The sequence below is a fragment of the Saccostrea cucullata genome, unplaced genomic scaffold (genome assembly GCF_032062105.1).
Source record: "Saccostrea cucullata isolate Sc308-1 unplaced genomic scaffold, CSIRO_AGI_Scuc_v1 ctg954, whole genome shotgun sequence".
NCBI lineage: Eukaryota > Metazoa > Mollusca > Bivalvia > Ostreida > Ostreidae > Saccostrea > Saccostrea cuccullata.
In genome coordinates, this window is record NW_026923524.1 from 4,202 (window position 1) to 148,380 (window position 144,179).

General features: G+C 33.0%; 10 protein-coding genes and 3 non-coding genes across 14 annotated transcripts; 8 read left to right on the forward strand and 5 right to left on the reverse strand.

Annotated features, from left to right (window-relative positions):
- Positions 1–790: 790 nt before the first annotated feature.
- Positions 791–14,078, reverse strand: LOC134264228 (uncharacterized). 2 transcript variants are annotated; one of them, XM_062746527.1, is made up of 15 exons: positions 13,778–14,078; positions 11,385–11,465; positions 10,714–10,805; positions 9,584–9,669; positions 9,353–9,479; positions 7,966–8,163; positions 7,591–7,625; positions 7,289–7,442; positions 6,981–7,187; positions 6,540–6,574; positions 6,166–6,235; positions 5,643–5,762; positions 5,060–5,182; positions 4,699–4,737; positions 791–1,768 (listed from the first exon to the last, which is right to left on the reverse strand). In XM_062746527.1, exons 1-15 carry the CDS (start codon positions 13,918–13,920, stop codon positions 1,245–1,247), a joined length of 2,034 nt encoding a protein of 677 aa, XP_062602511.1. In that variant the 5' UTR covers positions 13,921–14,078; the 3' UTR covers positions 791–1,244. The 2 variants fall into 2 exon arrangements, with proteins under 2 accessions (XP_062602511.1, XP_062602512.1); XM_062746528.1 differs by lacking the exon at positions 11,385–11,465.
- Positions 14,079–20,003: 5,925 nt separating this feature from the next.
- On the forward strand, positions 20,004–21,349 carry LOC134264218 (uncharacterized). The gene is made up of 2 exons (XM_062746515.1): positions 20,004–20,458; positions 20,928–21,349. Exons 1-2 carry the CDS (start codon positions 20,014–20,016, stop codon positions 21,347–21,349), a joined length of 867 nt encoding a protein of 288 aa, XP_062602499.1. The 5' UTR covers positions 20,004–20,013.
- Positions 21,350–33,442: 12,093 nt separating this feature from the next.
- Positions 33,443–34,249, forward strand: LOC134264217 (uncharacterized). Its single transcript, XM_062746514.1, has one exon. It carries the CDS (start codon positions 33,443–33,445, stop codon positions 34,247–34,249), a length of 807 nt encoding a protein of 268 aa, XP_062602498.1.
- A 7,921-nt stretch (positions 34,250–42,170) lies between these two features.
- Positions 42,171–54,394, reverse strand: LOC134264230 (prostaglandin E2 receptor EP4 subtype-like). Its single transcript, XM_062746529.1, has 2 exons — positions 53,307–54,394; positions 42,171–42,580 (listed from the first exon to the last, which is right to left on the reverse strand). Exons 1-2 carry the CDS (start codon positions 54,183–54,185, stop codon positions 42,233–42,235), a joined length of 1,227 nt encoding a protein of 408 aa, XP_062602513.1. The 5' UTR covers positions 54,186–54,394; the 3' UTR covers positions 42,171–42,232.
- A 15,267-nt stretch (positions 54,395–69,661) lies between these two features.
- Positions 69,662–73,185, forward strand: LOC134264219 (acid sphingomyelinase-like phosphodiesterase 3b). The gene is made up of 6 exons (XM_062746516.1): positions 69,662–69,797; positions 70,701–70,899; positions 71,116–71,360; positions 71,550–71,713; positions 72,023–72,200; positions 72,474–73,185. Exons 1-6 carry the CDS (start codon positions 69,722–69,724, stop codon positions 72,989–72,991), a joined length of 1,380 nt encoding a protein of 459 aa, XP_062602500.1. The 5' UTR covers positions 69,662–69,721; the 3' UTR covers positions 72,992–73,185.
- Positions 73,186–75,825: 2,640 nt separating this feature from the next.
- Positions 75,826–78,983, forward strand: LOC134264224 (fibrinogen-like protein A). The gene is made up of 4 exons (XM_062746523.1): positions 75,826–75,947; positions 76,445–76,541; positions 77,618–77,782; positions 78,739–78,983. The coding sequence occupies exons 1-4, from the start codon at positions 75,921–75,923 to the stop codon at positions 78,981–78,983; spliced, it is 534 nt and encodes a 177-aa protein (XP_062602507.1). The 5' UTR covers positions 75,826–75,920.
- A 1,631-nt stretch (positions 78,984–80,614) lies between these two features.
- On the reverse strand, positions 80,615–87,601 carry LOC134264225 (uncharacterized). Its single transcript, XM_062746524.1, has 5 exons — positions 87,586–87,601; positions 87,094–87,465; positions 83,372–83,566; positions 82,049–82,168; positions 80,615–80,918 (listed from the first exon to the last, which is right to left on the reverse strand). Exons 1-5 carry the CDS (start codon positions 87,599–87,601, stop codon positions 80,767–80,769), a joined length of 855 nt encoding a protein of 284 aa, XP_062602508.1. The 3' UTR covers positions 80,615–80,766.
- Positions 87,602–90,438: 2,837 nt separating this feature from the next.
- On the forward strand, positions 90,439–94,009 carry LOC134264226 (fibrinogen-like protein A). The gene is made up of 6 exons (XM_062746525.1): positions 90,439–90,474; positions 91,999–92,080; positions 92,166–92,284; positions 92,677–92,773; positions 93,278–93,442; positions 93,741–94,009. Exons 1-6 carry the CDS (start codon positions 90,439–90,441, stop codon positions 93,980–93,982), a joined length of 741 nt encoding a protein of 246 aa, XP_062602509.1. The 3' UTR covers positions 93,983–94,009.
- Positions 94,010–108,699: 14,690 nt separating this feature from the next.
- LOC134264231 (phospholipid phosphatase 3-like) lies at positions 108,700–118,930 on the forward strand. Its single transcript, XM_062746530.1, has 6 exons — positions 108,700–109,015; positions 111,897–112,051; positions 115,046–115,263; positions 115,576–115,696; positions 116,463–116,639; positions 118,254–118,930. The coding sequence occupies exons 1-6, from the start codon at positions 108,916–108,918 to the stop codon at positions 118,497–118,499; spliced, it is 1,017 nt and encodes a 338-aa protein (XP_062602514.1). The 5' UTR covers positions 108,700–108,915; the 3' UTR covers positions 118,500–118,930.
- On the forward strand, positions 113,498–113,636 carry LOC134264237 (U4 spliceosomal RNA). The gene has a single exon (XR_009991477.1). It is a non-coding gene; the product is annotated as a U4 spliceosomal RNA (small nuclear RNA).
- LOC134264236 (U4 spliceosomal RNA) lies at positions 114,648–114,786 on the forward strand. Its single transcript, XR_009991476.1, has one exon. It is a non-coding gene; the product is annotated as a U4 spliceosomal RNA (small nuclear RNA).
- A 6,788-nt stretch (positions 118,931–125,718) lies between the features above and the next one.
- On the reverse strand, positions 125,719–127,528 carry LOC134264221 (forkhead box protein J3-like). The gene has a single exon (XM_062746517.1). It carries the CDS (start codon positions 127,466–127,468, stop codon positions 125,762–125,764), a length of 1,707 nt encoding a protein of 568 aa, XP_062602501.1. The 5' UTR covers positions 127,469–127,528; the 3' UTR covers positions 125,719–125,761.
- A 10,557-nt stretch (positions 127,529–138,085) lies between these two features.
- Positions 138,086–138,224, reverse strand: LOC134264238 (U4 spliceosomal RNA). Its single transcript, XR_009991478.1, has one exon. It is a non-coding gene; the product is annotated as a U4 spliceosomal RNA (small nuclear RNA).
- Between the last annotated feature and the right edge of the window lie 5,955 nt (positions 138,225–144,179).

The window sequence follows — 144,179 nt, forward strand, 5'->3', positions numbered from 1 at the left end:
TTACATATTTGAATGTGATCGTCTGGGGTGGTGAAATAACCGGAAGTACAAAAGATGCATCATAATTTCTAATTGTAGTTAGGAGGATTATACTAGTTTATGTGAAATATATTAACGCAACGAGAGAAGCTAATGTTGTATTTGATAAAATATGTAATATTTGAAGAAGAGAAATCATTAAATGAAAATAAAATGTGACGATCACAAATCAAATTCTTGACTGCAACATATTTGATGTGAATCATGCTGTTCAAACTTTGAAACCACGTCAACAAAAATAAGATATATTGGTGAAAAAATCTCATTACGTTATCAGAATGACAATAAATAAGAATTTTCTCTGAAAAAAAAAAAACTAAAATTTATAAATAAGAGACATTAACTAGAAAAAATCAGAAATAAAACCTCTATCTGAGTTTTTTTGAAAAAGGTGAGTATCGAGTTAGTCTAGTGGATACCCTATATTCATGAACAGAAGCTCATGAACATGGGGTAGATCTAGCTGCTTTCGTCTCAGTCGAAGATTCAATCTTAACCCACCAAGCCACGGCTCACCCGACGTTTGGTAAGTGTATATCATGTATATAAATATTGCACAACTATCTGCTACAGAGGAGATAACTCTGATTATAATCTAGCGAGAGATTAATGTTTGTATTAAAGTTAGAGTCCCTTGGAAACAATCATTTCACTTGAAAAAGGAAAGTCAAAACATTTTTGAATTGTTTTAAGAATGAGATGTCAATGAACAACATCTAGAATTATTTTTTTTGTAATCTTTATTCCTCAAAATCATTAAGATGATTTCAACTTGTACATGTACAGTGTATTTACAATGATGTGTGTTTTACAACATTTTGTAGCTTATATCAGGGACCTATAAACTTACTTCATACTGCATATAAATGTATATATATATATTTTAAAGAAAGATACAAATTATTCTTTCTCAAAGATAAATAGTGAAAATAATGAAAATTCAAACAAGAGTCAATCTGTGCCCAGTTAGAACGACTTATAAGTGATTTGTGTGTTCAAATATATGTATAGTTTTATTGCCTGATAATAATACGAGTATTCACATTTTTAAGTAGTATACTTTCTTAATTTGATTTTAATCTTTCACATCATAGAAGATGACTGTCTTTCTCCGTTTTAATTTTCTTATATAATACATGTACATTTATAGACAATAATTCAAAACAGAAAATAATAATTAAAAAAAAGGTTTCAAACCATATGACTCAGCAATATTTTGTTATAACAAATTGAAAGAACAAAAGGGTAAGAATAATAAACATGGTCCCTGCATTTCCGACCCCTGAGTTTTCAATAACGAATTGCTTTGGTTCAATCCTATCAGACTGCAAACGATTGACTCCTAGTTGGGGTTCTTCTTCCTTTGTGTTCATACTATTGTTGCGATAAAACTCTAAAGCCAAGTTTCTACATTCAGGACACTCTGAAAAATTTTGCACATGCGCCAATAACCGGTCTCGTAATTCTCCTCTAGAAGGCAATGGAGGAGGCGGAGGCATATCGAGCAGTAATTCAACAAGACTGTCTCTGTTCGTAGTCTCTTTTAAATTTTCGTTGTTGGATACGGACCCCGATATACTTCCTTCCTTTTCCTTCAATTCAAATCGTTGTCCAATTAAGCCAAATTCTGTTTTATTTATTTTTGGCGCAGGCGCATCAGCATCTTCTCCTGTCTTTGTGACTTCCTTTCCAATAACTTCAAACACCAATGAATTTTCCGGAAATATTTCTGGAAGGCGAGTACTTGTACATGTATTTATTATCCATTCATTTCATAAACAGTCGAGCCTATTGGTTGTGTTATTCTGCTTTTAGATTAATGTATTCATTTAAAAAAAAATGCATTCAAAATGCTCTTACAGATAATCAAAGAAATTGCATTTCTGTTCATTATTGTTCGAGGTGGCTGCCTTTATACTTGTACTTGTAATGCGCAGGATGCACAAACGATTCTGTTCAAAATAGAATTTCGTATTAATGTTATCGACAGTGTACAGTGCAGTGTTTCGTTAGCATATATTTCTTTGATTCACAAAATAATTTCACACATTTACATGTACATATAGGTTTATTAGCATTTCATCGGTATTAATATTAACTATAAATAATTACAGATGACAGTAGGCATAAATATTATTGTGAATAAGATATTAGCTAAGAATTCGGAATACTAAAAAATTAAATCATCAAATGGTTTTACATGTAAAATTGTTACCACTGCGAAAGCCATTTTTAACCCAGGCAGAGCCAAGTTCAACAACGGTTTTCTCAGGCGAACAATTTTCCATGTTACCTTACGAACACTTGTATATGTATTTTTCAGAATGCATGTGACAAACTGTTTGCACAAAAAATTCAGCGTACTTTAAAATTCTTATACTGTTCACTGTCGCCATGCATCTTTTGATCATTTAAATTTTGAAGTAATGGTGCCCAGATTGGAGTGATTTATGCACGCGGTAGGGTAAAAGTAGTTTTAAACAATCATTTTTTATAAGACATGAAAATATAACAAGATTTTATGGTAAATTATATACATGTACTCTTCAAATATATCCATTCTTTTGCTAAACTGACAATTTGAAAATAATTCATAAATCATAACGTCACGGTTAACACAGACAAATAAATTGTACATAGATGGAAATAAAAATACAATTTTAATGGAAAAAACAATCCATTCCTTCTGTTTTGATTTTTTAACATTAAATTTATAGACGGTTTTGCAAAATTTTAAGTGCCCCTCTACATAAACGTAATTATCAGAGGTATATTTAGCTATATGGTTCATTGTATTAAATTTCATGAGTAACTAAATATACCATAATTGAACATGTAAACATGTACCAGTTCTGATGATTCGTTTTCATTTTTTGTATACTAAAGGTGTTCTCAAAAATATACGTGGTTTTAGAAAGAGAAATCAGAGGCAACATACCTCACTAGTATGGGAAATATCTATTAAAAGAGTCTAAAAGTTTAAAACAAACATATCTATCTTCTTATATTTCACAGAGCTATCAGATTCAATTCATGCAATCTGGACATACGAGGGCTGTTCGGAAATTATTGAGACAATTACATTTACTCCATAAAGGACGGAGATCATTTCATGAAAATTCATCAACATTTTAGAAAGAACGAATAAAACACTTCCGCAAAATTTTTAATTCCCATGATAATAATAAAAGTTTTGGTGAGATGATAAACATGCATATTTCTATCGACCCGGAGCAGCAACGCTACGTCATTTAACGTCACGTCAGCCAGAGATGGTTTCTCATGTAAAACGATAGTTTCATATTTCCTTCTTAAAGTTTGTTATTACATGTATAACATTACAAAAATCATTCTCTTTTCTTAAAATATTTTTTTTAAATATATACTACTGCTACCCCAATGTAAAATTTTCATTTGTGGCAAAGGATGACTTAGAATCATGCAGTGCCGATTTATGCAACGCGGGTCAACGATATCAATACCGTAAAGATATTAATAACTGATGGTCGTCCGGAGCTTTTGGTTTTACTCTGGATAAACTAATTGTAAAAAAAATGTAATATACCAATGAAATAACAAACCCTATCACAATATTTTTTCTCGTTGTTATTGTTTTAGCAGGTCGTTTAGTCTGGAAAAGTGTTTTACAAAGCATATTACAAAATTAAAGGTTTGCTGGCTGCTCCGCTCTTGACGTCAAAATCCATTTTTTCGTTCTCAGCAGATTTCTCTCCCGCACTTAATTTTTTTATGATCTCCGTATTTCTGATCAAAATTGTAACAAAGTTGCACAACATGAATTTGAAATTGAAAAATTATACACATAAACTGAGTAATTTTCGCTCTTATTATAGGTCCACGAAGAGTTAGAACGTTGATGTTACATATTTTCAATATCTGATTTTGTGACTGTTCCGGGTACCTCTACTATTGACGCATTTATATATCATTGTACAGAAAATATTTAATATTTGTAATATATTTTTTGCTTTTATTAATTTTTAGTGTATGTCAAACGTATATGCAAAAATTCACCGAAATACGTTTATTAGAAAGCAAAATATTCACAATATCTCAAAAATTTTCGAACAACCCTCGTATATTTTAATTTAGATTAAATACACATATGTAACTTTGCAAAAAATTGAAGAAAAAGTATGAAATCATGCACCAAGTGAAGTGAAATTACCAACTATGGAGGTAGAACTTGTGTGATCAAATGATGGAAATTGAACATGATGATCATGTACATATACTTCTTTTGCAATGGATTTCAACTTTCCTCAAGCTTTCCTTGTACACCCCTTGGACATGTTGACACATGATAAATTGTTAAAATATATTAGAACTATTACAATTTTATTGTAATTAATTTATAAATATAATATTTTCTTAAAAATTCTTAAATTACATAAAGTAAAAAATATTCCTGTTAAAAATCCAGTAATATATTACAAATAAACTAGTTTTAACACAGTCAAATATATATGTATACATAAAGTAATTAAATTAAGGTGTTGTAAAAAAAAATCAACAAAAAGTGTCAATATATCTCCATAGTTGGCAGTGTTGTGCAGAACTTTCACTCAGAAACAACAATCGTGGAGTGCGGCAAGGTGAAGTGATAAACCTTCGTGGATTATTTTTTAGGTATGTCACCTCTGTTTACATTATCCCCACTTATTTCAATGTCATCATCTGAAATATGGAATAATTTTAAATTCAGTTGAGTGTCTAAGCAAAGCTTCACTTGAATAAATAAAAAAAAAACCTTTGAAATGAAATCAATCAATGAAAGTGAAAAAGGATAAACGAGTTGCGAATGAATTATCTGGCCAAATGAATGCAGCTTTGGTGTGTCTGCTTTCAAATAAAACTGCAATGCCAGCATTTATGTGACGAAATACTTCTTCACGAAATTGAATTTACTTAGTTATTGAGAATAAGCTGCCTTAGTACTTGAAGAAAAACGTCAACAAAGTCTTTTTTTTGCACACATGTAAGTATTTGTCTTCCTTACCGCAGTCGGCTTCGTCACTACGATCTGCACATTCCGGTGTACCGTTACATTTGGCGTCTGATCTTACGCATTGACCGTTGTTACAAGCAAACAATCCTTCTGGACAAGTCGGTCGAGTTTTACCTGAAATGGACATATTGCATTTTTTTAAAAAAAATCATAACGTTTACGTAGTGAAAGACGTAGAACAAGCACTTCGGAGCAACACGTTTATAGAAAATTCAATGTTAGAATTTAGAGAATGACGTCATGTAGCCCTACATTGATCACTGCGCAAAATCTACAGTGTATGCCACCTATGTGATACTTTGTATTTTTTTTTCCTAACGTTTCAATTGTCAAGGAACATGGCTTTTTATGACTGAAGCTCGAAGCTTCTTTAGTATAACAATTCAAAAAAAATTTTCAGCCAATTTTTCTAGCAGTTTATCATTGCATATATAAATCTATGAACAGACACGGTTGATCTTTTTTGTAACGTCGTTATGTTTAAAGTTTTGACGGCTATATTTCGAACTCCATAAACACATTTTCGTCAGTCACGAATTTATTTATTTTTAAAATTTAAGGTGAAAAAACTGACCACAGAGATCTGGCGATTCGTCTGACTGGTCGTCACAATCGGCCAGACCGTCACATACAAATTGCGAGGGAATACATCTAGGATTAGTGCCTCCACATAGATGCTGGTCTGCTGCACACTCTGTAAGAGGTAAATACTCACTTTTTTAATTATTAAAATGGTGGCAAGAACTTTCCTTCATGTAATTTAAAACAAGCCTTTAAGAAAAATTATTTTTCAAATGCTTTCAAAGACATTATTACAAATAAACTACAAGTGTATTCTTTATTGTTAAAAATTAAGATATCATAACATATAGACAATGTCTTGTAAACCATCGATGAATGGATTTAATAGTTAAAGCATCAATTTGAAAATGAGTGTTTCAAAATATTTACTTCAGAATTAACAAAGGTCTGTAGGTAATGGTGTGGGGTAGTTCCAATCTGATTAAAATACAGATCTCTACATTAGCGCAAAGCTCAGATCTCTACATAGCGCAAAGCTCTGCACTTTTAATCAGATTTGGGTAGTTTATACTTACGAAATTGTGTTGTAGTAATTAAAGGCGTAGTTGATGGAGCACAACATATTGCTACTGTTTTCTCTAGTTCCTGAAAATCGAGGGGGAAAATGTAGCATAGAAGAAACAAAGAATTGTTCGATAATTTCCGTATTTTTTCTTTATGTAAGGGATCTTTTATTCATGTACACAAAATACATGTATATAGGGATAGTTTCACTGTATATTATAAGCAACTACTTTGTCTCATTTGAATCTACAACTTCTGTTAAAAAAATACAAAAATTACAATTATCTTGAGCTCTATATATTATCGGAGTAAATAGTTGTTTCAACCTGAGTTATTCAAAGAGGTGCTGCTTTTTACATGTATTATCACTCATAAAATCGCTTACCTCAACGCGGTTTACCAAAAGTTTATATTCAGCAACTGAAGAAAAAATATCCATAATTGTACATCAATCCATAAAATTAATGTCTATGTATAGTGTAGTTGGAAGTTGTTTTAAAAATTGACGCCATTTTGAATCATGGTATTGTTTTGGCAACTGAAGGGAAGCAATCGCCAAAAACAAAATCTGAACAAATATAAAATGGTTGTATATGTCGACTTTGTGTACACAGATTAGTAAGTAATACATACATGTAGCCAAGTATTATAAATTATTACTCAATTGCATCGATTTGCAGTTTGCAGTTGTCTAACTCCATGACAAATTACAATTCTAGAAAAAAAAACATTGTTTGCAGGTAAAACCAATACAGTTGAATTGTGTTCTCTCTCCTTTTCAGATACAACAGTTTTAATTCTCAGATCATAAAAACTGTTAACAAACCTGAAATAGGAAATTGTGAAATCTCCCCTTTCTCGCCCGGGGGACCGGGTAATCCTGGGTTACCGGGACGGCCGGGTTCACCGGTAAGTCCTGCTTTTCCTGCGGGACCCATGGGTCCTGGGGCACCAGGCAATCCTGAGTCCCCTCGCTCGCCTTTTGGACCAGGTTGTCCATTTCTTCCAGGTGTTCCGGGAAGTCCATCAGCCCCTACAAAAATGAACTCACCGTGGCATCATGAAGAACAATTTCAAATGGCATTAGTACATGTAGTTAATAATTTAGTCCGTTGATTACTTTTAGCCTATTACCCTGTGGGCCTCTTTCTCCGGGTAATCCTATGTCCCCTGGTTCTCCTTTCACTCCAGGGGTTCCCGGTCTGCCTTGTAACCCCTCAGGCCCCGGGGGTCCAGGCGGACCCGGGGGACCGTCTCTACCGGGTAATCCATTCTTGTTTTCTAAATTCTTAAATGAGAAGGCTGAATTATAAGGAATATGTTTATGATATAAAAATTAAATAAAAAAATTATACCCTGATATACCCTTCTTAGGTTTTAGCTGATTCAAGATGTATTGAAAACAACCACTTGAAATATGTTTTAAGTTTACTTACATCAATTTTTTCTACTAGGAACGTATATTGATCAACTGAAAAAAGTAAAAATTAAGGAAATGAGTAGTAAGAATTTAATTTGCTACTGGTAAATGATGCTTTATATATCAGAATAAAGCGTAACTATACAAAATTTGAAAAGAAAAAAAAAAGAACGAAACTGATATAAAAATCTCAAATATGCAAGAAATTCAACCACAAATTTCATTTACTGATACTAAAACATCAGGATCATTAAAAAAACACAAAAACGTAAATGCAATAAGAAAATTAACTAAATGATGAATATCTTTATCGAAAATGAAAAAAGACCATTTTTTTTGTTTTTATGGTAGATTAAGACTGTATTTTCAAATAAAAAAAATTAAAACACACCAGTAATTCCATCACCAGCAGGGTCCCCCTTGGCACCTTTTTCACCTGGCACCCCTGGAGGGCCCCTTGTACCATCCAAACCTGGCAGTCCCGGGGGACCGCTGGCACCCATCGGGCCGGGGTCTCCTTTTCTTCCAGGTCTCCCTGGTTCTCCTGGTAATCCGTCATTTCCTCTTTCACCTGTAAATCCCGGTGGACCTGAAATATACACGATAAGATAAAGTGTTTTATTTCTTAATTAACTTTTAAAAAATATTTCAGGAGCCATCGTTATGCAATTTGCCAGACCACATATTGCAATGCATAAAATAAAATGAAATGATTGCGGGACCACCACCAGAATGGGCACTTTTCAACACCTGCCAGGTGGGCTGTTTTTTTGCAACTTGATTGAAAGATACAGTGCTACAAAAACTGCAAATTCTCTCGTGTATTCAGGCTTAGTATAAATTCGACATCGTCATCTGACGAATGAATTTAATGCCCTGTTCACACGGAGAGTTTAATTCGAATTAAACGTAGAGTTACTGCGAATTAGCTTCGCTTAGCGTTCACACGGAGAATTTAATGCGAATTAGTTTAATTCGAATTAGTTTACTGCGTGTGAACGCTAAGCGAAGCTAATTCGAATTAAATTCTGACGCATGCGTAATGGCAAAATTTAGTCAGATGCCACTTGTCGGTGGTCAGCTATAAGTACTTGTGCTATTTTTGAGTGAAAAACTAAAGAGAATTTGGTTAATCATTAAAATGTGTATACAGACACTTTGCCATTATGTCAAATGGATCTGCTTCTGCATAAGGTGACGTGATTTGCAAATGACGTCATAATAGCCGTGCTGACGCCGGGCTGCAGAAGTAAAATTTTAATTCGAATTACTTTACTTCGCATTAGCTGTCGTGTGAACGCAATTTAATTCGTATTAGTTTGATTCGAATTAGTTTACTTCGCATTAATTTACTGCGAATTAAACTCTCCGTGTGAACAGGGCATTAGATAATGATAACGCACTCATTATTATGTTCAGTTAGTTTGAATTACGTCCCTACAGTAAAATTGATTTAATAACAAAGTCAATTAATGCATGATACTTTTTTCGGTTTTACAAATAAAGGGACATTGAAAACCCGATAAAAATCTTCTTACAGAGAAAGTGTTCACCGTATATTGCTCTAATTATAAGGGTGTGATTTTGTCCTTTTCCAATTTTATAGAAATACAATCTACCAGTAAATATATTGCAGTTATCATTTGATGGTCTTTTCTCTCATCCTGCTTTCAAGCGCAATTTGTTACTCTGAGGCTTTGAAAAATATAGCTTTTAGGTGAAAGATTTCTTTTCTTAACACCCTAACCGTGTGATTTAAGTACGTATTCAATACAGACCTGCTACCCCAGGGTCACCTTTTTGACCCGGTAATCCAACCAATCCTGGTTCACCTTGTGGACCACGTGGTCCGGGAGGACCTGTTAATCCACGCTCACCTTTTTCTCCTCTTCCAGTTATTATAGTCTACAAGTAAAAAAAATTAATGAATTTTGATGCATAAAACATAAATGTGCATGTAAGTTGTATTAAAAAAATACGATTTTATTCATGGACAAACTAAAACTTACAGTTGTGTTGCCTCGATTTCGTATTTCTCGTTCTAACACTGATACTTGTTTGGTTAATTTGTGATACTGATCACATGTAAAACAAACTGAAAATAAAATATATTTTCAATTTACTGGGAGAAAATTTCTTAAATCTGTTCATATAAAAAACGAAACACATGAAAAACGATTTTAAAAAGTAAGGTTTATTTTCAAATAAAGCGATTTATGTTAAAAATTTCATGTATGTATTTTTGTGGATGTCAATGTGTTTATCTTTTTGTTATTTTACAAAACCTTAATTTGTAAACCCGGTTCTTCAAGTGACCAAGTTTTACCGAGTCCATAAATTTTGTCAAGGCCTTAGCTGTTTTCAGCCAATCAGATTGCCGCGCAAGACATCCTATTTACATACTTCTTGTTTACTCGGAGTGCTGCCGCGAAATTTTTGTGAACAAAAAAGCATATGATCGAATTTTGCCCATGAACGTTTTGAGTAAATAATCTGTTTGTATGTGCACGATGTTCATTACATGTAGCTTAATACCAACCATTTGTTTTTAACAATTTAACATTTTATTTCATATGTGAGGTTTTACCAAGGCAACATCTTGAGTGGTGCTTCAACCCGTTGGGTTGATGGCACTTTTTATGCACCACTTTTGTGTCCAATAAAGTTTGATGTTGTATTTTACCGCATTATCACATCTGTACGTTGTAACAATATTGTGGCTGGGAGACCACTGTTTTGTAATCATTTATTGAACTGCATTTCTGGTCAAGCTTTCCATGATTCTGGTATGTCTACCAGCCAAATTCTTTGGTAATTGTTTTTATAAATGGATTTCATTTTTCGTCATTTAAATAAATGACAAGATTTTTACACTTAACATGTCTTCTGTTATGAATTTTGGAAATAAACATAGCAGCTATGTTGCCTTGGTCTGCCAGTAAAGTTTTAACATAAAACAGGTTATTACTAGTATTTTTTTTGTTTTGTTATTTTTTGCTATTGAAGCTCGTAGATCTATATAGATTATATGTGCTTCATGCATATTCATTGAAAACGTTAAATTTAATTCTGAAATCATAAAATACTGTACCAAATTTTTTCTGCAGTTTTTGTTTTCAAATTAATAATGAATACTTGCGTTTTTCACAATTTCTGCCCTCATATCCCGGACAACATTCTTTAACTGTTTGTGTTATAGGTTGTCTCTTGAGTACCCATTGACGTTGTAATCTGTGTTTACAAAATAAACCATACATGAATATTTAGTTTACAAAATCCTTAAGAGAGATTTTTTGATCATGAAGTAATCGAAACACAAACGCCATATTTTTAAAATTGTCAAAATAGTTATAATCATAATTATATAAGCAAAAACTGATCATGAAAAATGTCAAACCATGCGATCATTCATAATCCAATCTACATCGAATGCTAATTAATAGATTTTTATATTTCTATGAATTTCACAACATTCATTTACATTGAGTTATTTTATCTCAAATACCTATCTAAATCTATTCTTTTTGCGAAATAAACAACAATGAAGTCATATTTATTTGCTCATCTGATGTCTATTTTCATAAGACCCAACATTCTATTCAGCAAAGATACTGCAAAGTCGAGGAAGTTTAATTAAAATAAATATCATGCTTCATTAATCTTGTTTAGAGGATGATAAGAAAGGGTTCGTTTCGTGAGTATAATAGCCATGCCCATCGTCATAGGAAATGACGTCATCTGTCTATACAAAGAAAGCATAAGATTGCGCAGTTGCCTTGACAATGGGGGAAACCAAGCGGCCATACTTACTGGTCCCAACACCATTTGGATTGATATGTGACAATAGATTTACTGCAGTAGTTACTGTTACTGCTGATAGAATTACTGTTGCTGAAAGAAACATTATCAATAAAAAAATTGCAACAAATTATGTTAATTAATTATGTTTTTTTTTTTTGTACAAGAAGAAATATTCGTGGGAAACTTTATTACGATATATGTTGTTAATTGTAAATTGTACTTGAAATCAACTAGTGTACTTTATAAAGTACTAAAATTTTATTTATATTGGTCTACTGTGGACATTGTTTATTGTAATATATTTCCCATTCCACAATTTGTTCATTGTTTAACAAATACGACAAAAATCTTGGTGGAAGCATTAGTGGGTCGTTTCAAGTGCTCTGGCCATTTTAGTAGTATTAAGATTAAAACAAAGGTGAACTAAACTTAAAATTAGCTATACAAGAACCGTGTTCACGTATAAGAAAGAAACTTGCTTTATATATACCATTGCTATCACCGAACAAGGCTTTGATAAAGTGTTGAAGTTTTTCTGAGCTTGAACACATGTAGCACAAAATTGCCCTCCAAATGATTCTGAAGAGCGCGTGATTCATCGGTTTTATATTTAATTGAAATCTTCCAGAAATCGAATTTACGGCTCAAAAGTGGACCTCGTTCTAAAAACAGACAGAAACACTCAAACAATTAAAGAGAGTTCGAAAATGTTAAAGTAAAAGCTGCTTCTTCAGAAATTTGTAGGAGTAAAAAGTGGTGAAAAGGTTAATTAGAATTCATTTGAAAAATTACAGCGTGTGAAGCATTTTGAATGATTTATCGTTGTTATAGAAACCGAAGAATGTGAGTAATGAACTCTGCTTTTCTATTGCAGTGTTATCGGAAATGAGTTCTCAGCACGATGTGTGTTTTTACTTTCTGTTTCCTAGATACACTACATAATAATATATCCTAAAGGCGAAAGATTCTTTGATTATCTATCCTTTGTCTACCTCAGCAAAAATCAGATTTCCGTCAAGAATTCAGTACAGCTAAATATAAACCTTAACATCAAAACCGAATAAAAACCGACAGACAGAGAAAATTTGCGGGAAAAATTTAAGTCTGCAAGAAAACATAACAGGATAGAGTAAACATAGGGCTCTTTAGAGAAAATTGGAAATTTATATATATATAATTCCTGCAATATGTGTTCCAAATTAAATTCAGCAGCCCTTGAGTGCTTGTTCATGTTCAATTACGCGCTTTGTTTGTGTTGTCTGCTGGAACAGAAAAGACTTGCACAATTTTTCGTCAATGGCGCACAAATTGGTTAATGTTCGGCACTAGGTCAATGATTCCTTGACGATTTTCTTTGAAGCTTCCTGATCACCTGTAAAATTCCTTAGAAGCATCATAAAACCGCTATATACCCGATGGTACCAGCTAAAACTCTGTTTTAGGCTACCATTTCAAGTAGAGGGACGACACGTGCAGGATTTCGGTTTTTTAAAAGGATGAGATATCAATTAAGAAGACTGTCTTTTCATAATTACAATTTGATCACCCTTAATGTTGGAATCACACGATATCGATAATACAACGAAATAAAAGGTCCACATCGCAAATAGAAGAAAACTGCTTACTTCAGGTTTAAAAGACATATCACTGAGACGTTTATGGAAATACGATAACATTTTAGAACAAAGACAACACAATTCAAAATTGTACAGCAACTTCAAAGGGTGGATTATGAATGACATTTTAGTTGTTAACATTTGTTCTACAAATGTTTCGGGTTGCATCTAATTCAAAGTATACATATTAGGTTAAACTGAATCAATTTATGAATTATCAGATTTCTGCATGAAATATTAATGGATTTTTGTATGATTTAATAAATTTGAAATAAGAGTTTGCAAACGTACAAAACATGATTGGAAGTTCGGTTACGTAAGAAAGAGAATATAACAATTCTTTGTGAAGATAAGGAATTCCTTAAGGATTTAGGGCAATAAAAATGTTTTAGCTTGAGATAAGAGACTGGGTTTCATTCGACATGCTTAATTTATCTATTCTTAAGACCAGATTCGCTAAGCTAATTTTGTTTAATTAAACGATAAGCAATATTGGCTTTCTTGCTTTTCACACAGTAAATCTATAAAATTCAAATTGAGCGATAGGAATCCTCGAATTTATAACAAGCACACATCAGGTGGGTCAAAAACCGCCTGATATAAACAAATAAGCTTCAGAATCTCAGACTCGCAGTTTTTTGCGATAAGCTCACACAGTGCGAAAAAAAATATGAATGGTGCTCAGTTTAAATTTATATTTTTATTATTAAAAAACGAATAAAAAGAACAAGATTAGTATATCACATGTAATTGTCATATCAATTAAAATTTAATGATAAACATTACCTGTTTGTTGAAAACGCTCTGTAAGGATAATATACTGGTCTAGTTCGTAAATTCTGAAGTTGTGTTTTGTAATAAGTTGCTTTCACAACAGTTAAAAATGTCACTATTAAGACACAAGAGTAGGAATATCCCATGTTCTTCATTATATCCAAAAATTAAATAATAACACCTCGTTTTGTCCGTGATATGAACAATAAAAGAAATTATCTCGGAATGAGGATCCTTTTGGTGCCCTACTTCATTTCAACCGACAAGAGGAAATTGATTTGAATACATCCACCTTAACTGCAACAAGTTCGTTTTGTTGAATTCAATTTTAAAAATCCTTATCCAACAGCTTGAGACAATTTCATGACTTAAAACTAAAAAAGTATAATCGACGTCCGTTTAAACAAATAAAGTCCTCAGCCGACTCACTCGGGTTAAAATATGAGTAACGCAATACCACTGTACACTGTGTAGATTTTTGCTAAGTTCAAAGGTTACCGTAACGGCAAACTACCTACTTTCAGATCTAGCTTCCGTATCTACCTAAATCTTATCTGAAGTTAAATTGGCCTGCACTACATCGTAATTTCATCATTACTCTGTGTAAACTAAGGGTTTATTTTAGACATTCATTTTTAACGAAAATGCATTCCTGCTCGAAAGAAATTCTATGATGTTGAATGTCATTTTGATGCAATTTACAGACTAGATAAGACATGTTAATTTTTTTTAACTAAGGAGATTAATTTGAGATGATTAACTTTAACCTTCGGCTAGATTTCAAGATGAAGTAAACTTTTCGTACTAACACCAACGGTTCGAAAATTTCTTTTTCATTGAAGAAAAATTGCAACTATATTTTAACACAGGTCTTGAAATTCACCGATGTTGCATTTGCTATTCGTCTCATTTTTCAACGGCGGCGAAAACATCAAAGCTTTTTACCTTTGCACAAACAGGTATAACTTGTTAAAGGTTCAGTGCAGCGTGAAGATCGTTAATCTTACAATCCTATCAGGATTTGTGTGTTTTACTGCTAAATCTCGTGCGTGGAGTTAATTTCCCTGCCCCAGACTCTTTAATGGGCCGAGGATATGAAAATGTCAAGTGGAATCTCGTTTACTTTAAACTTGATCATCTATTTATCGTAATGGCCTTCCAAAAGAAAACTTTGACAGAAGTTCCTTGCACCTGTTACATGTATAGATATACGTAGAATTAATGTTGACGATTTCTTTAAAAAATTCTTTTCTTCATTTATTTAATGCGTTTTCAGTAGTAGACTGAAAAGGACAGACTACCTTATAACGCCCTTAAATTCAAAGTTTTCAACAATTTTTTTTATAGTCCCATAAGCAACAATAGACTTATAGTCTTTCACGAAATATGGAAATATGCTGATAACACACAGTATAATCAAACTGGTACCTTTTAAACAAGAGAGCTGGGATCAGGTGCCATGAAGAACAAGTATCCCCTATCGATTTCAAGGCTGTGTACTCCTTGCCATTATCGGGCAAACGGAAATATTTATCAATAGCCAATGAAGTGTGAAAATAATATCCTAACAATTTCTATGAAAAACGTCAGTCAACATTCGACTAGATAGAGGATACGTTGTATTTGCTCACAAGTCGTTGTGTCTAGCATAGAATTTGCAAAATGCATCAGCCATAGGATATGCAAAATGATGACTTTAAATGAGACCTCTGATATTTTTGTTTCATCAACTTATTTTTCAAAAGCTATAATAGCTTGCCTCGTTTTAGAAATTGTTCATACATACAGTGTACATGTAAAGCCTGCTCTTGTGTAGCAATCAGCTGAGAGACATAAACTTTATATGCAGTTGCTAATGTCATATTTCTACATGAATAAGAGAAGATAATGATGTGTGAGTTTCTGTGGCATCTTTTTTATTTGGAGTTCAAAAGGATACATTAAATCAAAAGAAGTGAAAATTGACAAAAAGAAGTCGATATATTTTAACCTTGAATTGAGGTCCACAGCAGGAAACTTCTTCTTTCATAAAATATAGGAAGATAACGAACAGCATTCAAGCTCAAAAAAGTCCACAATCGGAAATATCCGTGGTCAATTCAGTGTGTAAATAATGGACTAACAATTAGTATGAAAAACGCCAGTCAGCGTTTGACTCAATGATAAATTGTATTCGCTGACGATGTCATTGTATCTTACAATAATTTACCTGTTTTAGAAATTGTACATAGTAGAGCATGTTCTTTCGTATCGAATCAACTGAGGTATATATAAACTCCGTATGCAGGTGATGAAGATATTGTTGTATAAGTAAGGGAAGTTGACGATCGAAAAGTTCAAGTCATCAAGCTTATCATAGAGCTTGGTTGTTAGATTAACATTAACGTCTTTTTCAAGTCAAATAACCAAAATATACGTATAATATGAATCAGATATGTCAGGCTCAGTGATATCTTTTATTTCAAGCTCACTGTGATATATCGTATCGACATAAGAATGGAAATAACAATTGTTAATTGACATTACGTCATCGATATATCTAAATGTTGAGTTGAAGGCCACAGCAAGTGTTATTTTTACGTTTAAGATTTTGAACAAATTCTGCATCATATGAATGTAAAATGATTGAATAAATTGAATAATTCTGCTTCATATTCAGCAGAATATAACATGAGGCCTGCCACCTGTAGTTTTGGGCTGCATATTCAAGTAGTACACATAAAAATTCTACATTTTATAACAAGGCGCTGGGAATGACTGGTCAACAGGGATGCTTACTGCTTTATAGGCACCTGGTCTTACAACTGATGTTTTTGGAGGTTCAGGTTTGCTCTGCTTATTCGCATTGTTTAAATATACTTTGAACCTGAAAACAGTTCGTTAACTTCCTATTTCATTTTGGCATAAAAAAACTAGCTGTTACTTCAAAGAGTTGAAAATCATTGATCCGCTCTACAACGAAATGTACTCATTAAGGGTACAGTGAATGTTTATATAATCAATTCTGTAAATATTTATTCGTCCTATCTCCAAACTCCTTTAGATCCATCATACCATGTCTTGTTTTTATTTATGCCCTCCAAACAAAATATCAGCACTGCAATGATAGTGTATAAGAAAGTAGGGCCATATTTTGTTATCATTGAAATGATTCTTAGCATTTATCAGAACCAGTAGACATCTCAGGATGTTGGCACAGCGGAAGCATCGCAATTTACAAACTGTTTAGAAGTCATACAATTCTACATTCATTTGTCTATCAGAAGCATGAGGCCAATGACCATCATTTTTCTGTACAAAGAGTATTGGTTTGCTTAAGTTATATTTCCTTGGTATGTAAAATCAGTGTTTGTACTGCCAAGATACTACATCCATGAGGTGTTTTCATCTTTTAGAATATAATTGATGTTCTACTGTAGATGTGCAAAAAGGATTTGGAAATTTCATTCTTGGGGTAATTGGGGATTTTATAGTTCCTAGAAAACCTCTCTTTTTAAATACGATTGGCAGTGTCCTTTAGAAACCCTTTTACCTTATATATAGAAGATTCGTATGTACAATATATATCTGAAATACTGCCGACTTGTCGTGAAACACTAATCAATCAATTTAAGATTTGTTTTCAAAAAAGTTATGTTCCATTAAATGTTTAAACAGTTAAATGAAACGTATGGAGATAATAACTAACAGACTGTAAAACTTAGAAGTCCTTTCAAACAAAACAAATCAAGTTAGAGCAGAGCTAACAAGGACCTCTAGAACATAGAGGTGGGATCATGTGCCATGGAGGAGTGAGCGTCTCCTGCCGATTGATCACAAACTCCGTGTGCTCCTTGTCTTTATCGGGAAATAACAAGATTCTATAGACAAATTTCTGAGTAAAAAAATGTCTAACAATAAGTATGAAAAACGTTAGTCAGCATTTGACTTAATGATAAATTGTATCAGTTGACAAGTTCATGGTATCGACCTAAGCACTAACAAAATGATGACTTAAAACAAGACTGTTCGTATTCTTGTTTCATTAACTTGTTTTTCAGTGATTCACCTCGTTTAAGACATTGTTCATACGTAGAACATGCTTTTGCGTATCGAATCAACTGAGAGATATAAACCTTGTATGTGCAGGTGATAAAGGTAGATGTATATGTTGCATAAGTAAGGAAGGTTGACGATTAAAAAATTGAAAAGTTAAAACCATCACGTTTATCACAAAGCTTTGCTGTTATGTTGCCATTAACGTCTTTTCTAGTAAAGTATCCAAAAATGAAACAAATTTCAGATTTTATTACCTGATTTTTAATAATTGTTCGAATTTGAAACATGTATATTCATTTGAGCTATGGAATTATTATAACAATTGTGTTTCTTTGCTTATTGCACAGGTATATGTATGCAGAAGAGTAAATTTTCTCTTTAATTTTTTTTTATACAGTTAATTATTTGCTGGCCCACTGAGGACATTTTTTAACAGTTTCAGTTTATTGCCGAAAAACACATAAAATACATTGACTTTTTTGTACATAAAAACTTTAAGTCAGTGTTCACAGAAGATTTCATTTGGTATCACAACTCTGTGATAAACCATGATCTAATTTACCACATCACAGGATTCTATTAGCAAGGCTGTTACATGGATGTTCAAATGTCTGGTGATTTTTTATTTCATTTTGAGATAATTAACGGATTTGTTTTACAAAAAGTTATGCCATTGATTCTAGAAAAAGTCATTCCTTATAGTTTAAATTCATCTAAGCTCATATTATATTTCTACGATTTAATGATTTTTAATTTATTTTTTTTTACGGCAAATTATACAAAAAAGATAATTTTTGCTCTATTTAAAAAAATGGAAAAATACACAGTCAAATAGAACTTGAAATACGTTTATCGTTATAAATGGTTCGAATCGATCCCCTGCCATTTAAATTTTCACTGTCTCAATCATCTTCTCTTACTTTTAGCCAATACATGTACTCTATATGATAAATGATGAAAAGGATTTTGGAATTAAGAAAAAAAAATCTGAAGCTAATTGACGACTGATGGAGTTACCCCCTACAAAATCCTGGTTCTCAGAACTTCCAGCAGCTATTATCAGCATTAAGAGAGAAATAAAGTCCCCAAGACTTGGATAAAGGATTCGGATTTTTCATTTTAATTTTCTGAAAATTGACGTCGAGATTTTGATTGGCTTTTATCGAGTATATCAAACAGAATATATATAAAAATACTTAAAATAGTGGTCTTGTTCACCTGATCAATTTAAGCTCATTCTAATATATCAACAAACGGTTTAATTAAGATATCGGTTTGTTAAGTATGATCTGATTCTCCAAGCAAATCATGCCTATAAATTTAAGAAAGAAGTACTAATGTGAAAGCTCTTCATGAAAAATGAGCCTAAGCAACTTCATGAACTGTAAAACAAAGTGAAGAGAGCAAAGATTTTTCTATGTGAAGAGACATAACTCAAACATAGATAACGCACATGTTACACTCTTTGTATGTCAGATCTCACTTTACATCGCAGAGCTTTTTTGCTGTCCATTGTGTGAAATGTTCACATATTGATTTGTTTCATCCTACTAACATACAATGTACTCTACCATGGACACTTAATAATAAAAAAAGCCTCAAGTCTCTCATTTTCGTGAAAAAAAAAACCTTGCAAAATTCAAAGGTTTAAATATCTTTAAAAATATGACGAATAAGACAGAAAAAATCTATAGGTTCGACAAACAAGTGAAAAATCAAACTTCAATTATAGACGAATTTTCTTTGATATTTCAGTTAAGATTAATGTATATTTTGCTAAAATTTGTACAATTTGCAACAATTTCACAAGTGCATCATTGTTTAAAAAAAACCTGCACACACCAAAAGATGACGATGATGACCATTTTTACAGAACATAATTGTTTCATAGACTGAACGTTTTTTTTCTTCATTTTTTGAAAGTTTGTCTTCAAATTATGTGTACATGTATATAAACTTTCTATCCAACAAAGACGGAATGTTAAATTCTAACATAGATAAGAGAAAAAAACCTAATGATTTCCTGAGTTTTTAATCTTTTCATACTTCCCATTTATTCTGTGTTTGCAAAGATACAAAAATCCTGCTAGAATAAAAAGTCATTTATTTCTCCAGAACTCAGGGATTGTCTTATCAGTGTCAATGTCCTCATTTCTTAAAGTACAAACAGTATACATGTACTTCAAACTAACTATCTCGGAGAACTAGCAATGTATTCTGAAATTATAGTTTTAAAGCTGCTAATTCTGTTTGGAACCGTTGCTGTTTTTGGTAACTGCCAAGGTGAGAGAAAGAGAGAGGAGAACCATGGGATAAAAGACAATTTGGAAGATTATGTGAAGGCGCTTGTGGAAAAAGAAGTAAAAACCCAGTTAAAAGACATTCTAAAAGTGCAAGAGGAAAAAATCCGTTCGATGGAAATCCAAATTCAGAGAGAAAGACTGTACCGGCGTTATTTAGAGAAGAACTTAATAGCTTTGAAGAAGAAGAAGAATGTCCAAGTCTCCAAAGACGTTTCTGAAGTTCATAAAATGGGAAGGCGTTACTCAGATTATGCCTTCACTAATCACGTGAATGAAAACTATGAAGAACGAGATGCTGAGACAACAACGCAACGAGAACAAGAGAGGTCTAGCAAAAGTATAAGGCTAATAGGTTAGCAAAGTTTGTTTTGAATTTGTTTCAAAGACATCTTTTAGAAGTTACATACAATACACAAAGCTAAAAATACATTCTTCTTACGGATGCAAACAAAAGAAGATGGGTTGAGCCTATAAATCTAGATTCAATTAAAATTGCTGTATAGCTACGATTAGTTGAACTGCCTTGACCAGGCACTGTTTCAATTTTATGTTGTTAATTATAGACTTTTGAGCTTGAATACTAATCATTATCTCCATATATTTCATTCCGCAAAGAACGTGACGATTCGAAAGATGTCGTGCATATGCAGACTTTAAAATGCTATATTGTAACTAGGGAAACGAACGTGACAATGTTTAGAAAAAGTACAGTAAAATATTCAAAAATTAATCATTGCATTTGAAATGAGATTTTAAACTTTTATAACAGTTACAGGATCCTTTAATTTAGCTTGTTAGTCATGTATGTTCTTTTTTAATAGGAGGACAGGAGAATAGTGCCCAAAGTACTGTTGCATTTTACGCTTACATGAGCAAAAACCTCAACAATCCAAGTGCAGGTCACGTCCTTGTGTTTGATAACGTTAAGACAAATGTTGGCTCCGGCTACAACCACCATGATGGAATATTTACTGCACCTTCCCAAGGTTCCTATGTATTCTCATGGACTATTGCTTCGTGGTATCATTCCTACGTATATACAGAATTAGTAGTAAATTCAGCTGCTTTTGGAAAGATAATCACAAATAGTCAAGATATATCAGATGAACATGTTGGAAGTAGCGTCGTTGCTGTCGTCTTAAACCCCGGCGATGTGGTATACATTCGTATTATTTCTGCAGGCGGTACACTGGCTAGTACAAGCAATATTTTTTCTTCTTTCAGTGGATGGAAGTTAAACTAAATAATAAAATAACTAAATGATAAAATCATCCCGAAAGCAAATTAAAGTACATGCATTGATCTGGGAGACCCAAAATAGTTGTCAAATTAAAAAGTAAAAAAGGAGGTGCACAATGGTATTATGTCATAAAGAATCTGTGAAAGTATCAAATTTTATTTAGTGGTATAGGATGAGTTGTGGATAACAGATGGGAACCCTTCAATATTAAAGAAGAAAATGGCAGAGTCAATGTTTTGCGATAGGAAACCCGATATATGTTTCCGATCAAAAAGTAAAATAGGAGTTGCACAACGGCACTATTTAACAAAGAATCCGTGACAGTCTCTTTGAATTTCATTCAATGGCATAAGAGGAGTTGCAGATAAGAGAAGGGTACCCCAAAGCGTAACAATTACGGACGGATATCCCGATCACAATATACCCTCCAATTTGTAAGCGGGTTATAAAAATCTCAAAAGGGACGTTACACCAAAAAATACAAAACAAAATGATAAGAAAAAGTAAATACACCCAACTTTTGCTTTCATCCTAATATTGATTCATTAATGACTTCAAACTGTGACAAAGTGCGCGATTACAAGTAATTGTGTTTACTTGACATTCTATCATAAAACGAACAATCAGTTTTGTAGTTGGGAGTAGAGTTGGACTACTAGATTTTATCTAAATTCAGCAAAATATCAATTTTTTCAGAGATTTCTTTATTGTTTCAAAAGTAACGGAAGTCAATTTTGAATTTTTAAGCTAAAAACATGTGTCTTATTTGCAATGGTTAGAAGTTTGAAAATAATTACAGATGAAAAATTCAAGCACATCTTTCTGTGTTCCATGAAAACAGTTTAAGATTTATACTGCATCGAATTTTGGCTGACTTGTTTCATTACTACGTAGACCTTTGTTTTTGTACTTAATTTGACTGCATTTAACAAAGGAATGATCTATCTACCTGATCAGTGCATAGGACACACAGCAGATGTGAAATCTATGCAGATAACGAACAATATTCAAGCTCAAAAGTCCATTCAAACAATACAAATCAGGCGCAGAGCAAAATTGGACCTCTAAAACATTAAGGATGGAATCAGGCGCCATGGTGAAGTAATCAACACCTCCTCACAGTTAAAATGATTGGTAAATAGGGGATACTTACTCCTCTTAAGGACCTTGTCCAACTTTTCGGGTCCATTTTTATGTTTCTTCAGAAATTTGCATTGTTTGTATTGCTTTGAGAGATCAATAATTGATCGTTATCTTCACCTCATCTTTCAATTTGTCCATTGAACCATTTCCAGACACCATTTATTGCTGTAAATATTGATGTCCATGACTTATTCAATTGCAATAAGGTAACAAAATATTATTCGACGTACAGTCTCAACCGACAACTCCATAAAAAGATTGAAAGAAGTGTAGACGATCCAATTCGATTCGACTGATTTGGTTAAATCCCAAGTGTCAAAAGATTATTAATAGAGGGGTTCATAATTTCTAACAGACAAATGGTTATGAGATAGAATCAACTAACAGTCCTCAAGAGGTGAAGTTATACACCAAAACCCGGAGATCTACATACGGATGGAAGCACATGAAAGCATATTTAGAAAGTGTTGGATACCAAAAACAGGTTTTGAAAATTAATCACTTTTAAATAATCCGACTTTAATTGACAGAGAAATGATTTTCTTGAGATGACATTAATTATCTCTGCCCAGGACCTTTAAGAGTGAGTTAAGGTTAAGCATCATTTTAAGAGTTCAAGAGCGTTACATCACTTCTCTATCTTAATTACAAATTTAGTGAACACTTAAGATGCTTAGATAAAAATAATCACTATCAGAGATGACTTTTATCGACAAACATGTCAGAATCAGTCCTGCTTTAGTGAAGTATGGTTTATTTCATGGTTGTAAATGCAGGAAGGAAACACTTTGAAATTTGAATTGATGGCAAATATGCTACAGAATTACGGTTGTTTTTATGCATATTTAGTTATTGATGAAACATATGGAGATAACGAACAGTATTCAAGATCAAAAGTCCATAAAACAATACAAAATAGGATCAGAGCAAATACGGACCTCCAAGACATTTTGGGTGGGATCAGGTGCCATGGAGGAGTGAGCATCCCCCTGCCAACAGGTCACACCCGCCGTGTGTTCCTTGTCATGATCGGGAAATAACGGAAAAATCCGTCGTCAAATCAGTATATAAATAATGGAATAACAATTAATATGAAAAACGTCAGTCAGCATTTGACTCATTGATAAATTGTATTTGCTGACAAGGTCATTGTATCGACCATAGAACTTACGAAATGATGACTTTAAACGAGACTGTTGATATTCTTATTCTTGTTTCATCAACTTCTTTGTCAATATTAATTAACCGCGTTTTAGAAAATGTTCATACGTAGCTAGAGCATGCTCTTGCGTATCAAATCAACTGAGATACATTAACTCCGTATGCAGGTGATGAAGGAATATTGCTACATAAGTAGGGGAAGTTGACGATTGAAAAGTTAAAGTCATCACGTTTACATGTATCATAGAGCTTGGTTGTTAGATAAACGTCTTTTTTCAACTAAAATATTCAAATATGAAACAGATGTGCCAGACTCTGTGGTATCTTTTATCTCAAACTCACCAGGATATATCGCATTGACATAAGAATTGAAATTACAATTGTTAATTGTTGAAAGCCACAGCAAGTGGTTTTTTTTTTCACGCATAAGATTTTGCACAAATTCTGCTTCAAATGAATACAAAAATAGGTCTGGGCGCAATTGGTAACCATCGGAATTCCAATATATTGTTGGAAAACCTGGTCACCAAAAACAACATAGATATTGTCAATCAGAAACTCAAGCATATTTTTGATGTCAACTTCAGAGTACTTGTGTGTGCAATCAGAATGTTTTTTAACCAAATAATTTTGCAAATGACCAGTGACAAGGGAAGTAAATTTACGAGTTTCATTTTTATTGAAAAAAGCACCTGTCAATGATATCGAAATGCTTTGACTTTAATTTATCATGTGGAATGGTAGTGTATAAAGTTGAAAAATCGTAAGTTTCAATGCTGTTGATTTTGGAAAAATATTTTGATTTCAAATGATCCAAAAGTTCCTTGGAATTTTTAAGTATCCACATCTAATTTACACCACTTCTTGAATATATTGTTGCACGGTAGTCTTGAATTTTCTCCTTCACTAATACTACTGGTAATATCTTACCGAGGAGTAAAGAAAGAGGATTGGTTGAACATATACTGGAACCCGCTATGTATCTTTGTTTGTAAGGGTTCTTATGAAGTTTCGGAATATAATATATGTATGGTAGTTCAAAATCATTTTGGTGCTTTGGGATATAAAAAATATTAAAACTGACTTATGATTTTGAAGAATTTCCTCCTTAGAAAAGGAACTATGAGTATAAGTTGGATTACCACTTGTAGAATTAAATCAAAGTTCTTTTAAAATACAATTTATATAATAAACCTTTATACAAACAAAGATAAATAAGTAAGCAATCAAAACAATGATATGCAACGTGTTTATGACAGAAAGACTTTAGCAAGACGACGATGCTCGGTAATTATCATTTCTATAATCATCTACAATTCTACATCATGTTGCTATAAAGATGTTATGTTAGGCCATGAAAACATTTTGGTTCTATGTTTACTGTTTAGCGTCCTCTTGCGCCTTGGTGTTTGATAACCCATGTCAGATAAAAAGAATATCACTATGTGTCCAAACATTGATTATGAACTTGTTCTATCTAGCCTAGTGTTATTATTCGGGATTTTGGATATCCTTTCACGAGAAGCCCTTTATTTATTAATGAATTCATCTAAAGTGTGTATAGCGATTCAAAAGCTTGTGAAAGGAGATACAACTCAGCGAACTCAATAAAGAAATTAACCCATTCTTATTCAATATAACTTCGAGAGAAAATTCTTGGAGACCATGGTTTGTCATACCATTATATGCGCTTGCTAGGAAGAAAGACAGACTTCAAGTCTAGAGGCTATCCATACTTTACCAAAGTTGCCTACATTGGCTGATCAGAGCATAGTCAAAGCTACTTTACTCACTGTCCGTCCTGAATACGATACATGTAGCATACAGTGAGTATAATGCTTGAAGGACAAATGCATGCATTTATATCGTCCGTTCTGAAAAAGGTATGATAAAATGGGTGTAATGGATGACTTCCACAGAAATAAGGCATGATAAAGTGGGTGCAATTTTTTAAGGCGTTCTACATGCATGTAAGCGATTCGTCCTGAATAAGGGCATCCTACAGTACTAGTATAATGGGTGATCTGAGGAGGCAAATCTATTAATAAATTACTAATTAATGATAGTATGTTCGTTTCATGTGTCTAGTTGTGTAAGCATTAAGATTTGTATGAAATTAATTTTGTAAGCTTGAGTTAGACTGCATTCGTTTAATTTGGCAGACTACAAGATTAATAACAGTTAGTTTCAATAATTTTTTCTGAAAACCCCAAACCCTAGAATTTTCAAGGAATGATCAATTTGTTTAATATAAATACACATTCGTTAACCTAGTGAATCCTACCACTTGGTTTCTACATAAAAACAAATTAGTTAATTTCAGAATAGTTTGAGACACAAAACGACTGTGTTTTTCTAAATCAGTCTGAATTAGAAAGTGATATTAAAATCTTCATGTGCATATAATAATTCTTGTAATGATCACTTGTATTATAAAATAATCAAAAGCTAATTTGGATTACTTTTAAAATGTACAATAGCTAGAAATACTTAATTAAACAAGAGGCCCACGGGCCTTATAGGTCACCTGAGCATTATGCAACAACTTTCCAGTTACAGTGTATTGAATTTGATTCATGTTTTAAGCCAGATGCTATATGGCATTCACAATTTTGAAAGGGCACCATTGATCATCATAACAATAAACTTAGCAGTTGCTTAGCTTGGTTACTGAATACCCATAAGCAGGGTAGGGGAACAAAAATGCACTCCAACTAATCAGTAATATTAATCAATAATCAGTAGTGCCCCTAACACTCTCACATAAACCCCTGACCCTAGGTTGCACAAATTTTTAAAAGGCACCCTTAAAATTGCCTATCAAAAAGTAAATAAATGTTTTATAAATACAAAGGACCAGATTTCAAACAATTAATTCATTTTCAGTATATAAGTAGAGCCCCCCACCCCCCCACCCCTGACCCTGGGGCCTTGAAATTCACAATTCTGCAAGATTAGGGCCCTTGTTCATCATAACTATACAAGTAGTTCATCTGCTTCATACCCAGAGACAGAGAAGAAAATTTTCAAAGATTTAATGTACAATGTATTTTCACTATATAATCAATAGAGCCCCACCCTAACACCAGAACCCCAGACCCTGGGGCAATGAAATTCATAATTTTAGAAGAGGCATTCTTGCTCATCATAACTATGCACTTACTTAGTTTATTTAATACCTAGGAGCAGAGAAGAAGATTTTCAAAGAATTCATGTATTTTCACTATATAATCAATAAAGCCCCCCCCCCCCCACCACCAGAACCATTGACGCCGGGGCCATAAAATTCACAATTTTTGTAGAGGCACTCTTGCTCATCATAACTAGGCACTTAGTTAGTTTATTTAATACCTAGGAGCAGAGAAGAAGATTTTCAAAGAATTCATGTATTTTCACCATATGATCAATAGAGCCCCCCCCCCCCCCCAACACCATAACCCTTGACCCTGGAGCCATAAAATTCACAATTTTGGTTGAGGCACTCTTGCTCATCATCACTATGCACTTAGTTAATTTATTTAATACCTAGGAGCAGAGAAAAAGATTTTCAAAGAATTCATGTAATTTCACTATATAATCAATAGAGCCCCCCCCCCCCCCCAACACCAGAACCCTTGATGATAGGGCCATTAAATTCACAATTTTGGTTGAGGCACACTTGCTCATCATAACTATGCACTTAGTTAGTTTATATAATACCTAGGAGCAGAGAATAAGATTTTCAAGGAATTCACATATTTTCACTATATAATCAATAGAGCCCCCCCCCCCCACACACACACCAGAACCCTTGACCCTGGGGCCATAAAATTCACAATCTTGGTTGAGGAACACTTGCTTATCATAACTATGTACTTAGTTAGTTTATTTAATACCTAGGAGCAGAGAAGAAGATTTTCAAAGAATTCATGTATTTTCACTTTATAAACAATAAAGTCCCCCCCCCCCCACCAGAACCATTGATGCTGGGGCCATAAAATTCACAATTTTTGTAGAGGCACTCTTGCTCATCATAACTAGGCACTTAGTTAGTTTATTTAATACCTAGGAGCAGAGAAGAAGATTTTCGAAGAATTCATGTAATTTCACTATATAATCAATAGAGCCCCCCCCCCTCCAACACCAGAACCCTTGACCCTGGGGCCATAAAATTCACAATTTTGGTAGAGGCACTCTTGCTCATCATAATTATTTACTTACTTGGTTTATTTAATACCCAGGGGCAGAGAAGAAGATTTTCAAAGAAATCATGTATTTTTACTATATAATCAATAGAGCCCCACCCTAACACCAGAACCCCTGACCCTGGGGCCATAAAATTCACAATTTTGGTAGAGGCACTCTTGCTCATCATAACTATGTACTTAGTTGGTTTATTTAATACCCAGAAGCAGAGAAGAAGATTTTCAAAGAAATAATGCATTTTCACTATATACTTATTTAGCCCCACCCTAGCACTAGAACCCCTGACCCCAGGGCCATGAATTTCACAATTTTGGTAGAGGACTCAATGCTGATTACAATCATGCAAATAGTTTGACTGCTTGATGTCCAGGAGTAAAGAAGAAGATTTTTAAAGATTGCATTAATTTTAGTGGTTTTGGCCCCACCCCTCAGGCCCCAGGGGGGCAGGGATCATGAAATTCACAATTTTCGTTCCCCTTCACCCATAGATGCTTTGTGCCAAATTTGGTTGAAATTGGTTCAGTGGTTGCAGAGAAGAAGCTGAAAATGTTCAAATGTTAACACACGACACACGACACACAACACACGACACACGACGGACGACGACGGACGAAAACGGATAGCAATAGGTCACCTGAGTTTACTCAGGTGACCTAAAAATAGTATATTGACCTTTTCAAAGTTGATTAGCCGTAGTAAGAAAATATTCCTAGATGAAAAAAAATCAAAGTTTGCTAAATGATTCAAGATCTCGACGACCATTTTTTTAAAAGCATGTCTTTGACATTTCTTTCAAAGTTTGTAGCAACGCTTTGCTTTATTTGTATTCTAGCATCACATTTGTTTCATTCTGTGAAATAGAATAGGAAATAAGCTTTGGAATCCAGCAGAGTTTCTTTTTCTGTCAAAAGTGTAATCATAAGAAGTAATCAACCACGTTCAGGGTATCTAAGGCTATTTCTCACTTGTCAATGTTCTTTGACGATTGTCCGTCTTAAGTCAGAGATCAATGACCTATTGTACAAAAGTTTTTACGACTAAGAATAAAATGTTATATTTCGGTTAACCTTTTTCTTCAATTTGAAAATATTTTAAATCTTTTTAAAAAAGAATTAGCAGAGAATTTTTATGAAAGCATTTTTATAACAGAATCATACATTAACTATTTCTTTTACCTTTCAAAGGCCCCAGGATCATGAAACATCTTAAGCTTAAGTCCAAATCTTCATTTTGAACTTAAAAAAATGTGGAAGTAAAGCAGATCAAAATCAAAATATGTTTCAATTTTGATTCACAAAAGTGTTGTAAATTGCAAATTTTGAGATTAATTTAATAATTAATAAACATTTTACAAGTCATTGAAAATTTGACTTCAGTCTAAGTTTGTTTCATGATCCTGGTGCCAGAAAACGGGCTCCATGTTGGTTATTTAAGAAACAAAAAGCATTCTTTAAATGCTAGAATGTAGCTTTTTTAGAACAAAGTTTAAAAACATAAGTGGCTAATTAATGAAGGAGAGAGAGAGAGAGAAAGAGAGAGAGAGAGGAGGGGGGAAGTGGATGTAATTATTTTGATATTATGATTGAATAAATCTAAAATGCATAAATGTATAATGTTTGTATATAAATGTTCAGTTCATTAAATTGAGTTGAAATTGAGATGCAAACTCTAACATGTATTACAATTAAAATATTTGGTATTTCAATTAAAATGGATCATTGTTAGGCCGATTATTTTGAGTTTGTTTAAACAAAGTTCTCTATCCATGATGAAAGATTCGTTTACTAATTTTTTCCTGTTATCGTTACAAAAGAAAATATGTGGAATACTTCAATGTAATCATGTTAATTAAGACTTAAGAAAAACATAGATCCACTTGCTTACAAATAATATTCTAGTAAAAGTTAAAATTAATAAAACACAATGTAGGTATTAAAAGTATCTTTTTTTGATATCATACGCAACTGCTTTTTTTTAATACAAAAGGAAATTTTAACATCTTGTGCTTGGTCATTAAGAAAATTCCTTTGTCCAGGGTTCAAATCACTCTGATTCCCTTAATGAATTAATGGCTTGTAATTGGAATTAAAAGGATGCTAGAGTACTGTTCCACTGACAACAATTATTTGCATCTTTCGATTGTGTAGCTTTCGGAGACAACTAGTCTTCCAACAATGGGATTAGATGTGGTATTTAATAAGCCGACTTGTTTATATATTCCTATGCAGCAGAATTTATTCTACTTGAGAATAGGAAAATAGTTGCTGTGGTCTTCCATTCGAAACTCAGATATATATCGACACTTTTCCCCCCATTTAACAATTGTAATTCTATTCATATGTCAACTCGATACATCCCAGTAACTTGAAGTAAGAGATATCATAGAATCTACCATATTTGTTTCAAATTTCAATGCTTTACTAGCTATGAATGTCAAACGGAAACTGAGGACTAAATTGAATGAAAAACGAGATGATAACAGATTTTCCATTGTTAACGTTCCTTATTTATGCAGTAATATTCCGCATCACTTATATAAAGTGTCTGGTCGGCTAATTCCCTTCCAATTTCCAACAGATTGCCAGAAGAAAACTATATAGGTAATATATATAACAAGGTCAGGTATTTTTTTAAAATATCATTTTCAGAGTACTTTTATAAAAGACATTTTGTACATGACTAAATATGATATGAAAATGAACGGAAAGAGTCCTATTTTTTTACTGAAGAAACAATTTTCTAAAGCGACGATGTCAAAAAGTCTGTTCTTTAATTCAACATGAGGAGTTGTCGTAAAATGCGTAGGAAAAAGAATCATTTTTGTATGCTATTAGTTGTTTTAAAAGTTTTAAAATTTCAATTTTTTATAGTCAATTTACATAACAGCTATAAATGTTCATTGTACTGCACATGAGCGATACTGAATGCTTACCTGATATGACGTAATTCTGTCAAAATTCATTAAAGACAAATTTTATCGTAGCTTATCAGGAAAGACTCACATTCACAAAATCAACACAATATGCAGGTACTACAGTAAAAACAAAGTTGAACAGACAGTCTGACAGACAGCGGGGCTGACAATGAGACGGACAGATGAAAAGGAACACTATGATCAATCCCTTGTTTCATCGAAGGTAAATAAAGTAAGGATATGTAATGCTAGCATTTTTATTAAATGAAGATAATGTAAAGGTGTATTATTCTCATATATTCAAATATGCATTGAGGTTCCGTGCATTAGAACAAAATATCCCAGGAGTACACGCACAAGGTTAAAAGAATAGAATTGCCATATGATCTAATTTCTATCTGATTTATTGAATAAAAGTGAACTTGTCTTTGAGACGTATACTCAAGGAATTGATAAGAAACCAAAAGAATATTACTCCCCTGAGAAATGGAAGAGAATACATTACATTCAATTAATTAATATTAGGTTTCGAATTGCTTTGGGAAGTACCGTTTAGAGAAATCTTTCAAAAATAATGTTTAGATACACGAACATGCATTAATTTAGGTAGCAGAAAGTAATTGTTATTAACAAACTGGGATTCATATTGTAGGTTAACTGATTGAAAAACTAACAATTAACTAAAGCATGTCATAATTCTTATACCACCGCTTGAAAAGTGGGAGGATATACTATAGTGAGCAGGACCTCTGTCTGTCTAGCTGTTACCCCTTGGGGTATCAATCCCTTATCCGCAACTCATCTTATACCACTGAATGAAATTTGATGAGACTTTCACAGATATTTTATTACATAGTGCCATTGTACACCTTCTATTTTTTTGATAGGACAACATTTCGGGTTACCTATAGCAAAACATTGACCTGCCATTTTTTCTATAATATGAATGGTACCCATTTCTTAACCGCAACTGCTCCTATACCACTGAATAAAATTTAATGATACTTTCACAGATTCTTTCATTTTGTACTGACACCTATTTCGGGTCTCCCTGTGCAAAACATGGACTTGACCTGTGTATAACCAGGGTTGGCCGGGAAATACCGGTGGTGGGAATACGGAACTTTCGAGATACTCCGGATATGGCTGTTTACGTTCGGATTTTATACACCGCTGTCACGTGATAAGGCTGAAATGTAGGGCATATTTTGTTGACATCGAAACAAAATGGAGTGTAACGAAGCAGACGAAAACAAGCCCCCAAAGAGAAAAAGTGAGAAGCATGGAGACGAACCAAGTCATTATTGGTGTTCCGTGCCGGGTTGCACATCAGATGGCAGGAAAAAGGCAAATTTAATTAAATATCCGTGGATGAGGGGAGTGCAGTTCTACCCATATCCAGGAGCTAAACGTAAGGCAAAGCTGAGAAAGAGGTGGCTGCAGCAGGTTTTCAGGGATGAGAAGTACGCCCCAAAACGCTACCACTCCGTGTGTTCACGACATTTTATAGATGGTTGTCCAACAGAAGAAAATCCTGTCCCTACGTTATTTCCACGCAATAAAGTCGCCAAACAGTCCAGAACAACAACCTCGATCGAGAAACGTCAACCAACCAATTTTTCCTCTGATTCAGCTACAGTAGCGGAGACGTCAGTTCATTCCAACAAGTGTGCACCAATGGAATGTTTACTGGTAAACAAATTATTTTATTCCTACATAAAAATTTATGCATGCTATGAGGCTATATATTGTGTATCATCAATGTTACTAATTGTTTGAAATCAGATATCTAATATTAACAAAATATATATACATGTTTATTCACTGGGTATAATACTATGTGATATATAGGCCTATATTAAATTTAATATTAAATATTTATTATTATTATAAATGCATAATAAAGTTTAATACCAAGAAAATTATGCATTCAAAATGATATGTGACATTTCAAAGCATTATATATTTTATTCAGATGGAGGATATCACAGTTTCATGTGAGGGGAATGCTGGTGTACATATACCTCTTCCAGTAGCACATGAGTGTGTCATAGAACAAATATCAAACGAAACCTGTATCAAGGAACCTTGCTCCAAGACTGAGGATATTTCTTGTGGAAAATACAGTAAGGATGATGACTCGGATATTTCATTAGCATAACTCTGAAATGTGTTATGCAGTTTGTAATATACATGTATATCAAACTTATTATATATTATATGTTATTATTTTTATAGACCATGACCATATATACAGCAAACAGTCTGTGGAACCTAGATGCAGTGAAGATTTTGTTGATTTTGTTGTGCAGACAGACCTGACCATGAAGGATATATGTCATATGGAAACTATGACCAAAGAGACAGACCATATCCACAGAGAGCATTTTGTCAATAGAATTACACAGTCCGACTCAGCAGTCAGAAGATATTTAGGCGTGCCTAGCATAACTATGCTCTTTCAGTCTTTGGATTGTTTGGTAGGATTTTTGAGGATTTAGTTTAAAATTTACTTAATACTACTTAATATTTATTTTCTTAATTGCAGCAAATATTGATTTGTACAATATTTGAATGCTCTGCAGTATTTTGTATATTTGCTTTTAGATAAAATTTTGTTTCTGCTTACAGCAATACTGGACAAAGTATGCACAAAACTCAAGTACTGGTCAGGAAAGAAAAGCATAGCGAACATGAATTACGAAACCTCTGAAATCAGAAAACCAGGTCCAAAGAGGAAGTTGACAAGGTTCCATGAGTTTTTATTAACACTTCTCAGACTAAGACTTTCTGTTCCCTCCTTTTTGATTGGTGATTTGTTTGGTGTATCAGAGACACGAGTATCACAAATAGTGTGTACATGGATAAACTATATGTTCCAGGTTTTTAAACCTCAACTGAAATGGCCATCACTACAGAGTATCAGAAAACATATGCCAAGGTCTTTCAAACAGACATTTCCTCGTACAAGAGTCGTCATAGACTGTACTGAAATATTCATTCAAAAGCCAAGGACACCTACTGCTCAAAGCCAAACGTACAGCAATTACAAAGGACATAATACCTTTAAATGCCTTGTTGGTATAACTCCTACTGGTGCGTTTTCTTATGTATCTGAATTGTGGGGTGGCAATGTGTCTGACAGGTACATTACAGCCAATAGTGATTTCTTGGATTTGATATCTGCTGGAGATGAGGTGATGGCTGATCGGGGTTTCATCATCAGAGACTATCTATTGGAGCGAAAGGCAAAGTTGGTCATACCACCATTTACACATAAATGTGGATGGGGAAAAGGAAAACGGTTAAATGCGAGTGAGATTCGGAAAACAAGACAGATAGCAAAACTACGAATTCATGTGGAACGTGCTATACAACGTTTGAAATCATATAAACTGTTATCTGGCATTTTACCAATCAACTTAAAGCCAATTGCAAGCCAGATTCTTGTTGTTGCTGCATTTCTATGCAATTTGTCAAAACCTCTTGTGAAAAATTAACAAGATGCTTCATATTTGACATTTATTAATTTGTTAATTTGATTTTTTGGTGTTATCAAAAAAATATAGAAGTTGTTGTTTTTACATGTACTGTTTTATTATTGTTGATTTAACAATGTTCAATATTAAACATAAAATATTTAACTGCATTTCATTTTTCATATTCATGTAATACAAGTCAACAACATAGAAGTATAAGTGAGTGGTTCTTATTGCAATTCAGATGTCTTAATCTCAATCATTAGACAAAACATGTGCACAATACAGTGTATCATACAAGATGCGATGTAATCTAGTAAAGGGCATCAAATTTCAGCAGAGAATTTATCTACATTTTAGCAAGCAGTGCAGGATGAACATAATTTGTGAAAAAGGTGCTGCACTTGTTAACAATTTCATTGAAGAAAGATTCATCATAATAAATTCTATCACTGATAAAACCCATGTCTGTATAAAAAACAAAGTCACACCACCTAGCATTACAAATACCAAGCTGTCCTTGAATCTGCACATACCATGGTGAATCTGCTCTAAGTTTGACAACATCATTAGTGTCTCTATACAAATGATAATGACGGTCACCTGCTACATCATACGGTGTTTCATGTCTGTGGGAGTAGGAACATTTTACCTCAATTAAACCTTTCCCACAACATTTGCATGACAAATATGCATCTGGTGATGCACCTAAAAATGGATGTTGCTGAGATATGTTTAAGCCACAAGGTCTCAGTTTTGCATTTACATGATCACGAGCATACATGTCAAAAAACAATTGTTTAGCTACAATTTCATTCTGTCTTCCATACCTTACTGCATCTGTGTTTAAGGCATTGGAGTTATCATTTAGAATTTCACGTGTGATGTAATTATCATGACTCCCCCCTCTAAAATGGCATACTTTTGAAAACAAGGAAGATGTTATTCTACCATGCCTGTATTTGTACCATAATTCATTTTCACTTTGACCACAAGTGGTAAATAACGGTATATCCCCGAAATACAAAATTTTGGAATTTATCTCTTATAATTTATTTCATTTTATACAAAGTTCAGTAATAAAATCAACATAAAAACAGAAAATGAATAAAATTGATTGTCTTTAATTTAAATAATAAATTTGGATTATCTCCCTTTACAAAATTGGTTTATTTCTCATCTTGATATCTTGTGTCTGCTAAAAATTATATGTCATTGTTAATAATACTTTTGAGAATTTCAAACAAACTATTAAACGTCACAAAGGTGGCAACACACGACAAACTGTTTTACAGACTTTCTACTCATTGAAGGAGGATAAGATAAGGTGTTCTAGCGTTGAAAGGATTATGGAAAGAAATTAGCCAGTTGATGGGTAACCGGGGTATCAAAATACTTATTGCATTAAAATAAAAATACTTAGTATATCACTACTCCAGGTTCCCACCAATATGTATTTTGCAGCAGAACATGTTTCTTGATTGCATTTTAAGAACAAAACTGAAGTTTTCTGATTCAATTTTTTTCAGTTTAGTATAATTAGGAAGTTTATTAATCATAAATCCAAGAAGGTAATTGTTTTAATCCTTCTATAAACACTGCAGATATGACAATCATTTATGTTGTTTAAACAAATTGACTGTAGATAGTTTTGTGTTCCTGTTTTGAAAGATATAATTACCTTGAGCAGAACTGAAAGGCTTCTTCTAAGGTTTAATAGGTTTTTACACTATATTTTAACTTAACAATTTTCTTAGATCCCTCTTTATTTGTATAAAAAAAATTCGTATGGGATACCTATATGTTCGTTTTCTAATCTTTTAAAATGAAATATTTAGGGAAATCGTGTTTCTTTATAATGCGATACAAGGTTGATATCTTAGACTGTCACAATAAGGTGCACTACATGTCTTTATCAAAGCAAGATGATTTAAGTTATAAATATGTAGCTATTTCTTATTTTCCAATATTTTCTAGGAAATACCGGTAATACGGGACATATCCGTAGGATAAAATCGTATAAACCGAGGTCTCGTGTCGCAGTGAAGTTGGCTCGCAAAAGATCCGTCAATCCTCAATGGTCCTGAGTGCTTCAGTAAAACGACTCAAATAATTGCAGTCTTCCAACGGTAAATAAGTGAAGGTAAACAAACAAACAACCTCTTTGATAGAGAGCAGTAAACAAGGTTGCAACATAAGAATTCAATAAATTATGATAAAATGATATTAATTACACCACTTCCAGCAGTTTTCATTTGAACACTTTTAGTCAAGTATGTTTACAGTGGCATTTTTGTTTTTGCTGCATTTTACAAAACAACTTATGATTAAGACCAAATTTTAATCTGCTTAAAACTCTCTTTGCATTAAATTAAAAATGGTTTTAAACTTTTTAAAAGGAATGTAGAAAGATATTTTCATGATAGCAATTTTAATCTCAATCATTAATTTTGCAAATTTACAATCAATAAAAGTTTTTGGTCTTAGTAGTAAGTTCTTTAGTAAAACGGGCCCTTGGTCTTTGGTTTGAACATATTTTATTGTTAAGATGTTGTAACAAAAGGATTGGACACAAGTACTTAATACTTAGAACGTCCTCTCCTTAATAACAATTAATTACACAAAGTATTGTTCAAAAATTAATTTACACTGGAACCAAAGGTCAATAAGATTATTTTACATAGGTAATGCATGTACAGAATTTAAATATATGTAGTATGTACAAACGAATCAAAATACTTCAAAAACGACCAGATCTCTTGATAAACAATTGCACATTTAAAAATAAACTTTCATTTTCAGAAATACTGATCGTATTATCTCCCCATAACAGAACATGAGTGTCTACAATACTTAAGTTAATCATTCTAAAAATAGCATTAAACAGGTCGTTCCTTGGAGTATTGTATTTCGCACAAGAGAAAAAGAAATGATATGCGTCTTCTATTTTTCCACAAGTACATAATGGACTCAGTGGCGTAGCATCGTTTTTTAAAGTGGGGGGGGCCAGTCGGAGAAAAATTTGTTTTACTTACCTGCAAAAAAGTTGACAAGCAAAAAAAAAAAAAAAAAAAAAAAATAAGGGAAAAATTCAAAGTTGCCCAAAGTTGAAAATCCTATTTCGGGGGGGGGGGGGGGGGGGGGGGGGGGGGGGGGGGGGGGGGGGGGGGGGGGGGGGGGGGGGGGGGGGGGGGGGGGGGGGGGGGGGGGGGGGGGGGGGGGGGGGGGGGGGGGGGGGGGGGGGGTAGAGGCTAACTTTTTTTCACTGTCAACTACTTTCAGTACCAATTCTAATACTTCATTTTCGGTACATCACTAAAACTGGGGGGCCAACCAGGTTTTCAATTAACATTTCCTATAGTATAGGTAAGGTTGGGAAAAAAGTGGGGGGGCCAGGCCCCCCCTGGCCCCCCCTGTTGCTACGCCCCTGGGACTGTCAATAATATTACACCTAAATAAGTCTTTATTTAGAACACAATTGTGTCTTAATCTAGTATGAATTACACTCCAGTAACGATCACCAAAAGTAAATAAGGACGGGGTAGGTGTTCTATGAGAGTTTACACAGTTTTTGAAGGAACCTATAGTAGTAGATTGTCTTGTTTCAAGAGACAAGGAGTTCCACTCCCTTATTGCCAGTGGAACAAATGATGATTTATATATATTTAATCTACACTTCGGGATGCAATAATTTTGTGACTGTCTTGTTACGTAATTTGATTCTTGAGATCGAATATTTGGAAATATTTCTCTCAGATACTCGGGTACCATGTTATAATATATTTTATACATAGTTGTTCTAACTTTGGACATTCGTCTTACAGCAAGTGGTTCCCAACCAGTTTCAAAATAGAGAGAATCTCGCGATGCTAATGAAGTTAAACCAGTGACTATTCTTGCCGCTGCAAGTTGTAATTTTTCTAATTTTTCGGAATCTTGACTAGAACACCCACACCAAACTTCAGTTGCGTATTCTAACTGAGGTCTTATAAAAGAAGTATATAAAAGAGATAAAGTTTTAGCACTGACCCTGAATTGCAGTTTTTTAAGTAGACCTAATTTTTTATATGCATTGGTCACGATAGAATCAATGTACGCTGACCAAGTGAGGTCGTTTGAAAAGAGAATACCTAAGTGATTATGTGATGATACAAAATCTAAGTCACAATCTTGAAATTTGAGCAATGGTAAATCTACATTTTTCTTGGTACTAAAAAATACAGCTTTGGTTTTCGTAGGATTAAATTTCAATAGCCACTGTTTAGACCACCGCTCAAGTTGATTTAAATCATTATTTAATCCTAATTGAATATCATGTACATTTTCTGAACATTTCTGTAAAGAATTATCATCAGCATATAATCTGCTTAAGGTCGACAAATTTTCAGCAACATCATTGACATATATCAAGAATAAAAGTGGTCCCAATACAGACCCCTGGGGGACTCCAGCATGTAAAGATTTAAAACTAGACATAGTATTCCTATGCAATACTCTTTGTGTCCTTGAATCTAAATAACTTTGAAACCATAGTAATAACTTATCACTAACACCATATGTTTGTAGCTTAAAGAGAAGACCTTTATGCCACACCCGATCAAATGCCTTAGACAAATCACAAAAAACCATACAACAGTGTTTTCCTTCATCAATGGCTTTAGCTATGTAATCGTATGTCTCAATAAGTTGATAAACCGTTGAATGGCCTGGTAAAAAGCCAGCCTGATATTTATAAAAAAGATTGTTAGAATGAAAATAATTATAAACATATTTGAAAATAACTCGCTCCATAATTTTGCCTACGCAGCTTAATAATGACACAGGTCTATAATTTGATAATAATGATGGGTCACCTTTTTTAAATAAAGGAAGTACATTAGCTACCTTCCACTGTTTAGGAAATACACATTCCCTTAAAGATCTGTTAAACAAAATACACAAAGGAAAAGAGACGCTAAAAATGGTAGCTTTCAACATTTTATGACTAATATTGTCAGGTCCTATGGCCTTGTTCACAGGGAGAATAGAAATTATATCAATAATGACCTGCTCAACTAATTCAATGCTATTAAGAACACTATTACACAATAAAGAAAAGGCAGGTAATTCAGGTTCGACATCATGCGAAGACGAAATCGAAGCAAAATAGCTGTTTAACGCTTCAACCTTGTCAATATCGCTGTAAGTAATATGTATATTTCCATTTTCTGTAGTGTCCTGCAGCGGTGGAATATCGGACCTAACCTTGGTTTTAAAAACATCTTTTAATAATTTCCAATAAATTTTAGAACTTTTGATACTTGCTTCGATAAGATTGGACTCAATATTGTTGTAATAGTTTGCCATCGCTACTTTTTTCATGTTATTTACTTTGTTGCGTAGTTTTTTAAACTTATCCTTATCCGATTCTTTTTTTGTTTTGTGGGCTTTATCTCTTGCACGATTTCTCTGTCGAACCGTTTTTCGCAATGCGGAATCGAACCAAGGTTTATCTTTAGGCCTAATAGTTACTGTTTTTTCGGGAATACAATTTTTGACATGGTTTAAAAAACTTGTTGAGAAATTACTCTCCGCCTGATCTATATCTTTAGCGTCATTAATAAGTGTATTCCAATCTGTATTGCGTATGAGTGTGTTTAATGTCTCAAAATCTGCATTTTTATATAGCCATATTTTCCTTTCATATGATTGTGTTTGTACTGTATGTGATTTAAGATATATATATGTGCCTTTGTGATCGCTAAGAGATTGTTCTACATCTATTGTCCCAGAGTCCAGTACATCGGCATGTAAATTTTCGCTGACAAGAATTGGGTCTATGAGGGATTTCGTGTTTTTCGTGACTCTAGTAGCGTCGTATACTGTGTTTTGAAAGGAGTATTTTAAAAGAATTTCATTGACTACATGTGTGATTTGAAGATTTAGAAAGTTTACATTTAGATCACCTATGACTAAAATTCTATCGGATATATCAACAGCTTTTTCAAGAGACCATTCGAACTTTTTCCAAAAAGAATTATCGGAATTAGGAGGACGATACACACAGCAGAGCAAGATGTTGCAGGTAGGATCGCTTATTTCTACCCATACACATTCAAGGTTCACCGGTTCAAGATCAAGGCGTCTATTAGTGCGCAACGAGTCAGATGCATGTATAATTACACCGCCCCCATGTGAGTTTCTATCTTTACGAAAAATTGAATTATATCCGTCAATAGGAATGTCTTCGTTTAAAATGTTAGCATCAAGATGGGTTTCTGTGAAACATAAAATATCGAAATCTGACACAATACTCAGAAACTTATCAAACTTGTTTCTAATACTTCTTACATTTAAATGAAAAATGTCTAGTGTGGATTGTATACTTTGAGATGGCCCCGGATTTGTCTCAATGTCGCCTGACAACAGTATAAGAAAGTACATAATTTGTAACACATAATTTAAAAAAATAGTTTCTTGTGCCCCTTTTGACAGTAAGCATTTGGTATTATTCCAAATATAAGTAAGACACTCAATAAAAAAATAAACAAAATCATTAAATCTTAGTACATAAAATAGCAGTGATTTTGATGTACATCTACACTTACAATAGAAAAGTCCGATTGCGGCCCGATATTGTTCTATTGTATTAGCCATTTTCAAGACATAGAAAGACGTATAAAGCAATATTTGAACCAGCCACAAGGAGACATATAATAAGTAAACATGCAAGTTTGTATGACCTTTGGTTAAAAATAAAAACGAAAAAACGTTGAAAAAAAGTTTGCGTAGAAAGAAATCAAAAAACAAAAAAGAACAGAACAATAATGAAGGAAACAAAATAAAAATTGTGAACAAGCATGAGGAAAATGGCACCTCTGTGTCACTAGTCAAAACATGGCGCGTAGTGACAGATGCATTGTTGAATGACAATAAAAGTAAATGTACTATGTACAAGATTTTCCAAGTAACAGTAGTCATACTGTAATTGTAATGGGAGAGTTTAGAGGTAAACAAGAAATATCTTAAATAGTCCATACTGATATGAATTAATAGTTATTATTAATTTGAAAAGTCTAAATTTAAAGATTGCTTTAAACACTTTTGATTTCAAGTTTATTGATGAATTGAAACACCACTTAATAGTTAATGGGTACCGGACTTACATGTCCTCAGAAATCACATACTCTGGTGGATAGGACTGTGGTGGGGCCAGGTCATACAAATCTCTGATAGACTGGATCATGTATTTGCGACCCTTTTCGGGCAACTGTGTAAATCCATCGCTTGTCCAATAGGAATGCACTTTTTCAGCACGTTTCGCACTTGCCAGTTCTTTGACAATTGATTGTCTGTATTTAGTAAGGTCTTCGGTTATAAATATCGTAGAGCCTTTTAGCTTTCGTTTCGCTGTGTAGATTTTATTTTTTACTTTCCAATTTTTAAAGCGACATATAATTTGAATATTGCCATCTTTGTTGGGTTTACCAATGGGATGTGACCTAAAAATGTCATCCTCTTTGAGCTCTACGGATAAGTGCCGATTGCATATAGAAATTATTCTAGCACCCTTGGTCTTTACACGCAAACATCTAACTCATGTTGAATAAATAAAACAGCAACCTTTTAATAAATAGAAAACAAAACTAATCTTTAATCAAATATAGATCAATCCTTCTGAACTCATGCGGAGGAAGTGATCTTCAGTAAATAAAAAATAATTAGTATCCATTGATCTTAAGTAAATACAAAACAAGTAACCCAAAGTAATATGAATCGTTAATTGATTAATTACAAAAGAAACGAGGGAAATAAACGCATAAGTGTGGTCAATGCTACAGATCAATGGGTCTATTTTCATATTTGTTTATCTAAGTCCTGTTTGAAAAAGCAAATTAGCTTTGATTTTTTTCGTAAATTAACTTCTAGAATATACTGCAAATGAAACAAACAATTGTAAAAATGAATTTTACATCTTTATTTGAAATTGGTAACAAGTGTTCGAAATAAAAACTTAAAGAAATCTTATATGTGTTCCGTGTTTGTTGGATGAATGCTATTTTCGGACATCAAATTATCGTTCACCTCCATTTCCGGTTCCTTTGTGTTTCTGCTCGATGATTTTCGATGACGTAAGCTTCTTCTGATGCTAGCCATCTTAACACTTCCATAACTATGGATACTTGACAAACTGCGTATTAATGTCGACTTCAGCCTCTCTGTACGTTTAACAAAACATATAATGTTTTCTCGCCGTAGTAAAATATAAACCCATGGATCCAAAATTTGATTGAAAGACGCTAGCCTTATTGCAAGTAGGTCACATGAGTTACATTTTGACGTCCATCTTGACTGATTTAAAACAACTCTCACCTGCAAATGTACAGAAAATTTGGGTTAATTTATATACATTTTCCAATTCAGTGTCATTATAAAGTGAGTGTAAGTGTTTGCAAAGTCATAATTGCTTATTTATGTTCAAATATATCTTTTTCTATCCTTTGGGAAAGTCACATGAAGAAATTGCAACCTATATGTTAAAGTGACACTTAACACGGAACTATTATGAAATATATTTTTGGAAATCAAAGAAATCAGCATCAAGATGTGGTTTAATAAAGCTAGACAGATTCGTGTCAGTCACAAATTGGTGTTAGAATTTCCGCCACATTTTCTTTTATAAGTGGATATGATATTGAACTCAGAGTATTGAAACAACTACTAACATCTCAGAGGAGCAAAGGTTGATTAATCTATAAATCTTCCAATGTGTCTGTTGTATGTTTACGAGGAAAATGAGATCAAATTAGTATAAACAAATAGGTTTTTACATCATTATTTTTGAAAATTATCAAAATGAGTACGCAGATTAATATAAAACTGCATAGAGTTTTTCCATGACTTTGGAAAAGAAAAGAAAATCCAGTGATTACAGGGTCACTTCCATAAACTCACATGTCCGAGACAAGTTCGCATACTCAGTATGTGGTGATGTAACAAACTCAACGTGAAGTTTGATTATACCCCGTTTGAAAATTGGGAGGGCATATAGTGAATGTGGTGTTCTGCCTGTCTTTACGTCCGTCCGTCTGTCTGTCTGTAGGTCCGTCCGTTTGTTACCTTTTTGGTACACATCGTTAATCTTCAACTCCCCCTATACCATTGAATGAAATTTAATGAAACTTTCACAGAATGTTTGTTAAATAGTGCCATTGTGTACCTTCCATTTAAAAAAAAAAATTATCGGACACATATTTCGGGTTTCCCATAGCAAAACACTGTCCTCCATTCTTTCTATAATATTGAAAGGTACCCATCTCTTATCTGCAACCTCTATAATACCACTGATACAAATATGTAACGATACTTTCAGATATTATTTATTAGAGAATGCTTTTGTGCACCTCTTATTTTACTTTTTGATCTGCATGAGACTTATTTCGGGTTACCCAGAGCAATACGATGCACTTTACTAGTATAATCATATAGGAGGCAAGGGGTATCATTTATTGAGCTCATTGCTCATAGAACCTCTAGTTTTGTAAAGGAATCATGGTTATCCGTTTAAGTCACTTTAACTGAAATATATGCTTAATTTTTCCTGCCGCATGTCAAACACAATTTTTTAAAAGCTTTTCTATGGATGTCTGTTGTATGTTTACAGGGAAAATGAGATCAAATTAGTATAAAACAAATAGAATTCTACATCATTATTTTTGAAAACTATTAAAATTAGTACGCAAATTAAAATAAAACTGCGTAGAATTTTTCCTTGACTTTGGAAAGGAAAAGAAAATCCAGTGATAATCTAAGATGTAACAAACTCAACCTGAAGTTTGATTATACACCCGTTTGAAAATTGGGAGGGCATATAGTGAATGTGGTGTTCTGCCTGTCTTTACGTCCGTCTGTCTGTCTGTCTGTAGGTCTGTGAGTTTGTTACGCTTTTTGGTACATATCGTTAATCCTCAACTTCCCCTATACCACTGAATGAAATTTAATGAGACTCTCACAGAATGTTTGTTACATACAAGCCGTAGTGCACCTTTTTTTTTTAAATTTTTTTTTCGGACACATATTTCGGGTTTCCCATAACAGAACATTGACCTGCCATTCTTTCTGTAATATTGAAAGGTATCCATCTCTTATCCTCAACCTCTATAATACCACTGATACAAATATGTAACGATACTTTCAGATATTATTTGTTACAGAATGCTTTTGTGCACCTCTTATTTTACTTTTTGATCTGCATGAGACTTATTTCGGGTTACCCAGAGCAATACGATGCACTTTACTAGTATAATCATATGGGAGGCAAGGGGTATCATTTATTGAGCTCATTGCTCATAGAACCTCTAGTTTTGTAAAGGAACCATGGTTATCCGTTTAAGTCACTTTAACTGAAATATATGCTTAATTTTTCCTGCCGCATGTCAAACACAATTTTTTAAAAGCTTTTCTATGGATGTCTGTTGTATGTTTACAGGGAAAATGAGATCAAATTAGTATAAAACAAATAGAATTCTACATCATTATTTTTGAAAACTATTAAAATTAGTACGCAAATTAAAATAAAACTGCGTAGAATTTTTCCTTGACTTTGGAAAGGAAAAGAAAATCCAGTGATAATCTAAGATGTAACAAACTCAACCTGAAGTTTGATTATACACCCGTTTGAAAATTGGGAGGGCATATAGTGAATGTGGTGTTCTGCCTGTCTTTACGTCCGTCCGTCTGTCTGTCTGTAGGTCTGTGAGTTTGTTACGCTTTTTGGTACATATCGTTAATCCTCAACTTCCCCTATACCACTGAATGAAATTTAATGAGACTCTCAAAGAATGTTTGTCACATACAAGCCGTAGTGCACCTTTTTTTTAAAATTTTTTTTTTCAGACACATAATTCGGGTTTCCCATAACAGAACATTGACCTGCCATTCTTTCTGTAATATTGAAAGGTATCCATCTCTTATCCGCAACCTCTATAATACCACTGATACAAATATGTAACGATACTTTCACTTATTATTTGTTACAGAATGCTTTGTGCACCTCTTATTTTACTTTTTGATCTGCATGAGACTTATTTCGGGTTACCCAGAGGAAAACAATGCACTTTACGAGTATAATCATATGGGAGGCAAGGGGTATCATTTATTGAGCTCATTGCTCATAGAACCTGTTTTGCAAAGGAACCATGGTTATCCGTTTAAGTCACTTTAACTGAAATATATGCTTAATTTTTCCTGCCGCATGTCAAACACAATTTTTTAAAAGCTTTTCTATGGATGTCTGTTGTATGTTTACAGGGAAAATGAGATCAAATTAGTATAAAACAAATAGGTTTTTATAACATGTTTTATAAGCTTTACTATGGAAGACCAATTGATGAAATTTAATACAAGAAACAGAGTAACTTAAAATTCAGGGGAGAAAATGTTTTATTTGAAAGTAAAGTTAGTACTTGCAATCTGTTTTCAAAGTTTACATGAACAAGGCATCGATTTGAATTACAACAGCATAACTTTGACAGGACGTTTATAATATGTTATATTTTTCTAAATATGTAGGTGCAAGCAATAGACAGGTAGAATTTGTTAACGCCAGAAATGTCCCATGTTTTAAAAAATCAGTGCTCAAAGCATAAACATGTATTGCTTCCTGTTTCTCTTATACAGACAAAAAATGCAAAAAATAAATAAATAAATAAATCCAGAACATAGAAAGTTAACTACAGTGACTGGTGATACATTATTTTTTTTTCACGAAACAAATTGATAAAAAATATTTTATTGTAGAAGGATGGACTTCTTTTATTATGGATTTTATCCCCTCCATTCGAAAGCAAAATGTTGGAAAAGTACCTTATTTTGACAGAATATACTTTATTTAAGTCTCTTTTAAAACCACTGAATCAATATATAACTCCTTCCTTACAACTATTTGATGGGAACTTCCTACGCAGTTTTGTAAAACAGATGCTTAATCAATATTACTGGGCGCACTTTTAATGGCAGTAATCAGGTCATCAGAAATAAAGTAAAATTTCCTGGAAAACATATTAATCGTTAAAGAAAATAAATATAAGCTATAATGAGGATTTTAGTAAATTTTTATTTGTGCGGAAGATAATCTTTCTTCCTCTTTCTTTTTTGTACTAAAAATATTGCATGTTTTAAAAGGTATGTATGAAAACTGTCATGCTTCATGCATTGTGTACGTGATGGCATAGGCAGGGTATTGAATAACTTTTTTCTTGGAATTATACAAGAATTCTAATTCATCAAATAATATCTTTTCAAAACCTATCGCGCTTCATGAAATATGCCTACGTGACAAGTCTGTGTGATTCACACACCAAAAACTCAAACAAAACTTAAAAACATTCCTTAATTATATGTTGATTTCTGCAAAAGTTTAAAGATTCTTTTTAAAATGTAACATGTTTTTTTTAAAATGTTATCCAATTTATTAAACAATGTATTTGAAAATACAAGAGGCCCAAGGGCCTTGAATCGCTCTTCTGAAAAATTGTACAACCTATCACTTGTATTTGAAGCCTCTAACCCTAAGTATCCTAAAACCTAAGTTGCATCAACTGATAAAAAGTTTGATGATTCTTAGCAGATTAGGACTGAAGATATTTTAATAAAGCTATAAAAAAAAACATGAGTAGGTCACGGTGACCTACTTTAAGATTGAAGTTTTCTGATGACTCAAGATGCATTAATAGACAAACTAAGATTGAAGATTCTAAGCCAATATGTATTTGAGATATTATAAAGTAGGTCACCTTGACCTACTTTTTGGTCTACATTCTTGGAAAACCCAAAATGCATCAACTGACAAAGTTTGATGATTCTAAGCCAATAAATACCTGAGATATTCAAAAGTATGTCGCCGTGACCTACTTTTTGGTCGACATTCTCCGAAAAACCAAGAGGCATAAACTAACAAAGTTTGATGATTCTAAGCTAATAAGTACTGGAGATACTTAAATATAGCCATGAAATGTCAAAAGTAGGTCATCGTGACCTACTTTTTGGTCGACATTCTTCCAAAACCCAAGATGCATCAACTGACAAAGTTTAATGATTCTAAGCCAATAAGTACCAGAGAAACTTAAATATAGCCATAAAATGTCGAAAGAAGGTTATCATGACCTACATTTTAGTCAACATTTTTTAGAGTCCCAAGATGAATCTGCTGACAAAGTTTTATAATTCTAAACCAATAAATACCTGAGATATTCAAAAGTAGGTCACCGTGACCTACTTTTTGGCGGACATTCTCTGAAAACCCAAGAGGCATAAACAAACAAAGTTTGAGGATTCTAAGCCAATAAGTACCTGAGATACATAAATATAGCCATAAAATGTCAAAAGTAGGTCATCGTGACCTACTTTTTGGTCGACATTCTCCGAAAACCCAAGATGCATCAACTGACAAAGTTTGATGATTCTAAGCCGACAAGTACTGGAGATACTTAAATATAGCCATTAAATGTCAACAGTAGGTCATCGTGACCTACATTTTGGTTGACATTTATCAGAGGCCTAAGATGCATCTGCTGACCAAGTTTGATAATTCTAAACCAATAAATACCTGAGATATTCAAAAGTAGGTCACTGTGACCTACTTTTTGGTCGACATTCTGTGGAAACCCAAGAGGCATAAACTAACAAAGTTTGATGATTCTAAACCGATAAGTACCAGAAATACAAAAATATAGCCATTCAATGTCAAAAGTAGGTCACCGTGACCTACTTTTTGGTCGACATTCTCCGAAAACCCAAGATGCATCAACTGACAAAGTTTGATAATTCTAAGCCGATAAGTACTGGTGATACATAAATATAGCCATAAAATATTGAAAGTAGGTCACCGTAACCTAATTTTTGGTCGTCACTCTCCGAAAACCCAAGATGCATCAACTCACAAAGTTTGATGATTCTAAGCCAATAAATACCTAAGATACTGAAATATAGCCATAAAATGTCGAAAATAGGTCACACTGACCTACATTTTGGTCGACATTTTTCAGAGTCCAAGATGCATCAGCTGACAAAGTTTGATGATCATTGGTCTGAAGGTAATCAAAATATGCCTTTTAAACAATTTGAAAACAAATGCCTGCAAAATTCTAAAAGTAGGTCACAGTGACCTACTTTTACTTAAATATGTTCTAAGGTCCCAAGATGCAGCAACTTACAAGATTTGATGATTCTAACCCTCTCAGTGTCTGAAATAATGGGATGAAATGTTTTAAAAAGGATAAGTCATAAAGTTCAAAAAGTAGGTCACGGTGACCTACTTTTAAGTTGACGTTGTTCAAGGACCCAAGATGCATCAACTGACAAAGTTTGATGATCATAGGCCTTAAAGTGTCCAAAATATGCCTTCAAATCAATTTGAAAACAAATGCCTGCAAAATTAAAAAAGTAGGTCACCGTGACCTACTTTTGAGTTAACATGATGTGAAGTCCTAAGATGCATCTACTTACAAGATTTGATGATCCTAGTCCTTGTAGTAAGCAAAATATAGACATTTTCATTAATTGAAAATTTACGTCAACTTTGAAGTGACCTTGAGACCACGCCCTTTGCCCCAGGGTCATGCCTTGAACAATTTTTAATCTTCAACATATCCTGATCATTGTATGTAAGTTTGGTGAAAATCTGCCTGGTGGTTCTGGAGAAGAAGATTTTTTTGCAACCAGTACTTTTGGTTTTGTTTTCCTGATTATCTCCCCTTGTTTTAGGGTCCTAACCCTTATTTTAGTATAAATGGTAGCCCTTGGGCCAAGGATACCCTGTGACAAATTTGACACTGATTGGCCAAGGGGTTCTTGAGTTATGGCCCATATTCTAAAAAGTTAACGCACACCGCACACCGCACGACGCACACCGCACAAATGGCCATAGCATTAGCTCTTTGAGCCTTTGGCTCAGAAGAGCTAAAAAGAGATACATGTAGTTATTAAAGAGTCAGTCTGTTTTTATTTGTCTTTTACCAAATGCTGAAATTAATAGTCAAAACATGAAATCAACAAATATTAAATATCTCCTCCACGGCACCTGATCCCTTCTCTGAATTTTTGTATATCCTTGTTTGCTTTGCTCCTGATTTATTTAATTTAAATGGACTTTTGAGCTTGTGTGGAATTACTGTTCGTTATCTCCATAGTTTTCATATGAAACTTGTGCCTACACCAATTTATTTTTTTTAATTTCTCCTGTAGCAGAAACTGAGAACAGTTTGTTAGCTATTTGACACGATAGAGTGAACATACTGAGAGACATCCCTCCATAAGATTTGCTCCGTAAGCCCTAGCCTTGGAGCTGTTGTGTTGTGTTTGTTTTCAAAGGCTAAAATCAGGATCAATAAACTCAATGGTCTGTATGATATGCAGAACGTCCCATAAATCGGCAGGTGTTTATTAACGGGTAATTATGATTAATAAACAAGTATCCTGTCTCTCATCAAGCCAGCGGAATATCTTTAAATGTTTATTGTGTCTTTGCATCTGAGGGTATTTATTAGGATTACACTGTAATCCTAGTAACCTTAAAATCTTGAACTTTTGAACCAAGGTTCTTAAGAGTGTTCGTATAGACTTCTTATTTCATTAGGGAGGGTGTTCTAATGGGTATTAATTTTTGTTTAGAGTCAAATGAGTTTAAAAACGAACAACTCAGGCGCGGATCCAGGAATTGAAGTTAGAGGGGGCGCCAAAAGTAGGCAAGGGGTCTGGGGGCCGCCTTGAGGCCCCCAGTGGGTCCAGGGCAAAGCCTTGGTGGAGGCCCAGGGGGCGAAGCCCCCGGAAGCTCCTGGATTTTAGAGATTTTGAAGGGTAAAAATGAGGTCTACCAAGTAGAAATATTTACATTTTCTAGACGAAACTGTGATTAACGTAAACTTTGACAATTTTAGGGGGGCGCGCGCCGGGTGCGCCCCCTCTTAAATCCGCCACTGCAACTGTAATGATAAAAAGAATTATAACATCGGAGCTTGCGTATTTTTTACTTTCTTAATTAATATGTAATTACTTTCTAACTTAATTAGGAAATCTTAAAGCAAAATTCACTATGAATTTCTATACACAACAAAATACAACAACCATGAATTCCTAAACACCTAACTTCAGCTCCACGTAAATCTTTGTCCCAATTTTTTCTAACGACGTCACTGTGAATGCCCACAATTCGAAAGAAATTTAAATATTTAACAAATAAAGCGAAAACACAATCCTTATTTAACATTGAAAAACGAGTTTCCTATTAATGTTCAACTAATTTGAAAATTTGGTCTAATATTTTGAAATAATAATGAGAAAACCTAGTAGACGTCTAATGATGTACGATGTAAATCTCATCATATCATCGCGTGATTTTATCGCGTGTGGAGTGACTGTACTAATTACTTTTCAATGATTTTGTCAAAGGATACTAATTACTCTTTTCTACACATAATTAGAAATACATATACCGTACACGGTTGAAGAAGATACAATTACTGTTCCCCACCATGCTATATTGCAGATTTATATGATGTTTTCGCACAGAAGTATTCAGTTTGTTTCAAAGTATTCATTTACAACCAGCGACAAATTGGAAACTCATAAAACCTGAAGCTGGAAGTGGGCGTCAAAACAAAACTTTACAATTTGAGCTTGGGGAGTAAGAACATAAGTTTGGTATATTGAAGTAAGAAATTGACAAATCATGCTAAAAACTCGAGAACCATTAATGGATGTTCATCAATTTATCTGAATCTCCTCTTATGTTATTTAACCATGGTGTTCACAATTGAAATTTTGAGAATTTATTTTTGTCCATTGATTTCTTGATTTTTATCTTAAAACGTTATATACATAAATTCCCGGTAGATTAAAGATAAAATGAAATATATGGAGAAATCGAACCGTATTCAAGTTCAAAGGTCCATAAAAAACGAATGCAACATCTGCCTCTTTGATACCATGCTTTGACAACATTTTCTCAATATAGGGCTGGTAATTTTTTCATATAATTTGATTGATAAAATTTATTCTGTTAGTTATCATTATATAGTTCTCAACACACTGAAGTTAATTACAAAATGATGCCATAACTCAGAGTCTTACATGTGCATCTCTGTATTTTAATGATCAACAACTTTTCATTATCAACTTTCCTATTCATTCAATTATATTTAAATATCACCGGTTTGGTACGTATTGCTCCAAAATATCCGGTAATTTGGTACAAAATATATTTTGAGTACAAGCATATTTAGTTGAGACTACTTACAAATAAGTGAGTGGTACAGGGCTTTCAACAATTTTGTTTAAAATCAGCATTTTGAAAATTTTAAAACCAATATAATAACCTTGTTTAAAAATAAAACATAACTGAGTCTTATTTTGACTGATTGATTATTAGACCATTTTTATACAAACATATCACTAAAGGGTATTCCGTTTATCTGATTAATACAGAGAACGTACCCTTTGTGAGCACTACTTATTGTTCATTAAAAACAAAGCAGACCAAACTCCGTCATGATGACATATACATAAATCATTTCTTTCAAATGCACAATATTAATATTTCACTAAGATGGATATTTCACTAAGATGGATTTTCACAATTAAATATGTTTCCAAATAAATCAACACAAGCTGTGCATGGATAATAAATGTAGTATGTTTAATAATTACAAGTCTATATCACAATAATGGCCATAAAATTTCAGCTACTAATATCAGCGAAATTTAGAATTTTCATAAAAGTGACCCCTCGTTGTTTTCTAACCTAGCTAATAATGAGGTAGTTTTCAAAGTCCTTTGTGACACATGCAGAAGTAAACTGAACTTCTCAGTCTCTTAGTTACAGACAAAAGTCACAACAGGACCTAGTCAATTTTTAATTTCATTGATTGAAGATTATTTATTTTAATTTTTAAAAATGGGAATTTTATGTCAAATAGAAGTCCATATAGAAACTTCAAACGACAATCTTTTCTTCGCCAATCACAAGCATTTTGATGTTGTAATTAAAAGATTTTGAGTGCATCAGGAATCACCCCTCAATTCCTCATCATTTTACATCATACGCATAGGAATGTCATTTCTAGGAACCTAAGGGCAAAGGTCGATGGTTCGCCATAATGGAATGGCATAATTTTTTCATCCATCAAACACATTGAGGCGACGTTCTTTTAACAGTCATATCTCGAGTTTGAACCAATAAATCTTACATATGATGCATATATTACAGCTTGTGAAATAATTTTCATTCCTTAGTTTTGAATAATTTTATGAAATTTATAGACAAATAAATTAGGAACTTTACTATCAAAATGGATACATATACTATGTTTACATGAAATATACAGAGATAACGAACAGAATTCAAGCTAAACAGTACAAAATAAGAGCAGAGCAAACATGGACCTTTGAAACATCAGAGGTGGGATCAGGTGCCATGGAGGAGTGAGCATTTCATTATTTAAATGATCTGTTTAGTGTTCTGAGTTTAATTATAATACAGAATTATATATGATTATCATTTTTCATCATTATTCGTTGATAGTGTCATTATTAAAATCAAACACCATAAACAAACTATATTCACAAAGCCCAAAATGTCATGGGATATCAAAGGTTTGTTAAGAATTTACTAAACGATAATATATGTTTTAAACTTGGTTTAACCACGTAACCTTCGTGTCGTTGTTAATGAAATTGAGATATTAAAAAAGAAAGCCATGCTCCAAAAGCCAGCAGGAAATCAGTTGAAAGTATGAGAAAAAAAATTCGTGGGAGAGACAAATTAATCAAAAAAAAAATTCGTGTAAGCAAAACACTTTAGAAACCATAACGGTGGCTTAGATTGAGAATTGAGACTTTAGTGCTAATTTTCAGCGCCCTGTGGCTTAATCTTTCAAGTTTTTCTAATGAAACCTTCTAAAACTATCGCTGACGCTTGACATCTGTAATGCCTCTTTGGCTGTGAACTGTTCATACAATACTAATTACACCAGATACTTAGAGGAAAATTTGGTCTTGAAATAAATAAGACAGTTGTTCGTTTAATTAAAAAAAAAATACCTACCATCAATGGTGAGTAACAAATTCCAAACACAATCAAAATAGCCATCAGAAAAACCATTAAATAGACATCATTTCGCTTTCGCCGTCTTGAACTGACACTGTTAAAGCTTGATTTCCTGTCTTGCAATTCTTTTCTACGAATTTCTCTGGCGAGAGTCACAACTAAAATAATATTAAAGACAGCAGTCAAAGAAATCAAGAGAATACCCGTCGAAGCGTACAGATAGGAGTATGTGGTTTGTAGTGTCGATTGCCCAAAGAAATCAAAGAAACACCACGAACCAGGAAAATGATGGACATTTTTGCCAAATCCTAGAATGGGCATCACAGCAATTGCTACCGACAATAGACACAGTAAGACTGTAACAATGTTTACTTTTTCTTTTGTTACTTCTCGTTTGTAGAAATAAGGACAACACACGGCCAGAAATCTCTCGACAGACATGAAAGAAATAAAGAAAATTGTGCTCAGACCTGCAAAGATAAGTATAAAGGAGAAATAATCACAAGTCGGTTGCCCTCCAATCCATTTGAAATCATTCAGATAGTTAATAAGAACAAGAGGAGTTGAGGCTAAAATCCCAAAAAGATCCGTGATAGCCAGAACGCCGACAAGTCGGTAGAAATTTTTCCATTTGTGGCGTTTTGATGTCTTCACTAACACAAATATAGCAAGTAAGTTTCCAAAAACTCCACAAACAAACATAGAAATCACAGTAGCACTAGAAGGAGTTGATAAAAACATATCTGTTGCGTTTGAGGTATTAGCGCCGATGCTTTTATTATAACAAGTCTGTAAATATTCCATACCACAATGTAAAAATAGCCGTATTTTTCCCGTACTCAGTTTCCAATAAATTCCTAGTAATACAAGGAACATACAAACCACTTAATAACCGACTTTGTCGTCATAGAAAGTCATTTCTGTCAAATCCATGAGTACAATAGAAGGTACCACAAAGAATTGCGTAACTTGATATTTACGACTGAAAGTTGTGTGCATTCAATATCATATATCCATCCATTCTAAAAGTCACAGTAGCTGAGCAGAAATGTTATGGGACTTCAGTCTCATCTAGCAGTGTTGATCTCTCACTGCTAGCAGGCAGTGGAAAACATATCAGAGCCGATAATTTTTTTCTGATAAAGCTTGGTGACTTTAATGTCACAACCATAATTTTACGACATCTAATCAATTTTAAAAGCCAATTTTACTCCTGGTGTTTGAAAACCGAAATATCAGATTTTCCCATAATTTCACATAGAAATTCATGTAATCCAGGAAATGGAGATTGGTTTCATTTGTTAATGAAAATGCATTCTACTCAATACCCGTATTGTTTTTGTTCAATATTTCAATCAACGGTCGCTAGGTGTTGAATTACAGGTCAGGTCGGTATTGGTGTCGTAAATTAGAGGCAAAAGCAGCCTTTCCTAGACACTGTCAGATAACCATTTTGGTGACCGATACAAAACCACAGGTAAATCAAGATGTTTGTTTTCTTGATATAACTGCTGAAATCTCTCCCTTTCTCTTTTTTTCTTTTTGATTTAATTAATTCTGAAAAAAGTCGATTGTTGTAAGACTGATGTATTTAAGAACAATATCCTGTTTATACATATCAGAAAGAAACATATTTATCTATCTCTTACTTTTTGTATTGTTTACTTGATTTAGAAAGGACAACCTATACATCAATATAAGATTGCGTTTTTTTTTATTATTATCATTATACCTTCCTTCATTGCCAATATCTTGTATATGACTCGTTCGAAAACTCCAATCCAACCTTTTTTTTTTAATGAATTCCCCTCGGCTATACAGTCTAACGACTTATATAAGCTTTTGTACAAGACAGAAATATTTCTGTGGGAAATTGCATTAAAAGGTTTAATAAGCATTCTCTTTAAGGAAAATGATCGGAAAAGCTATATATATGTAATCCTTAACGATTTTACACACTTGTAGAGTAGGAAATACCAACACGTCATGAACGATCGGAAAATTATGTACAATTATATTATATGTACAATTATGTTTTTTATGAACCTAAAAACGTACATGTATTTAAGGACAGATATCATGATACAAACAAACTTTTGTGACAAACATTGAAAATAACAACCTGAGTCATGTTTCAATGAGTAAAATGAACATGTTTAACCGCATAGTTTTTAATTTTTTCCATTTTTGTATAGCTTAATAACGATGGCTGCAGAACGGTAGAATTTTGAACATTATAGAAGGTTTACAATTTCTTAATATTTTGGATATTTATTGGTTGTATCATGTGCAACAAAATAAGCCCATAAATATATACTAATCCAGGCATTTTTATTTGTTTGCATCAAAAACTTGATTTTACGCTTTCGCCTGCATTTGAATAGTCAGTAAACCTTGGGAGATTCACACCTATTCTCTCTAGGGAGCTTGTATAGGCAAAACCGTGGTTGCGACGATGATGCATATATGGTTATGTTCCAATTTGATTCGATACTGAGGACCATGCTCAGATTGCTATCAATTTTGAAACAGAGAAAAGTTAATGACAGACAAGCTTATGTTACATGAACTGTAACAAACTTGACTGAAGTCAGTATTTGCCAAAGTTTATGATCGTTGTAATGGCCTAGATAGCAAATATGATTTTGGCTGAAGTATTTTATACCATTTAAGATGCCTGAACTGACTACGGAATATTCCTTCAACTTGATCAACCTTCAACCAAATCATCACATCGGAAGTGCTCGTTCAACAGGGGATATTTACACCTGATCGCACCGCATAAATTTCCAGAGACCTGTATATTATGCACTATTTAATGTCTTATCACTGTTCGTTATCTTAACTTTTTAATTTAAAACTAAGTAACAAAATATAAGTTAGTGTTTGACAAAATTTTTGATAAAACGCCGAACATTTTAATGACTGAAGTTCATTAAAATGTATAGGATAAAAATACTATATTGACCTGCATAGCAACCATGTTGTTCTTTGAGACATGTAATGATTTCCCAGAATTCTCAAAGGAATTAATTGCTATCAACCCAACCCATTCCAAAAAAGTATACGAAAACTCACCTATTATATGAAGTAAATTTATTTTGATATAAAGTTCCCCTTAGCTGAATTGAACGTCGCGAGTTTTGAAATCTTTAATTTTGTCTATCACAAAGTGGATTTTGTCTTTTTCATGAGAAGGAGTCAAAAATAGTTAATCACAAACTTTGCTATTTTAAAGTTATTTTCCAGAAATCAGAAAATTAAATAGTTTTAAGTAGATTTATGTTCGAATAGATAATTTGAACAATTCACAATGAATATGGAAATAAAGTATAATATTGACAAAAATGTTTTAAAATACATGTATTTGCAATGAAATTATTTATTCATTCTGTAATGTAAAGATGTTGCTTTTAATCTATTTCTAAAAAGAAATAGAGTATGAACCACAAGGACAGAACTTTAAATCAAGATGAAATACAATGACAATAGTGTTGTATAAAGGGTTGTGTGTATTGATTGATTCCAAGGTTTGCGTACTTTCAGGCATCATCAAATTTGACTCAGATCTTTTATTCATAAAAGAATATGGTTACTTTAATTGAAGGTAAACGTAGATGCTTTGAAATCTCTAATTGAAAAGGAGAGAAAAATACAAAAAAAAAAAAAAAATAAATAAAATCTGAATCTCAGGCACGGATTTTGCGTTATATTATTCTGACGTACATGTAAATATGTATCTGTACACGACAACATAAAAATAGTTACTACAAAAAAAAACAATCGTGAAATATGAAAATAAAACTCTCCGACCTATAATTAAAAACAACACTTTAAAGGTAGAAAATATCACCGTATTTCCATTCATTGATATATATATATATATATATATATATATATATATATATATATATATATATATATATATATATATATATATATATATATATATATATATATATATATATATATATATGATATGATGCTTTGACAAAACATGATGTACAAATCAGTTCTTTCCAGGGCACTTTTCTCGTACTTTTTAAAAAAAATTATGTAAAAAAATAATTAATATGTTATCAGAACATCAAAATCAATTAAATATCAAAGTCTTAAACGAAATTATAAACAGATCCTAAAAGACATCTCTTTTTTTTCAAAAATTGAAAAACCAAAAACATTGGAGATTTTCAATTTTACACATCTTACTTTAAAATTGTTTTTCTTTGTTTCTACATGTATTATTGCAGATGCAGTAGATATTTAAATCCCTAATAGCAAAAGTGATTTACTTCAATGTTTTAACTGAATAGCATTTTCCAAGTTTTTGCCGAGTTTAATTCAAAATAAAGGAATATTTTTTTCTCTTTTCTTCACAAACAGTATTATACCCGATCATGACAAGAAGCACATGGCGGATGTCACCGGTCACCAGGGGACACTCACTACTGCAAAGCACCTAATCCAACCTCTGATGTTTTTGAGATTCGTGTTTGCTCCGCACCTATATTTTGTATTTTTTATGGACTCTTGAACTTGAATATTGTTCGTTATCTCCATTATTAGAGAGTTATTAGAACAGCGGATCCATATTTTAGAACAGGCCAAACTCATACTTTGTCGATTGTTTTGTAAAATGATAATTGTCCCCTCAATTACAGATATAATTGCATATCTTAAAAGGAGATCTCTTTAAGAAAGATTTTTTGTGAAAAAAGAAATTTGTCGAAATTTGTAGAAATTTCATCATAGATATGTCTCTTTAGCTTAGTGAGATCAAGAAATATGTGTAAAAAATACCTATCTAACTTTAAGATATATAAATCTTAGTTAAAGAGATATTCATCTAAGTTAAAATGTCGTTCGAGGTATAAGACAACACAAAAAGGGATATACCCCTTACTTAAAATAGGAAGATCCTCGAACAACAACATCCATATATAGTAGTTCTTTATTGAATGTACGTTATAGATAATTACTAATTATCCAAGTGAAATATATGGAGATGACGAACAGTAATCAAAATCAAATGTCCATAAAACAATACAAAATAGAAGGCAAACACGGACCTCCAAAACATCAGGTGGAACCAGGTGTTATTGATGAGTGCGCATCCCCTACCGACTGGTCAGACCCCTTTGTGCTCCTTGTATAATCGGGAAATGATGGGAAAATCCGTCGTCAGTTCAGTGTATAAATAATGGATTAACAATTAGTATGAAAACGTCAGTCGGCATTTGACTCAATGATAAATTGTATTTGCTGACAAGGTCATTGTATCAACCAAAGAACTTACGAAATGATGACTTTAAACGAGACTGCTGATATTCTTGTTTCATCAATTTGTTTTTCAGTAATTAACCTCGTTTTAGAAATTGTATAAACATTGTTATATAAACTCTGTAGTAGGTGATGAAGGTATATTGCTGCAAAAATGAGGCGAGTTGACGATTGTAAAGTTAAAGGCATCAAGTATATCACAGAGCTTGGTTGCTAGATTACCATTAACGTCTTTTTCAAGTGCAATATCCGAATATGAAACAGATGTGTCAGACTCTGTGGTATCCTTTATCTCAAACTCATCAGGATATATCGAATCGACATAAGAGTGGAAATTACCATTATTAATTTAAATCGATATATCATAATGTCGAGTTGAAGTCCACAGCTAGTTTTTTTCTTTTCACTACATGTATAAGATTTTGGACAAATTCTACTTCATCTGAATAAGAAATAGGTCTGCTTATAATTGGGCGCAATTGGTACCTATGGGAATTCCAATGGATTGTTGAAAAATTGTTGAAAGATCTAGCCTCCAAAAACTACATAGATATTGTCATTCAGAATCTCAAGCATCTTTTTGATGTCAACTTCAGAGTACTTGTGTGTTCAATCAGAATTTTTTAACCAAATGATTTTGTAAATGAGCAATGACAGGGTATGTAAATTAACAAGTTCCATTTTTATTAAAAAGGCAGTTGTCAATGATATCAAAAAGCCTTGACTTTAATTTATCATGGGGAATGGATGTGTATAAAGTTGAAATGCCATTGTAAACGTTTTAAGTAACACTGCAATTTAGCAGTACATAGTGAATTTGGTTCCAAATGTTGCAGTTGGCGTAAATACATACTGTACACCTTACATCTACTGTTCATAGAGCATTAATAAAAAGTATTTCATAAAAATAGAAATGCTGGTCTTTTTCAGAAAAGAGAATCTTACACTACTGCCAATCAAAATAAATTTAAAAAAAAAAACGTTCAACTATATTATCTTAAGATTTGTATTTCAATAACAACTTTCGAATTTATGTTAATTTATTTTTTGATGGTGTTCGGGAAGTTGTAACAATAAGAAAAGCCTGTAAATTACAATAAATTTTCAGTTTTTTAAGTACTATTCTTATAAAATCAGCTCTTTATGACAGGGAGAAAGATAAGGCGTAAAATTATAGTACATAGGTATGTGCATCATCCTGGCTTCTTTAAATTTAACTCCTTCAATCTTATATTTAGTAGTAGTGTCATATGAGAAATACATATAAATAAATCACACACTATACATTAACCTCTGAATGGCATCTATAATTAAATATACCATGGTATTTAAAGAAAACCATTTTTGAAATGTGTACCGATCATTCAGTGCATGTAATTCGACAAAAATTGATTTGACGGGCGTAAAGTAATATATTTCGATGTTTTCAAAATTATAAGTGCTTCTCTTGGGAGAAAAATAAAGCTAAAGCTGAAAGTTGATGACAATCAAAAATGATGTGCATCGTTTATTCTATCCTCCCAAGAGTAAAATACCATCAAAAAGAACGTAGGTTTTAAATTAAGGGAAAATATTTTGAAATATCAAAAAAGGAATCAAATTGATCAAAAAATATTAGGCATCGATGACTTTCAAATTAAAACATATAAAATATTAATATCCTAATATGTTTAATTGGATGCGATTTCTAAGGTATGCAATGAAGGGTATATGTAAATACATTTGAATAACGCCACATGAAGCTTATGAAATCCTGTACATGCATACTATGTATGGCAAACCTGGACCATATTTATTCAATATCTGGACTAAACATGGGCTCAATAGTAAAAGTTAAAGAAGTGATCCATCACAAGAAATCAATAAAAAGTACTGATATGTGGAGAGGGCATAAAACACAGACCCCTGGAAAAAAGAGATTGAATCAGGTGCCTATGAGGAGTAAGTATCCCTTTTGACTGAACACCCACCGTCAGCCCTTATACATTGATAGGGTAGATGGACCTTACCATAGACAATTCAGAGTAAAAATACAGAGGCTTAACAATTGGTATGAAACAGATCCATCAAAATACGACCCTGTTTGCTGACAAGGTCATTTTAACGACTATAACATTTGCGAAATGTCGATTCTAAATGAGGGTGTTGAAATCCCTGTAAAATCAACTTATCAGTGAAAACATGCTTTGCTTTAAATATTGGTCGTACCCAGAACAAGCTCTTGCATTGGGTCGCGAAATAAATAAGAAAATTAAAAGCTAAAGCCATTTCGTTTGTCATACAAATAGTGAAAACAAAAAGCGTTTTCACAGCACAGTATATGTACAAGACGTCCAATTGTATGACATACGTTGTCTCACTACCCTATTTAGCCATGGTATATAGTTCGAAATGCAGTAAAAGATAATAAACATACAAATAGAAAACAATTCATTGCATACTAGTCATGCAATCTGGGAGCCTCTTCTGGAAGTTCATTTTTAGACTTCCGTAAGAGGTAGCAGGTTCATGAGAAAGTTACCGCTGCTTATGACAAAAAAAGAAAGAAATCAAATAATATTTATTGAAACCCCTACAGCTATTAAGAAGACTTCAATTTTGTGACGAAGTGTAATCTACAAGAAAATGTTTTTTCCATTCATAAGATATTTTTCTACCACGTCTGGCGGCATGTCATTCGTGACTTTTCTGCATCATAAACCTTTTATTTGTTTTCATGCTAATTTTTTTTCCAGACTTTCACCCAAGAATGTCTGGATCAGTGCTTACATGACTTGCCAAAACCTATATAATAATGTGGGAGAATTTACCTCGACTGCGTTAAATCATAAGCACTTTTGAACTGCCCGGAACATCTTTGATATAGCAATGTCCAGTTTGTATCAACTTTTTGTAGTCAAATGAGTTCTTTTCTGTGACTTTATTTTTTTTAATTTCATCGATATCCGCATTTCATCAAAAGCGTTTTTGTTAAAATCATTTTTTTATATGCCAAAATCTATGCGTCAGTCATCCAGTGAATATATGACAGTCACCAGATAAAAATTATCCCATCTATAATACATATCACCTATCGACTTCTATACTGTACAATGGCCTTTAATATAATACAGATTGATTCTGTCAGTGAACCAAAAGTCGGTTGACATCTTATTTCACTTTAATGTGCATTATTTTCCCATTATTTATCAATAAAATCAGGTAATTAAAACTTTTCTGATCCCAAAATGACCTCTCCTCTAAATACTATAAAGTCCTATAGTTGTTGTATCTCTCCTCCTGATCATTGGGTCATATTCACCCAGCTCGGTAAAGATTCAATCAAAGAGAGACGTTTTGAGGCATAGAAAGTTTAAATAATAATGGATTATTTGACGTTAATGGTAATTTAACAACAAAGCTCTATGATAAACGTGATGACTTTAGCTTTTCTATAGTTAACTTCCATTACTTATGCAGCAATATATCTTCATCACCTGCATACGGTGTTTATATATCTCATCAGTTGATTCGATACGCAAGACCATGCTCTACGTATGAACAATTTCTAAAACGAGGTAAATTATTGACAGTCAGTCAAGTTGATGAAACCAGAATATCAGCAGTCTCGTTTAAAATCATCGTTTCGGAAGTTCTATGGTCGATACAATGACCTTGTCAGCAGATACAATTTATCACTGAGTCCAATGCTGACTGACGTTTTTCAAACTAATTCTTAGACCATTATATATACACTTAATTGTCAATGGATTTTCAATAAGTTCCCGATAATGACAAGGAGCACACGGCGGGTGTGATTGGCCGGCAGGGGATGCTCACTCCTCCATGGCAGTTGATCCCTCCTCTGATGTTTTGGAGGTCCGTGTTTGCTCTCTCCTGTTTTGTATTGTTTTATGGACTGATATTGAATACTGTTCGTTAATTCCATATCCTTCATTGATTGTACGTTGTTTTACGGGTTTTTCCACTCATATGGAGACACTGTACGTTATAAATCGGTGAAAGGCTTCAAATTAAGACCCTTACTCAGCACTCAGGAGCAATCAGCATTGAGAGATCTTTATCGTGTCAACGCCTGTCATGTCACGGGGCCTCGTGTTTTAAGATCTGAACCCAATCGAAGGTCCAAAACTTTCACTTTAAATTGCCGAGCACCTTGCGAAGGAACAGTTTGCTCCCTTTTATAGAAATATTTTGACCATCCATTAACAACTATAATTATGTTGTCGTCATCATTCACAGTTGTATGTATTAAATATCCATGATTGAATGGTTATTATTTTCTAATATGAAACTTTGGATATTTTAAAATCATTTTATTCTTTTTTTCTCTTTCTCGTTTTTGTAAAAAAAAAAATTTTCATACTTTAACAAGGCTCTTTTTTGCCGGAATAGTGGCTTTTGAGGATTTTGTAGATAAAATTGATAACAAAACACGAGCATGAATGGTGTAATCGAATGTAATTTTCTAACTTTACACCTGAAAATCTTATACCATTTTCGTTTGTAGTTTGGGATCTGCATTTAAAAAATGATAAAAGCTAAAGAATCATTTTATTAAACCTAAAAAAACCCATTGTAAGATATGAAATTTCTTTTGATAGATACTCAAGCTAAGTTTGCTTTATCAAACTCATCCTTAAAGATGTAGCTGTGAATCTTAAGTCGAAATACAACATTATTCCGCATTTTAGTCAAGTAACTAATCTTTAGGCAAAATTTGATTTATTCTCTATAAATTGGTAGAGTAAGGATGCAATAACTATGTTTTGAGTGCCTTTGTGACTATACTTAGATTGATAGCTCTTTTATCACGTTCTTGGGAATCAAGCATTGATATATCATGTGTCCAAGGGATGCAATTAATTGACCTTTTCAAGAATACATTTACATTTATCTTTTTAATAGGTACTTACTAAGATGATTCGGTTCTAGTAAAATTGTTTGTCTACAGAAGTTAATTAAAAAACCCCTAAAGATACCAAGAGAAAATATCTCCGTGTTTTTTTTTCTAATCATTACTAGTAATTGAAGTAAAGATGCACCGTATCAGGTAACATAACTAACATTAACGGTTTCGAAAAGAAACAATTGAAAAAATGTAGGAAAAGACATCATAACAGGTTACAAAGGAATACGTACCTTGTTCCAAATAACACATATTACGACGAAGACGATAATTTAATGAACAACATTAAATATCAAACTTGGGTTTAAATAATTAAAAAAAAATACTTTGAATCACATAAATCTATGTACCTTAAAATTACAAGAAATTAAAAGTTCGACTATTGCCATATAAAAGATTTGAGAGTCTTTTCGAAGAATATAAAATAAACGGACTAGCAAGAAAGTAAATACAAATCACATTAAGCGGATCAACTGTATCACTGAAAGAATTATATGGAAAGAAATAATAATGATGTCATGAAATATTTGGAGAAAACCAAGGCCGTAACTACCATTGAGGCAAGTGAGGCAAATGCCTCACTAATTTTTTTTTAGAGTTTTTTGAAAAGTGAAAAAGTTTTACATTGTATTTATGTGTGTCTTCGTGCTAAATTAATATTTTCAACTTTGATTTCCATTTCTGTAAATCCTTCACCTCACCAGGTGCCTCATTTTCATTTCGAGCGCATGTATAATTTAATTCAAAATGTTTCTTTTGTAAATTGTTCAATTATTTAATTAACACCCATTCTAAGAATTTCTCATTCATATTGAAACACTTGCCGATGGAAAGCTGCAAGTTTTAAATCTGTACTTGGCTTTCAGGTTCACTGAAGATGATTGAACAGTGAGAGGTCTGTTTTGTGCCATCACTTACTGTGACATAGGATCTCGGTTTTTACGGCCTCATCCGAAGAACCTGTCTCTACATCCCGCAGTGGGATTCGAACCCGTGATGTAAGGATCAATTCCTAAGTCTGCGACTTTAGAGAATACGCTCTAACCACTGTTCCATTCAAAACGTAAAAACTTTTTAAGATTAAACCTTTTATTTTCTAATACCCAGGTTTCAGGACCTCCTTCCCCCCGGAAACCCCGATCACTGGTCATGAGGTACCATCCTTGCCCCGTATGAGACTAGAAATACACAACACCCTTGCCTCACTAAAAATTTGAGCCTAGTTACGGCCTTGAAAACGAACAGTATTCAAGCTCAAATGTTAATAAAACAATACAAAATAGGAGCAGAGCAAACATGGCCTTCCAAAATACTAGTAATAGAGGTGGGACAAGTGCAATGGAGGACTGAGCATACCCTGCCGACCTTGTTATGATCGGGAAATAAGCAAGAAAAAATAACAACAACAACAACAAAATTCAGTGTGTATATAATGGCCTAATTACGTCAGATAGCATTTGACCTAATGATTAATAGTATTTGCGCAAGCTGACAAGGTTATTGTATCGACCATAGAGCTCACGAAATGATGACTTTAAACGAGACTGCTGATATTCTTGTTCCAGCAATTTGTTTGTCAATGATTTACGTCGTTTTAAAAATTGTTCATACATAGAACATACTCTAGTGTGTTGAATCAACTAAGAGATGTAAACTTCGTATGGAAGTGATAAAGGTATATTGCTGCTGGCGATTGAAAAGTTAGAGTCATCATGTTTATCATAAAGCTTTGTTGGTAGATTAGCGTTAATGTTTTTATGAAGTAATATATCCAAATATGAAACAGATGTGTCAGACTTTTGGTATCTTTAATTCAGGCTCACTGGGATACAGTATATGACTTTATTGCATCGACAAGAGAATTGAAATAACCATGTTTATTGACAATACGTCGTCGATATACCTAAACGCCGAGTTGAAAATCACAGCAGGTGTTTTCTTCTTTTCACGTACAAGATTTTGAATAAAATGCTCACTGGCCAATGAACTTAGTTGGTAACATAATCAATTTGTGTTTAACGAGGCCCGATCTAGTTGAAAATTACGAAAACGGAATGATAAAAAAATTTAATTCTTGGATATATACTTGTATGGTTTATGCTTAGAAAAATTAGAATGAAATTTTGTAACCTTGCCTTTATTGTAGTGAAATGGGGGCACTGTCAAGATATGGACCATTTTTCGTGTTTTTATACATAATTACATAGTAAAACTCTTCAATAAACAAAGAAATTTACAAATTTAACAAAAAATACATGATGAAATTCTTTATTTTTCACATATATCATGCAACTTTTATTCTTCTTTTAAAAAATGAAAAGAAAATTGGAGGTAGCCTTTATTGCAGTGAAAAGGGAGCATGTTAAAACACAAAATTTGGATTTATTCTATCCAACTAAGTATTTTATAGGTCGCAATAGGTTTACATAACGCCAACAAACAATTGCAATAATGTATTAGTTTCTAAAAAATAAATAATTCTTACATTATGAAATAATCGCCAATTTTTCTCTTAACACGCGACGTTGTTTTACGTGGAAAAAAGGTAGAGGGAATAAAGCCGACAAAATTGCGATTTTTACTAATATCATGTACTGTATAGAATAATAAAATATTTCGGGGGTTCGATTTAAATGATTTATAGACTTATTTTATTTTTTAAAACTGAAGATTATCCATATTATGATGCATATTTAAGTCCACAATAAAAAGAATGTGCATAAACATTTCAACATGTTCAAAGAGAAAAACTAAAATACTTTTAGTTGCAGTGTTTGTGTTTTTAAACTCACAAATTGAACTAAAACTGGATAAAATTAATGAATCTGTACTAAAAAAAAATGAACCCTCAAAATTAATTAGGTTCCAAAGTTGTTTATTAATTTAAATATTTAAAAAAAAAAAAAAAAGAAATAAAATGTCTAGAGCAACCAGGTAAGGCCAATTTGATGTCATTTTAACTGTGACGTTATTGTGTAACATAATCAATTTGTGTTTAAAATACGTATAAATAACCCTAATTGTAGACATTTCCTAGTACGGATTACAACAATTAAGGTACAAACATCAATATGTTTGTTTGTTTGATGAGAATCCCTTCTGATTATTTCTTATACTCATTTATTGAGGCACCAGCACTTGCTGTTGAAGATGTGCAAACTTTAGACCTTCAATGAAGATTTTCTTTCATCATCATAATTAATCAAAAGGTATGTATACATTTGTGGTAATGGAAACATGACTTAAGGTAGGATTCTTCTCTGGTTTCTGACTAGATGAAACATAAAAAGTATATTTGCTTATATGTCTTATATATTGAGGTGTAAGGAATTTAAAAGACCATATTTTTCTTTCCTCATCACAATTGTACAACTTTAAATAGAAATGGTAAACTGCATTTGAAAATTAGCAGGGACTATATTTTTGGCGGAATGGTGGCGTATGAAAATATCTTCTTTTCTTTCTCTCAAAACTATAATGAAACAATGAATTTAGTTAAAATTTTTACACAATTGAAGACTTGGAGAAATTTTCAAATGTAAGTTAGATTAATAATGAGAGACTAAACTTTCAAAATATATCAAATCAATATGATTTTTCAAACAAACTAGAACTTTATTAGCTTTTAAACGCTTCCTATCAAAGTGCAGATTTGAGCCAAAATTCCATAAAAAGTAATTTTTCTCTCTTAGTAAACAATCAAAACTTTTTGTTTTTGTATCATTTTGTACATTTATAAGACTACTTTATTATATGTGAAAACAGGAAAAAGTTAAATATATGAAGCATCTGAAAATAACTAATATATCCTAAAAAATTAAGAAAAACAGAGAAAATTCGGATTAGCCAATATCCAGTTAAGTTAAATTATTCATGTAAATTTGGTAATATCATGCTATAGACCCGGTATAGTAATATGTTTTTATGCAAAAAGAACAATCATTAAACTTTTGAAATAGAAGTAGGTATCACATGATTGGCAACAGTTATTTTTTATTCTTAATGTCAAGGAAAAAGATAATGACCTTGACCTCACCTTGCCTCTAATATAAAACGGTCAAATTCAATTTCACTGACACTATAACTTACTGATATTGTCTTCTTGATTCTGTGAAAATTTCATTAATTTTTAAATATTAGAAATATGAGAAGAATCCTACCTTAAGCCTGTTCTCCGTTTATGGATAGAGTTTGGTGCCATGTAGGACAAAACACCCCCTGTCGACCGATCTCGCCCGTTTTGCTTTCCTTTTCATGATCGGATAAAGGAAAAAAATCTTTTGACAATTCAGTGTCAAAATAATGGCTTGACAAATTGTAAGAAAGAAGGCAACATTATTTATATTAAGAAGGTCATTAAATCGGTCACATAATTGCTGTTGTACATTGAATCAGCTAAGGGACATGTTAAACATTGTTTCTAGATATTAAATGGATAAAGAATTGTGCCAAACCTGCTTTTGCATAAACGTCAACATACATCATGTGTTATGCTGAAAAATAGTATATAAGACATTGACTTGAAAGGTCTCTATAAAATAAAACTGATAAAATATCCTTGTTTACACTACAGATTGTGTTTGAATCCATGCTTCTCGAATTCTGTCTGGTGTCCTTTTCCCCAATAGTAATATTCAATGAGACGAAATTCTTTAAGAATTAGAGGATGGTCGAAAAAAACATTACAATATGGAAGTTGAAATTTAAAGCAATACGAGCAGCATTTTTTAGTATTAAATTTGGTGTTTAAGTTAAAATGTGTTGTTGTAACAAATCTGAATGTTATTTAAACCTTTGTGATCAATTAGACTACAATGAAGTATTAAATCTTTTTCAGAAGAAAGATATCCGAACAATGGAATGTATAGTATTATATAAGATATCAATATTGTACAGGAAGACAAAAAATGAATGTGTAATTTTGCTTCTTTTAAAGCTTGTAAATACTTCTTTTATCGCAAATACGAGCAAATGAGATTTATAAACGTTCTTTTTAACTGTCATTGAAATAGTTAATTTCAAATATTGCAACAAATATTTCCAATTAAATGGTCTTTCGTACAAATTGTCAAGAAATTATTTTCAGACTGAATTGTCAAAGTATATGTTGTGTAGTGAGGTAAACAAATGGTTTCGATTTATTTTACATCACAAAGAACACTCTTTAACAGGAAAAGAGAGAAAACTCGAATATGTACATGTATATACTAGATTTTGGAAGGTCGTCTAATGTACATTTAAGTATTTTGCACATTTAACACCTTACAGTGGAAGAAAATTAACCGCTTTTCACACATACTTTTTTGGAATTTTCATAGTTCTGCGACACTTGATCAACCATAATTACATGTAGCTAGATTCGGGATCAAGCACTACGAAATAACCATCCCCTGCCGACTAGTCACATTACCCGTGTAGCCACACCAAAGAATCCGTACACAATCCAATGTAAATATATATTAAAAGCCTAAAAATTAGTATGAACAACATCAGATAGCTTTCAACTTGTTGATGCTGGCAAGGTCATTGTATCAACCATTGAACTAGCAAAATGTTGATTTTAAACGGGACTGTTCCTGTCCATATTGCATAAACTTGCTTGTCATTTGCTCTTCTCGTTTTGTTCGCCGTACGTATAGCATACTCATGTGGATCAAAACAGCTGGGAGACAGTTACAGGTGATAATCAATTAAGGGTATATTGCTACATAACTAAGAGAAGTTGAATAGAAAAGGAGAAACCATCATGCTTATTATCATGTTTTGTCTTTTTTCTAAGTTGCTTTCTATGAATAAACTATGGCGCAAAAATCGTTTTCTTTTTTTTTTTTTTTTATTAAACATGCAGATGCATGTATAAGTGCATCAATGTCCAAGCCTGGTTACAAGGAAAATATTTTATGATTTTAATTGTTGAAATTGACCGCTAATTTTATTATTTGAATTCTTTTCATTTATTGAATATTGCAAATTTATCATATTCCGACGACCTTTACATCTTTTCAACACAAACATCTCTGAGAAACACGATATTGTCAGATATACCCACTTGTATACATCAATCTGTATTTACAATACAATTCCTTCGTTCCATAAACACACACTGTGACACACGCACGCTAACTTAACAAAATCAAACACAGCCTCGTAAGGAGAACTTGCTTCACCTTCGTGTACTGTGTCTCTCAGAACAAGACAAACAAGTTTATCAGTTTTATCCGGGATGAGGGCGGAGGGCGCAATTTACCTATGCCTATTACTTTTTATATCTAAGGAAACGGCAGTGCATGCAAATGAAGGTTTGTATGACAGATTTATGAAAATATCATTAATCATCGCTCTACATGTATACGCTATTTTTTCAAAGAATTATTTGTTGAAATATTTTAACATTTTAAAGTATATGATATGGATGCCCATTCGAACCATAATTGTTTCACTATTGATCTTTTCGCTTTGCACGCACAATTTCCTAAAATAAAATATGTGGAGATATCGAAAAGTATCCGATCTCAAAAGCCAACTCAAATAATATAAAGCAGCAGCAGAGCAAACACATACCTCTAACACATCATAGGTGGGATCAAATGCAAAGGAGGAGTGAGCATCCCCCTGTCGACCGGTCACGCCCGCCGTGAACTCCCTCTCCTGGTCAGGAAATAACGAAAAAAATCCATCGAAAATTCGGTTTGTAAATGAAGGCCGAACAATTATTATGAAAAACGTCAGTCAGCATATATATTTGATTTATTATAAGATTGTATTTGCTGACAAGGTTATTGTATTAACCATAGATCTTACCAAATGATGACTTCAATCGATATACTTCAGTGTTGATATTCTTTTTTCCATCAACTTGTCTGTCAAAAACTGACTTTGTTACATGTATAAAGATTGTTTGCATGTAAAGCATGTTCTTGTGTAGCGAATCAGCTGAGAGGCATAAACTCCATATGCAAGTGAAAATGTATATTGTTGCATGATAAGGAAAGTTGACGATTGAAAAGTCAAAGCAATTACGTTAATCACAAAGCTTTGCTGTTATTTTACCGTCAATTTCTTTTTCAAGTTAAATATCCAAACATGAAACAAATGTGTCAGATCCAAATGAAGCTCAAAGCAATTGTCTCCTTCTTCTCGTGTATATGTTTTGAAGAAATTCTTCAATCTTATGAGCGTACAAAATGCAAATATAAATCCAGGTTGGTTTCTGCACGTTACCGATTTCCACTGGGACTATACATACGGCAAGCAGGATTGGTCGTGTAATGATGACGTCAACAATCATGGTCTGTATGGTGATTACTGGTGCGACTCTCCGATGACGCTTATACGATCCGCTGTGGAGGCAATGAAAAATGCTACTGAAGGCAGACAAGCAGATTTTATACTCTGGACAGGGTATAAATGTTAACTTTCGCACATTAATATCAATTTATTATCGTGCAGACATAATTATGTTTACATGTACCATAAAATCATTACACTTAAATATTTGAAGATAAAAAAAACACTATATTAAATTTAAAGCGTAGGTAGAATATTTTGTTTCGCACCTTCTTTGTTTCCTTTTAAAAACCTTTTTATGATAACTTTAACCCACCAACATTTTTCCAGCGACAGCGTCTTGCATGTTGAAGATGACAAAGTAAATTTAGACATCCATGACCAGATTCTTGGAAACCTGACAGATTTACTGAAGAACTACTTTCCAGCAGTTCCGGTATATGCCACATATGGTAACCATGACTACTTTCCAAACAACCAATTTCCGCCACATAACAACGAACTCTATAATCGGACGTTAGAACAGTGGAGAAATTGGATCAATGACGTACAACAAGAGGATAATTTCAGAAAAGGTAAACTGCTTTATGCTCATTATGTATGATTTGTATGTTAAATAAATGACTTCAGTAAATCATTGAAGTGATGGCCATTGACGATATTTGTCAATTGAATCTAAAATGTTGTGAAGATGTTTTTATTTCAGGGATTTTAAATCTTAAGTTCTTGATAATAGTAAATTCTGCATTGAAGAATGGTTTCAGGTGCATACTATACAGTGAAGGCCTCTCCTGGATTAAGGATCCTGGCCCTGAACACCAATTTATATTACACATCTGACAAAGTCACGCCTGGTATTCCTGATCCTGCTGATCAGTTTGCCTGGATGGAAGAAGTACTAAATATCTCTCGAGCAAACAATGAAAAGGTAAATCTTGAAGGCCATAGTTAAAGAATTACATGTAAGCAATGTAGCCTTTTATTTAACATAATCTAGAAATAATCTGAAAGTGCACTTTAAAATGATGAGGATTATATTTTGACAGCAATTAGATTTTGAACTGTTCATTTAAAAAAAAAATTCTAGAAAATATTCGGCTTTTGTCTGATTTTTAAAATAAAAGTTTTAAGATAAAATTATACAAATGAATTAAATGTAATTCAGTAACATTTTTGTATTTTAAAAAAAACTGTTCTAAACCAAATGAATACATGTACAATAACCTTCATAAATCAGGTATTAGTCACGGGACATGTACCCCCAGGAATGGCGCCACCTCTTGGAACGCGATGGATGTATGAGGATTTTCATAAAAAGTTTAATAATATCCTGTTTAAATACAGTGATGTTATCACAGGTCTACACTTCGGTCATGAACATAATGATAATTTACGGGTATTTTACGACGAGAAAGGTAAATATTGTTGCATTACTGTTGCATGTGTAAGTGGGCAATTGTTATTTATAGCTGCATTTTTCCTCTTATTGTCTTCCATAAAAAAAGTCTCAATACTCAGTATTCGCATTTGCAATTTTCTTCAGATAAGTGTAATTAAAAAAAGTTTAATTCCCATAATGATTCACACAGATACTTAAATGTTAATATATAGGTTAGTTAACCGCTTTCCCCCCCCCCCCTAAAAGACCTGTTGTCATCAATTTCGTTTATATTTTAAATAAATTTCAGATAAACCTGTACTTTCCCTTTTTATGGCCCCTTCCGTTACACCATGGAGGTTCAAGATTCCAGGAGTTACAGGAAAAGCTCACAACCCTGGATTTCGCATGATTAAATACGACCAATCAACAGGCAGACATTTAGATTTGATTCAGTACTATATGGATCTTCCGGAAAGCAATCGTCTGCAAAATCCCGTATGGAAAACGGAATACACAGCCACAACAGATATGTCCATTCCAGATATTACTCCTGGTTCTATCGACGGTTTCATCAAACGCATGGCAGATCCGGATGGAGAGGAATTTAAGAAGTTTTATAGGTGGCGCTTTTTGAGTGCGGATCACTCTTCTGTTGGCAAGTGTGATCGATCTTGTCACGCAGTCATACACTGTAATTTCGTACACTCATCCAAGTCGAAGTACGATTTGTGTGTCGCGGGACTGACGAGTAGTGGAAATCGCGTTGTCAAAGTCGTCAGCTTTCTTAACATTTTATGCATAATCCTTAGTTATATTTCAATCTGATAAAATATGCAGCATTCTACTAGGTATTATAATATCAATTTTATGTATCCATTATTTGAAACAAAATTAGAAAAAGGTATATTTTTAGCTATTAGACAGCGTACGAATGAATGTGAAATTTAACAATTTGCTACATGTAGTAATGCAATGAACAGTACAAGTAAACGTTTAGTTAAAAAATAAGCGGACCTTTTTTTAATTTCCATTTTTTTTAAAAAAGTTGACATTTTAAGGACAATCAGAAGTAAAAAAAATGTATTCACTATTTGAATTTTATTTTATGTCATTATATACGTTTACAGCCGAAGTCATACAAAAGTTTTTTTGATGAGAGAAATCCTCTAACTTCCCGAGGAATACAGTAGATTTAATCAAAACTTTTCAGAATTTAGAAATTATAAACTATTGAATAATTCCACTTACTCTTACAAAAACGTTTGATTCTTGGTTTCATTAACGAAACTCCAGTGTTCAGAAGTTCAATTTATTGATATAAACAGATTACAGGTTAAGGGTGAAACGTTTACTGAATTTTGTAAACGTTTAAACGGATAGCAGTAAACGAAACGGTACCGTTTAAACGGGAGATATTCTATGTTGGATTTTTATGGCTACTACTCATGAAAATCGAATTTAATAATCAATTCTTTCACTTTAATATAAGTTTGAGTTGTTATTACAAATTTATTTTGGTCTTTATGATTTAAACGTAAGAATTTGAGACGCATTAAACTCATTCACTTTCTACCTCGTCACCCAACTGTTTGGTTTGTTTGGCTACCGCACGTAGAAAAAATAGTTGTATAGATGGTTCTTTTAATCTCGAAAAAAGTAAAACAAGAGACTGTAGAAACTTTTCAAAACTTTGAAAAATTAGTATATTTAAATCAAAATAAGTTTTATACAGGTATCGGGTTTTAGATATTTCATTCAATATGTTTCCGGTTTAGATTGATGCTTATCAAATGGTCAAAGACGGTGTTTCTTTTGCAAATTATGAAATAAAACAATTTGTTTGTGTTAAACATTATTTCTGACAGACATTGATAATGACCTTCGTGTAAACGTTTACTCAAACTGTAAACGTTTAGAGCATATAATCGAAACGTCGCCGTTTACACGTGTAATCGTTTCGCCCTTATTACAGGTAGAGTGAAACTGCATTTATGAAAAAAAGTAAAACAGGTACATCAAAGATCTATTCATACATATGATACATTTTAATCTGATAAGTCATAATTGTTTAACGTACAAAAATCAATTGCTGTCGTCAAATATAACATGAAAAATTCATTAATAGAATTTTACAGGTAATGGGTTTGTTTGGACCCAATGCCGTAGAATCCAAGTCATTTTTGTATGTTAGTAATATATACCTATATATCCCCGCGTCTTTGGAAATGTAAAGAAAAAACATCAAATCAATAATATTTGATGTAAAGAAAACCCGGTCAAATCCTTTTCGTATATCCTTAATTAAAATTATCCATCGTCTCAAAGAATTTCAATTTTATTCTCCGCTGTGTTCATGTTGAAATTGTATTGACTCTAAATTTGATATCAGCATGGAGCAGTGATATGAGTAGATTTATTGTGCAAAAGGAAGTTTTCTAAAGGTCCAAGTAGCATTACTTGTACTTTGAAAACACTTAATAACAAACCTGTAAAATAACTATGAAATGTATTGGTTTGATAATTAACATTATCTTATTCAATGGCATTTCGTTGGTTCACTGTTTGGAATATTTATATTCCATTTTTGATTATCTTGGTGATGTACCCGTGCCTATTACTGTTGAGCGATATAATGTTGGAACTAAAATGAGATGCTTTTCAATTTGTTTGCAAACCAACAGTTGTTATTTATTTGATTACTGTAGAAACCATCATTCAAAAACGTGTTACTTGTATGATAAAAATACAACTACCAGTAACACATTCAATGGAGGACCTTGCAGAAGATACAAACTAGTAAGTACATATTTCAAATTGATAAATTTAAGATTTTAGTAGTTTAAAAATACGGAATTGAATTCAATTACAGTGTAGGCCGCCCCCGTAGCGCAGTGGTTAGATCGTCTGCTCTAGGGTTGCGAAGTAAGGTGCTGATCCTTACGTCGCAGGTTCGAATCCCACCGTGAGACGTGGAGACCGGTCCTTCGGATGAGACCGTATAAACCGAGGTCCCGTGAAAAAGATTCCTCACTGCTCAATGGCCGTAAGTGCCCAGTATAGGACAAAATTTGCAGCTCTCCACTGGCAAGTGATGGCGTCTCCAAATGAATGAAAAATTCTCAATAGGGACGTTAAGCATCATACAATCAATCAATTACTGTGTACAGAGACAAAAATCCCAAAAATCCCCGTTGATTCTGAAGTATTTGGTCTTTGATCCAGCCACGAATATTATAATTGGTCGCGACAATTTTATATATGCAATTTTCAGTTTGAGATCTACAATCAGCGACTATTGAATTTACCGGGTGGCAGTATATACAAAATTTACAAAATGGCAACTACTTTTGAATTCACTGCCATCCGGTAAATTCAAAAATTTACATGACATCATCCTCAGAGACAGCTATCTAGTAATTTTTACTCGATTTCTGATTCATGATGGTACTGCCTCATCAGATACTATTTTTTATATTTTTTCTGTGTTGCTCTTATAGAGACAACTTTGTGAGAAAGGATTTACAAATCCTTGTAGATGCCCTGATAATGTTGGCGAAGAGAGATGCAGATACAGATATGGTAAGGTTCTACCTTGACAAGACTTTGACGTCAGTAAAATCTATATTCACCATAGCAGTATTTAAAAATGCTTCTGTTTTCAGATTGCGACGGAAGGCTTGTGCCTTTGAACAAACCTTCATACACATATTCCAGGACGTTTTCGGACGGAAATCCACGTGACATTCTCTGTAACATGACCACAGATAATGGAGGATGGATAGTTTGTATAGATTTCAGATTAACGTTTTTCATACTAATTGTTAGCCCTTTATTTATACACTGAATTGACAGCGTATTTTTCCGTTATTTCCTGATCATGACAAAGAGCACATGGCGGGTGTGACCGGTCGGCAGAGGATGCTCACTCCTTTATGCCACTTGATCCCACCTCTGATGTTTTGGAGGTCCGCATTTGCTCTGCTCCTTTTTTTGTATCGTTTTGTGGACTTTTGATCTTGAATATTGTTCGTTATCTCCATATGTTTCATTCTAATTAACAATATAATTAAGCTAATTAACAAATGTACAATGTTAAAGAAAATACAATCTAGACATTTACTACATGATGTATCACCTTGTTTTTATCACACTGAATGTTTTGACATTTTTTAACAATTTATATTTAGTACACTTATTCAACATGTTTGCAATAAGCTGTATATTTCCAATTTTGCCAGTTAATGTTCCGCGGTCTTATCACCTTGTTTTTAATTGAAGGTCTTTCAACGTCGTTTTGATGGAAGTACCGACTTTTATAGGAATTGGACGGAATATGCGTTGGGTTTTGGTAATATAACCAGTGAATTCTATTTAGGTAAACGTAACACGATTTGTTTTAGAATTTTTTCGGTAAAATATTCAGTGGAAGTTATAAATTGAATATTGAATGCCAAAAATATATATTGTTGACTCTAATGATAATTCTCCCCGCAAAATTTATTCCTCCATATTTTAATAATCTTCATAAAATGATTTTTCAACTTTTCAGTAAGATATTTTTAAAAAGCTTCATTAAATGGTTTTTTAATTTTCAGAAAGATTTCATTTTTTTTAAAAAGCAAACTGATAATCCATTACAATAGATTAACTATCATTCCTTTTTGAAAATGTCAAGTTAAAAGGCTATCTGATTAAAATCAGACAGAAATACGCTCCCGAAATCCTGATGTCGCTTTTTATTATATACCTAATGTGTATCACTCAATTTTACTGTTGATTTTACGCTATCACGTGAATGTTGTTGGATCATTACACTGTGGTTTTTCTGAATCAATATCACCACTCTCTGTAACTGATGACAATTATAGTACACAAAAACATGACGTTATTTTCTTGCGCGTCAAAAAGGCCATTGTTTTTATGCTTTGTTTTATGGACAAAAGTTATACAATTGATCTTTTCAGTTTTATTTCGCTATATTTTGCTAGTTATAAGGGGGTATATAATAAATTTATCATTATAACAGTAACTTGATCCGAAGAGCCGTATCTGATTAAAATCAGATCAAACTCGACGCTTCGCGTCTCGTTAGATCTGATGAAATCCTGATGTCGCTTTGTGTATCGACATCAGAATTTTGGGGCGTAACAAAGATCTGATTTTAATCAGATTGGTAAAAAGCTCATTTCTGTCAAATTTTATCTTGGATAAGTATCCTGATATAGTGTTTGCAATTTTATCATAATTTGGATTTCCTTGGGAAAAGTTATTTAATGATAAAGCTATTTTTAAGGACAAAATATTTACAAACATTCAAAGAGATAACTGTTTTAGAGGATTGCAAAGATCATGAAATTGAATGACTTCTTCTTAATACGTTAACATTCCATTGTTCAGTGTTTGAAAATTTATGTACAATATAAAATGCAATAATATATTTTTGTCTATTAGGAAATCAGATCATACATGAGATTGTAAGAGAGGGGATTTTTGAACTCAGAATTGAATTAGAAGACAAAGCAGGAGAATTGAGATATGCCAAATACGGACAATTTTCTATCGATGGTCCAGACTCTTTGTATACATTGCATGTGACTGGTTACAGTGGAAATGCTGGTAGGTTTCTCATCAAAAGCTAAAAACCATAACACATAACTTTTTATTTGGAATAACAACTGATTTTTTGACAAAGAATTTTTTTTTTTAATTTTGAATATTGATTTAATAAATGCAGTCAGCTATGTTGATAATTTGTTTGTAAATTTAATGTTGTAAACAGCGAATGTGTCTTCCTACGACCATGTTTCAAAATCTTTTAAGCTATTTTGTGCAAAAGAATATAACACAAACAGAATTTGCATTAAATTTAATGTGTTTAGATATTTTGGTGAAACATGTACACATGCATTTGTTATCAATGATCAAGCAAGCATCTGCAAGCATACGGTATAAACTATAGTATATACAGGCCAAAGAGGAATTTTTAGCTTTATTAGCCATGTTTTTCGTCAATTCAATTAAAAATGTAGAATTTTGTTTGTTTTTTTAATTTAATCATTTAAAATTATCTAACAATATCTTATTAAGATTTTTGAAACAGACATAATGGAAATGAAATGAAAATTTTCATGCGTTCAGATGTAATAATTAAACGCAATAGAACTGGCCTGAATGGCTTATATACCGGGGTATGTTATATAAATGTAAAATATAAAATCTCTATTGGATTCATTATCAAAATGAATGAAAAATAAATAAACATTATGATACACAAACTTTATTGACATTGTTTAAGTAATTTCTGTCTAGTTTGTTGGGTATATGCCAAGGCATCAGTGATAGTTGGAAACGTGGAATAATTTGCATACCGGCCTCAGCATATATAAATACATGAAACTGTATATATACATTGCATCATTGCACTTTCTTACGTAAAAGTGAAATAACCTATAGGAAAAAAACGTTATTAGAAAGTTTCCTCAATACTCCTTCCAAGGAGTTTCGAACAGTAAGTACGTGTACTTCAATATTCAATCTATCATTCTTTTTTATATATTTTATATATATTGAAGGCAACAGCCTGAAATACCACAATGGTCGAAACTTTACAACATTTGACATGGATAATGATATCTGGCCTGAAAACTGTGCTGTGCATTGCCATGGAGCTTGGTGGTATGGAGGCTGTCAACAAAGCAACCTGAATGGTGACCATGGAAACGATGAGCACGCGAAAGGAATAAACTGGTTTCATTGGCATGGCTGGTATTACTCAATGAACTCCACGCAAATGATGTTCAGAGTAACCAAACATTAACTGCAGAATCTCTGTTTGAAATTAATGCAGTATGCATGTGCGATGTAAAAGATAAGATGGACAGCACTTTCAAACATGAAATGTTCTTTTCTCGAGTTCTTGAAAATTCTTACACAACTTGAGATTTTTATGAAACCAATAAAAACCAGACAGGTCGGCTCCCTTTCACTTTATTGTAAAAGTGAACATGTCCTCTTTCTATAATACATGACTATAAAAATGTTCTTGTCGCCTTTTGCCCTATAATATTGGCTATAGAGCTGGTACAATCTTATTTATTAGATTTTAACTTACCTTAGCTCAAAGATAATAAGCACGTTTAATCATCCGTTGTCCGTCATATGCCCGTGTATTTATCTGTGAGTCTGTTAGTCAGTATGTATAAATTCAGACGTATCATGAGATGCCATTGAGGTGCAAATACACCCTGTTAATAACTAACACAGCTGTGTGCGCCTTGTCATGATCATGAGAAAGGAGATTTCCCAAACGACTTTGTCTAAATAATGGCCTAATAATAGTATAAAAACGTCAGTGAGCTTTCGACTCAGTAAAAAAAATTAGATTTGCTGCATCGTATCGATTGAAAAAATTAACCATAGAATGACTTCAAATGAGACTATTAATATTTTTGTTTTATAAACTTGTTTGTCAATATCTTGTCTTAACTTTAAAAAAATGTACTTGTAATCCAGTGTTTTGCATTATGAATCACCTGGGAGATTTATGTCCTATGTACAGGCAGTAGGGGTATATTGCTATATAAGAAGAAGAATTGATGTCTTGACTCTTAAACTAACATAACTGCCTTAAGTGAAGAAATAATTTCCATTTATTATAATACCAACTTCGGTTTTTGGTTGAATTCTGATTGGTAAAATTTTATTGTAAAAACGTCCTTTGTAAGTAAAAAATTCATTACAATATATATTTTGGTAAAGGTTCTCTTTAAAGCTAATAAACTTATGTCCAAATACTATATCTCACTTCTATTCTCAATGACCGTGTACTGTAGGACAGTCATCGGCATCGAAAGCAAGTGTTTCTGGACTTGCTTTGATAGCCGAGCAGTCTATCGGGTGTAGCGCGCTGTTCATGTACTGATTCAACCCTGGGTTACATGTAGGGCGGAAATGGGTATCCAAATGAAAGTTAATTTCTTTGTGGTTTATATAATTATATGGATGTTAATGAAAATACGTATACATTTAATGTGATACCTCTCACCGAGTCATGTTATTATTTCATGAAGCATTTCATGAAAAAAAAATGTTGTACGTTATAAGTATCCGATGATTCTCTCCTAAACATTAGAAATGAAATACTAGTATATCATACTTATAACTTTACATTCTAAACTATTCATTTTTTATTCAAATTATAGAGAAATTGGCAAACTATTTAGGGTTTATTTCCTAAAGTAATGTCGTTCTGAGTCCAATTCCAGGGAATAAATGTAAAAGTTCAAGAATCAAAATAATTTCTTTTATTAAAAACAAATGTCTCTCCTGCTTGAAACTAAATATCAATTTAAACTCCAGCCTGAAAAACACGTAGACTGCCACTTGTCACTTAAAATAATACCTTGGGGATTATAATCAGGATGTGTTCTTTTCATCACGACCCATTTACATCTACCGAAATAATCACCAATCCAGTGGCAGGATCGTCATCAGCAGTTGATCGTGAATGAGACCTCCCCTTCACAACTCCGTTGAGAAGAAGTTCAAGAGGAATATTACCATGATACGTGCATGTTGTCCATGTGAACACATAGTAACCTTCAGACAACTCGATATGTTCCACTAAACTTGTCATAAGCGGCGTGTGTGTCTTCTAGAACTTGATCGTATGCAAGCTCATGAACACGACCAAGGTTTTCTACATTGTTGGAAAAACAGACATGGAAGGCAACGGTTGAAGGGACACTTATTTCTGAAAAAGTAAGGTCCGGATCCTTTTAAACTTTCGAACTATCAATTGTATAATTATAAGAATAAAATATATGGGGATAACGAACAGAATTCAAGTTCAAAGGTCCATTAAACAATACAAAATTGGAATATAGCAAACAAGGACCCCCAAAACATAAAGTGTTGGATTAAGTGCCATTAAGGAGTGAATACAGTGTGTAAATAATGGCCTAACAAGTGTGAAAAACGTCAAACGGCTCACTAAATGATATCTTCGCCTCCCATATGATTATAATGGCAAAGTCCATGTTTTGCTCTTGGAGTCCTGAAATAAGTGTCAGATCAAAAAGAATTTTTCACTCATATAGAGACGCCGTGTCCCGGCAGGCGTTGGGGCAATAAAGATTCCTCATTGCCAAATGGCCCTAGGTGCAGAGAAAGATCTAAGTTTAAAGGCATTAACCGGTTTGTGGGGACATTTCTATAATATGATTGAAAAATTCTCGAATGGTGCGTGAAACAACATATAATCAATCGACCAATCTTCACAGTTTTGTATTGTTTATAGATATTTTGAGATCAGTCACTGTTAGTTATCTTCATACTTTTTCGTCGAGTAAATTTGATCAAAAACTCACAGATGGACTTTTGCAAGAAGCACTGTCTTTGGTAGTTGATGGTTTATTTTGACATTTAAAAACCTTTATACATGCATGATGTACGGAGGTGCAAAATTGATAATGGGTAAGAAAACTCTTTCTTGTGGTCATAAGTATATGGTGTTAACGTATATGTGAAGGCCGGGAGTTAAGGGCAGGGTGGTTGTTGTTTTCTTCAAGGACAACTTTTTGTGCATTGAGATAACCAGTTATTTTTGTTGAATTAAATGCTGAGGTAAACATTTACATGTATAACGTAAAAGAGCTTCCATACATTGTCCTAATGTAAAAGAAAGCCGTCAATTATAAAAGTCAGTGCTTCTTGCAAAAGTCCAATAAACAGATTTTTTTCGTAAAACAAACGGTAGTCTAACTCCATCATACTTTAAGTTTGCTTTGAAATAAGTTTAATTATTTATCATAAATCCAGTAAACGTCAGATTCATTTAAAGACATAATGACAGTCTTATATCTTGCTCTATCTGACACTTACCTACATGGGTTTTCTCTTGCCACTTTGCAAGGCTTAAGATATGTTTGTCAATAGTCGACTCATTCTGGTCAAGAACCAATCTTTCCAAAGTTAAGATTCGAGATTCGAGTTTGATTTTTTCTACAATGAATTAGATACATACAGGTAAGTTTGTCTTTAATGAAATAAGTGATAATACATTCGTTTAATTAAAAACATACGGCGGATTAAGCACTTAAGGTAGTATGTATAATACCTTCATGTTATGACGTATTTCCGTTTAAAGTATAATTGTTATGGTTTGGTGAGTGTTTTTTATCAGTTCAAAATTTGTAGATACCCTTTTTAAAAAATCTATGGTATCCAGTAACATTTTGTTAACCAATTACTGAATTTATATCACTGATCAAAATCTTTTTTATTGAAACTATACGGTGCTCTCAACCGATCAAAATTTAAAGTTACATACTAAGTCAAAATCATGTGTTTCTTTTAAGATAATTGTATCACAAAACAAAAGATTTATCAGAAATATGAACATGGCCAGGTGAATTGCACTGTAAAGCAAGAAAAGAACTGCAAAATGTAAGTGCCAGTGTAATGACATAAAGTGACCCGGGTGTAGATGTAAAAGACCATGTAAGATGAACTTTTGTTCATTTGTTAAATATTTGTTTCATTGCAATCAAACACATCTTTGTGAGGAAGATCAACTTAATTCCAAGACTTTTCATTCATGAACAATTAATAACTGAAATATATACTTTCGCGAGTACTTTAAATATGTAGAGGCTAATAAAATCACATCCCAATAGAAAAGCGGATACCGGTAGGGGACATGTATGCAGGTTTAGAAACCTATAATTTTCTAAAACTTATATCTTCAAGAACTGAACGAAATTTGCATGTGTCACGCAAAAATTCTACTTTTGTCAATTTTCACCTTTTTCCGACATTGTGGTCTCTTTAGTAAAAATATAGCGTCAAATCAAAATATTTCATCGCCTATTTAAAGTTTAATACTTCAGATGTGATATTTAAGTGAAAAATGGTCACACAATAATCTATCAATTTGTGCATATCAATTTGTAGTTTGTTTTTCTTTAATGAATATTAATCAAACTATTTTAACAAAAAAAAAAAAGATTATTATAATATTTATCATCCTGATTATTATGGTAAATATGAAACGTGTGGATAAAGCATGACACAATAATATTTGAATACAAAAACAACTTAAATAAAATTTAAATTGTGCTAATTATAGTTTTAAACAAATTGACAATGAATACCACTACCGGCTCCTGTTTGCCAAAATGGATATAACTTCTGATTTTGTCTTACCATCTGTCAATTTGGCGATAAGATTCAGTTGATTTTGTAGCTGGTTATGATTGTCCTGCAGACGCCTAGTTTGCTGCTTGACGACTTCTTTCAATTCCAAAAGTTCTTTTCTCCAAGGTTCTTCCGTTAAAGCGGTTCCTAAAAAATAAAAAAAAAACAAGAGCACACGATGAAATGACCATTTTGTCGGAGATCCTTATCTAAATAGGAGATTTATTCTCTTATCACTTTTAATAACTCAGGAATACTTTCTAGGCCAGTTCACATTTTGTGCAATGTAATTTTTAAGCGGTTGTAATAAATTTTGTTTGTTTTTTTCCTTTCTTTCTTTTTTTGTCTAGCAAAAAAGTTTATTCTTCCTTGTCAAAATACCTGCGACAGATTCAACTTTAGCGTACATAAACAATGCAATTCAAAGAATGCGTTTTACCTGCAACGGCAAAATAAAGGATAAGATTGTTCTTAGCTTCATTTTATCTTTCACAAATAATTGAAAAGAGAGTCTTTAATTCTATGAAGCTAAATTTGTTCTTGGAATTAAATGGAATGAAGTGGAATGTCAAAGACCATGTCCAGATTGAAATGTATTGCAGGTCAAATACAATTATATAGACAGGATACTTTTCCATAAAAAAAATCATGTACATTTCAAATCTGGACATAATTGTATCTTTGATAGGAGTATAAGTTTTGAAATTTAAAAGATTTGTGAAAGTCTAAAAACAAATTTTGGTTAGCAATTGCAACATTCACTAATGTTAAAATATTAATGTTTTCAGATTAAAAGCCATCGACTCACAGAAGAGTTTTTATTTTCAGCCAATGTCTTTGGATTAGAAGAGGTAATGGATTCGACGTCTCGATCTGTCGATTGATTATGATCCACCTCCGAAAGTATGGTAGAAGCATATACTAAGTAATCACTTTCTCCAATATCTTCTGGATATGAATGCCCAATCAGAATGTGATGCAAGCTTGATTTTCTTTTTCGATACAGCAAAATAGTTATGCAAATACTGAGTACATCCTTAATATGAAGACAAACTGTCCATAATTCGTCCAAAATTTTCCATGTAAATTTTTTTTGGATCAAATCTGTTCTTAGATGATTGGAAGCTTTTGATAGCTTATATAATTGTAGTTTGTTTGGAAAATCATATTCATTTGATATATTTCAAAACATTAGTCCCTTAATAATAATTTAATTTAATTTTTAAAATTTCTTCGTCTTTGATTGTGTCAAAAAATTATAACTAAATTCATTGTTCTATAATAATTTGGAGAGGCAGAAAAGAAGAATGATATATCTGCCAAAAATATAGTCTCTGCTAGATTTAAAACTCAGTATACCATTTCTATTTAAAATTGTACAGTGGAGATGAAAAAAGAAAAATATGATGCTTTACATATCTGAAATTTCAATATATGAACATATAAGCAGATATACTTTGAACATTTCAACCAGTCAGACTGAAACATATGGAGATAACGAAACAATATTCAAGAACGAAAGTCCAAAAACAATACAAAGTAGGAACAATGCAAAAGAGGGACCTCCAAAACATCAGAGGTGGGATCAGTTGCCATAGAAGAGTGAGCATCCCCTGCCGACCGGTCACACCCGCCGTCTGCTCCTTGTCATGTTCGGAAATATAACAGAAAAACGTCAGTCAGCATTTGACTCAATGATAAAATGTATTTTCTGACAAGGTCATTGTATCGATCACACAGGTGCTTGTGGTCAAGCATCTTCTTCCCGGGTCCAAAAAAATTTTTAATCATCTTTTTTCATAAATTTATCTTTTAGTACACATCTCCATTGTACTCCATATGAAAAATCCGAAGACATAATGTAAAATTAACGTTTTATTTTAAAAAATTACACTCGCGGTATTACATGTAGGTAAGTCACTACCATTTGTTAAGACTGGACCCCTCTTGTATAAATATGTACGTGTACCGAAACAAGATATCAGGGCACATTTCAGTGATATGTAGTATGTATTTGATATTTTAGACCCAGTATCCGAGATGGGTCCAGTGTTATTAAGTGGAAGAAACTTACCTTTATAATACCAGGTGTATGATTTTTTTGATTTAACGTTAAATCTACGTTGTATTTTGGATTTTTCATGTGGAATACAATGCAGTGTGTACTTAGAGATAAATTTCTGATAAAAGATTAATAAAAATATCTTTGGAACCGGGTGTATATTCGGAGGTGGAGAGGGTGGAGAAGGGGTTTCCTGTCAACAAGCACCTGTGATCAACCATAGAACTTACGAAATGGTGATTTTAAACGAGATTAACAAAGAACCCCCCATAAATTTTTATGCTACATATATAAAGTTAGAAGTGAAATAAAATTAAGCATTACTGACTTGATTACCTTGATTATCTTATCTTTTCTTCTAAATTAAGCTACATAAAGCACGTGTACTTAAAATTCGAACAAAAATGTAATGTTCTGGAATATAAACAATTCTGATTGCTCATATCATGCCAACTTACCTAAAAAGAACGGACATTTAAAAAAGGGGGGATCCACTCCATTTTATAAGTCTTTGATTACTTGTAATTTTCATTGCATACTGGCATTTTGTAACTTTGTGACTAGATTATTTTTTCTTGCTTTGACTCAATTATTTTCTAATGTTTGTCTGCAAGTCTAGACTACATGTGCATTTTTTCTTACATTTTCTGGACATGACTTGAATATTTTTTTTTTACATTTTGCGAGCCTTTCCAGATTATTTTCTTACAATTTTTTGCATGTATCCATGAAAGTTTATTGATCATTTTTACATTTCTCTTTAAATGTATTTATATAAAATAACTTCATTCTAGTAATAAGCAAGGATGGATGTTTTTAATCATTTTAATAAATTATTAATGATGATTCCTGACAAAGAAAGTATTTCCGTTTCTTTTCTGAAGTAATGAAGAATCAAAATCTTTATCATCCAGACCATCATTTGATTGATTGATTGATTGTTTATTGTTTAACGTCCCTCTCGAGAATTTTTCACTCATATGGAGACGCCACCACTTGCCGGTGGAGAGCTGCAAATCTTTTCCTATACTCGGCACTGAGGGCCATTGAGCAGGGAAGGATCTTTTTCGTGCCGGCACCTACTGCGACACGGGACCTCGGTTTATACGGTCTCATCCGAAGGACCGGTCTCCACGCCCCACAGTGGGATTCGAACCCGCGACGTAAGGAGTAACTCCTCACTTCGCGACTCTAGAGCAGACGCTCTAACCACTGCGCCAACGGGGGACGACCATCATTTGAATCGACAAAAAAGTATTCGAAACCATATGAGGACTTCCAGTTTAAGTCTTTACCAAATGCATAATTCCAGAAGTAACCAATCAAAGTGGACTGGTGGTTATTCTATTCTAAAACACAATGAACTTTTTTCACAGATCCATTTAATTTACGTATCAAATGTCGTAAACATATGGACATTTTTGTTACTACAAAGCTGTCAACAAATACCGGTACGCATTTTAAAGCAGATTGTTTTGTTTAATATGTATTTTTTCGTTACATATGCGTGCATATATAATGTCAAACTTTTTACCCAGCCATGCTTATATTTTGAGTACAATCAAGACCCCCCAAAATCAAAATAATTTCTTTTATTAAAAATAACACCTCTTGCCAAAGACTTAATATTAATTTATTTTCCAGCCTGAAAAACATGACATTTGCGCACCATCACTTCTAATAACACCACGAGGATCAAAATTAGGATGTGTTCGGACCATCACCACGTCATTTACTGCTGCTGAAATAATCACGAATCCAGTGGAAGAAATTACATCACCAGTTGATGCTGAATGAGACCTTCCCTTTACAACTCCATTTACAAGAAGTTCAAGGACAATATCACCATAATAGGTGAATGTAGTCCAAGTAAACGCATAGACTCCTTCAGACGGGACTCGAAATGTTCCACTAAACTTGTCATAAGCAGCGTGTGTGTCTACGAAAACATAATCATATCCAAGCTCATGAGCACGTCCAAGATTACCTGCATAGTGTGAAAAACAGGCGTGGAAGGCAACGGTTGTTGGGATACTTCTTTCTGCAATTCACAACCACCATCAGTTAGTTTTACTGTAATATGCCTACCTATAGCAAGTTTCCTAATTTTCAAACCAATAGCAAATTCATTAAAAAATAATAGAAATAGCATAAAATATACTTTCTGTAGCAGACATTATGCACGATTCTAATGTTATATGAAATACTGTCATTTACAATACATTTTATTATAAAGTCATAACTAGTGTAGTAATATGTACGTTTATACAACTATTTGAATTTTTGAAAACATGCATATCAAAAGAAATTATGTTATACGTATGACATTCAGATATTGATTTGATTTGAATCAATTCCCTTTTGATTCTTTAATAGATCGTTGATTCAAAATTATTTAAATGTTACTATCACTTTTACATGTAAAATACTAGTAGATGTAATATAGATAAAATTTGTAAATTGACTATCCACCTCCCCTCCTCCAAAAAAATCAAAAATCACTACATTTCAACATAAGTGGCATCCTAATGCCATCATGTACATACATTATATGAAACAGAACAATATTTCATAAGTCATCTATTTAAACAGACAACTTTTTTCATTCCTTCTTGTATCCCATGGTGTGTCTCCTGAAATCGTGGCATCTTGAAATTTTGTTTGCTTTCGATCGATTCCTTCTGGTCAAGAACCATTTTTTCCAAAGTTGCAATTCGAGAGTCAAGTTTGCTTTTTTCTAAATAAATTGTATGAACTATTTTGTTTTTTTTATCATATTTTATTCGTTGAAAACAAAACTGGAAAATATATTTTATTCTTCTCTGTTATGTTATCGTTCAATTATTAACCTTACTCAAAGAGGTATTCTAAACATATCTTCTTTTCAAAGCTGGGCAACTCAGTATTTATAATTTAATATATTGCTCAAACCAACATAAGTTTGATAAAACTTGCCAAAAATACCGTTTAGCTATGCTGGGGTATATACGTATATGCCAAAAATATAAAACTTTTTCTGCAGAGATTTTGTGTACATATTATCATGTATAATCAAATAATAATGAAAAAAAACATAATTTATAGCTTTTAAATAGATCAATGAACACCTACATTGTATTTAATTCATGTTCGGATTACTACCATGATATAAATTGTCGTACCATCTGTTAATTTGTTGATTATATTTAGCTGCTTGTTTTGATGCTTGACGATTTCTTTCAATTCCAAGATCTCCTTTCTCCAAGGTTCTTCTGTAAATACAACTCCTACCATACAGAAAACAAGAATGCAAATTAAGACGGCCATTTTTGTGTGAGATCCTTATCGAAATAGAAAATTTCTTTTCTCTTATCACGTTTGACAGAGGATCTTTCTGGGCCAGTTAATATTTTGGAATGTCGTCATGAAATACCAGTAAATGCAATATACTAGTATTTTGGTTCATTTCCTTTTTTACCAACAAAAAAAACCAAGTTGATTGTTTATTTATTGCATTCAAACATGAGGTCTGGCTTACATAAACTAAAATTCCAAAAAATGAGCTATGTATTGATCGGTAAACGGAATATATCATTGTCAAGTTTTTATATAAAAATAAAGTCCTAAAAGTACATGTATATATGAAATATATCAGTCAAAATACGATCCAATACATATTCCAGGAACACCAAGACAGGGTTCTCCATGAGCTGTTTTACTGTGTTGCTCCCGACACAGTAAAATTTTCTCCGACACAGTAGCGGTTCAAATTTTATGCGTGCGACACAGTTAAAAAATTTGCCAACACAGTAAGATCTGTGATGATTAGGAATCTAAACATACAAATTCTCTATAACTGAATTTTTAATCAAACAAATCTAACAGGTAGAGCAATTAATAAGCACTTAATTAGGGATTCGCCTCGCATAATCAATTATCTCCTTGACCCTCGCCGGAGTTTACGCATGAAGGAACAACGACAAATAATTTGTTTTTACACTTCTAGTAATAATTGGTATTTGCATTAAAAGTACATCATACTAATTTTTTAAAACTATTTTAATATGTTTTTCTATAGAGCCACGGCTCTAGAATTATGTTGGCACTTAAAGTTAAACATAGTATCGAAATCAATTGATGTAAATAAACTATTTATATTAGTTTACAAGAAACTCTCAAAAGTATTCCGAAGATTTTTATTGTAATTCGGCAAATCAATCAAGAAAACTGAAAAAAATCATGGCAAATTTACTTTCAAAAATAGTAAGTAGTTCTCAATATTTACGACCATACAATTTGTGTACCGAATTAGTGATTTTTTTTTTAAAAATGTGTGCGTGTATTCTTTTGTTATTAAAATGAATATTGATTCAATCGCGAATTTGATGGCGAAAATACCGCAAAATATTAATGCTTCGCGTAAACTCTGCAACACAGTAAACTTTTAAATCATGGAGAACCCTGCCAAGAGTGTTATATTTTGGTTTTTGCCAGAAACATGCATCTAAAACAAGTGCCTATTTTGTTCTTATGTCCTTTTTATTACTCTCTTAAATTTCATTAGATCGATTAAAGGAGAGAAGATGAAGAGATACTTAATAAGGGAATTAATGGAAAACATATGTTGGTCCTTTTTAATGCAAAATGAAATTTCACATCCTTTTTTTCTGAAGTACTTTTGTAAATATACTCTATATTGTATGGATATAAAATAATTAATAATTAATTGATGTTCTTTCATACATGTAATAGGCGTGTTTCATAGAAACTCACCAAACAGAATAAATCAATTACAAAGATAGGTTAGTTTTCATATTTTTTTCTATAATAAATCATTTAAATTTGAAAACAGCTTAGAATTTAGGTTGGATTTTATGTATCAGGTATTCTGAGAAACAAGATGAATAATCTTTATTTTTATTTAACTATTACTTCTGTACTTTATATGGAATTTATTTTGGGGCAAAAACAGTTGCAGAGTACATTTCAATTCCTTGGTTTCGTGAACAACTCAGAATTTACGTCATCATTCAACATGAAACTTACAAAGAGACAATGTGCCGCTGAGTGTGTAAGAAATGAGAATTGTTATTCGTTTGATTTTTGTCAAGAAAATGATTCTAAGACATGTCACACACACATAAAATACAGAACCAACGAGTCTACGTATGAAAATGGACTATGCAAACGTTTTAAGCTGGTGAGTAGATTTGCAAGTACATGTGCTTCTTTCAAGGGTCTATACAGCTGGGGAAATAAAAAGTTTACAAAATGATATCTTTATCCATACAAATTGAAAGTCTTTTACTTGATTTTTCAGCCCTTGGAAATATTGTAACTTTAAAAATTTCTCTCTTTTTGCAAGTAAATACATCCAACAGAGTTCGTTTGAGTTATCTGGATACTTGAAATTTCACAGTGTTCCAAAATCAACATTTTTTCAACATTTTTTACAATAATTCCTCAATCAAAACAAATTAGACAAAGTCTATGAATAACCACTTCTTCAATTAAAAAAACTTTTAATCTTATTAATTGATCGCCTACAAAATTTGTTTGTCTTGAACGTTAATCTTAAAAGAATTATTGAAGTTCTTATTGACAATATCTGTACGTATAAATTTGAGAACATTTGAAATCTTCCAAAATATGTCTCCTATTCCTATTTTGGCTTTGTTGTTGTTGTTATTATTATTAATTTTATTTTATTTTTATATTTCTTTGGTTTTATTTGCTCTTAAATTTTACAAATAAGATAAAATATTTTCATACAGTGTAATTTTCTTTATGAAATCCATTAGAAATCCACGACTTTCAAATCTCTATGCACATGCGAAACTTGTCAACCTTCGTTAGAATACACATTAGGAACAATATTGATGCATTTTCAATTCTCTAGGAACACCAAAATGTACATTGTTTTACTTCATATTTGGATTTTTTTTTAACATTAGACATTAATGCCAAGCTAACAACTAAACATTACAATTCTTGGATTTTTTTTCCGTTCTTTTATTGCAAGATGCCAATCTCCCAGCTAATTCAAAACACAAGAGCCTGTTCATAGTAAAATCAATCTAATTTACATGTATATCTTGTAAGGCTTTTGTACAAATAATTGAATATTACAAGGAAATCATTAATCTCGTTTTAAGTAACCATTTTGCTAATGCTATGACGAATGACCTTATTTCCAATTACAGCTGTATTAATGTAGGATGTTGGTTTACCTTTTTAGTGCAATTGTTTGGACATTGCTTTACGGAGTTGAAAACTTGACTTTGTTTATAATCGAATATAACACTCAGGCTTCTATGCGATCAGTCAAAGGGGATATTAGACCAAACTCTTATATTTCCAGGGGTCTGTTAGCTCTGCTCTTGATTTGTAAAAGTTAATGTAAGGTTTGAGGATTATTACTTTTCGTCATCATCACATTCCATAATGGATAATATTTCCAAAAGTCCTAGAAAAAAACGCTTTTATATGATTTTTTTAATAAATGCAGATTTGACATATATTTCAGTTAAATTTGTTTGAGCAAAAATAGAAGCATAGACAGAAAAATTCAAGATTTTTACTTCTTTTTTAACAGAGGCAGATTTGTAAGCCTGGTTTTACGAAGCCTTGTCAATGTCCTTCCAACTTTGGAGACGAACGCTGCAAATACAAATATGGTAGTAAAGATTCACTTGTATTTTTGAACCTAACTGTAATTACAAGAGGTTTTTAAAGCATACAAATACCTTGTTTTTCTTTAAGATTGTCAAGGACAGTTGGTGAGCCAAAATACAACTACTTACAGATTTTGGCGATTGTTTTCCACAAATGAATGGCGTGAACTTCTGTGTGAAATGACCGTAGATAATGGGGGATGGATTGTAAGTAAAGTACCTTTTCGAAAATATTGAAATCATATATGTTATTTCTTAAAAACCTTCCTATCAAGAAAATCATTTTTGAGTCTTCATTTTCATTATACTCTTTACCATAGAAATTATGTATGAAATTTCCTGAAAAGGATTTCTTTTTTGAGGTTCGATAAAAACATTGAAATATTTATACAAGAAAAACTTCCTATAAATTGCGTGTATTTTTTTTAATTAATAAATCATTGTTTTTCTTTTATTTACGAAATTTAACATTCTTCTTTACATAATAGCCTAGCAAAATAGTTTTCACTTTACGATCTATTTTCTCTTAAATACGTTTGCAATGAAATCAAGATTTAACTTTTTATCGAATTTTCATTGCTTATTGAATTAAATTAAAGGTTTTTCAACGACGGGTGGATGGCAGTACAGATTTTTACAGGAACTGGACCCAATATGAGACAGGATTTGGTGACCTCTCTGCTAGTTTCTATATGGGTAATGGTTTAGTGATAATTTTTATAGAATGACCGTAAAGTATGTTTTAGAATAAGCGAAGTTAATATCACATACACATTTAGATTAAAAAATTCTTTCATTTCTTTTATTATTTGATGAAATAATTTCTTATCCATTTCAAAAGATGTTTAAATTTAGCTCACATTACAAAATTTTTTTAAACGGCATTTCCCTATCCAAAATTGTTTAATGAAGCTAATTGCTTAAGGGTTTGTATTCATGGCTTAATAATCATATTTAAACATAAATTTGTAATAAAGACGCAAAGTATTGATCATGCTTATGATTCATACGGCATTTTCCTATCCAAAATTGTTTAATGAAGCTAATTGTTTAAGGGTCCTTCAATTCATTTTGTACAGTTATCATTTCCTTGACAAGTACAGTTAAAAAAAAAACATGAAGGTTTATTTGGTTAATTTTATGAAAGTGAATTTTGTTTTTGCTTTTGAAAAATAGCTTTTTATTGCATACAAATTTCAGGAAACAGTCAACTCCATGAAATTGTGAAAACAGGAGATTACGAACTTAGAATCGAATTAGAAGATCAAGCAAGTCAGAGGAGATATGCTGCGTATACTAACTTCTTTCTGGGAGGGCCCGAAACTTCCTATAAACTTAAGATTTCAGGATACCATGGAAACGCAGGTTGGTAATGATCGAAATTTAGATTTATTAAGAGCAATTCATTTACTTTGATACGGGACCTCGGTCTCATCCGAGAAAAAAAACAAGTTTCCAAGTCTGACAGTAGGATTCAAATCCACGACATAAAGATCAATTCCTTACTCCGCGACTAAGTTCGAATGTTTAACTTAGAGAGTCATCAAGACATACCATTACAAAAATACACCAACAGAGAATAGAGATATATTAATATAATGTGAAAAAATAAAGATTTACATTTCTTCGGTGAAATGATGTAATATATTTTTTTACATTCTAGATGACGGTCTCAACTATCACAATGATATGAAATTTTCTACCTTCGACAATGATAACGATATCCACGAATCAGGGAATTGTGCTGAGGACTTTCGAGCTGCTTGGTGGTACCTTAATTGCTACCGCAGCAACCTTAACGGAGTCTACGGTAGGCACGAGGGTGGAATGTATTGGGTTCCTTGGCAAGGATTTCATGAGTCTTTAAAATCAACTATGATGATGGTTAGAAAGAAGATTCCTTGATGTGAAACTGACCAAAAAGCTTTTTTGGAAAATTATTTTAAAAGAACAGAAATCCAGCTTCAGTGCATTGCTCTTTAATGTCCCTACGATATTAGCATGTTTACATGTATATGTATTTTTTTAAACTATCAGCTGCTGAACATATCAATGGAATAAAAAAGCAACCTTTCTTATTGACCCAAAGACCGTTTGAACTATATACATGTACCATGGAATTCAAAACACATTCATAATCATACATTCTATTAGATATAGAATCGACCTCAAAAGTCCATTAAATTAATCAAAATTGGAGCAGAACAAATCTAGCTCCAAAAACATCAGAGGAGTATCTGTTGCAAAGGGGGAATGAGCATGCCCTGTCGACCGGTCACACCCGCCGTGTTGTCTTTGTTATGATCGGAGAATAAGGGAAAAATCCGTCGATAATTCAGTGTGTATATAATGGCTATACAAATAGCATGAAAAACCATCACTCAACAATTGGCTTAATGATAAATTGTACTCCTTGACAAGGTTACAGTATCGAACATAAAACTTACAAAATGATGCGCTTTAAACCAGAAGGCTTATATTCTTGTTTCAGAAACTTGTTTATCAATAATTTACCTCGTTTAAGAAATTTTTCATACTTAGAGCATGCTTTTGCGTCTAGAATCAACTTGGAGATATAATGCAGGTGATAAAGGTATCTTCATAAGTAAGGGAAGTTGACGACTGAAAAGTTAAAGTCATTACGTTTATCATATAAAGCTCGGTTGATATATAACAATTAAGTTCTTTTTAGAGTAAAATATCTAAATATGAAACAGATGTGCCTCTATGGTATTTTTAATTCCAAGCTCACCGGGATATATCTATCGACATAGGAATGGAAATAACCATTGTTAATTGACAATATGTCGTCGATATATCGAAATATCGAGTTGAAGGTCACAGCAAGCGTTTTCTTCTTTTCACGTTTAAGATTTTGGACAAATTCTGCTTCATATGAATATAGAAATAGGTCTGCTAATAACGAGACCCAGTTTGTACCCAATAGGATTTCCAACAGATTGTTGGAAGCCCTGGTCTCTAAAAACAACATACAGTAGATATTGTCAATCAGAAATTCAAGAATCTTTTTGATGTAAACTTCAGAGTATTTGTGTGTACAACCAGAATTTTTTTAACAAAGTAATTTTGCAAATGAATAATAACAAGTTCCTTTTTATTGAAAAATTAACTATCAATGATATCTAAAAGCCTGGACGTTTTCGTGGGGAATGTTTTTTTCTTTCGAAAGCTAAAAAGCTGTGTTTTTATGCTGTTGATTTTGGTAAAATTTTGTGAAACCAAATTTACTAAAAGTTTCTTGAAATTTGTATTCACATCTGATTCACATCATTTATCAAATATGTTGGTGCACAGTACTACTGCAGTTCATTATTTTCCATCACAACTAAGCCTATGGTTGTGAAAAGATAAGCATTCAGCTTCGAAAAATGGCACACAACACGTAAGAGAGTCGTCGCTCTTACCCCATATAAATTGACATAATGGCATTAAATCATGAAAGAGGGAACAGAAAAAAAATGTATGTCGACGGTTTTTTTTTTATTTAAAACTGTTTGTTATATATTCAAAAACGTTACTGGTACGAATGAATGGACGAATACTTTGAACTTATACAAAGTAAGTCTAAAAAGATTAAAAATTTGGATGGATTACAATTTTTTTTTTTAAAACTTATGCACGTTAAAATATTATGCTTTCTCCTTTTTTCCCAACACACTGCACAAACCCTGTATTGCAAGAACATTTTACTCATCATGATCATGAATATCAAAAAACAGATATAATACTCTCAAGTCAGCCAACTGAGGTTTTACTGTGTGAAAACTACAATAGAAAAACTCCTTAATTTAATAATTTAAGTACACTGAAGGAAATACCTGGTTAATTTAACTAGTGTGCCTAGTAAAGTGTTCTTCGTGATTAGGAATCATTCTGTTTACTATCTAATTTTGTTGAATTTTATTTATTAAGTGAAAACATTGCTTTATACACTGTAACAGTAAATACAAATGATTCTTTTTCCTATGATGAAAAATTAAGATTAAAGTTTTATATTTTCACATCTTGGAAGTATTGCGCAATGGATCAAAGGCTTAGGATTCAATCTTAAACTCCCCTTAAACTACATAAATTGTTTATATGTCCACTTTTAGGATTTTCAAAAATATTTATGTTCAAACTGTTTAAAAATGTGCAAACATGGGAACTATGTGCATAAAATAAGCTATTTCTAAAATCTCATATTTTCTTGTCTTCTCTTAGGTGTACATCCATGTTTACTGCACTCCATTGCTACAGTTATAATTGAAATGACGGTGACACAGCATTCTTTTAGGTGCAATTTTAATTTGGCATTGAGTGTTCGATGTATAGTAAGTTAATGCTCTTCTCATTGAAACGATTCTATCTAAATCAATCATTGGTGCCACTAATCGAGACCCTATCACAACTCACAGTTCTATGATTATAGTTTTGAAGCCGACTGCCTCCCAGAAACTTCAGAAAGGGTTTCTTAAGGTTAAATAGATTCTAGAATTGACATATTAACCTTTAAGTATAAAATAAAAGAAGAATAAAATTCCTCTGAACCAGTTAAAAGATTCACCGATAAAACAAGTTAATGATTGGGATAAAAATGAAAGAATGCAGTGTTCAAACTAGGATTTTTTAAAGAGTATGCATGCACCATAGGCAAGGATCAGTAAATGGGCTTGAACATTTCTTATTTATTCATACCCACAATAAAGTATTCATTTTGGTCTTTATAAACTCCAAAGAAAGCTTTGCAATGTAGAAGATTTACTATATGACATCTCTGCTCTGAATAATTTGCCTATTCTGTGTGTTTTAATGACATCAACAATGAATACCTGGAATGTTAATAAGTAATGTTCTCTGTTTTAAAAAGATAATGAAAATAAAATAATGTTTTCCATATAATTTTTATGTCAAGTGTTGATGAAAATATTAGACTATTAAAGGTTTCCTAACAGTTGTGGAGCAACCCTTGTAGTACAATGTAGCTATGGATACAATAAACAATTGGGTTTTTTTTCATATGAAATTTGTTGATATGGCTTTTTTTCAGTCTGAAAAATTAGAAGCAGACTTGTGCTACTACTTTCCTTCCATTTTCCTGGTTAATATGGGGGAGTCATGTTTCTTTTCTTTTATTTCTGAGCTACTCATATGAAACTGGATTATCCTTTCTATATCCTTTCCTTATAGGTCTACATCATATTCGCACCAAACTTAACTCTGTACCTTTGAAACTTTTAAATAGTCTTCTTGAAAAGGCCAAAGAAAGTCCAATTTTTGATTCCTCGACACCAGAATATAGACTCGGATCTGTGATTTTGGATATTGCATATCATAGGCTTTTTAAACCCGCACGTTTTGCGGAAGAAAATGCAGCTAAAACAATCCGTCTTTTCCTTAAACTTCAATATGCCAATAAAGGAATTGATGCGGTTAATATAAGTAATATTCTTAATCACAAAAAGGTCCAGTCTTGTATTCCACCATATTTCAAGTTAAAGACTACACCTTGTATTCCTACAAATACATATCGACCATTGCTTCCAAACTTTTCAATTACATAAAAACTTTACATGGCCTAGATACAGAGCATCTGAAACAAAATCCCCCATCGTGTTCATGTTCTTCTTCACCCTATAACTATAGTCCTCCTGGACACGTTATTACAGGTGACGTAAATGTAGTTAATAATGAGGACCTTAGATCACTTATTTTAAAAGGTCTTAAATATAGGGAACCCCGATTCTTCAACTGGTCTCAGAATTTCATTAATACATGTTTTATGGATTCTGTTGAAAATTACGCCAGACGATGGGTCAGATATGAAAAAGAAGACGTTGATACCTTCTCAGAATGGATTAAATGTATCATTTACTTACCTGGTCATTGGTCATTTGCAAAACTATTTTGTTAAAAAAGGTTCTGATTGCACACACAATTACTCTGAAGTTGACATCAAGAAGATGCTTGTGTTTCTGATTGAAAATATCTGTGTGATTTTTGGAGACCAGGTCTTCCAACAATCTATTGGAATTCCCATGGGAACCAATTGCGGTCCGTTATTAGCAGACCTATTTTTGTATTCATATGAAGCAGAATTTATGCAAAATCTTATGCGTGAAAAGAAGAAAACACTTGCTGTAGCCTTCAACTCGACCTTCAGATATATCGACGACGTATTTTCAATTAACAATGGTAATTTCCATTCCTACGTCGATACGATATATCCAGGAGAGCTTGAGATAAAAGATTCCCCAAAGTCTGACACATCTCTTTCATACTTGGAAATTTTACTTGAAAAGACGATAATGGTAACCTAACAACCAAGTTACATGATAAACGTGACGACTTTAACTTTTCTATCGTCAACTTCCCTTACTTATGCAGCAATATACCTTCATCACCTGCATACGGAGTGTATATATCTCAGTTGATTCGATACGCAAGAGCATGCTCTACGTATGAACAATTTCTAAAACGAGGTAAATTATTGACAAGCAAGTTGATGAAACAAGAATATCAGTAGTCTCGTTTAAAGTCATCATTTCGTAAGTTCTATGGTCGATACAATGACTTTGTCAGCAAAATTATTAATACAATTTATCATTGAGTCAAATGCTGACTGACGTTTTTCATACCAATTGTTAGTCCATTATTTATACCCTGAATTGATACACTGATTTTTCCGTTATTTCACGATCATGACAATGAGCACACGGCAGGTGTGACCGGTCAGCAAGTGATGCTCACTCCTCCATGGCACCTGACCCCACCTCTGATGTTCGGAGGTCCGTGTTTGCTCTGCTCCTATTGTGTATTGTTTTATGGACTTTGATATTGATTACTGTTCGTTATTTCCATATCCTCCTTCTTTAAATCACCTCAACACATCTTGAGTTGTCGAACTTTTCTTGTTTAAGAATTTAAATGGTTAGTCATTAATTTGATGAGTGCATTGAAATCATACAAAAATAAGTTTTTTTAAAAACTTTCTCTGAAGATGAAAATATTGCAGCTGAGTGCAGTATGTTACCTTTTGATGTAATTGTTATCTTATGAAATACTTTTGTACTGCACAAAACACCACATTGCAAGAACACTTCACTCATCATCAATTACAATGAAACGATTGAGGGGCTCATGAGTCTTTTTACTGGGTAAAATTTGCTTACAAAACTAATAAACTAAAAACTAAAAGTTATTCAAACATAATATCAAATACATTTCATCGTTTTGAAACAGATATTGTTTTGTTCTTGATCGTGGAATAATCAATATTACGGATTAATCGTTGTACTAACCTATTTTTTTTTTATATCGTGACAGCTTTGTACGTAATCTTACAAGCTTGTTTATTTCCCAGAAGACTGCAATCTGTTGATCAAAGGCTGGGAAATCTTTTATTCACCTCTTAATCAGTTGCTAATTTCAAAGCCTAAACTGTTTATGTGTCTTTTAAAAGTTTACTTTAAGAGCTCTTAGGAGATTTTGTTTTTAACTGTTGGGTTTATATGTGCGAGCAAAAAAATTGTATGCATTTACTTTTAAATTCATCTATATTCAAAAGTTTGGGTGGTCAATAACTATCAGTATGTGTATTGTATGCATTGCACATATCCTTTAAAGTTTTATCTGTGTATGATGTCAATTATATATGTGTAAAAATATCCATGAGAATCGGCAGACAATAGAGCTTATATTCCCCAAAAGAGAAATTACAGTGTCTTTCACTAATTTGACAATTTTCACTTGTTAATGATTGCATGAATAATTTAAATTAGTCATTTTCTTATTCACAATTGCAAATTATGAATCAAAATGTAACACAACAGTGTAGTTATTCTAAGATATGGTTATACAAACGGAATACTTAAAATTAATTTTTTTTACTAATGGCAAAATGTATTTTTCAGGCATTATGTTATAAAGTTTGAACTAATTTAATGATTACTTTTCTGGACTATTTTATCTATCTTTTCAGAGAGAGAGAGAGAGAGATTTGTTTTTATTCAAAATATCCTTCTATTTGTTTAGCCTGAGTATTGGGCGTATGGAATCTTACAAATGCGATGTTTTTATTTTATTTCAAGATTTTTTTTTGTAATATCCATAAAATATGGTTTTTATAATTGAAAATTGCATTAATTTTTATACAGATGTGTATGCATTACGAACAACTTATTTTGATGTACATTTTAAAATTAGACATAAAAATGACGCCTTTATCAGAAAATGAACATGTTAAAATAAATATATAAACAAACAAATTCAGATATCTCCCTTTAGACTTCAAATTTTGGAGCAATGTCATTAAAGAGATAAAAAGGAGTTCAATTACAAATCGTTCATGATGAATGATTAAACATAAGAAATATTAAGAAATAAATCAAATTGATCTGAAAATCGTTATCTCTAGACACACGAAACTGTACGGTTTATAGAATTGATAAGAAATAAATATCTCCCAACGTACGCACGTCAAAACCACAAAAAAGCAAAACCCCTTTCTCTTTGCACGTGAATCTCGTTTCAACCGACATGCATCAATACTGCCGATCACAGCATTGGTCGTTTTTATCGTTTCAATTTTATCTTATTAAAACTTATCGTTTTTGATAACAGTGCGGTTGATTACGTCATATTCACCACTGCTATGATTATATCGTTTCTTTCAAATATAATTGTTCTGTCATAAAATAATGTGGGAAACACGCGTAGCTTGAAGTCGAGCGGTACAGGTTCTTTACGGTGCAACCATGAATGAGGATTTGTAAGGATTAGAAAGAAAATTTCAAATCAGATATCCAAGCTTTCCAAGTGCAAAACATTCATAGAGGCAACGAATTTAATGTGGTAAATTAACTGGTGTATATGCTCATTGTCTTCAAGCACTGCTCTAGGTTGCAACAGAGTATTTCTTGTTATGTATACCATGCTGTATGAGTTGTATTCTTAGAGTCAAAGTCAACAAAGAGACCACAAGAGGGAAACTTATCAAAGTCATTTTCGCTTATTTCTTCATTTGATTCTAATAAACCAAATTTTAGTTTTTATTCACTTTGAAAAACATAGAGCGCTACTAGTTAGTGTGCTATAGTATCTGAGTTATCTGATACCAGTATGTAAATCTGCTTGCGCTCTGTGGTTTCTTTAAGAAAATGTGTCTTAAATGCCTTCCCTATAACACTAGTGTATTGCTACCTCTTTCTTAAATATCAACACTCATTTTGTAACAGGAATGATGACAATGAAATAGAGAAGCAACGAACGGTGATCAAGCTCAGAAGTTTAATTAATGAAACAATACAAATTGGAAGCCAACACATATGGACATCGTGGATACCATGGAGGAGTGAATATCCACTGTTGACCATTCACACTCGCCGTTGGCTCCTTATGATCAAACAAAGGGGAAAATCTGTGAAGTAAAAGGTGTGTGAATAATTTTAAATGACTTGTATTAAAATCTGACGTCAACATTTGACGCAATTATAGATGGTATTTGTTGACGAGGTCATTGTTTCACCCAAAGCATTTATGAAAAGCTTACTTTAATCGAGGCTATTGACATCCTTGCATGTTGATCACACAAGTACTCTAAATATGATTTTAAAAAGGTGTTCGAGTTTCTGATTGACAACATCTACGTGGTTCTTTTAAATCTGGTCTTCCAACAATCTACTGGAATTCCCATGGCAAACAAGTTGATGAAACAAGAATATCAGCAGTCTCGTTTAAAGTCATCATTTCATAAGTTTTGTGGTCGATTCAATGACCTTGTCAGCAAAATTAGTACAATTTATCATTAAGTCAAATGCTGACTGACTTTTTCATACTGATTGTTAGTCCACTGATTACACACTGAATTGTCCACGATTTTTTTTCGTTATTTCGATCATGACAAGGAGCACAGGGCGGTTGTGACTGCTCGGCAAGGGATGCTCACTCCTCCATGGCACCTGATGCCATCTCTGATGTTTTGGAGGTCCGTGTCTGCTCCGCTCCAATTTTATAATGTTTTATGGACTTTTGAGCTCGAATAAATCGTTACATAAAAAAAGGAAGTTGATAGATAAAATGTCACGTTGATCATTAATTATCAACTTACCATATTAACATCTTTTTCTAGTAAAATATCATTTACAGAACAGATGTGTCAGACTATGCGAAATCTTCAAATCTTCAAAAATGTTCAAATGGATATACCTATTTAATGAATGAATATTGTTAGTTGATAAAAAGTCATCGATCTATACCTAATCTAATGTTGACTTGAAGGCCAAGCAAGAAACACCTTTTTTTAATATGTAGAATTTCTTGAATAATTTCTGCTTCATAGGTCTGCTAAAACGGGGGAAAATTCGGTACCATTTGGAATTCTGATAGTTGTTGGAAAACTTGATCTCCAAAAATTACATAATATGTTGTCAAACATATATTTAATTCATCCTTTTGAAATCAACTTTGGAGTGCTTGTGTGCAATTGGAATGATTTAAACAAGATAATTTTGCAATGATATGTTAAGAAGATTTACGAGTTCCACTTTTATTGAAGAAACAGGTGTCTATAATAACAATTTAAAGTTTAGAGTTAAATATATCCTGAGAAATCGAAAAGTCGTGCATTTTGATGGGTTTTTTAAAAATCTAATTACAAGGGTTTTGGCATAAGCGTCGGATGCAAATTGATTGATTGATTGATTGTATGTTGTTTAATGTCCCTCTTGTAATGTTTTAATTTTTCACTCATATGGAGACGCCACCACTTGAATTTTTGGTGGAGGGCTACAAATTTTGTCCATGTGCTCGGCACTCATGGGCCTTTGAGCAGTGAAATCTTTTTATGTGCCAGCAAATACTGTTAATTGATAAAAAACATGGGGCCTCGGTTTATACGGCCTCATCCAAAGGACCAGTCTCTACGTCCCAGTGGGATTTGACTCCTTACTTCGTGAACTCTTGTTGGAAAACTTGATCTCCAACCACTGCGCCACGCAAACGAATCTCATGCAAATTGAAAGTGGGGTGTTAATGTGAAAGTGGGATTGGAGATAATTTGCAATGACATGCTAAGACCAACAAAAAAGGTAAACAACCCAATCTTTAATGCCTGTAAATTGAAGTATATATTTGAGAAAAAAAGCCGTGAAAGTCGTGCATTTTTTTTATGCTTTTTGTTATTTTTTTTTATCTAATTACATGTACAAATTACAAGAGTTTTATTATCATTTTTTTATTACACCATTCTAAAAGGATATCCTTAAGCAAGGGCAATAATGAGGCTGTTTGTTTGAATTTATATTAGACAGAGGTAAATATTTAATAGAATCCATGTTGTAAAGTTTACCTTCATAAAAAAAATTAAAATTTAAAACATGATATATACATATATTTAATGACATTAACGTTTTACATTATAAAAATAATAACAAATACATGTAGTACTTGTAAAGCATTTGGTGTAAAAAAAAAGTGTCATCAATGACATGTTGGTAATGTCTCAATATATAATTTTAAAGTTATGATTCTATTTCAAAGCTTTGTTTAAAAGATACAGATCCACGGGATTTTAAATCCTTGGACAAGCTTCAGAATCCTTCTAATCAAGTGACATGAGCACACTGACACCACATTCTTTTGGGTGCCAACTTTGGCACTGATTGTTGAATACATAGTAATTTAAGGTTCCTTTTAACATAGTATTATTTCATCAAAAATCAATCAGTGCTGGACTTGCATGTCACTAGTCGTGCCACTATCACAAAATTACAGTTCCATTATATTTTCTGAAGCCTATTGCCTCCCAGAAATGGGAGAAAAAGGTTTCTCGAGGTAGCAGAAGGCCTAGTTTTGACATATTACCCATCATTTTAAATTGAGGGAACAATACATGTAAAATTCCTCTAAAGTAATTATCAAAGAGATGCACCGATAAAATAAGTTTCTGATGAGTTTGAATGTACTGGTTACAATGAAAGAATGTGAAGCGTTTAACTGAACTAGCTACCGTAATCTTTTAAGACTATGGATAATATTAAGAACTTTTATGCACTTTAAACAAATATCGGTAAGAGGCTTGAACATCCCTGTACTTACACTCTTGTATTGCCCACAATACAGTTTCCTCTTTGTTAAAGTTGCTACTGGTACTAAAAATAAGTTTGAACTTCCTCAATTAAACAACGTCGAATTTGATAGCTGAATTTCATGTGACATAACGTTTTTTTCTTACCAGAATTGTCAGTTTGAATTTAATGAAGTCATTTTGTACCTGAACTTTACTGACATGGCAGACCATACACACCTCGTGTATCCTTTTGTCAATGTTCTACTGCACTCAGTTACATGCCTGAGTAACAGCAAATTATCAATACATATGATATTTCAATTACCTGGTAACCACACCGTGTAGGTGAGATTTATTGTTTTGACATATGGGTTGGTTTCAGCATACGTTTGTTTCCGGTTTATTGCCTGAATAAAGTTTAAATTAGAAAAATCTGAACTGTGATCCAAAAAAGGTGGGAAAAGTTACCTTTTTCATTTTTTTTCTAAATTTCGTTAAAGCTTATTTCAAATTGACAAATGAACTTTAAAGTAAGTTAAAAGTCGTAAAATAGGAGACTTGATTTACAGTTTGAACACAATGTTTACACAGATTGACAATGACAGCCATTCCCTATTTAGAATTATGTGTCACCAAAAATCATGTCACTTGTCAAAAATCAGCTGATTTTGTTTATTTCTTTTTTATAACAGAAAACCACGTCAATAGTTTTTCATTGAGAAATTACAAAGTATAATTCAACCCCACACAAGTTTTCAAAATTCAAATGATTATTTCAAGGCTTTTGTTTAATAATAAGCTGTACTTTGTAATTTTTTTTTATAGAAATTGGAATAAATTAATTTTTTCAGGTGAGCGTTAACGAATTAAATATTCTGTTTATTATACAACAACAGGTGCAATATTTGCATGAAAGAAACTTTTTGTCCTACAAATTAAACGGAGATACATGTACGAAAGCTTTAATATAGCTATCTTGAATATCTTATTTCTCTTTCAACGTAAATTACAGAGCTTAAAATACTAGACCACCTGTTTTAGGAATCGTTGGATGCTCAAAATAAGCATACATTTATGCATTCTAGAGAAAATGGAGATTTTTTCCCCATTTTTTCTTCAGTTTCTTCAGTTTGCTGAAACAAGAATATAAGCAGTCTCGTTTAAAGTCATCATTTCAAAAGTTCTATGGTTGATACAATGACCTTGTCAGCAAATTACAGTTTATCTTTAAGTCAAATGCTGACTGACATTTTTCATACTAATTGTTAGGCCATTATATACACACTGAATAGATAGCTTTCCTATTTCGCCTTGGAGTTATCCCCTTGGCCACCATCTTGACAGAGGTCGACAGAGTTGTGAATTTTCCTCTCTGACCAACCAGGGACCTATATACTAATACAGTATATAGGTCCCTGGACCAACCAACTTTAAATATGCATGCAAGAAATATATGAGGAAAAATATTTACAATATTGAAATTATGAATAAAAAAGTCTATAACAAATGTATATTCACAACAAAACCAGTATTATCTTCACCTCAGTGGCCAGTTTATAACAAATTGAACTTGGTTGAATAATGAAGGGATCTATGAATGTTGCCCTACAATATGGTGGTCATGGAGAAATGACTCTTGCTTAAATCGCATTGATGGAAAACCATCTAATGTTGATGGATTTTTCAATTATTTCCCGATTATGACAAAGAGCACACGGCGGATGTGACCGGTTGGCAGGGGATGCTCACTCCTTCGTGGCATCTGATCCCACCTCTGATGTTTTGGAGGCCAATGTTTGCTCTGCTTCTATCTTGTATTGTTTAATGAACTCTTGAGTTTGATAACTGTTCGTCATCTCCACATATTTCATAAAATTATTCGCGGTTTTAGATGAGAATAACATACTTAGTAAATAAATGCACATCTACATATTTATTCAGGGAAGACTTTGCTGTAATTGCATAAGATTTCTTTCTTGCAGCTGAATAAAGAAAAAACAGCTCTCCTGCTTTACCTCGTATGTGTAGAGAACTACGGTAACACATCAAAAATCAGCTAATGCACGAATAATTAAACATTACATCATGTTTATTTTATAGATAAAATGACTTTGTGCTGAATAAACTTCATTTATTTTGTTTATATTTATATTCAGTCAGCAATAAGCCCGGCTAAAAATGCAAAAAAAATATCTGTAATTGAACCTGAGGAATCCATGGTTATTCTAGAAAATGACTTTGTGCTGAATAAACTTCAATTTTGTTTATATTTATATTATTTTCAAAACCACTTTAAAACAGAATTTCTAACCCTACGAAGAAAACCATTATTTGTTTTACATTAAAGTCAATGACTTAATCTATTAAATTAACAAAGAACGATTTAAAAGGGTTAAAAGGTGATACTTGAGAAATATACATAGATAAAAATTCGCAGACATTCTGCTTTATCTAACTACTCTGGCGCTAAGGTGTAAAATTTTTAACGTTGTTTCGTTCTAGGTTATCGGAAAAAGGGCTGCGTAAACAGTAATAATCAATATTAACGCAGCTCTGTGTTTGCGAAATGTTTTATAATGGTCTTTTTAAAGTGTCTTTCTTTAATTACTTCTGATTCACGTGCAGTGCTGTGAGGTATAATCATTTTATATGAAACTATACATATCGATATCACAGCATGTGTGTCTCTTCTTTCTGCAGCAAAAATTGTCAATGTTCTTGCATTTTATTTCTTACATCATTTACTTTTAATAAATGAAATATTACACTTTTATATGATGTTATTTTATTTTATTTATTTATTTATTTATTTTTTTTTTTTTTTTTTTTTGCATGCTTTTAACAAAAAACAAACCCAGTCGTTCGGCAGGAGAACTAAGGAGCATATTGTTTATCGATTTTGCTTGATTGCATCACTTCCGTGAAGTAATCCAAGATCTGATTGTTTACCGGATTAGAAGAGGTAACGGAAGTGGTACTACTTTCTAACCTCAACCATTTTGCCAAAATTCTTCGGGGGAAAAAGCAGACTCAAGTATTCTATCATGGGGGCAAAAACAGAATTCAAATTGGCAAGATATATGAATCAAAAAATTAAATAAAATTTATTAATGTTCTGCTTTTGAGAACACATGTATATAATTAAAAACTTGGATGCGCTCCATGTTTTAATATAATTTTATCTCAAAGATTCCGCAGCAGTATCTTTAGTAATCGGCAACAGGGGAATAGAGTCAGGATTGGCTGGTAGTCTTTGCTTGAGTAAATGAAACAAACACTGACCCCACTGGGCTCACATAGTTTGAGAGCTTTACTATCTTTTTGAAGATACCTTTAATCAGATTAACAAATCTTTGCAAGGTTTCTTTCCAAGGCTCTTTAGATTCTCATAGATTGGAGGATGAAGAAAAACGTACTATCATAGAAGTAATTTTCAGTAATACTCAGAATGGTTTGATCCTAAGAAGTATTGAATGCATCCCTTTCGTTGGAATCTTGGTCAAGAATTTTTAACTCTAAAAATATTTAAATGTAATATAGTTTATATGTGCAATTAAATATACTTCAAAATCTCGTCTGCATCTCTGAATTTTTTTTTTATAGATTGATCGATTAGATGCTAAATCATTCAAAATTTTAGTCTGTAAAAGTTGTCAATGTCATCATTTCTAGAGCACATTTTTCCATTTCTATGCTTCTTAAAAGGTGCAATAATTGTTGGATTGAGCAAACAAGACACACTCGCATACTGGGGTGACCTAAGTGCAAAATCATTCCGATAAGACCTCATCAATTGTCCTTCACAGGAATTCGGTCATCCTTTTCCTATATACAGGACACTTATTTTTTGCTCCTGTATGGATCTATTCCTTAGAAGGTAAGAATGCTGCAACCTTCGTAGGAGCTTCAGATTTTTAGTTTTCATGTGACATTGGTACATAAATTTTCTAAATTTTGTTTCATTGATGTTGTCATAAAAGCATTCTAAAACCTTTTGTACATGCATTTTTACTTTCGAAACAATTTAAAATACGCTTTTCAAAGCCTCAGAAAATTAAGAAGACAATTACAGAATCTGCTACTTAAAATTTTATTAAATCACAGTTCTAATGGCAAAACTCTAACAGATATCTTTAACGCAAACAATATTAAACCTTTCAAATTTGACTTTATTTCTCTCACGAAAAGGAGTCGAGGAAAATATTTTCAGAAGTAAATATTTTTCTAAGAAATTTTTGTAATTGGCAAAGGACCAAGATAACAGGTTTTCCGGTCAGTATACATTAATTTTATTATCAGATTTTAGTGTTCGACATTAAAATCCTGACTTCGTCGCCCTTGCAGGTAGGGAACAGAAAGGTGTGTTTCTGATTTTCAAGACCATAGTCTAGCGTAACAGATTGATTGTTGATAAAAACAGTAGAAAAACAAACCCCCTCTACGTTTCTGATTCAATAAAATGATAAACCTTGATGTTTACGCCTCTTAAGTAAATATAATAATTATTTCAATGAGCAAATACTGTCGTGAAACTTTATGTTTTTGAAATTCATTGCAGGCGGAGCTTGTGGGCTTTACTATTATTAACATACATTCGATGTTAACGGATTTACATGAGCATCTAACTACGACCTTGACGTCACAGCAAAACGGAAGGTTAACCATGACCGCGCGATGACTATATAAAAGTGTTTCCTCCTCATCAAACATGAAAGATCGCATCATTCAGCAGACGACAACGGATTTACAGAAATAATATATGTAGGAAAAGATGACACGAGACACAGACGACAATCGAAAGTGTAGAGAAGAGAAAGGGAGATTAAGAATAATCATTCAAATTTTAGTGGATTTAATTTTACTGTTAGCAGGTAATTATTTGTTGTTAAATCAAATTTTAACCATTAATGTAAGGTACGTGTTATAATCTAGGGCAAATTAACAGATAAAAATTTTATACATGTATTGTTTGAATAGGTTTCATGTGGCGATAATAGTATATGGCCTGTCATTTTTTTTTAAAAATTGTATATACGTAATATTGTTTTAAATGAAACTGGCATTTGCAGCTGTCAGAAAATGGCAGAATGTGATCTGTGATCTACAAAAAACATGATGAACAAAAACTCGTTGAAAGCTTTCGCCATCAATTTTTATCGATAATTTTTGTTTAAAGAAGAAAATCAGTAGTTTTTATCGACCACACGTGCTAGTAATTGATAATGATATAACAGCGGCAAGCGTTTAGAAGTTTTAATTGCTTTTATTTTACCTATTAAAGTCTGCATCTCCTTTTTACCGTTTCAAAAGTCAAATGATTATTTTAAAGTAATTGTATAATATTTGAATAATGAATAAATGCATTGAAACTAGAATGAATTCGTTTTTGGGTTGATATTCCTGGGCTTACAAATGAATTACCGATGTTTTCATTACAATGATGTATGGGGGAAACTAGGTAAACAAGCACAGGAGAGACAAGGTTCCCATGTTAATGAATGCATTTAGTGCACGTGGATCTTCATTAGCATTACACGCTAATTACTGTTAATTAAAACAACGTTCTTAAAGCACGATTGTCTGAAGTTAGTTCAAAATCCAGCTAAAATTTCTACAGATGTATGGAAAGATTTTATGTAAACAGGGATGTTGTACGTAAACTAATTTTTTATTTTTACAATCAGGAAACCTAAATAAACACGTCTCTGAGTAAATATAAGTACGCACTTCAATTACATGAATCATAACAAATATGTGCACATATATTTTCATGTGATTTAATTAAGCTACTAAAAACTATATCTTTTCTTCCTTAAAATCTAGTTTTAATAGGTCATACGTTAAAAAGGGAACTGTTCTATTTTTTCGAGATAAAGAGCATGAAATTTAACTGAAATCTTAAGATTCGTAATTGTGTATGCACAAACATAAGTATTGTAATTTATACAAGTACGCTTTGGTGATTATAAAGTCACATCAACCAATGCCCACCTGTGGATGTCATTTGTTTTATGAATGATATATGATTTTGTATAGCTCTCTGCATGGGTTTACCACAATGTTAATAGTTTATGTCATAAAAATGAATGATACACATGCAAAGAAAATCTTAATAATATCTATAGCTATGGAATCCTTAAATCATCATTTTCCATGGTTAAGCAGATTATCTGCTGAGTTTTTATCTATTTCATCTAAGTCAAAATATGTTAATATATTTTCTTAATTATTTTAGCGTGCAAAGCCATGTATCTATTTCAAATTTTGAAAAAAAATTAGTGAGGTTAGCATTATCAGATATTTTCACGGTGAAATATTTCAGAATTCATATCAGGCTCTTTTTAAACATTCTGCTGTTATCTTTTTCAAGTGAACGATATTGACAATTCATGCAAATTTTAATTATTGTTTTCGAGTACCCAACCTCAGTCACACGATGGAGTGCACTCGAGAGTCAATATGCTTCATTTGAATTACGAAATATGATTTTTGTTGGTGTGTCTTGAATCATAAATAACGCGATTAAGGTTCGTGTTAAATCAAAATCAAAATTCATACTGCGGAAATTCAACAGGAAACATCATTTAAAAACATGAAAAAAAAGTTACCATCAAAATTCTTGTAATTTTGCTAAAGAAACGTAAAAGATAAATGATACAAAAAGTAATTTCATGTAAAAATAGAAAAAAGGGTAATGTGGAAAGACACACAATCAAACAAATGTATTTGTGGTCAGAATGAGGATGTATATAATTTTTTCTTTGTTTGTAAAAGATATGCAAGAGCAAGAAATAATCTTTTTGACAAACTTTTTTTAACTAGACGAATCGATTCTAATAGACACACATCTGTTGTTATGGGGTACTGACACTCTATCTTATGATATGAACTGTCTTATATTTTCAGCAGTTCATAAATTTATCAATGAATCTGGAAGATTTGATTAACATTTCAATTTATTTATATTATTTGTCAATATTATACACTTTATTATGTTATTATTATGACAACTGTACTAACTGCATCAACTTTACTAACACCAGGAGAAGAACTTGTAAGTTGCAAGAACTTGTTTCTGACCCTTTTGTGTTAAACAATAAAATATGTTCAAATCAAATCAAACAAAGTATTTTTTGCTGATGTCATTTTCTGAACAGCTTTGTTTAATGGGTAGTATGATTTCTAAATTCTCTTAAACCATGATTTTTTTTTTCTTTACATGCACATATATCAATATTGATTTGCTCTTTTAAAAATAAAAGAACTTAAGTTATAACTTGAGAACTAAAATCACATCTAACCTCCATAATCATCCTAATTCCCTTTGGGTATCATTCAATGATATATATTGTACACCTTGTAGGTAAACATTATTTCCAAATTTATGACATTCAAGTGTAATTAAGTATTGACTTCTCCAAGCAGGTATCAATATAATAGGGAGACCCCTTGCAATTTTTATAAGGAATATTTTTATAATAATTTATATGAAAATGTGATTGTCTACAGAATTGAAAAATCTTTAGACAATCACATTTTCATTTTTAGAACAAGAATTAGAATAAAGTTTGATAATATCTACATGTATTATAACTTCTATAAATATGTGTAAGCAAAGATTCCATCAATATAAACAGTATAATAAAGTTTGAGCATTTTTCAAGCAGTTCTTTTAAAAATTAAAGAATGATTTAAGGTGACATTCTTGCATTTTAATATAATTTAAAGAATTAAGGTGGTATTTCCTTGCAGTGGGAGTTCCGGTTATTGTGTCCTACAATGGAGGCATTCCGCCATTCAAGCGTGGTTTTTTCTGTGACGACAATTCCATCAAGTACCCGTATGTCGAGGACACCATTTCCGATGCTGTACTTATGGGTGTTGGATTCACAATGGCGTTTATTCTGGTAAGAACACAGCCTGAAGCACGTAAAGCCTCTTTAGTACGCTGACGTTAAAAACTAAAAGGGTTTGTTGAGATTTTTATCAGAGATTAAAGTGGCCACACTTAATTTCAATCTGAATTTCCGTTCAAACTGTTCTGTGTAAATATCTTTCTGCACGTTTGAAAACCACAGCTTCTTCATGTATGCTTCATACACTTCAATATTCGGAAGCGATTCAATTCTATTGGGTGCCAATTAAATGCACTTTTTGCAATGTCTGGAAAAGAAATCGAGTGTTATAGAGAGCGAATTTCTAGGAGGTATGTGCTTGAAAATTCTTAATTTTGTTATCCTCTGTAGATAAACTCTCCTTGCTTATGACTTTACAAATATTCTGGATGAAGATTAAATAGTAATTAACCAAGGTAAAAAAGACCATTTGTGAAGGAGTTTTTAAAAAAAATATGCCAGAACTTCTAACTGGGATAGAAAATATAAAAAAAAGTATCTGGTACGATGTTCAGATAAAAAAAATATTGTATCCTCTCTCAGAAAAAAGCACTAACTCTGTTTTAATACTTTCTTCAATTTCATATTGAAGGTAAACATTTTTAAAATGTATATATTTTATTTACAAATAGATTCATAAAACTGATAGATATTTGTTATCAGTTAGTTACATGCATGCATTACGTCGCCGATTCGAATTCAACTACGGGACTTGTAGACCGGTCCTTTGGATGAAACCGTAACCAAGGTCCCGTGTCCCAGCTGGCACGAAAATGATCCCTCACTACTCAATGGTCTTAAGTGTCGGATATAGGACAATATTCGCAGCTCTCCACCGGCAAATAGTGACATCTCCATATGAGTGAAATACTGTCGATCGAGAGGGCAGAGGCACGTTAAATAACATACAAACAAACGTACATATACATATCTTGATAAGTATAAATTTTTAGCTTGGGTATTCCGATGTGTCTCAAGGATAAAAGTGACTTTAGGAGTATATATTCTAAAGTCAAAATCAAGTGAATCCCTTACCCTAACCTTAACCCCGAATTATAAAATTAATAGTTATAGGAAAATCTAGATGTAACTGTGTGTATTTTGTCAAACGACTGTTTAAATCTGACGCATAGGTGAGTTATCTGTTAGACTAAGTATACTTTCGTTAAGAACTGTCCAAAAAATAGATAATTGTACTCTAGATATCTGAAAGTGTTATTCCCCTTATCAAGTTACAGTCACTTTTAATGGATTCAGTGGTTCTTCGAGGCAGAAGAACAGAAAAAAATTACATTGAAATCATTCGATAATTTTTATTACAAAGCACATTATTTCGTACTGATGATGCAAAGACAATTTTTCGTGTGATTATTTATATAACATTTAAGAATACTTTCTGCACACTACAAAATACTGTTCAAACAAAAATATTTAAAGAACTAGAATCAGTTTCACATTAGCTTTGCGCAGTGGCGGTACCATAGCCAATGAGGTTCATCCGAGGCGTGGTTATTGCTAGTTGAAAACTATACCCAATACCCCGCGCAGTGGTCTGAAACATGACCGCTAGCGCAATTTTTGAACGCTCCTACGGGGGCAATTTAACATTTAAGGAAGACAACTTTCATTCTTGTCATATATGTTAAAATTGTTTAACGAGTTTTTTTCTGGGTAACGTGATTTCTGTAAATATCCGTGATGGTTTCTTTAATTTTAAATTTTACTCAATTCCAACAATTTTTTTAAATAATAAAATACAATAGGCCTTGGAAGGTAGCATAAATTAAAAATCTTTTTCGAACCAAAAAATAGAAAACTGCATTATCAGTTTTTATCATGAACTTGATATCTGTATACGGAAGGATTGTTATCCGTTACAGAGAACCGAATCACGATCGGCAGGGGATGCTTACTCTCCATGGCACCTGATCCCACCTCATATGTTTTAGAGGTCCGTGTTAGCTCTGCCCCTGATTTGTATGGTTTGATAGGCTTTTGATCTTGAATGCCATTCCTTATATTGATTAATATATACATATATATATATATATATATATATATATATATTTTTTTTTTTTATTTTGCTTGAAATATAGATTTTGATGCATGTAAAATTTAATATTCATTTTAGGGAAATAAATTTTGAGCTTGAATATTCCCTGATTTCCGTGTCCTATATGTACATGTATCTCAAGGATTAAAGTGTCTAGGTTCAGATCAAATGTAAAAAGTTTGAGGAATCTACTCGAAACATTTTTTTGGCAAGCAACTGATTATATTTAACACATATAGGTGAGTTCTCTATCACTATATTTTGCTGATAACTGCCCAAAAGAAATTGAATGGGTTTCTATTTCTTCGAAAGTGTTATTTCCCTTATCATTTACATGTTCTATAAATAGTTTTCTATGCTTTTCGGACCAAAATTTTATGTTTATAGATGTTGCTTACATTCAACAAATTTTATCAATACACATTATTTCGCATTGATGATTCAGATAAAGTATTTTCTTTGAGATCTTTTTATCAATATGAAGGAAAACTTCTACACACTACAAGGTGTTGATTAAAGGAAGATATATAAAGACCTAAAGCCAGTATAAAAGTTAGCTTTGCGCAGTGGCGGTACCATAGCCAATGAGGTTCATCCGAGGCGTGGTTATTGCTAGTTGAAAACTATACCCAATACCCCGCGCAGTGGCCTGAAACATGGCCGCTAGCGCAATTTTTGAACGCTCCTACGGGGGCAATGCAAAAAAATGTAAAATGGTAGAAAACAAACTTTCTTTCATCACTGAATTAAGACTTTAAACAAACATTTGTCTTTTCTACAAGTGTAAATTGTCTTCATTGTTATACTAAATCAAAGGATACTCAGATTATAAATTGGTAACTTTAATTAAAAATCTGTAATACATATATACTAGATCTTGCCTTACCTTACGCAGATAAATCCTGATTTGCATTTTTGCATGTGATCTAAAACTCCATGTGTTCTCTTTTCAGGTTATTCTTGTTGAAGTACCCAGATACCTGTCATCTCGGCTGCCATTGACGAAATCTCAAGAATTCGTAATCTGTATCAAGTCTATATGTGTGTCCCTATTTGGGATCGCCATCACAATGGGATTTGTGCAGTCTTTGAAGTATTCTGTTGGTGCACTAAGACCGCATTTTCTAGATGTCTGTAAACCTAACCATTCTGCATTTAACTGCACTCAGGGGTGAGCTTATGTTTAATTTAAATTCCTTTTTTTAGAAACAAACTGGTCAATTTGTGCTTAAATCATAACATTTTAAACTGCTGCATACAGAATAATCTGGCTAAAGAGAAATAATTACGAATTTTTCTTAAATTATCCAAAGAAATAATTTTGAAAAATTTAAGAAAATTCAGAAATTAATTCTCTTTGGCCAGGTTATGTATGAAGCAGTTTAAAATGTTATGATTTAATTTTTCTTTTCATTAATGGTGCTAAAATTTTCCAAGTATCAAACACATGTAAAATATTATCTTATTTCTTTTTTCTCTCCAGATATATCACTCAGTATACCTGTACGGAGACAAAATTTAGTGACTCCATTCTACGACGGAGTAGGACCTCGTTCCCTTCCGGTCACACAGCATTCTCCATGTATATAGCCGTGTACTTATCTGTAAGTCTATACCGCAGTATAGGACACAATCAACTGTTAAATTCAAAATATACATGTATATGCAATATAATACTATTCCACAGACATCATGTAAAACTTTCATGAATATATTTATTTAGATATTGTATTAATGTAATCCGTGTGACTTTTAAGGCTATTTTTTTAGGGGGTGGGGTTCAGTTTGGATTTTGTTGATTTTTTCTTTTTTCTTTTCTTTTTTTTTTTTTTGGGGGGTGGGGCATTTTATGATAGAGCATGAACAATATCCAGTATCGGCAAAAAATGCACGCGGAGGCAGTATCTTAAACATTGTTGAATCTAACACGTACTTAAAACACTTGACACTTGATGGAATGTGACACAGTTTGACATAGTATCATTTGAATCCTCCTTTTTAACCTTACTTTACTTCAATGGAATTAGTTTAATATGTGTTATATAAACTCCTCCTGTTAAGCATTTTGTTGAGGGTTGACTTGTCATCGCAAATATTTGACTTTGATACTGACATGCTGTACTTTGTTCATGTACGGGGCATGATTCGTATTTAAGTGGAATTTTTTCTCTTGCGCATATAGATCTATTGGGATTCTTATTTATATGTTCCTGGACAAATGAGTTAACTTGTTTATCCCATTTATAAATATTTTGTTCATGAGTAACATTTATAAAATCTCTCTTTGATAAACCTCATGTCACATAGTGTGTTTTACTAAAATTGTGCATTTGAAAAATATATGATATATTTTACATTTCTTCCCAACAGCTATACTTTGAGGTTCGATGTTACTTTTGGTTTTCCCGCGCTTTGAAGCCTCTTCTTCAACTCTGCTTCTTTTTGTTCTCCATCCTGGTTTCAGTGACCCGTGTCCAGGATCACAAGCATCACCCTCATGACGTCATAGCTGGTTCAATTTTAGGCATCGTCATTGGACTTTTTGTGGTAAGCACGCAAATACAATCTTCATGATATATGATAAGCACTCGTCATATTAAAAAATGATGTTAAAATACTAGTCTAAGGTACAATTCATGTAAAGTTTACCTCCAACTCAAAAAATATAAAGTTTAGTATGATCAAATGACCTTGGCACGTTCGAAGCTTGCTAAACCACAGAGTGCCTCGCAGACACCTTAAGGAGATTATCAGTCTGAGGTAGATTATAGGCTTCTTCCATCTAATGATGTGGAAAGTCTGTGTGATTAACTTGGTGTTATTGTCCGTGTATTGCTGGATTCAGGGATTGTTTTTTGTGTTTTTACTTCCAGGAAATTAATTTTATCTTTAGAAGGATACTTGATATACTAGCAGTCTGCAAAGAGTACCCCCATCCAATACATGTAGAATTAAATTAATTTCAAAAAATGACGAAGCAAAAGAAAACGATATTAGCATTGAATACCTTATTAATAAATTTTTTGGTCACTCTCATTCAAAATTAAATTTATTTGAAACTTCCTTGTGCAACAGGTGTAAAATGTTGTACATTTCGTCGGGCTTTTCTGTTATCCAGCATCAATATGGCATGATAGGAAAGCTTATTTGCCTTCATCTGTGGGTTAAAAAAGGATGGTGATGAAGACAAATGGTTTTTAGAAGCTATACAGATGTTTTCTCGCGTTTGAAGAAACCTAATTACAAAGATATAAACACGTTACAGCTGATCGACGGGCGCATGTGCGCGCTAAAATATTCCCTTCAAAACTGCTGAAGCTAGGTCTTATTTTTAGAAATTTTCTTGCATCAAATTGCAAAAGTTTTCGAGTAAAGAAAATATTTGTAAAAACGTGTTTTCAGATCTTATTTTGACTTTTTGTTACTGTCAGTTACAGCTAATGTATGTCAAAAAATGTTGTCATTGCTTTTAAAGAAAATGAAAAATAACAGTGGTTGTGTGATAATGCATCTATCTTGACATTTTAGCATAAACAGTTTTCTTTGATTCAGCATATATCTGATTCAAAGTTTATCTTTAAAATGTTTCGCGATGAAAGCTGTTACTAACTTAAAGGCATTCATCTTTAAATACATTCATTTATTACATCGCCTTTCACATGCAGGTTTCATATGCATATATCATTTTTTAGTTTTTAAACTATTTTAAACTAATTTTATTATATAACAAAATAAAAATAGGCTAATCTAAGATCAGGAACCTATAATTCATAGAAAGTCCGGAAATCTTCAACTTAAGATACAATTTATCTTATATATAATAATCTTATATGTTCGTATGTAACATACTCATATTCTAGAGAGGGGTTTATATCCTCTTAATGTAAAGAGATCTCAAAAATCCTAAGTTCAAGATATTATAATCTTTAAGGTTAATATCCGCATGAACGTGTGCAAAATCGTCTTTTTTTCTCCAAGAATTAACAATCGAAAGATGTTACATTATGTTGCTTAAGTTTTATGGTTTCATGTCTTCCTTTCGCCGCAATGGTCTTCATCTTTGTCTGGAATTCAGATTAATTATTAAAGATTTATCACTTATCGTAGCTTTTTGTGTATTGAAGACATATAAATTCCTTAATTCTTTCTCTTTCTTTACAGTTCAAAACTCTTGGAGAAAAAGCTGCAAGGTCGCGAGAGATCGGCTTGTTTGCACCATTTCTCAAAAAACAAGATTCAACATCCGAACCAAGAACTCCAACACCTTTACTTCAACATGATAGAACCGCGTTTCTGAGATTAGAAAGCCAGAAAAGCATTTGCAATGGCAACTATGGATTTTCAAATTCTCCTTCAAGTCCTTCAATAACAACAGAAATAGTGGGGAGAGATGGACTTCCGGTCTGAATCAATCTTACATCCGGTCTAAATCAATCTACTAGCAAGATGAACTCTAACCGATGTAACATGATTGTCTGGTAGCAACCGTTGCTTCCTCTGAACTTACTGGAGACAATGTGCAAAAAGATAAAGGTTGACAGACATTTCAGATGCCTACTGGTTCGGGTGAACCTATAATTGCTTATACGGTTCGTAATCCGAATTTACTTGGCAGGACATTAATTTTATGTGGGCACACTTACAGTATATTAAAATACAGTTATGAGTTTTTCCGTCCATAAGTAAATCCATGCAGGGCTTTATTACATGTTTAATGTGAAATATTAAATAAGTATGAAAAACTACACCTGTACAACATTACAGAAGCTGTATACGAATTTATGTGCGAATTTGTACATTTTGCTTGTTGTGACGAATAAATAAAGAGTGTTAATTGATATGGGTTGTTCAAATGAAGAAAAATATTTCGTATATTACACAGTCTCTGTACATGATAATCAGAAGTTTCCTGATGTTCTCTGTATTGGATATTTCTAATTTTTAAATAACGGTTGTACATTGCAAGAATAAGCTTTCAATAAACAAAGGCGGATCCAGGGCCGGCGCCCTTCGTTTGAAATTTTTGTATGTAAATCTTAATATATGTCCATTATCCTAAAATCAAGGAAAAACCCCCCCCCCCCCCCCCCCCCCGTTTGAAATTTTTGTATGTAAAACTTATATGTCCATTATCCTAAATTAAAGGGAAAAAACATTTTTTATTTGTAAGAACTTGTCAGTTTCAGAGATATAGAAAAATTGTGTTTGTTAAAAAAATTCTTTTCACAAGTGTTGTAAACATAATAATACTAGATTGGAACGTAAAATGATTTTGTATTGGCCAGTATCCCGAAGATGTCCAAAATTTGGACTTTAATTTATTTATGAAGTCATTTAGCTTACAAAAGATTATTATTGATTAAATCTGTCAGAAATATTGCAGCAGGACATTGGAAATCAAAAGTTTACCACAATTTTTCAATAAATTATAACGCATACCTTACATATTTTTATATTATTTTTTTTCTATATATTTTAAGCTTCACTGGTCGTAAACTAGAATGGTTATCGTGTTATTTTAAGGTGTCCGTTTAATGTACATTTCTTTCCGGAGTGTTGTACAGTAACCCTATTCATTGAAACTTGTATACAAGTGTATACAGTAAAACCTTTTAATCCGAATATTGTATAACCCGCCATCTTGTGTAATATTTGTAAACTTAATGTGCCTTGCAGCAAATTCAATTGTTTTAAGTCATATCTAATCCGGAATGTTTTTAATACAGCCAATTTCTTTGGAACCAATGTTGTTCGGATTAGACAAATTCTTAAAAAAAAACTGCAATAAATTTTGTGAGATCTGAATTGCCTTCTGCACAAAAGCGATGGAAAAATAATTATATCGCATTAAACCCATTTGATAAATGCAGAAGGTTTCGATCACAGGGGTCGGTAATATTTTATACCTACTGAAAGGTCTTGTCGCAATGAAAAGTCAGAAGACACATATATAGAAAGTCTATCCTATGAAAGCCCTAGCACCAACTGCTCAACAAAAGATATAATACATGGTTAAAGTGTGATAATTTCTTGTGAAGTTTCAAGGTCAAACTCTAAGATCAAGGTCAAGAGTCAAATTTTGTGGTACCCAAAGAAAGCGGGTTTTATCATAAGGAATACGCCTGTGAAATATGAAAGCAATATTCCCACCCATTCAAAAGTTATGAGCAAAGTTTTTGCGGACAAACAGACAGATGGACAGAGGCAATAGTATGTACTTCCGAATCTTTGATTACGGGGGCATAAAAATATTTGCTTCAGTATTGGGATAAAGTTGAGGCTCCTGGAATTTTGCTTCAGGGAGAAACACAGAAGTTGAAATCGCTAAAAAGAAGTTGTGGACCTGCGAAGGTAACAAGCCAACTTTTGAAAGCAAAGATGGGAGGCAACAACTGCGATGAAGTCGAGGTTTTTATGGTGATATTATATTAGTATCACCCCTTTAAGTAACCTGCCATAACCCTTTTGCTTCTTTTCCATCGCACTTCTCGACTTTCGCATTTGTAGGAAATAACGTAGTTAAAATTCAGCGATGTCTCCAACGATCTCACTCGCTCCTCAAGCAACCCATCATTTAAACATCTTTCAAATGTATCCATTTGTCTGAATATCCATCATCGGGGTGTCCGAGTGGTGTTCAACAGATAACGGCCGATCACGTTCGAACAAACATGGTCATAATGTTTGTATGAGCGATGTAAAAAGATCATCATGGAACATTGTTTTATGATATTCACTAGGCCATGCATACTTTTATCATGAAACGCATTGGTTTCCAAATACGCTGGATAATACTGATACTTTAAAGACTATACGCCGATGTCCATGACCTTCACTGTTCACCGATTAAGTTTACCGGCCGGGAAATGTGACCTAGGCATTAACCTGCCATAACCGTTGTGCTTCTTCTCCGTCGCATTTGTTAACTTCGCATATTTGTCTCTCGAAAGCGAAGACATTAAATCTCATTTGTCTGTCGATCTGTCCGTCACAAAAACGTTAACCATGGTCATAAATTTGAGTGAGAATAGAAAGGGCTTATATTTTCTACATGCATATTACCTATGAAAATTTGTAAATAATAATGTGACCTTCACCTGTTCAGGTATCTTGACCTTCATGTTTGACCTAATTTTTAAAAAATTAACTTGGATTACTCTTAAATGATATATGGTAGGGAGTTCAAATTTGACACATTATACCATAAATAAGCATACGGCATCGCATCCACTAAAGCACTGAAAGCGAGGAACCACAATTCATGAAGGTCAGGGCAAAGGGGTAAAAAATTATAGTGAAAGGACTTTTACTTAGCGTCAAGTTTTTTTCGAATTACTTACAAGAAATAAGAATAAGCTATAGAATAAGATGAAAATAATATTATAATGTTCTAATTACAAAATGGCCCCAAACAGACCTGAATGATTCTCGGTAAATGATTTGGGAGTACTTCTGACGTGTATCATTCAAGATTAAAATCATTTCTTTGCATTCTGGTGATATCGAGTCCGATCCTTAAATTTTCGTTTAACGTGTCCGATCAAATTTTAAAAGATTATGCAATGACCACATAAAGACTTCAATAAAGCTCGTATTTTATTATTATTTTATGGAATATGAATGAAGCAAAGAGAACTGATAACTGAACGTCAGGATAAACTTTGACTTTTTTACATTTTACGAGCTGATTGCTTCGACTGATTCTGGTTTCCAAACATAAAGTAGAACCAGTTTTCCACAGTAAATGCCATTCTAAATTTTTTTGCGTTGTCATTTGATCTAATTCTAACCTGTTTTATTCAGGGCTTTTTTAAAAACATGATAGCTTGTGAGAATTGTGAATTGGGCAAAAGGTAGGTTCGTGAGAAATACTTTTTATACTGCAGTGTATCCTAAAATAATTATATTTTGATATTTTTATGGTATTGATTTTGCCTGGCTTTTTAAATCTCTTCGTTTTACAGAAACTTTACTCTTCAGTGGCCTATCACAATTTCGTTTTTGGTTCTAACTTCGCATCTAATCACCTAAAAAATCAATGCTCGTTTTTTAATGTAATTTTTATCAATTAAATATTCTATATCAGATTTTTCCTTCTCTGAGGGCAAACGAAGAAGGTAAACTGAGATGAGTAACTCACTTAAATCCAGACAAAATCTTTATTATATAATCATCTATACCAACCAAGGTTTCTTTCCATCAGAAAGAGCAGTTACTTCTGCTCAGAGGGAAACCTATGGAGATGATATAAAGAGTAAGGAGTAAGATAATTAACAGATAAATCTACTTTCGTCTTTAATTAACCTACTCTTGAAGACAGCCAAAAGTATCCAAGGTTGAGAGTTTTTTTTAATATAATATGCTATCCTCATAACCAAATACCAGCATCTATACTATCTTAATTATATGGTTCATTAAAGGTTTCCTTGTGCTTATTTTGATCGTTCTGGTTTAGTATCAGAGAGTATGAATTTTCATAAAAAGATAATTTTAGCTTACATTTTGGATATTTCAGTTGTAATACTATGATGTGAATATGTCATAGAAAAATATTTTATTTAAAAAAGGCCAAAGAACCCTTGGGGAAGGGAACACTTGGGGGGGGGGTGGGTCCCAAGCACCTGTGATTTATTAAAGATTTCGGACAGAGATGAAATAAGGCTACATGTAAGTTGCGTTTTACATTACTGTCATGATTTGGGGAGTTCTCTACGATATCTTCAGGTTTGCCATACTTTACCGATATGAGGAAAGATATATCCGCGTCATCAAGGCATGTGTTTTATTCTTACATCAATAACCTTTGTTGATCGAATATTTATTTTGATGGGCTCCCTTTAAGAAACTTAAATTTTTGAAAGACGGCATTGCTGTTGCTATCCTAAAGATATCTAGCTTTATCTAAATTTCAAATATAAGACGGTCGACTAAAATATTTTAGATACTTGCACATTTTTTACAAGTTTTATCGGTTTGATATCAAAATTGATATAAAACTTTTGGCTGAATTTAGATAATAAATGCCTCTTTTTCTCAAATGGAATCCATATCGTTATTATTGAAGGTCAGAAACACCCAGATGTTTCGCACATTTAATATGATGTATATGTTTTGGAGGGTGGGTTCTATTGCACAAAGATTGATATAAATTAAACGATCCTCTAAAATACTGAAAAATTCTGGCACTGGTTTACGAAATCATCAAAACACTCAATTTAAACTAGGTGTAATCTTTTAGATCGTAAAGTAGATACAAGTGAAAAATATTTAGGGTGTTAGTCAAGTTGTTTATTTATTTCTTCTTGTCGATAAAATTTGTGTTTCCTCTGTGCTATTTCTTTTCACCGCTTAAAAATGAGAGTTTTAAAGCAATAGTTATTGATGTGATCCATTTTGAACTTAGATGTGATCATATACGAGGGTTGTCCCGTAAAATCGTGGACAAGTTGTCTAGTGTGAAAAATAAACATCACTGCGTTCTGAAATTTTCACTATTATTTAGTACATATTTTAGTAATATACACGGCAACTTTCAGATAAATAGATGCATAAATAAACAATTTATGAGATTTTATACCCTGTATTGTATCACCTTACGGCGCATGGATTATAACGTCAAAGTGTCTAAAACAGCGTCACGTTTTATCTTTGCTGAAAATGAAGTTGGATGAGTCCGACATAAATTTAGGAATTTCATTGATACACATTCTATAGTCTCCATAAATAGCCGAAGAAGCAATTGGCACCCTCATGCGATCTTCTGAAGATTTATAGTAAGTTAGGACAATATTCTCACCATCATTAACTAATAGAAAATCTCATATAGGCGGTCTACTGTGACAGCGTCCTTTTCTATTACATGAGAAGTTTGTCCGTATGTTCTGTACTCCCCAGGGACTCGATCAGAAAAAAAAAAACTTCGCTAAGAAAACTCCTATTTCATTTATATACTTGAGATATGGTGATATTTTTATAATTTTTTTTTCTTCTATGGTCATTTCAAGTCTCTAAAGGTGTCATTACAACATAGAAATAAAACTGAACTGTTCTCCGGTGCGCCGTAACGTCATAAAACGTCGCCATTTTTCGTGTGTTGTGTTTACCACTTTCCAATTTCGAGTGCTCGAGAAACTGCCAAAAATTAAGCAAATACCTAAGATTTTTACAAAGACTACAAAATTGATGGTGGAATTGAATTCGGATAATTTTAATCCAAATCTTATGTATTTAAAACTTTTATTTTGAATTCAAACTTGTGTATTCTTTAATAAACCATTGGTTTTTTGACCGTGCGCCGTAGGACAATACCTCATGCACATTCAAGCATAATAAAATCTTTATTTTTGCCTATATTTTATCAAAAAAATTATCATGCACTTAAATATGATAAATAAACATTCCCTGAAATTTTCAGTTTAGTGCGCCCATTACTTTTCGAGAAAAACGCTTTGTCCACGATTTTACGGGACAACCCTCGTATACTCATCATTCAGCATTTCTGGTTGTCACAACAGGCATCTTTTAAAATTGCTATAATTTCTAATCAGTCAGAGATTTTATAATGCTCAAAATTAATAGAAGATAAAGAAATTAGGAAATTTACCTGCTTAGTTTAATTTTTTATAGATTAAGCAAGTTTTCAAGTATCTTTGTACGGGTGTTAGAAAAGAAAGATAACTTTAAACCCCCTCTAAAACTTAACGATTCATTTACACTTTGTAATTTCCATAATTTTGGTAACCTCGGTCCCGATGTGTTTAGTACAATTCTCTGTAAGCCTTGGATTTTCAGTAAGGCGTTACATAATTAGCTTCTGAAAATTACAGACTCATTCACTGTTGAAATATTACATTGGATAGAAATGCGAGTGAATGTCAACAATTGTAGCAATGGTCCAGTGACAGCCTTTCGTATGACAAAAAGGTGGGGCTTAAGTCGTCTCATCGTTGTCGACAACAATGTCAAGTTTCTATTGTTATTAATTTCTTAACAAATGACAATCTATTTGCCATTTGAGAGATATTCATTACGTAGCGTCGAGAACGCCACGCGCCTTACTAAAAGTCCAAGGATGACAGAGAATTGTACGAAATTTTTCAAATACAATAACATGCATTCATTCAATGCGGTCTCTGAATAAAATACAACAGAAAATTGTACAGTTTTAGAATGTTTTAATATGTCAATTATTGTGACATCTTTTTTCACATTCTGTTGAATATGCAAGGTAACTCAGCATTTAACATAGACTCCAAATTCACCTACACGAACATCATAAATCAAACTTTGCTTGTTTATCATTAAGTTTACAACAAAAGTCCTAGTCTAGACTTATAAAAATAATGCTATATGTGAAGAGCAATAACAGATATTCAACAGAATAGATAATAAAAAGGTCATGGATTAAAATAAAAACATTGTCACACTTTGAAATTTTTCGTCTATCATCGCATTTTCGTTAGATGTGCAACATTCATAGAAACACAAATATACTTGCAATACACTTTAACAAAAATTCTTAATGGAATGTAATATTGTCACAATGATACAAAATAAAGATGAAATAAATAAATAAAATAAATTAACATAAAAACATTAAGTTAACTATCACTTGTCCACCATTCCATCTTGTAACTCAGAAAAATGTCAAACAACACACAATTTCCGCACTAGAACACTGGAGATCCGTCCTCCTCCTTGATTAACGGTTTGTCCTCAGGCGAGTCTTGTTTTGGTTCCTCGGAAAAACTCAGATCCACTGGTCCCTGCTGCTGAGACAAGACTTTCATGGCCGTCGCTAGGTCATCTGCCGTCTGCTGGTAATACGGCTCCTGGTAGCTGGCATGGTTCCAAGACGAGAATGGGTAAGAACACTGGCTGTATTCTTCTGGTTGACCAGGAAAGTACTGATACCCAGGGTAATACTGCTGTTGTCTGTCGTAAGTGGGTAACCAGGGATAGGCTGTCTGGTACACAGGAGGCTGGAATTGAGATAACTGGTCGTAGCTGTTCCACCGGCTGAATTGCTGATGATACAGGCTAGGCTCTGGAAAGTACTGTGGCTGGTGGGAGAGTTGCTGGCTGTACTGAGGATGCGGGTAGGCTTGAGAGGGTAGGTAATGCTGAAACTGGTAGAGTGTGGACGGGTTCTGCTTTGTTGTCTCATCTTTGTTCAGTGATGTAGTCTTGGCAGCTTTCCTGGCGATAGACTTCATCAAATCGTCCTTGTTCCTCCTACTCCACGTTGGGTTGAACCTTTTGCTCTGACGGGAGGCTTTCCCTGGTCTGATTGGCCCTGCAGCCTGGTCTTCGAAGCTGGTGTCGGAGAAGAGGGCAGGTTCTCGTGTTTCGGTGAGACTCTCGTTGTAGGATGCTGATGGGAACTCTTCACTGACTGTTGAAATTGGAGTAATGCTGAGAGGTACTGGGTAGGATGAGTCAGATTCCGGGCTGGAACTGCTGAATACATCGTCACTGTAAACACTGGATGTTTCGTTACGGTCACGATTCACAACACAGGAGAGTTCTCTGGTGTCGGCTGAAACAGTGCGTTTCTTGGAGGGTACGTGAATCTCTGGTACTCCTAGCTGTACGTGGAGATCCTGAGCCCAGTTTCCACGGCGAGCAACTGGTGTGTCTTGGAGCTTGAAGCAGTTCAGGGGTGCCTTGGAGATGTCCACATACCAAAGGTTCCCTTTACTGTCCGGATCTGTAGATCGACCTCCCTTCACGAAGCAGGCGTTGTGGGATAGATTGTGCCTAACGGAATCCTTCCAGCCTTTATAGGTGCCTTTGAAAAAGTCGAACATTTCTTGAAGTTTGTGGCTTACACCGCTGAGCGTAAGACATTTCTCTGGAGCTGAGTAAATAGCGTGTATAACCATCCCGGTGTAAGGGTATGGAGGCTTAGGGTGGCGCTGATAATTGGCGTGGAACCGGAGGGCGCTTTCGCTGATCTCTTTCGAACTCTTCTTCGTTGTCTTGTCTTCGCCGGAAACTGTTGAGTCAATGGGGTCAGAGGTTGCCATGGAGAGTCTTTTAGCTGCCTCGTTTACATCAAACTCACTCGCACAGTCAACAGAGAGACCGTCACTGGGTTGCTGTTGGTGTTGATACGAGTTGACGGGTTGAGCAAGATCGATTGGTTGACATAATGTTCCAAATACTGAGGACGGGGAAGTAGACTGGCTATATGACGCTGTTAAACCGGGAGTAGAGACAGCTGTGGCAGACAACGACGAGGATTCTTCTTGCGTCACACCTGAGGTAGTTGTTGACTGAGAACTGTCGATTTCTTTGGTATTTGCTGAAGCTGTTGAAGGCTGAGGTGACACACTGCTGGGTGGTGAATCATCAGATGATGAGAAGGAGCGCATGGTGAGGATTCTGTCTGCTTTTTCATCAAAGTCCAGAGGAGAAGACGGTTCCTCGTACTGCTGCTCCTCTGATGAAACAGGAGAAAAGACGCCGTACATTCTGTAAGTCTGAAAAGCAAATAGCAATCTTGAATTCACTATTTCGTGCATAATTTGATAATTATTATTATACATGATCTTCCATACTGTAGCATTCTAATAATTCAAAGAGTTTAGTAATATAGTTGTCAATTAAGTACATGAACATGATTAAAAGATTCAGCTAACCCCAAGATAAACGTAAAAATCGTTCATTTTTTTCTGCATTGGTAAGGGTTAAGAAAGGAAACTGACACGTCATTTCAGCAGCGGCTGACTTCATAGAGTTAGATACGTCATTAGCTGAAACAGCTCGTGAGAATTATCCATTGGTTGTCGAAAACTTCAAAAGAATGTATCTTAATTATGTTCCCCAAACGAAGTTGGGGAACATATTGTTTTTACTCTGTTTCTTATTATTATTATTCTTATTATTATTATTATTATTTTTCTTCCTGGGAAAATCTTTTCCGCGAGTGATCTTGTAAACTACACATCCGACTTAGGTGAAACCTTTTTAGGGTAAGTAGGCATGAAATGTAGATTTGCGGAATCAAGGTCATTTTGCGCGCACGTGCTTGCAAGAGCGCGCACGTGCAAAACTTAAAATGACCAATATATAATGGATATAACCGTAACTTTTCTATTTTGTGACGAAATGTTTTGAAACTTATAATGTAAGGATATATTAGTAGTATGCACAAGATGACATGGTCAAAATAGCAAGATCGCACGCGCAAGCACGTGCACTTCGCTTTGATTGGCTGAAACTAAAGTCTCAATATTTTTTTCTTTTTTGATAAAATCATTTGAAATTTTGAACATAGTCATACATTAGGGAGATCTACAGCCTTTTATATAAGATTTATCATGAAAGCATGTGCATGCACACGTGCTTGCAAGAGCTTGCACGTGCAACACGAGAAATGTCCAATATAATTGATACAGATGTAACTATTTAAATTAGTGATGAAATGCTTTGAAATTCATATTATAAGTATACATTAGAAGGATAGACAAAATGACATGGTCAAAAATGTAAGATCTCACGCGCATGCACGTGCACTTCGCTCTGATTGGCTGAAACTAAAATCTCAATATCTTTCTTGTTTCTTGTCATAATCCTTTGAAATTTTGAACATAGACCTACATTATTAAGGTTCTACAGCGTGATATATAAGAATTTTCATGAAAGCATGCGCATGCCCGCGTGCTGCAATCTGATTGGCTGAAACTTTAAATGGCTATATCTCCTTTGATTTTTGACGAAATGCTTTGAAATTTAAAACATAGTCATGCATTAGGATATACTACAATATGATGTAGAAAAAAAATCATGAAATCACGTGCATGCACGTGTGCTGCAATCTGATTGGCTTAAACTTGAAATGGCTATAACTCCCTTGTTTTTCAACCAAATAGGATGGGATTTAGAATATAGATATAAGGGACTCCTACAAGAAGGTATGGTCATCATGCACGTGCACGCACGTGCGTGCATTTGGAACGAGTGAAATGAAAAATACGTTTGAAAGAGTGATTTTTCATACTTTTGGACTGAATGCTTTAATATATTGTATATTAAGATATGTAGATAGTTTAGACAAGATGATATGATCAGAACGCACATGCATTCACATGCGCACGGGTGCAATGCTAAAATTTGAATATACATGTAATTGGTATCCTTCTGAGAAAACGTTGTGAAAGTTAAAAATGCACAGAGTTTGTCTTATTTAATGAAGCTTTCAGGGAATATGGCACCAAAAAGGAATTGGGGAGCGTTTGGGGAACATCTGTAACGGTTCCCGTTACAATTAGCACTAGTTATTTATTGCTTTGGGTTGAATTGAATGAATTTTTAAATGTATGTATTATTAAGTAGAATTTGAAGCCTCATGCTGAGTGGAACAAGATGCTCACAACGTTCACCAACTCTCTGTAACCCCACTCTATCTCCAGGGGTCATAATTTCTACAGTGTAAGAGTGATAAATTGATCATGTTCTCCGGATAGATTTTTTCTAAGTATTTCTATGGTTTGTAATAATAAAAAATTCCTATGGAAAATTTTTAACTTCAATGTAGTTCTACACTGTCCTATGGTACAATTTCAACAAAATATACATGATCCAGCAAAATTTCACTACATGATAAATAAGTCGTGGCGTTTCTATTCTTGAGAACAAGTATTCTTTCTATTCATTTGGTAAATCTTGCCCATAGTTGCCCCATCCTACCCTTGGCGTTTTGATTTGATCTAAATACTTTGTTCGCCTGTGAATTTGTTCAATATAAAAACACGACGCTATCTTTTCCAAACAGCCCCTACTGTGAAATAGTTTTTGTGCTATCTACCCATGGTGAAATAGTCATCAAACTATTCACCGGCAGCATTCTGTTTCCCTCGCTTTTCATCTCGGAAAACTTCTGGTTTTATACGGATTGTGACGCGTATATATTATGACGTAACAAAAGTCAGCATCGGTATAATATGGAATAACATAATTGTGTGTACTCTGGACTCCCAAAAGTTAACAAAAGTAAAGTCAGCATCGGTATAATAAAACACCTATTTACTGGCTATGAGGACAATAGCAAGTTTATCGTTCCCCTCGACAGCAAACTATTTCCCTCGGCTGCCTTGCTGTCTTGGGGAACGATAAACTTGCTATTGTCCTCATAGCCAGTAAATAGGTGTATACTATTATTTCAAAAGCAGTGGGATTGACAAATGTCTTGGCATCATGAAAAAGCCCTTGAATGACCTTCTTGTTCGAATGCAATTTCCAGCTGTGCACTGCGCACCATTTTTGCACAGATATGAAATTCTTGATCACTAAAGGGGTCTGTGAGATTGCCATAGGAGTCGTCCCCAAGATAAAAATCAAATAACAAACAGCATTGACTCTCACATATCCTAGTAATCATCTGATAACTTAATGTCCATACCAAATCCACTCCGCTTCCGGTTGACCCAGTTTTGTGGAATAATTTTCAAGTTATTGCACCTGTTAAACTTAATGTCGTGGTTATCTATAGTAAACATTTTCATGTTTGTTAATCTATTTGAAACAAATTTTCATGATTGAAATTCATAAGCTTTTTATTGTTTTTATTTTTAACAGATTTTTCTAAAGGAACCCCATGCAGACGCCATCCTGTCTGCTTTAGTTCGCTCTTCTAGCTTCAAACGCTGCATATGATGTAACTTTTTCCTGATTTTTTAATTAGTCCAAATGGAAAGAACATAAATACAAAGAAAATATTTTTTTTCTTCAAAAATGGAATAGACACGATTTTGTCTTTTTCTATGAATTGGTCACACTTCAATAAACATTGTAGTTATTTATAAGGTTAAACATTAATATGCCTTATTTTTGTTAAAGTAACATATCTATATATCAAATGCATCACAAACAGTTTTTTTAAAAGTAAAATATTAATTTTCTTAGGTGATGCGTTAGCAATTTTGTCCAGTGTATATTGTTTTTAATTGTATATGCTCCCTGAGGGCCCTTGATTGGTGAATAAATAAATATATATGCCTGTTTATACACTTATCCGTGCCAGATATATTTCAAAGCAAGGCATCTTTTCGTGTCTTGTGGTAATTGAGAAGTGTGTTTTCGAGATTCAATTGCCAAGTATATTAAAATATATTTATATACATGTCTATGTTTAAATTTTGTTCAACTCACAGAAAATTGTAAAATTAGCCTCTAAGCTTCAACATACCATTTTGAAATCATTTGAATTGAGGAGTTCTTCAAAGATTAAGAAAGCAAAATACAAAACGACACCTGGGCACAAGGTCATCTGAGCATCATGTAACAACTTTCCAACAATAAAATTTGGTTTGTGATTTAAACAAACTGAGGTCATGCCATAAAAAAGGTTCACAATTTTGAAAGAGGCACAATTGTTCTTCATAAATATACACGATCCATGCTTAGTTTGTTTACTTAATACTTGTACTCAAAGGCAGGGTAAAGGAACAAAAAATGCATTTTAACTAATCAGTACTAATCAGCAATAATCAAAAGTACCCCCATCACACAGGAACCCCTGACCCCAGGACCACACATTTCACAATTTTTTAAAGAAGACCACCTCACCTAAGCACTGTGGCTAGGAAAAAACAGAATTGAGTTCAGTTTTGAAAGGTTTAGATCTAAGTGGTCCCTTCCCAAATGGGGAGGTGGTATGATCCGAACAAACTTGAATTTACACTAAGGATGCAAACTTGAATTTACACTAAGGATGGTACATGACCAACTATTTAACATTGTGCTCCGAGCAACCTACCCCCCACCTCCTCCTCCCCGCCAGCCCCGAGGGTTCATGTCTAAATCTACACTACCTGTGCATGTTTCCATGTATGTGTGACGAATTACGGCTTTGCTGTTCTTGAAAAGAAAAAAATCCGATATATTCCTATGTAAAACTGTGCTCGTCCATTGTGGCTCCAACCTAACCCAGGGGTCATGATTTGAACAGAACATAAATCTATATTACCTAAGGATGCTTTTATCTGTTAACTGTTCTTCATCAGAAGATTTTTCAATACATGTGCATGTATATTCCTATGAAGTACTAAACTTTGATCGCCCTTTTGGCCCCACCCTTCCCTCGCCCTAACACAAGAATCCCTGACCCTGGGGCCATGAACTTTATAAACTAGTATTGTTAGAGGCATACTTGCTCATCATAACTTCATGTATGCATGTAGATAGTTTGTTTGCTACCCAAGAGCGGATAAGATTTTCAAAAAATTAATACATTTTCACTATATAATCAAAAGAGCCCCGCCCTAATACTAGAACCCCTGACCCTGGGGTCATTAAATTCTCAATTTTAGTAGAGACTCTTTTTTATCATAACTATGTAAGTACCTAGCCCCATCCTAACACTCGAGAACCCCGATCCTGGGGCCATAAATTTTACAATTTGGGTAGAAGACGCAATAGTTACTAGTATATGTTTATTACAATCATGCCAACAGTTCAAATGTTGCATTGATTTTAGTGGTTTTGGCCCCATCCTCAGAATTTTTAAATAATTTATATTGATATTGTCGTTTTGAATCGGTTAAAATTTCATGTATTTTGAAATATAATAACCCTCCTTCAGGTGTTTCCACTAGCCTGTGATGACATTAGAATTTTGCAAAGTCTGCTTTCGATTTAAATTCATACCAAATATAAATTTAATACTTTTAATAAGAGGCCCATGGACCTTATACATGTAGGTCAACCGAGCATCATGCAATAACTATCTGACCATTCAATTTGGTTCATGTTTCAGAGACCATGACATTCCCACTGTTCATCATACTTGTAACTACTAGTATATACTAAGCATGCTTAATTTGGTTACTTAATACTCAAAGGCATAGTAGGGGAACAAAAAATACATTTCAACTAACCAGTAATATTCAGTGATAATCAGTAAACAAGGAACACAGGAATCCCTGACCCTAGAGCGAAACATTTCATAATTTTGGAAAAGGCACCCTAAGGGCTTGCTCATCCTAAAAGTAATTCCAAGGGGCAGATTTCAAAGCATTAATTCATTTTCACTACATAAATAGAGTCCTACCCTAAGACCAGTACCCCCAACTGTACCCTTCACCAAGGGGCCTTAAAATTCACAATTCTGCAAGAAGAACCATTGCTCATCATAGATATATAATTACATGTAGTTCATCTGCTCAATACCCAGGAGCAGAGGAGAAGATTTTCAAAAGAATTAATGTATTTTCATTATACATTGTCATAGAATCCCACCAGAAGCCTCTACCCTTGGGGCCATGAAATTCACAATTTTTGAAGAGGAGCCCTTGCTCATCATAACTATGTACTTAGTTAGTTTGTTTAATACACAGGTGAAGAGAAAGGGATTATAAAGAATTAACGCATTTTCACTAAATAATTAATAGAGCCCCGCCCTATCACCAGAATCCCTGACCCTGGGGCCAGGAAATTCACAAATTTTGAAGAGGCACCCTTACTCATCATAACTATGTATTTCTAATGGTTAGTTTGTTTAATACACAGGAGCAGAGAAAAGGATTTTAAAGAATTAACGCATTTTCACTAAATAATTAATAGAGCCCCGCCCTATCACCAGAACCTCTGACTATGGGGCCAGGAAATTTACAATTTTCGAAGAGGCACCCTTTCTCATCATAACTTTGTATGTAGTTTTTTTAATACCGTGGAGCAGGAATGATTTTTCAAAAATTAATGCATTTTTACTTTATTATCAATATAGCAGCGCCCAAACACCAGAATCCCTAACCCTGGGGGTTGCTACATATCCAGACGCATAACAGAAGATGTTCAAAGAAATAATGCATTTTCACGATATAATCAATAGAGCCCCGCCCTGACACCAGAACCCCTGACCCTGGGGCAATGAAATTCACAATTTTGGAAAAGACACCCTTCCTCATCAAATTAACTATACATTTAATTTGTTTGTTTAATACCCAAGAGCAGTGAGGAAGATTTTCAAAGAAATAATGCATTTTCACAATACAATCTATATAGCCCCGCCTTAGCACTAGAACCACTGACCCTAGGGCCATGACTTTCACAATTTTGCTAGGACTCGATGCTTATTACAATTATACCAACAGTTTGATTACTTGATGTCTAGGAGTAAAGACGATTTTTCAAGATTGAATTAATTTTAGTGGTTTTGGCCCCACTCCGCAGGCCCCAGGCTGTAGGGACCATGAAATTCACAATTTTTGTTCCCCTTCACCCATAGATGCTTTATGACAAAATTGGTTTATTTGGTTGAGCAGTTGAAGAGAAGAAGCTGAAAATGTTCAAATGTTAACGCACAAAGACGGACGAAAACGGATAGCTAAAAAAGCAAAAGAACAATATGGTTTTTAAGGAAGCTCTAAACACTAACAAAAAGTGTTTTTGGACTTAGAGAAATATATCTCATTTCGAGTTTTTCATATTTAGTCTATTTACTTCACGCAAGGGGTGTTGCAAGTAAACGTACCCCAAGTGTAACGGGCGGACATGTGCAGCCCCATAACCCCCGTATACGTAACAACATATACATATATCTAATTAATGCCCCCCTTTCACAGGGGTATGAAAAGGGGGTAAAAATAAGAAAGAGGTTTTTACTTACATCTTTGCTGATTGGGAATATATCTTTGTTGATTTTCCACGTCTTTCTAACTGAAATCAACAGAAAAAAGAATAACATTTACATTTCATTACTGAGCAGTTCATTTATCATTCTGTAAATAAATTGATACCCAGAATTCACCATTCTATTCCATTAGTCAAATCATAAATATAATATCACATACCGGAGGTGTATATGATTTATATAAGTAAATGAATTATAAGAATAAAGAAGAGGCCCAATTTAAGGGCCTTAACGGTCACCTGTGTATAAACAACAACTTAGATAACCCATAGAGTATGAAATTAACTTTGTTGCCCAAAAGCAAGAGAAATACGGTGATCAAGATCAATGAAGTAAATAGTCTAATAGTTAGTAACAACTCATAAATTAAATTCTAATCTGTCCCTCATTTACAATGTATGTGTATCACTATCACAATTAACAAACTATAAAAGCATCTGTATAGTTTTCAACCCCAATAAAATAATTACACCTTGGCCTCTCTTGGTCTTTGAAGAACACAGATATTTTGTCTTATTTTTGTTTACATTTTTTAAAGTCTTTCTCATCAATGCTTTTTAAGGTATTCAAATTATAACGACCATATATTGTATATATATCGGTAAGTGAATGGTCTGATATTTTAAATCATGGTAAGATTTTATCAAAAAGAAATTTACAAAGAAGAAGGTATGGTTTTAGCTTTATTGCGCCCTAAAAATGTAATGACATCAAAAAGTTTTGAAACTGGCTTAAATATTAGTTAAATAAATGACTCTGAATAATCAGGAAAGAAAATGGCATGAAGGTTTACCATTCTGCAAATATGAAGTCATTAATGTGAAGCATTTCTCTATTTTCAACAGAAAAAGGCTCAAAATGGCACATTTCAAGGGTGATTTTCCTTTAGAAAACAGTGTCCACAGCCGTCGCCCACGTTAATTTTTTGATATTTTGTGCAAAATTCAATAACAAATCACATATCTAAAGATCTTTGTGGGCGATGCCTGTGGACAATGTTATGTGAGAAAAATGACTTGTATGATTTTTCTGCATTGAATTTCAATTATTTAAAAAGCATGAGTTTTCAACTTTTACACCAGTTTCATTTTTTAGAAAATCACAGGGCAAAATTTGCCTGGAAACCATACCTTCTTCTTTGATTTTTGTCCAATTAATTGCACCTTGATTTTTACATTGAAGTCTATGGGCAGCACACATTTCAAAAGTTATTTTTGCATTAGCTCTTCCTTTATTAAAATATGAAATAAAATGAATTATTTACCGAAAAAATTCTGAAAAAAAATTCTTCTTTTCATTAAGGGCAGATCGATAACTCTATAAAACATGCTATATGACCGTCTCCATACATGTTAATAGTCTTGTGAATTTGGTTCATTTCACTTTTATCATTATCTAGCATTTGCATTTTAACTAGCTTAAGTTTTTTCAAAATTCTCCAAAATCCCTTCATTATACATTGAAGACCTTAAAACGATGAAAGTAGTTTTTGTATTATACCGTAAAAATTTCTTGTATAATTTTTTTGGACGAGGTACTTTTGGTCGTCAGAACACTGTATAGTTTGTTTGATTAATACCCACTTTTACACAGGGGTAGAGGAGAAGATTTTCAAAGAATAAATGTACATGTATCAGGGATGTATTTTCACTATATATACGTAATCAATAAAGTCCCGCCCTAACACCATAACCCCTGACCTGGTGGCCCTGAAATTCACAATTTTAGGAAAGGCACACTTGGTCATAACTATGTACTCAGGAGCAGAAAAGATGATTTTCAAAGAAATAAAATCTTCACATGACCTATATAGCCCCGCCCTAATATAGGGTATATTTTGACTTCTGGCGATTCTAATCAATACTAGCTGTTATTTTAAATTCTTACAAAATTAAATTTATGAAAACAAACCTGATTGATTTACACTTTATATTTAGTACTAGTAGTTCGTTTTGCGATTTTGCATATTTTCAAAATAAAAATTAAATTAAGATTTGAAAACAGCCACAGACGAAAAGAATGTTACTTATAGGCTGAACTACTTTTTTTAAATTTTACTATTATTTTATTAGACTCTAACTAACGTTTTCTGTAATCTTGTCAGATGGGAACGTCTGTCAACATTCTTAACTAATATTTTTAAAAATAGTATACAGAAAACACATGACCATCCAGAGAGCGAGAGTTTGCATCGGTCGAAGTGTAGGAGAGCTAATCGCTAGAATATTTTATTTTATATACTCAACGTATATTATACATGTTCATTCATAATTATACATAATTTTTCACTCGCCTTGAAATCTACATATTCATTAATTAACATATCCTTTAACTTCTCTTTACATGCCTTATTTAATATCCCTTGAATTACAATGTGTCTTGCTTTCTAGCGAGCGGAGGAATGGCTCGATCTGCACGCTTCGACTATTTATATTACATGATCACGTGACAACCCTCAAATCGAATACTCTCCATGAATAATACATTTGTTATTAAGGTGTGTTGAATTAGTACAATCATAACTATTAATCCAGTTAAAACATTTTTCGGTCGCAGATAAAATGGCAAAATTTATATGTAAAGATTTGAAACAAAACAATGCAACAGGTACTTAAAGAAAGAGGGCGTATAAGGCGTGTACAACCCCCCCCCCCCCCCCCCCCGCTCTGAGACAAAATGTTTCCTTAATTTTCAAAATTCACAGAAAAGTTATATTTTTCTGAAATCATGTTCTCAGTAATGGCATCTTTATTATTATTTTATTTTACTGAACGACTTATCATTTGATAATCTTTATTTCAAAGTTGACAGTTAAGCATATTTAGTGGAAAATTGGTTTAATAGAGCTATAAAAAACGAATTTTAAACATGAATGGGTCAAGTCTCCATTCTTCGTGAACGCTTAAATGATGGAAATGTAAATGTGAAATTTATTACATTTGTCCAAAAAATGGAATCTGAACCCATTCAATATGTAAATCGAACTTTTCTGAAAAAATTTACGCTTCAACAAACCCGTTCATTTAAATCACACTGAAAGACGTCAATAATGCATATACTTCGTAGCGTAGTGGTTAAAGCGGTTGGTCTTGGACAAAACCTGCACTATGGAGAGAGTTCGAATCATACGTGAAGCTTTTTCTTTTTTTCAAATCTCTTAAAACATGAGTGAAAAATAAAATTATTAATAAATTATTTGAACAATGAAATACAGAATTAGATGTGTAAAAGATGATATAAACCATAAAAATTTGAAAAAATACTACATTTAGAATTGAGAAATGTCTTTTTTCAGAGCGGGGGATTGTCCTCGCCTTGTACGCCTCCATTCTTTATTTCCACTTTAGTTTTTGCATTGCCCCCGTAGGAGCGTTCAAAAATTGCGCTAGCGGCCATGTTTCAGACTACTGCGCGGGGTATTGGGTATAGTTTTCAACTAGCAATAACCACGCCTCGGATGAACCTCACTGGCTATGGTACCGCCACTGCGCAAAGCTAATTCGAAAAGTGGCTCTAGGTCTTTAAATATCTTCCTAACAACTATATATTGAAGTGTGCAGAATTATTTTTAAATGTTAAATAATAATTCCTAAGGAAAATTCTACTTTCATTGTCAGTACGGAATATATTTTATTGTATAAAAATAATTGATTGTTTTGCAATGTAGATAAATTCAAAACTTGGTCCGAAAGCAACTATAATTGATTGTAGTACATAAAACTTGATAAGGGGAATAACACTTTTAAATGTAATAAAGTAAAAAGCCTTTTGGATATCAATCAGCAAAGATTATTACGTACACTTGTACATGTAGCAGGGTTGGCTGGGAAATACTGACACTGGGAATTTCCAGTGGTAAATACCGGTATTTTCCGTACCGGAAAATACTACAAATTTTCTCATAACTGGAAAATACTGGGAATGTAGATCTATAACTCTAACGCTTATGAGATGCAAATGGGATGTACTATGTAACCTGCAGTTGTTTGCTAGAATGCACAGTTTCACGTAGATTTCTCGAACTTCTTGAAAATTTGATTTGCTTCTATCAACCCTGAAAATGTGACTTGGATATATGTTTGTATAAATCACTTTTGAGATACATTTTGGACACGGACACAGAATACCAAACCTCAGTTTTTTTTTTCCAATCGAGATATAGGCTCTATACAATTTTTAAAAAAAAGCGTAAATACGTTTTTGTGCAATAAGTAAAATTAAATGTTTTTTTAAAAAAGGATCCGTCATTTTGTCGATAGTAAATGAGAAGCAATTTACATAGATTTTTCAGGATGTATTTCATGGAAATATATTGTGTATCTCATAATTCTCTCCCTCATTGCTTGGGGACGGGACCACCCGCACCGGCGCTTGTCGGTTTTAACCAATTTCTTCATAAATAAAAAATACCCTAAACTATAATGAGATTTTTTCATTTATGAAGAGATGGGTTAAAAACGTCAAGCACATGTGCCCCCTCCCCGTGTTTTAATCAAAAGGCTTCTTTGTCCATTTTTAAATAAAATATATTCTGTGACATATTCAGAAAGTATTACAATTGAAATAACCAAAACTTCAGCTAAAACTAACCTTTTATTTTAAAAAAATCATACTCTTTGATACGTACTAAAACGGAAAGTTCTGTTTAAGTATCATAGAGTATGAATATTTTAAAGTAGAGAGCAGACATGTTCTTCGGAGTTCGGACTGCAATGAAACAATGTATGGACACTTGGACTTGAAACTTTGCAATAGCAATACATAGAATACCGGTATATGTGGCAAGATTGCAATCCGACTATGTACTGCGTAAGCAGTAGCCTAATATAAGTATATAAGCATATTATAGTGTAGAACATTTTAGTGACAATGGCTACAACATTAAAAAACAACAAAGACAATATATCTCAGTAAAGTCTACTTTCGTGGCGCGATATGTTAAAATCACACTTATATGTATCTGTTGGACGAGTAGCATTTTGTAAGTTTTTCACAAAAATTTCTATTGCTTGCTATGTTTTCTACTTGTGTTATATTAAATTCAGGGCAAAACTGTAGGAGTAGCGTTTTGAAAGTATATTTCACATAAATTTCTATTTTAAGTACAGAAGTAAACCAACATCGTCTCAAGCCACGGTCCGGAGTCTGCATATTGCTCTCTCCTACCCACGGCCAGAATGGGAGAGGATCGTTTGTGTATCAAGTTACTGAAAATTTCGAAATCACACCAAAACTGTACGACGAGTAGCATATTATAAAAATTGTTAAAAGACAGAGAGACAGATGGACAGACAGCCAACCGATTGCAGACGACGGACACCATACATGTACTATCGCATTTATAAGCTCTACTGGTCTCTGGTCTGAAGACATTTGTTATGACGCGCTACTTTCGCGAATAGACGCTTAAAACTTTCGCATTATAACGCGACTTTATCACGTGTCCAGTATTTTTTGTGAAGCGATTATTCTGGGGTTTTGATGATTTTTTTCCTGTTGTACACATGATGAATAAGTGTATTAAATATAATTTGTGAAAAAAAAATGTCGAATAATCCCCGGGGTTGGATATGGGGGGGGGGGGGGGTCCAGTCCACAAGTACATGTAACTGTGCTATAACTGTAGTACATGTACCAGTAAATAAAGCAATCAACCATTTTGCATACACTGTAGAAACCTGTCCTAAAAGTGAGAGAAATACACCATTTCATGAGCTTAACTTTCCATATGTTGCTTTTCAGATCTAATTTGTTCCTCCATAAATTGGCATATGCTACATGTATATTTGGCGGAAATTCATTTTTCACCGTGTTAATTAGCGTAGATTTGATTTAGCATTATCTGTATGTGCTACATGTAGATGTAAATGTATTTAGTGATTTATTAGATTTAGAAGAGTCTGCTTTCCGCAATAATCGCTAAATAGAATACATCGCCAAATTTTATAGTATACAAGCGGATATTAAAAACAGTTAAGGCTTACATGAAAGAGTTTAACCGTACGCCATTTAACTCTGGACACGACAAAGTCCAGACTTTTTACTACCATTTCTCATTGTGATATCAAAAATATTTTTACATCACTTGGTGGGATTTCTGAGCAGTATCCAAGGGTCTTATGTCGAGCTCACAAACATCTCAACTTCTAAAGATATGAAAACCTAAAACTCAGAATCCCGTGGGAGAATGGCACCTTCTACATGTATCCAACCATTCTCCCATGGGAGAAAAAATGTCAGATGGGATGTTTTCTCCCACTGGAATTTTTTCTCCCATAAATTTGTTCAAATGGGATAAATTCCACGGATACTGACAATAAAATAATTTCTCCCAAACATTGTGAAATATAAAATACCGGTATAATAATAATTATCCCATGATACAGTACGTATGACAAATTTCTCTTAATATACATGTATAGAAAATATACCAACTATAACAATGTATTGGAGAAAATAATTCAATATCCGTGGAATTTATCCCATTTGAACAAATTAATGGGAGAAAAATCCCCTAGGAGGAAATATCCCATCTGACATTTTTTCTCCCATGGGAGAGTGGTGGGATAGTTGGTGGGACTGAAAATCCCATCATTCTCCCATGGGATTCTGGGTTTTAGGACTTCATATCTTTAGAAGTGAAAATGTTTGTGAGTTTAACATGAGACCCTGGAATACTGCTAAGAAATCCCACCAAGTGACATAAAACTATTTTGGATATCATAATTAAAAAGGGTAGTGAAAAGTCTGGACTATGTCGTGTCCAGAGTTAAATGTCGTACTGTGTCTAGTAAATAAAGCAATAAACCATTTTGGACTAAAAAGTATACACTGTCCTAAAAGTGAGAGAAATATACCGTGCTTATTAATTCATCTCGATAATTTGGCATATGCAATATTTCGATTGCGGAAATTTATTTTACACTATGTTAGCGTAGGTTTGATTTAGCACTAAGTGCTAGATGTACACGTATTTAGTGATTTACCAGATTTAGTGTGGAGTCTGCTTTCCGCAAAAATCGCTTAATAGAATACATTGCCTAATGCAGATTTTATAGTATACAAGTTCGTGAACAAGAGCCATAATTTAAAACAACAGGAAAGAGTTTGCATATTTTAGATTAATTGTCAATCTTTTTTTTGAGTTATGGTATGACCACCTGGTAAGACGTTAGAATACGATGTTGCATTTCTACTGTGATTAACGGATCAAGACATATGAATACATTTGTCAAATTATATACATCTATCAAATTAGGTCACAAGTGATAAACCTTAATGTACAAATGTATTTCAAATTCTATACAGAGTGTTTAAAAAGTTTCAATCAATTTCAAATAAATTATCTTCGCGCCTTCTTCTTCGATTAGGCGTCTCCATATGAGTGAAAAATTCTCGAGAGGACGGTAAACAATATACAATCAATCTATCAATCAATCAATCTTCTTCGATTGTTCTATTGAAGGGTAAAATTAAATTAAAGTCTGTCGTTATTTTTTGTCAACATTTGGTTAACTGGTTTGATATGAGCTTCTAATACATATCCTTACTTCTTATACAGACCCTCAGTAAGCGGCGGGCGGGGGAGGTGGAGGAGGAATAGCCCCCAATGAATAGCCTTTTTGATATATTTCTAAATATAGTTTTACAAAATGTATGTACATGTGAATTGTTATTTTTAAGCTACTTGCAATTGTCCCTACCCTCCCCACTTTCTGTTACAGTACTGATGTTTGAAAACAGGCAAATTTCAGCATGCTCCGAGAGGAACTCATCCCCACTATACACCCCAACACACACAATTAACAAGGATTTTTTTTTTTTTTTGATTTTGGCCAGTGTACTTTTTTGGGCTTGTCAATATTGAATTTTTGAAGTTAATGAAACGTATAGGTCAAGTTTCAAGCCGCGAAAGGGACATTAAAATCTCATTCGTCTGTATGTCCTTTAGTCAGTCTCTCCGTCTGTCACAAAAGCTTTAACACTGGTCATTACATGTACGACCTTTTTTTTATTCACAAATATCTGAAATGATTGAGAATGAACTTCATGTGTATATTAAGCTTTTTGCTCTGCTGTATGCTGATGACACTGTTTTATTTGCTGAAAACCCTGAGTCATTACAAAATATGTTGAATTGTTTTTGAAAGTTAAAATGTTAAAAGTGAATGTTGACAAAACAAAAATAATGATTTTTGGAAGAGGTCGAATAAAACAAGATTTATATTTTACATATGATGGTTTAAGTCTAGAGATTGTTGATAGTTATAAGTACTTAGGAATATATTTTTCAAAATCAGGTTCTTTTAATCAAAATATTAAAAGAACAATACAATAAATCTGTAAAAGCTATGTATGGAGTGATATCAAAATGTAAACAACATAATCTTTCTATGGATTGTCAGATAGATTTATTTGACAGAATTGTACAACCAGTTTTGTTATATGGATGTGAAATATGGGGATTTACAAAAAATCTCGAAAAACTCACTTAAAATATTGTAAATATATACTAGGTTTGAACACTAAAAGCTACATGGTGTATGGGGAACTGGCAGATTCCCACTTATCATTAATATTAAGGTATGATTTCTTTTTTATTTTTTCAAAGATGTGTAAATTTGCTACAAAAATGTATGAGCTTCAAGGCATAATTTGCCTTGGGTTAACTATGTTAAAAATATTTTCGATTGTGGATTATCTTATTTATGGACAACACAACAAATGTACAATGTAGCATGGGTAAAAAATGAAGTAAAAAGAATACTTGTTGACCAAAATATCCAAAACTGGCAAAGTAATGTTTTTAACTCATCAAAGGGTGTAATTTATCGTATTTATAAAGAAATACTAGAACCAGAAAGATATCTCGTTAATCTACCTAGAAAATTTTCAATTTTGTTATGTAAATTTAAACTTTAAACTCCCTATTGGGAGAAATTCCAAGAGAACAAAGAATTTGTACTTTATGTGATTTTAATAAGATTGGTGATGAATTCCATTATGTTTTTGAATGCACACAAAAAGAAATTAAAGAGGCTAGGTTAAAATATATTTCAAACTCTTTCACATGTAGACCAAATATAGAGAAATTTAAGCAACTTTTTACAACAACAAATTGTTCAGCATTGAAAAAATTATGTAAATTTTTATTGATTGTCAAACAAATTATAGATGAAAATAATTGACATGAACTTGAACATGATACTTTGTACTGTTTATAATGCATGTATTATATTTTTTTGTATTGTGTTTGTACATTTTCCTACCTCCTCTCTACAATGTATGTTTGTACATTTAAGAGAATAAATTATTGTCATTGTCATTGTCATTGTCATGTGTATCACATTTGACAAGACCTTTCTAAATATTATATGATTTTTTACCCTGTGACTTAGACCTTGAAGTTTGACCTACTATTTACAAATTTAAACATTAAATTACCCATACTT

What these genes read in the sequence shown, in the direction of transcription:
- LOC134264221 (XM_062746517.1), bottom strand. Translation starts at nt 127,468, where the DNA reads ATGCGCTCCTTCTCATCATCTGATGATTCACCACCCAGCAGTGTGTCA.
- LOC134264225 (XM_062746524.1), bottom strand. An exon ending in TGGTGTTATTAGAAGTGATG is followed by an intron (nt 83,567 to 87,093) that starts GTGCGCAAATGT and finishes TATTTAGATAAG; the next exon opens with GATCTCCGACAAAATGGTCA. An exon ending in GCAAGAGAAAACCCATGTAG is followed by an intron (nt 80,919 to 82,048) that starts GTAAGTGTCAGA and finishes TTACTTTTTCAG; the next exon opens with AAATAAGTGTCCCTTCAACC.
- LOC134264219 (XM_062746516.1), top strand. Translation starts at nt 69,722, where the DNA reads ATGAGGGCGGAGGGCGCAATTTACCTATGCCTATTACTTTTTATATCT. An exon ending in AGAGGATAATTTCAGAAAAG is followed by an intron (nt 71,361 to 71,549) that starts GTAAACTGCTTT and finishes GAATGGTTTCAG; the next exon opens with GTGCATACTATACAGTGAAG. An exon ending in CTCGAGCAAACAATGAAAAG is followed by an intron (nt 71,714 to 72,022) that starts GTAAATCTTGAA and finishes TTCATAAATCAG; the next exon opens with GTATTAGTCACGGGACATGT.
- LOC134264228 (XM_062746527.1), bottom strand. Translation starts at nt 13,920, where the DNA reads ATGAAGAACATGGGATATTCCTACTCTTGTGTCTTAATAGTGACATTT. An exon ending in AATTACTACAACACAATTTC is followed by an intron (nt 5,763 to 6,165) that starts GTAAGTATAAAC and finishes TACCTCTTACAG; the next exon opens with AGTGTGCAGCAGACCAGCAT. An exon ending in TGGGGATAATGTAAACAGAG is followed by an intron (nt 1,769 to 4,698) that starts GTGACATACCTA and finishes CTCGCCTTCCAG; the next exon opens with AAATATTTCCGGAAAATTCA.
- LOC134264230 (XM_062746529.1), bottom strand. Translation starts at nt 54,185, where the DNA reads ATGTTCCTTGTATTACTAGGAATTTATTGGAAACTGAGTACGGGAAAA. An exon ending in TTTGTTACTCACCATTGATG is followed by an intron (nt 42,581 to 53,306) that starts GTAGGTATTTTT and finishes GTACATTTGCAG; the next exon opens with GTGAGAGTTGTTTTAAATCA.
- LOC134264218 (XM_062746515.1), top strand. Translation starts at nt 20,014, where the DNA reads ATGTATTCTGAAATTATAGTTTTAAAGCTGCTAATTCTGTTTGGAACC. An exon ending in CAAAAGTATAAGGCTAATAG is followed by an intron (nt 20,459 to 20,927) that starts GTTAGCAAAGTT and finishes CTTTTTTAATAG; the next exon opens with GAGGACAGGAGAATAGTGCC.
- LOC134264226 (XM_062746525.1), top strand. Translation starts at nt 90,439, where the DNA reads ATGAAACTTACAAAGAGACAATGTGCCGCTGAGTGT. An exon ending in TAGATAATGGGGGATGGATT is followed by an intron (nt 92,285 to 92,676) that starts GTAAGTAAAGTA and finishes ATTAAATTAAAG; the next exon opens with GTTTTTCAACGACGGGTGGA. An exon ending in AGGATACCATGGAAACGCAG is followed by an intron (nt 93,443 to 93,740) that starts GTTGGTAATGAT and finishes TTTACATTCTAG; the next exon opens with ATGACGGTCTCAACTATCAC.
- LOC134264231 (XM_062746530.1), top strand. Translation starts at nt 108,916, where the DNA reads ATGACACGAGACACAGACGACAATCGAAAGTGTAGAGAAGAGAAAGGG. An exon ending in TTTAATTTTACTGTTAGCAG is followed by an intron (nt 109,016 to 111,896) that starts GTAATTATTTGT and finishes ATTTCCTTGCAG; the next exon opens with TGGGAGTTCCGGTTATTGTG. An exon ending in ATATAGCCGTGTACTTATCT is followed by an intron (nt 115,697 to 116,462) that starts GTAAGTCTATAC and finishes TCTTCCCAACAG; the next exon opens with CTATACTTTGAGGTTCGATG.
- LOC134264217 (XM_062746514.1), top strand. Translation starts at nt 33,443, where the DNA reads ATGAATTACGAAACCTCTGAAATCAGAAAACCAGGTCCAAAGAGGAAG.
- LOC134264224 (XM_062746523.1), top strand. Translation starts at nt 75,921, where the DNA reads ATGACCACAGATAATGGAGGATGGATA. An exon ending in CAGATAATGGAGGATGGATA is followed by an intron (nt 75,948 to 76,444) that starts GTTTGTATAGAT and finishes TTTTAATTGAAG; the next exon opens with GTCTTTCAACGTCGTTTTGA. An exon ending in TGGTTACAGTGGAAATGCTG is followed by an intron (nt 77,783 to 78,738) that starts GTAGGTTTCTCA and finishes TATATATTGAAG; the next exon opens with GCAACAGCCTGAAATACCAC.